Genomic DNA, 144,179 nt, shown 5'->3' with positions numbered 1-144,179 from the left:
TCATCCTATAGAATTGTAGCTTCTTAAACCCATCACACCTCTGCTCAAAACCTCCAAAGGCTCCCCATTTTCCATAGGATGAAGTCCAAATGCTCTGTCACTCGGAACCCTGAAAAACCTGCCCCACTTTCCCTTTTCAGTAGCATCTCTGTCCAGACAAACCATCCTCCCTTCCACTGCCTCAGCGTTCACTGCACCTTCCTGCCTCCTGCCTTTGCTGTCCTTCACTTGTATCCCTTTTCCTTTTCTCCATCTCGACCTAACTGGGGACCCTCTTTCTAGGCCCTACTTAAATACTCCTCTCTAGCAATCTGACCTGATTACCCCAACATGAAATAATTACATCTTCACTGCTATCCAAAGCTCTGATGTGCTTACCTTATGCAGCCCCGTGTTAGAGACGGCAGCTACCTCATGGCGGGCACCTGCCTCAGGCTCAGGGCTGCTGCAGACAACTCACACAAGTGATGTTCGCTCCTCAGCAATCCCATTTGACAGAAGAAGTAGCAGAGATCATGCCCAAGGTCACACAGCTGGGAATTGAAACCAGGTGTATTGGACTCCAGGTCTTTTTCTATTACATCAGGCTATCCCACAAGAGATAAAGCCTGAGCACTCTTATTCATGCTCATTCATTCAGAAGCATTTATGTGTGTAGATCAGGCCCAGGCATGATGCTGAGAGTCTACTGTGGGACCAAACAAGAGATCCAGGGCTTAGGTAAAAACCAAGGCAGCAGGTATGAATTACTGTTTTCAACACCTACATATCTCATCTGTGAGATTATAAACTTTTTGAATATATGTGTGTAACCCACAATTCATTTTTTACTATATGAGTCTTTCTGTTTAAAGAAATGGACTTAAGTTTATGTAGTTTATGTGCTTTCAGATGCTATGTTCTCTGAGACCATCTAATTCTTCTTAAAACTACAGAAGCCTAGTTCTGCAGAGGGTCAGCCATCTGCCTAGAGTTACATAACAAAATAGTGGCAGGGCCAGGATGAGAAGGCCGGTCTTGGGCGCCGGCTGGGCTATTTTCTCCTTGCCCACAGTGGAGGTAAAGACTGTAGTCCCTTTGCTACTGTTCAGGCAGTTTATATACTTTCTCTCCCTGAGTTAGTTGTCAGCATTTAATTCTGGGTTGTTTCCAGGCTGGAGCCTTCAAGTCCAGGTCAGCAGAGGCCTGTGAGTTGCAGTGAGAAATTTCAAATCTGACACTTGCCAGTTCCCATTGAGCTCCAGGTGAGAAATGTCCCAGGCCTCGTCCATATTTAATATCACAGTCAGCCAGTGGAAGATTTCACCTCCAGGTAAAGACATTCAAAACAAAGGTTTGTCATTTTAGTGCCATTCAACTGCGGCAGATCACAGGGCCACTCTGGCTCACCTCACTGAACTTCCCAGGGTGTGGGGCTTGGGACAAAGGCCAGTTTTCTCTGTACGTCTTCCCTTTCCACCCTGGGGTGGTCAGACAGATGCCCATGATGACACAGCCGTTGACAGAGTTTCTGGGAGCTCAACCTCTAAGCACTCTAGACTTGCAATTCTAGTCTAACTTTGAACCATTCAACCTCTTGTGTCCCCCCTTTCCTCATCTTTTTCTTTTTTTCTTTTTGCTTATAAGCTGGTCTTTTTATATCACATAAAATTTTTTTGACATCTTTATTGGAGTATAATTGCTTTACAATGGTGTGTTAGTTTCTGTTGTACAACAAAGTGAATCAGCTATACGTATACATATATCCCCATATCCCCTTCCTCTTGTGTCTCCCTCCCAACCTCACATAACTTTTTTATGTATTCTCTTTTGTTAATAAGGAAGGAGGGAGAAGAGAATCAATACATTCTTCAATTTACCATTATTCATATAAATAGTAAATTGCCAGTTTCCACTTTTTAAAATTATTTTGTTAAAAATTTTATTGGAGTATAGTTGATTTACAATGTTGTGTTAGTTTCAGGTGTACAGCAAAGTGATTCAGTTATACATATACATATATTCATCCTTTTTTAGATTCTTTACCTATATAGGTTATTACAGAGTGTTGAGTAGAGTTCCCTGTGCTCTACAGTGGGTCCTTGCTGGTTATCTGTTTTATATATAGTAGTGTGTGTATGTTAATCCCAAGTTCGTAATTTATCCCTTCCTTCCTCCCCGCCATGTTTCCCCTCTGGTAACCATAAGTTTGTTTTCAAAATCTGTGAGTCTCTTTCTATTCTGTAAATAAGTTCACTCGTATCTTTTTTTTTTTTGCGGTATGCGGGCCTCTCACTGTTGTGGCCTCTCCCATTGCGGAGCACAGGCTCCGGATGCGCAGGCTCAGCGGCCATGGCTCACGGGCCCAGCCGCTCCACGGCATGTGGGATCTTCCCGGACCGGGGCACGAACCTGTGTCCCCTGCATCAGCAGGCGGACTCTCAACCACTGCGCCACCAGGGAAGCCCACTTGTATCATTTTTTAAAAGAATTAGATTCTGCATATGAGTAATAACATGATTTTTGTCTTTTCTGATTTATTTCACTTAGTATGATGATCTCAAGGTTCATCCATGTTGCTGCAAATGACATTATTTCATTCCTTTTTTTTTTTTTTTTTTTTTCTTTTTGCGGTATGCGGGCCTCTCACTGCTGTGGCCTCTCCCGTTGCGGAGCACAGGCTCCGGATGCGCAGGCCCAGCGGCCATGGCCCACGGGCCCAGCCGCTCCGCGGCATATGGGATCCTCCCAGACCGGGGCACGAACCCGTATCCCCTGCATCGGCAGGCGGACTCTCAACCACTGCGCCACCAGGGAGGCCCTTCATTCCTTTTTATGGCTGAGTAATATTCCATTGTGTATATATACCACATCTTCTTTATCCACTCCTCTGTTGGTGGACACTTAGGTTGCTTCCATGTCTTGGCTATTGTAAATAGTGTTGCAGTGAACGTTGGGGTTCACATGTCTTTTTGAATTATGGTTTTCTCTAGATATGTGCCCAGGAGTGGGATTGCTGCATCATATGGTAATTCTATTTTTAGTTTTTTAAGGAACCTCCATACTGTTCTCCATAGTGATTGTACCAATTTACATTCCCACCAGCAGGGCAGGAGGGTTAATAGCACTCCATCATAACCTGACTTTTGAGGACTAACTGAAATAACCATGAAAGCACTTTGTAAACTATAAATCACTATATGAGCACAAAGTTCCAAATCTTCAGGTTGTGTTAGGCAAGTGCCTGAATTCCTTCAGGATACAAAATGCTGGGGAGGTGGGGTGTTTAGTATCCAGAAACGGAGAAAATAGCCTTCTTTGCAGATATCTGTTTAAATATGTCTCACTGCACCCAGGAAACATGTCATTCTTAGAGGGATCTGCTTTTCTTCATCCTCACAAAGAACGGAGTAATTGTCAGTCCATAAACACCACATGCTCATTTATTTATTCCTTAAAAGGACATTTACTAAGCACTGAGATGTAGCAGGCACTACACTGAGCTAAGTGCTAGGAATACAGAGATTAATATCAATGTATGTGTATAAACATTTAGAAAAAAGTCTGGAAGGATGTCCTCCAAAGGTTCCTTCCTGTTTTCCTTCCTTAAGTAAAATTAATTTCACAAAACTCTCAGACCTGAGTCAAAGTAAGTCAGGGCTAGTTCTGGCTGTGTGGTGTCTGTGCCACCGTCCTTAGGCACCTCCCCTTGCAAAGCCAAGACAAAACACAAAAACATGACATTGACCAACAGAAGCAGCATAGCTCTGTCTTCCTGTGGGACCGTTTTTATCTTTGAGGAAACTTTTCCAAAGTGATTGAAGAGTTCCCTTCATTTCTCGTTTGTCTGAATCAGGTCACATGTCCATCCTAAATCACTGGTAAAGGGAACAGTATTACTGGTTTAGACCAGTGATTCTCAAAGCGTGCTCCAGGGACCCTTGTGGGACCCTGATCCGTATCAGAGGCCTCTATAGGTCAAAACTATGTTCATTATAATACTAAGATTTTTTTTCCTTTTTCATTCTCATTCTCTCACAAGTGTACAGAAAATACAAAAGGTTTATATAGATTGAAACTACCACTTTTTGAGGGTATTTTTTCTATTCCTGTTTTTTTGTCTTTTTTAATTGCGGTATAGTTGATGTACAGTATAATATGTTTCAGGTGTACAACATAGTGATTCACAGTTCTGAAATGTTGTACTCCATTTATAGTCATTATAAAATGTTGGCTATATTCCCTCTGCTGTACAATATATCCTCGTAGCTTATTTTATACATAGTTTGTACCTCTTAATTCCCTACCCTTATCCTTCTCCTTCCTCCTTCCCCCTCACCATTGGCGACCACTATTTTGTTCTCTATATCCCACTTTTTGAGTTTTGATACAGTACCAAATCAGAATATCAACAATTACCTTTAAAAAGTATTAAAATACCCTTCCTTTTTCTAACCACCTATCTGTGAGACCACATTTTCTCATACATTTTTTAACCAAAACAACATATCACAACAGATTGAATGCAGAAGCAGATATGAAAGTTCAGGTGTCTATTAAACCAGACATTAAAAAGATTTGCAAAAATGTAAAATAATGCCACATTTCTCACCAAATATTTTTTTGTTTTGGAAAATGTATTACTTTTCATAAAAAATGTTATATGCAACAGATTTATTATTTTTAAGAGAATTAGTAAATATTTAAAAATTTGTTTTAACATCTAATACAGTAAAGTTAACAGACATAACCTACACAAACCAAAGCTTTTTGGGTTTTCAATAATCTTTGAGAGTGTAAAGGGGTCCTGAGACCAAAAAGTTTAAACAAGAGTAGATATGTCACTGGTCTGGTGTGGGGTGAAGTAGACACCAAACTTTGCCGGGAAGGAAGATGTAGGAAAACAGCTGTTGGTGAAGAACCCAGCAGTGCATACAGCCACTGTTTCTGAATTCTGGAGTTATTGGTTATTGATATTTTTGAGTTTCTTTATGTATTGTATGAACTTTTAAATGAAAATATACTGCTTTTATGAGCAAAGAAAAATCAGTAAGACAATTTTTACCTTGAAATAAATAAATGAAAACAAGGACAAATAAGATCCCTAGTTACAGAGGCAGAGAAGCAAACCACTGAGGATGGGCCAACTTCTTCCAAAACACTTGGATGTGAAGAGAAGGGGAGGAAGTGGTGAGCTTTCGGGGGAGGGAGGGAGGAATTCTTTTAAAAAAGAGAAGCAAAAGCAGCATAAACCTATGCTGAGGGAAGGATCCAGTGGAGGAGGGACTGTAGAAGGTAGAAGAGGCGGAGACAACACATAAAACAAGGTCCCCGAGGAAGGGGGTGCCCGGGAGTAGAGGTAGAGGCAGAGAAAAGGAGTCCTCCTCCCAGGATGGGGGAAAGAGAACTGGACACATGCAAGGTGAAGTGGAGGGAGTTCTGATCCTGTGTCTTTGTGACGATACCCATGCCAGAAACGGAGAGGTTAAGAAACACGGAAGATACAACCTGTAAGGGGAGCAAGCAGCCTGATGAGAGAGTGCCAACTCAAAATTGAATAGGCATCAGACACCACTTACTCTTCATCCTGCTGGTAATGCTTGACTGCTTGATGTAGACAGACTCATTTCAATATTTTACACCCTTGACTTTCAAGTTACATGGGATTTTGAGCTCTTTAAACAATATTAACTCAAAAAAGGAAAAATAGTAATAATCAATGCTGAGTTCTTCCAGTAGCTCTGAAGCAATATAAAATTTAATGCTTTTTTTGAAGGAAATGTAAATATGATTGATAATTTAATCCAGTGTTCAGCAAATTAAGGCTACAGGACAAATTCTGCTCATCACCTATTTTTGTTGAGCCTGAGGATTAAGAATGGTTTTTATATTTTTAAATAGTTGGGAAAAATCAAATGAATATTTTATGACATGTGAAAGTTATATGAGATTCAGATTTCAGTGTCCATAAATAAAATTTCATTGGAACACAGACAATTCAGTAAGAACATGCAGATATAATTAAAAATAAGCTAATTACAGTCTATAGAGTTTTTATTAATATATATCGATGTCTGAGAGGGTTTCCAAGAGAAAGTGCTTTACACATTTGGAAGAAGATAAGGGCCACAGCTTGGCAGGAAATGGGAAGGTGAAGCCAGGCAAAAGTGTTTGCTGAATATTCCCTCGGGATGCTGGGCATCATGGGCAGAGAGCTTCCCTGGGAGCGGTGTGGCTGGTGGGGTACAGAGGGCGGCGCCTTCAGCTGAGGTGGTGCCTCCTCTGTTTACCCCATTGTCTGAGCGCATGTGGACAGAGTTGTGAAGCACTGCAGAGGGAATACAAGCACAATGTAGGGTCCTGGACCTTGCCTGCAGGATACCGCAATCTACCTGAGAGCTGAGATTTACTCAATGCAAAAAGTTAGTGAAAACTCACAGACTACAGTGTCTGGTACTGATTGTATATGCAATGGGATAGACTGGGTTAAGTATAAAGAATGCCTGAACTAAATAAAGATCTCCCAAATGCTCTTCCAGAATGGTCTCCCAAAATGACTGAGGGAAACTTTTGAACGGACATCTTATTTTTCGGCCCTGCTTAACATTGTTCAGATATCATAGCTACTTGGAGGCCCAACCCCTCTTTCTGAATGTTTTTTTTTTCTCTCTCCACTCCTCCCTTCCAATCTACCCCTCCTGTCTTTTTCCCACTTCCTTCTTTTCTTGCTCTTTTCTCGTCATTTCTCTCTCCTCTTGTCTTGATGAAAGAAGAAAAACTTAGCAATGAAATACAGAATGTTCATTTGCGACAAGAGTTTATTACTAGACGAAAAGACAATTCTCACCCCTTTAAGAAACAACTTTAATAATCTCTAATCTCTAGCTGCTTTCAATCCTACTGTTTACACAGGCATAATTTTACATGATTGCTATCATAAGGTCTATATCAAAGAAATTTTTGCTGAAGGCAGAAATTAGAGACGTAACGTGCATTCTCCCTAGTTTTAATGGTCCACTGATCACTTAACCCAGAGTCAGGGCTGCAATAAACAGTCAGACACTTTCATTGCAGTAGGATGCCAGTGAGTTCTATGAAGAAAAAAATACAAGGAAAAAAGTCACCCAGTCTCCGATAAACAATGCCATAGGGTAGGAACGCTCTCAGGAGTCCCTTATCTTCCAAACACAGAACCAGCCTGCCACATTGACAGGGTCCCTATAGCTGGATAAAGGCCCTCACTCTCTCTTCTCCCTCATCCAATAGCATGCTAGAAAATAAGCCTGTTCATTTCAAGGCATGGGCTGCTTTACACATCTAAAGCTTTCATTTCATGTAAGTGCCAATTTGGGAATCTGTGATTAGCAGGCTGCAAAATCACTTAACCCAATTTTGATATTCTTTAGAGAAAAGCTATGTGCTTGGCCAGCCAGCCTTTCCATTGGATGCCGACTTCTGGGGCTACAAGTTTAAGAAACAACCAAGCAAAAATCAACTCCTTAGTGAACCAGCAGGCATTTTCACTTAAATCTTGAATAAAGAATCAGTCTGGGCCTGGGGATTTTTCTTATTTAATCTTCATCATAACTCTGGTGGTACAGGAAATTATCCCATTTTACAGATGGGGAAACTGAGGCTTGGTCACATATCAGAATTACACAAGTGGTTCATGGTGAGATCAGATTCCAGTTGAAGCAGTCTGATTCCTGCCTGGGCAGGCTAACTTGTGAGTTTGTATCCTGAACCCTCACATGCTGCTTCCTCAGACCTTGTTGGAGGGCTGTCTCCTCTGTGAAGCCCCCCTGCCCACCTGCCTCCCTGTCCTTCCTGTCTCCTCCCAGAGCATCTCCAAACTTTTGTAGAACGCTCATCACAGCTCTTATTTGTACTGTGGCTCCCCAAGGTCAGGAGAAATGCCATTTTGATCTTTGTAATCCCAACATGTAGCTCAAGGTATTTTCTCAGTAGATGTTTGTAGGCTGCAGTGGATGGTCTATGAAATGCATCCTGTTACCAGGAAGGGTCTTAGAGAGCATGTGTATGTTCTGTATGGTGCCAATTTGTATTCTCACAACTCACCTTTCTTTTAGTCATTCCTTTTTCCCTCCTTTTTGTTAGACCTTGGAACTTTCCCCCCTAACTGCAACTCAATCACAATTACCCTTTCCTCCATCCAACACATAACATGCATTTATTTTTGACTTTGGTTTAATATGTTTCTCTTGGGAGACTATGAGCTCTTTTCTTTGCTATTCATATTTGTTTGTTAGAGACTACAAATTCTAAGACAGAATAAATTTTGTAATAAATCTTGGAAGAGGACCTTAAATCTAGTAGGTGCTTAATAAATTAATGAATATAATTCTCCTGGCACATCTTTCAGTGTAGCACCACACACAATTCAACATTCTCTCAAGATTTGTTCATTCATTCATTCATTGAGTAAATGAATAAATGGCTATTACATACAAAGTCACATGTTATAGACTGAGAATACAAAGATGAGACTGATAGGAACTTAGCTTTCAGGAAGTATGTCTACAAAAAGAAAGAAGGAATGTTCCACCAAAAAGAAACAGAGAATGTGCTATGACCATTCCCAGCCAAACAGATTAGAGAAGACTTCATGGAGAAAAAGGACTTTGCACAAGGCCTTAAGGATCAGTAATATTTAGAAATTTGGCAAAGAAAGAGACAGATGGGCATTCCAGATGGAGCAAAGAATTTGAGCAAAAGTGAAAAAGTGGGAAAGCCTGGGGCATGTACTTGGAACAGAGTAAATTTCACTTACGGGTGCATGGAGTGGGGAGAAAGGAAGGGTAAGAAGTGGAGATGGAAATGTTTGTGAATGCCAGGTGATGAAGCAATCCAAAAGAGGCTCAAGACATCAAGCCACTGGAGGACTTCCCCTAATTGGCAAAGCTCATGGGTGCCATCTCTGTACCAACCAGTGAAGGCCTCACAGGACTCTTGGCAACAGAGGATTGGCTGGTGCGTATTTTCTAACATCAGTCACCTCCTAACAGATAGTTCTACCTTGTAGCAGATTTTCACTTCTGGAAATATAATCCACATCATAATTATAAGTGGCTTTTGCACTTATTTAGCCTGGTGCATGCAAGGATTCCATTAACACAATATTAGGAGCGTCCATAACACCTTGGGAGGAGACTGCCCCCTGATTCTCCTTCCCACCACCAATCCTTCCCATCACTCACCCCCATTACAAGATAAGAATGAAGCCCAAGGCAGTTTGAGCAGCACACAGTAGGTTCAAGATATCCAGGGACTTGACCCCCTGTGTTGCAATTGGAGACAATATTCCAGATATAGGAAGATGGTGCCATAGGAAGGACATACCCAGATAGGAAAGCATCATTATTGCTGTTGAAGTCATCATTAGAAGATCCAGAGCCTGTTGTACATGGCACAGAGCTGGCTGCTATACACAGGAAACATTCTCTGTGACCTTGAGTAAATTTCTTTGCCTTCCTAGGAGAGGTTGCCGCCTTGCAAGAATATTGTGAAGATCTGCAAGGTAATATATATAAAAGACTTAACAGTTGCTAATATATAAGGGGTGCTCAGTAAATAGTAACTAAGGATGTATTGCTTACAATTTTAAAGATGCTTATATTTTATTGTATGTGGTGTTTTCATATACATATATCTACACATATACAAATAGATGCACAGTGAGTTTTCACAGTATCCTGATGAGATAGGGAAATTTCCCAAAGAAATGAATCCCATAGGACAGGTGAGGCATTTGTATGAGGTCACACAGTGAGAGGATGGCTTGGGTCAGAACCCAAGGCTCCCTTTTCCTAGGACCAGGCTCTTTTCTGCACAGCATGGTGCCCAATTGCACTTCAAGACCACCTATGTATAATTGTAAATGAGAATCAGGAAGTGAGCTGGGAGGATTCTATAACCAGAGAAGTCAGGGGAAGGAAACTGTCAGTTCTCCTTCAGGTTGCTGTTTTTTTGACAAAGTATATCTAGTTTTTCTGCATCTTCTACATAGAGACCACTTTATAAGCTATCATCTTCCTCTCCTCTCTTCTGGGGTTTCTTTAAATTCTTGGTGAGGTTCCTTCAGAGACAGGAGCCCCAAATTGAGTTTACTCTTTTAATAAAGGCCAGACTGAGCTGAGGGCAGAGGCTCTCTGTGATTTTCATGGCCAGGGTGCACATTTCATCTTTGTCTCCCCAGCACCCTGCACCTCGTGGCTGTGTATTCTCAGGGCACCTTGAAGAGCTGTCGTGGGTCTAGTTTTAAGTATCAAGGTCCACAGGTCCGGTTATACCGATTGGCTGGAGGTCAAAGCCGGGCAACAAGGTCAGAGGATGGGGCATCAGGCAGGCAAGGAGGAAATGGATCAAACGAGGCTGATCCAGAGGAGTGGCCAGGAAAGCAAAGAGGCTCAGGCTGAGGCCATGTCTGAGAAGCAGTAAGAGCAGGGGTGCCCATGCTCCAGGCCAGAGACACTGCAGAGCTCTGGCTGCTCCAGCTGGCTTTCTTCCCTCTTACTTCATATTCTAATGTTTTGTTCCAGAAGAATATAAACGGAAAGGCGTGACTTGGATGTCTCAGAGCGCTGAGGCAAATAAACCCAGAAAATAAGAAAGGGCCAGAAATCTTTTGTTAGATAATTTGACCGGGGTTATTCTGTGACAATAAGTGGGAGGGTGCCAGGTGGACTAGTTGGCATGGGTTTTTTTTTTGCAGCAGTCAGTGGATACACACATGTTCCCACCTGGGTGTGACACAGCACCGTGGTTCAAGAAACCATAAAGAAGAACTAAAAACTCCATATCCAGGAGCTAACAAGATTCAAGCTGAAGAAAATCAGGTCACAGACTTAGGGAGTTTTACTTGAACTTTTAAACTTAGATTTTTTTTTTTTCTCTTAGACTTGTAACAAAGAGTAGGACATAAGAGAAAGTGATAGACAGAGGCCTTGAGACCTTGTATCTAACATTGCTCCCCGATGCTGCAGTGTGAACCCCAGATTCTAAAAGCATCATTGAGAAAAGAATAGGGACTTGCCTGGTGGTGCAGTGGTTAAGAATCCACCTGCCAATGCAGGGGACATGGGTTCAATCCCTGGTCCGGGAAGATCCCACATGCTGCGGAGCAACTAAGCCCACGCGCCACAACTGCTGAGCCTGAGCTCTAGAGCCCGTGAGCCACGACTACTGAGCCCGCGAGCCACAACTAGTGAAGCCCATGCACCTAGAGCCGGTGCTCCACAACAAGAGAAGCCACTGCAATGAGAAGCCCACGCACTGCAACAAAGAGCAGCCCCCGTTCACTGCAACTAGAGAAAGCCCGCGTGCAGCAACAAAGACACAACAGCAGCCAAAAATAAATAAATAAATTTAAAAAAAAAAGAAAAAAGAATAGGAAGTCAAAGCACTCCTGTGTTTTCTCATGCTAAAATCCACCAAAGAAGCAGGAAGAATGGAGGCCCTAGAGCCCCAACAAGTAACCCCACCTCTGCCTCTAGGGCAAGAAAAAGTCAGGGGCTCAAATTAAAGTGTTATCTTGCTGGCAAAGGAAGTGTGAAAAACTGCTGTGCCCTTTTCTAGCAACCCCAATAAGCTCGTGTATTTTCATTTTGAGGTGTTAAACAATGACAGAGAGAGGGGTTCCTATGGGTATTTAGGGCAAATGCTAGGATTTTTTTTTAACCCTTTAGAATTCCAGCCAAATTCCAGAGATTCTAAATTGAGATCCTAAAACGGGAACCTTAACAGAGTAATCACTAATATTGTGGGGTTTTTAAAAGCCACCTGATCTTAGAGCTGCAGTGTCTCTTTCTGCCCTCCTAAAATGATCCCTGTGGGAAACTTCTATCATGTTGTGCAGTGGCCCGTCCCTCCCCACTCCTTCCATTCCCATTTGTGGTTAAATCCAGGCTGGCTCCCTGATGGGGGAGGATTCCGTTCCTTGCTTGGTTACTCCCCAGAGAATTATTTCTGGTTTTACGACAAAGGAAAGGTCATCTTTTCCAAGCTTTTTTACCCAGGCAGGTCTCCGCAGGCCATTGGGAAGCCCTAAACCTGGCACTAAAAGACAACTTTCAAAGAAGCCAAACTCAGAAACAGAGTAGAATGGTGGTTGCCAGTAGCTGGAGGGTGGGGGAATTGGGGAGAAGTTGGTCAAGGATACAAATTCCCAGCTACAAGATAAGGTCTGGGGATCTAAAAGTTGTTAAAAGAGTAGATCTTAAATGTTATCCCCACACCTGCTCACTCAGATCGTAATTCCATGAGGGGATGGAGGTGTTAACTAACCTTATTGTGGTCATCCTTCTGCAATATATACATGTACCTAACATCACACTGTACGCCTTAAATGTGCATTGTTATATGTCAATAATGTCTCAGTAAAGCTGGAAACATACACAAACAAACAAAATGCAGACCAGAATTGAAACAAAGTTAAGTGGTTGGTGATAATTCCTGGGGTTTCTTCCTAAGGATGGTCAGTGTAGAGAAATCACTTAAATTGTAATTAAAATATACAAAGCAAGATGGTTCAAGGGGAACCCCTGGCTTCTAGGAAAATACATTATTAATCACAGGGGCATTTTACCTGGGAAGTGGCTGAGCCTGAAGCATGATAGAAGGTGTGCACTGTGTGTGATAGCAGCCTGGTGGTGGTGGCAGAGCACAGGCAGGACGTTCAACCTTTTAACCATCATTTTTTTTAAAAAAGTCCCTGAGAGTGAACCAGTCTGTCAAGAAATTACGGGGTTGGCCAAAAAGTTCATTCGGGTTTTTCCGTTAAGATCTTACGAAAAACCCGAACGCACTTTTTAGCCAACCCAATATTAACAATCCACTGTTCATCCTGGAAAGATAAATGAAATCAACTCTCTTTCTCCCCTAGTACCAACTGTCACTAAACCCTAAGAAGCCCCAACTTCCAAGAAGGCACAGGAAGGTTCACTCAGACACCAACTAGCTACCTTAGGAGCATGGTGTGAGGAGTTAGAGTTAAAGGAGTTCAGTAGGGAGGCTCATACACAATTATGCACAGAAATCAGTAACTTTCATCTATACAAATAACAAACATAAGATATGAAAGAAAAGACCTATTTTATAACAATTAAAAAAAATACCTGAGAATAAACTTAATATGCAAAATGAGTACAACATCAAAATTCTGAAACTAAACTGACTGGGAAACTTGTCTAAGTGAAAAGGCTTACTGTACTCTTTGGCAGTCAGACAGAGCATTATTAAGAAGTCAGTTCTCCCTTACGTATCTATAAATTTAATGTGCTTTCAAGAAATACCAAGTTTTTTTTCTAACCAGTCAAACTGAATCTAGACTTGATATGGAAAAATACAAGGATATCCGTAAAATGTTTTCAACGAAATATAATGGGAATGCAAGCTTTAACAGATACTAAATGTATTCTAAAGTTACATTAATATAAATTGTGCAATTTATATTAATGCACAATTAATATAAATCTGTCTACTCATTTATTGCACAATTAATCTGTCTACTCATGCAATGAATAGATCATGAAATAGAAATTTTTTTTAAAAACCACAAATACATATGGCAAATTGGTATATAATCAAGCTGGGATTCTAGTGCCCACTGATGTTTACGTAGAGAAAGAGATTATTGAATAGCTGACTTAGGGATGATATGACAACCATTTTGGGGAAAAGATTAAGCTGAAACCATACTTCATACCTAACACCAGAATAAACTTCAAATGAATCAGAGATTTATATGTGAAACGTGGGACTGTAAACTTACCAAAAGAAACGTGGGAGAGTTCTTTTATAATCCCAACTGGGGAAGACCTTTCTGACTATGATACAACACTAGAAGCTATAGAATAAAATATTGACAAATTCAATAAATAAATCAAATTAAAAGTCCATGTATGAAAAATCACCATAAACAAAGTTTAAAAAAAGATAACCTAGGGAAAATATTTATAACATATATTAAACTAACAAACCAATAAAAAAATTGACAGAGGGTCTGAATACACAGTTCCCCCAAAAGGTATATACATTATTGTCAAATATATGAAAAAAATGCTTCACCTCATTATTAATAAAAGAAATACAAGTAAAAACTACAATGAGATACTATCTCTCCTATCAAAGTTCAAAATTTTGACAACCTGCTTTCATGTCAGCAAGCACTCTCATATATCATTGGCAGGGGTGTAAATTGATACAACTCTCCGTAAGGAGAGTAGTTCCTCAAAAACTTCAAAAATTATAAATACATATGTCCTGTGACCAACCAATTTCACTTCTGGGAATTTATCCTTCATAGTCGTATGAAATTATATATGCACATAGTTATTCAATGCGTCATTGCCTGTTATAACAAATGATTGGAAACAATCTAAATATCTATTAATAAAAGAATGGTTAAATTATGGTAGATTTATCCAGTGGAATAGTATATAGCCATAAACAACAGTGGGGAGCCCTTAAAGCCAGTTGCAAGACAGTGTAGAATATTCTACCATTTATTGAAAAAAAAAGGATATGTAAACATACTTGATAGTATATGGAGAGAATAACACTGGAAGTTACACAAGTTGACTTTGGGGAGGAAAAGCTGGTGTCTGGGATAGTGGTGGGAGGTAAAATCTTCAGGGTATATATACACTTTTAACTTTTTGAATTTGAACCAAGTAGAAGTATTGTCTTTTTAAAAATCAGGAAATACAATTTTAAAAGAATTTACTGGATACAAAGAAAAACAAAACAAACAAAAACTAACAGATGTGCCTATAAGGCATAAATGTCAGTGCACAAGCAGACCTAGTGGGCGTTCTCAGCTGGCAGACTGGGGAGCAGGGCGACTTTGGTGGCATATGATGGAAAGAGCTTGGAATATGGAGCTGTCAAAGCAGAACTTCTAAAACACAGTTCTCCTACAAAATAGGGTTGTGATGATGACTAAGTAAGATGTGTGTGTGTCAGTTTTATACACTAAGTCCTATGCAAAACTATACAAATATTTAGTATCAGGATGGGGTTGTGGCATCCCAACCTTGTACTTCTTTCAGGTTCTGTTTTGGGAGTCAATTCTCTTAACTTCGTCAGGGAAAGCTTTCTGGAAAAAATGACCTTGAACAGCATTATAAGGAGAGGAAGAGATGTTATGTGGCTGTCAGGAGGTGGGAGGTTGTCCCAGACATAAGTGACAGTTTGGACAAAGACTTAGAGGAAGGAAAGGGTGAGCCTATCCCGAGAGACCACAAAACTGCCAGCCTCACAGGCTGATGGGAGATGCGAGCTGACGTGTCTGATGGGCAGACACCACAACATCATAATAACTCACCTATCCCAAGAAACATCAGGGTGGCACCTGTCAAAATTTCCCCTAAACACCTCTAAAAAGAGAAGAAAGAAAATAACTCTCCAAATAGGCCACTGCAGTTGGGACACTTCTTTAAAATTCCTGTGTTTTCTTCATAAATTCATGAAAATTTTACATTCTAGTCCATCACATTCCCAAGATTATTTTACTTTATTTTTTAAAATAAATAAATAAATAAATTTATTTATTTATTTTTGGCTGTGTTTGGTCTTCGTTGCTACTTGCAGGCTTTCTCTAGTTGCGGCGAGTGGGGGCTACTCTTCGTTGGGGTGTGTGGGCCTCTCACTGCAGTGGTTTCTCCTTGCAGAGCACGGGCCCTAGGCACGTGGGCTTCAGTAATTGTGACTTGCGGGCTCTAGAGCGCAGGGTCAGTAGTTGTGGCACACGGGCTTAGTTGCTCCGTGGCACGTGGGATCTTCCCGGAGCAGGGCTTGAACCTGTGTCCCCTGCATTGGCAGGTGGATTCTTAACCACTGTGCCACCAGGGAAGTCCCCCAAGATTATTTTAGTATTAAGAATAATAGTGCCCCCAACAAGAAAAAATATCTTTGGTAAAACCGAATTCCACCAAGATTTTCCATATTTATTCTGAGGTTCCCATAACCCAAGAGGCTTAAGTATCCTACTCTGAAAAGCACTGTACTGTTAGCACCTTACTATGATATTGTTCATGACATCTCAGTGATAAAGGCTACCACACAGAAGAGTCCACGCTTGACTGAGGACCTCTTAGCCCTCAAGGAGCCAGAACTTGGAAAGGGGCCAGAAAGAGGGCATGCCCTAGGCCATAATTCCACTCCACAGCCGTGCTTCCTTCCAGCCTTCTCTGTAGGCCCTCCTCTTTGCAAAGACTTGCACGACCCATGAGCCCCGCCTAAGCCCTTTTTGATTCTTGGAGGACTAACTCGTTTAGGGAGATTTATGACTACTTGAATTGGTTCAAATTCCTCATTCTTTTGCCTCCTTTCGTTTCTCTGCTCCATTATTGGGTGTGGAAGTGGAGCCCTAGAAGGGTGCAAGGCAGGGAAGGGCGGTACTGTAGACTCAGAACAGAGATTTATTTCCATGAGAGGGAAGAGCAGTCTGAAATCTGAGACTTGGAGACCACCCAGACTCAACAGCTCCTACCTACTGCATAGGGCCCCTTGAACCACACACACATTTCTACTCTCTGGAGCCTCACCCCCTGGGGCAGAATTATTATTTGTTGATGATTAGGACCAGACTGCTGAACACAGAAAGGACTCTAGTAAATTCAGACCACAGCCCTCCCTCCTTCTTCTTTTTTAATAAATTTATTTATTTATTTATTTAGGCTGCGTTGGGTCTTCGTTGCTGTGCACGGGCTTTCTCTAGTTGCGGCGAGCGGGGGCTACTCTTCCTTGCGGTGTGCGGGCTTCTCGTTGTGGTGGCTTCTCTTGTTTCAGAGTTCAGGCTCTAGGTGCGCGGGCTTCAGTAGTTGTGGCTCGCGGGTTCTGGAACGCAGGCCCGTGTGGCGCACGGGCTTAGTTGCCCCGCGGCATGTGGGATCTTCCCGGACCAGGGCTCGAACCCCTGTCCCCTACATTAGCAGGAGGATTCTTAAACACTGTGCCACCAGAGAAGTCTCCAGACTGTAGCTTTTCTAACTGGCTACTCTGTTGTGTGTTTCCCTTTGCTAGAGGCCGCATATTTTGTTCAGCGACTTGGTGACAAAATTAATGAGTGCCTCTTTGTGTCTCAAAGAGGAATTAGGGGTTAGCTGATGATTCTTCCTTGATCCCTTCTTCCCTCAGAGCTTGTTTTTATTACCAGCAAAGGGGCTGGTGGACTGCAAAATAGGAGATGAGAAGAGCACATAAAATATCTTTCCTCATTCGTTTCAAAATGGTGGAGGCTGGGGAGGGAATGCTGGGTGTAGACGAAACAGGTGAAACGGATTAGCTGCTGTGGCTAATTGTTGGAGTGGGGTGTCAGGAACATGGGGGTTCTTTACACTATCCTGTCTCCTTTTTTTTAGGTTGGAAATTTTCCATAAGAGATTTTAAAGAAATCCCTGACCTCATGGAGCTTATATTGTCTGTTTTACTCTCCGCTCCATCCTTTGGTGGCTGATCCCATTCTCTGCAGGGGCTCCCTGGCAGGGGTCTGCCTGCACCTCTCTGCAGAACTCTTGCCAATCTGAGGAGCAGCCTCTCCAAGTAGCTCTCTTCTCCCTGACATGGGGAGCGGAGGAGGAGGAGAGGGGCAGGGAAAAGGGAAGGGGAAAGGGGAAGGGGAGGGGGAGGGAAGACCAGAACCCCTAGGTTCTCACCTACAGGATCAGCCCTCCCCCACCCCCCGCCAGGGAGCAAATAAGACCAATTCTGGGATGAGAGCTACTACTCCTCACTAGACTAATGCCTGAGAACCAGAATCCAAAGTGAAACTTAAAAATACGGACTTCCAGGCACCACCTCCGGTCACCTTGGGGTTGGGGAGGCAGGAATATGTCATTTTAAAAGCTCCCCTGTGACTCTGCTGCATCGCCAGATGTAGGAACCCCTGCACCAGGCCAGCACTTAGCATCAGGTTGTGGGGCTGCCAGTGTGACCCAGAAGATGATAGCTCTGAAAGTTTTATTCAACCTGCTGTTCACTGTGGACCGCTCTGTTGCCCTACTATTTGCCCTGATGGCACCTGGAGATCTCAGTACCCCCTTAACCACCCTGTTTGCTCATTCGTTTTCACTGTCTTTTAGCAGTCTTGTCCCAGTGGGCAGCTCTGGTTCTGCCTGGTGGCCCTTTCCTGATGTAAATAACAATCTAAATTCAAGCTAGAGCACCAGTGACCATCTCACAAGGTGTCCTGTAGGTTCCTCAAACTCAACATAAATGGGGGCTTCCCTGGTGGCGCAGTGGTTAAGACTCTGCACTCCCAATGCAGGGGGCCCGTATTTGATCCCTAGTCAGGGAACTAGATCCCCCATGCATGCCACAACCAAGAGTTTGCATGCCACAACTAAGGAGCTGGCGAGCTGCAACTAAGGAGCCCACCTGCCACAACTGAGACCTGGTGCAACCAAATAAATAAATAAATATGTTTTTCAAAAACAACGTAAATGAATTCACTGGGTTCTCTTTTCTCAACCAGCTCCCTCTCCTGGCTTCTGTGTTTCTCTCTAGGCGTAGAACCATAATTCTTCTTGTCTCCCAGACTCAAAATCCACACTATGACTAACTTCTTTCCACCCCTCCCCATCCTCCATACTCTCTCTAATCAGTCACCAACTCTCATTACTCTATTCAAAAATTTACATTCATCATCTCTTCCTTGAAGGCACATGGCCTCTGTCCCAACTCAGCCCTCTTTACCTCTCACTTGGAACACTGAATGCCTTACAGGTTAACTTTCCATCTCTAGCTGGTCCCACTGCCCTCCCTCACCTCCACCACTTCCAGTCCCATGTCCTTCCTTTAAGGTGTTTGCAAGAAAATCCGACCACTCTTCATAAAGACTATGTTGCTCTCCAGATCAAAAACCTTCAACAGTTTCCTTTGCTTACTGAATAGCCTAGACATTTTTTCAGTGATTTGGCCCAACTCCACCCTTATCCACCCACATGTTTCTTATGCTCCCACAAAACGTTACCACTCATGGATCCTTCAAAATCACTCCCATTCCTAACCTCTGAGCCTCTGCCCTTGCCATTTCCTCCATCTGGACTTCCACCCACTTCTTACTCATGTATTGAAATGTTACCCATCCTTCAAGGCCTGAACTCAAAAGTCACCTTCTCCACGAAGACTTCCATGATCACCAGCCAGATGCGACATCATGCTCCTGACTCCCAAGACGAGTACACTTTCCTTAGGACAGTTTTCATGCACTGTTCTTACTGAGCTTATTTGATTATTGCCATAGCTTTCTTAGGAGACCATATGTTTCTTTGGGGTACATTTCTTCACTCTTTTTAATCTCCTCTGTGTCTAACCTAATACTTTGCACAAAGAAGCTGCTCAAAAACTCTAAGTATTGACAGACAATAAATGAAGAAATTAATAACAGATTACATTGGAGCAAAGAAGGCATATTCAGGTGGTACGCTCATTATTACACATGCAGTATTAAATGTTGGAATATTTCCATTCTGGCTGGTGAGTTTAAGTGAGTTAAGCTCTGGGCCCCTAGTTACCCCCCAACTGCCCTGAATCCTCCTCCAAGAGTCTCTAAACCCCCTGTATGACTCAGCAACTAAAGAAGGGACACGACACAGCAGAAGGTCTCCAGAGTTAGTTGATGCCTCCACAGTAATTTTGAATATCACCCAGGGAGGTGGAGCAACAGCGTAATCAAACAGGGTTAATGAAATTGACTTTCAGACAGGATACTGTTCTCATTTGGGCACAGAAAGAACTAGAAACATAGACACGGTTTCTGCACACCTTAGAATAGTAATGTTATATAGTGGATAGAGGGCATATTAATGTTTGTGTGATGACTAGTGAAGCGCAGGTGGGTATTACTATTAGTAATTACAACCACCAGATTTAACAAAACACTTTTACTAACCTAATTTAATTTTCACCAGAACTCCTGGAAGTAACTGGTATTACCTCGTTTTACAAGTGGACAGATAGTCCCAGAGGACCAGAGATAGCAGTGTGCCTACGTTCCTGTAGTGAGAATACATGCCGTCTGAGTGCATGGAGCTTCTGCACTGTTTTATGCTGCTTCAGCATCAGGCACCAGTGACCCTGCACCCTTGAGAGAGAGAAATAGAAAAAGAGAGGAAGGAAGGAAAGAAAGGAAAGGGAGAAAGAGGGAAGGAGAGCGGAGGGAAAAAAGGAAGGAAGACAGGAGGAAGGGGGGAGAAAGATGGAGAGAAGAAAGAAGGAAAGAAGAAAGAAAAAGAAACAAACTGAGAAGCAGAAACATTTGGGGGCCTTCCCAGGCCTTTTGGCCCCACACCGCACCATATTAAGCATATTAAAATATACTCTAACTTTTTAAACTATGAAAATATTGCAATGTTTTTTTATAATTTTACTTTTGAAATTTGGCCTAGCAATGATTTCTTGGCGATCACTGCACATAATCAGGAATTCTGCCAATGACGAAAAACTAGCCAGCAAGTTATTTTCAAATAGGTAAAAATGTTATGATAATAAATGTAACAAAGAAAATGGCATCATAGCATCTTTATAGATTTAGTGAGGTGCCTAATAATTTCATTTTCACAGTTTTCTTTTTGTGTTGTGAAGCCGACTACATTTGTTAGATCTTCAACATTTGTTAGATCTTCAACATTTGTTAGATCTTCAGCATTTTTAGGTCTCCAGCACTAGCATTGGGATAAACAGCCCTGACTGAAGGGGTCAGCAGAGGTCAACTGTGAACTTAACAGGGACACTTGAAGTACTACGGAAGTGCCAACAGTCGTCCTCTCCCCAAGGCATCTACATACATCTTCACAGGCTGCAGACTTTTGCTTCCATGGTGGAGTTCATTCCATCTCCCAGGGGCCTTCTCTCTTCTAGAAACTCCCTCCCCACTTTGGATCTGGCAACACCAATGGGACACCAGCAGGAAGCTCTGCAGCCAAAGGGCTTGAGGTTGGCGAGCTCCCTGCCTCGCCCATCCCTGGACCCAGAGAGAGAGGCACAGAGTGGTTAGCAGTGAACACTGTTTACTCGGGCCAACCTGAGTGCATTCCCAGCCCAGGCTGCAGTCAAAGATGACGCTAAACAGTCCTCCTTTACTTTGGGGGTTGCTATGACAGCCAGGAATTTGAAAACCAAACCAGACCTGAAGAAGAATTCTGTCCTTGGCCCAAAAAGCTAGTGGTTCCACGTGGTTCTACTTGTGGTTCCTGCTGTCCCCTTTGACACCTACCAGATGGAAGGATCTCTAAACGGGGGATTTGGAAATGTCCTAACGGAAAGGCTATTTCCAACCTGGCCGAAGCTGTGTTGGAAGGAATTTAGGTCTGATTGAAGAAACTTCTTGGCAGGAAAAGTTGGAAAATATTACAATAGGTCCCAGAGAAAACCTCATTACTCTCTCAAAAAATCTTTTGTTATTTGTTTAGTGTTCTGTGGTTTGCTGAGCACGTTCACATAAATTATCTCACTGGATCTTCACATCTACCCAGCGAAGGAGTCAAAGCTGATGTTACTATATTTGACCAAAGACAAGGAAATTGAGGCTCAGTAAGAATAAGGTCAAACAGCTAACAAGCAGCAGAATTGAGATTTGAATCTAAGTTTTCTGATTCGAGATTTAGCTCTTTGAATTAGACCACGATGATCTCCAAAAGATAAACTAGGTCACATTTGATCTGGACAGCTTAGGAGCAGATTTTTTTTTAAGTAAGTGATGTTGTAGATGAATGATTTTTTAATTGTGGTAAAATACACACAACGTGAAATTTATCAATTTAACCATTTTGAAGTGTACAGTTCAGTGGCATTAAGTACATTCACATTGTTGTACAATCATCACCACCATCCATCTCTAGAACTCTTTTCATCTCGCAAAACAAACTCTGTATCCATCAAACACCAACTCCTCATTCCCTCTTGCCCCCAGAAATCACCATTCTATTACTTTTAGTCTCTGTGACTTTGACGTCTATATATACTTCATGCAAGTGTAATCAAACAGTATTTATCCCTTTGTGATTGGTTTATGTCACTCAGCATAATGTCTTCAAGGTTTATCCATGTTGTAACGTGTCAGAATTTCCTTCCATTTTAAGGCCAAATAATATTCCATGTATGTATATGTCACATTTTGTTTATTTATTCATCTGTGTATGGACATTTGTGTTTCCACCTTTCGGCTATTGTAAATGATGGTGCTATAAATATGGGTGTACAGATAGCTCTTTGAGTCCCTGCCTTCAATTCCTTTGAGTATATACCTAGAACTGGAATTGCTGGGTCATATGGCAATTCTATGTTTAATTTTTTGAGGAGTCGTCATATTGTTTTCCATAGTAGCTGTACCATTTTACATTCTCACCAATAGTGCACCAGGGTTTTTATCTCTCCACATCTTTACCAACACTTGGTATTTTCTGGGTTTTTTGATATTAGTCATCTTAATGAGTGTGTAGATGGATAATTTTTAAACATGTGGCTGTCAGGGCAGTTCATTCAGAGGAGTTAAAGAATGGTCCTAGTGAAACCAGGCTAGCTTCCACTTGACATGCCAGCCCCAAGCCCAGCCAGGGACATTCACAGAAGCATTCATTCCACTGGACACTAGGGAAAGCACTTGAATAACGAGCAAATCCATGATATGCTCTTAAGGGTAATAAACTGAAATACTGATCCTCCTCATAGAGATTTCCTATATCTTCACTATGAGTGAGAATTTTTTATATGATGCACATTAGACAAAGGCACCTCCCTGCATAACTAGAGGATGTGTGTGTGCACACATAGGCAAGGGTGTGCATCTACATGGATGAAAGTGAAGGTTCAGAGTTCCAAGAAGGATTGGATGGCCAAAGGGATTGGCAGGCTCTCTTCCCAAACAACTCTAGAATCTTAGGACATCACTTCATGTCTGAGAGCTTCCTTCTTTATTCTTTTTTGTTTTTTTAAAGGTGTCACATTTTATTTATTTATTATCTTTGGCTGTGTTGGGTCTTCGTTTCTGTGCGAGGGCTTTCTCTAGTTGCGGCGAGTGGGGTCCACTCTTCATTGCAGTGTGCAGGCCTATCACTGTTGCGGCATCACTTGTTGCGGAGCACAGGCTCCAGACACGCAGGCTCAGTAGTTGTGGTTCACGGGTCCAGTTGCTCCGTGGCATGTGGGATCTTCCCACACCAGGGCTCGAACCCATGTCCCCTGCATTGGCAGGCAGATTCTCAACCACTGCACCACCAGGGAAGCCCCCTTCTTTATTCTTTAGCCACCCCTGCCCATGTCAGAGGGATGAGTTAGATTGTATCTTTAAAGGACTTTAGAGGAAATGCTCTGTGTGTACAAGATGCAATTATATCTGATCATGTCCAGAGTTATAATTACCTCACCTAGAAAGAACTGTTGGCTTCCTTATAACATGGCTCAGGATAGTGGGGAAGCTCAGGGCTGGTGAGGTTGGGACTGGGATCCATTTCTCAATATCCCATTCTCGTGTTGTTCGAGCCCTACCCACCTCAAATGCCACCTTCTCCACGAAGCAGTCCCTGATCACCGTATTAGGAAGGAATATTTTAAATTTAGTAGCACTTCACCTGTGCTTTTCTTAGGCCAATGGCTATACTTTATCTTAGGTTTATGGTTACTTACCATAAATGTAAGATATGTAAGAGCAAATTACATATCCCTCTTTAAACTAGATGCCCCTTAGGGGGAAAATTCAATTCTGGGTTGCACATCGTATAAAGCAAATGTTTACCAAAAGCCCCCCAGCAAACTTCTCTTATGCCTGACTCATTGGCTAGACCTGTGTCACCTAGCCTTCCCTGGGGCAAGGGAGGCTGGGCAGGTGCTTTAATTTTTCAGCCTCCGCGGTGGAGGTGTGTAGGGAATGGGCTGGGCAGCCAGTGAACGGGGGCTGCCAGCCCTGTCTTTGAGTTTAACACATCTTCGGGGAAGTCAGAGGGGAGGGCCCCACCATGAGTCCTGTGCCCGGTCTATTTCTTCTACATGCTGTGTCTACCGTGGGTACACACTAAGCACTCCTAGATTCATAGATTCTCTACTCCAACTGAGAAACAGGGGAACAGAGAAGAATAACCAGCTCTAATAAGGTTGTGTCAATTCCTGCAATTTATACTCCTAATAATACTTCCCTCACATTCATAAAGAGCTTAAAAATTTACAATGTTGTAGCATCCCTATTTTCTTCAGATGAAAAACTGAGACTCAGAGACATTAAATAATTTGTCAAGATAACTCAAGAAATGACAGTGCCAGGAAGTGCTCAGTCCTGGTCTCCTGATGTCACATTTCGTGCTCTGTCCACCACTCTCCACTGCCTCTCAGACAGTGGTTTCAGGCCATAGCGGTCTTGTACCTCACCCCACCTCCTGGGAACAGTGTAGTCAGGGGAGATGCAAGACAGCACAAGACAGTGGTCCAAGTTTGTGTCACGCAGTTGTGCGAGTCTTGTGGTTGGGAAGGTGGGGGATGGTTCTCGTCCCCTGCCAGCTCCTCAGCCTGCCCACTGCAGACACCAGTCTTGTCGCTGAGCAGCTGCAAACAGCTGTTGACAGCTCCCCGTATTTCAGCCTACAAAAATATGAGTTCCTCACAGGACACCAGTGGCATATTCAGGCTTTGGATATATTGTCCTCAGTTTTATTCAATGGCTTTGACGGCCTCAACCATGAGTAGGAAAAAAAAAAATCCCAGCTCTTCCTGGAGCCCTGTCACACCTGTTTCTGCCAGCAGACACCATGTAGTTTTCTGTTCTCATTCTTGACCTGTTAGGAAGAGGGAGAGCCACTCTCTGTGATAACCGTCCACCCTGCTGGGAAGAGAATGGGCTGGCCTCTAGGCAACTGGTCTCAAGCTTGTCTCTGCCTCTAACTTGAGCGTGACCCTGAGATAGCTCTTCCCTGGCTGGATCTCAGTCAACAAAGTGAGGAAGTTCGACCAAAAGGAACTCTTAAGACCCATCCAGCTTGATAGTGGAGACAACAGCTGCACAGAGGTGGAACTAATGCGGGGCTCACGGCTGGAACACTTCCGTTAAGGCTGAATGAATGGAAAGCACAGGAGAACTCCTGCAGCTGGAGACAGCAAGCGGCTGATCCCCAGCTGGGAAGATAGGAATGATTTCTGTCTCCTGGTTTGGCCGTTTGTGTTCTCTGCCACGTGCTTATGTGTTACAGAGGAAAACATGCTGCTGGATTCTCAGGAAAATCACTTAGGTCTGTCCGGCTGCAGAATGAAGCCAGGCATGGGTCTGCTCACCTGCCTAGCTGGTGATCAGAGCAGGCCCGTAGGAGATGGTAGCAAGAGCCCTGAACTAGGCATCAGACTAAGGCTCTGGTCAGTTCTGTGCCACCAGCTGGCTGTGTGGCTTTAGGCAAGTCGTTGCTGCTCTCTGAGCTTGAGTTCTTTTCAGTGAAATAAGGATGTTAGATCAGATGCCTCTGATAGTCTTTTCAATCAAATGATCTGAAATTTAGTGCTTCATCTTATTCCTCTCTCACAGGCTTCCTTAGGACAGCTTGTCTTGTGGGCATTCTGAGTATCATTAGCCAAGGAAAAACCTTCTGATTTTCATCTTAACTTAGAGATGGGGAATGAGAAAGGGAGATGGCACAGGGATACTTTCACTACTCGTTTTGCTGTGTGTTTCTAAGGAAGTCACCAGACTTCAATTCACCCTTAGAGGAAGGAGATGCTATCTCTCCCCTTCTCTGAGAGGTGAAAGCAGCCTCTGCAGACCTGGTTACAAGGTATCCTGGAGGCATGCACTGTTGCATTAGTTAAGGGGGAACAGGGGGAGCTGCTGTGTGCTGAGTAGCAGGGTGCCTGTGCTAAGTGCTTTCTCTATATAGTTTCAGGTAATCGTCTCAAAAACCCACGAGAACTCTTAGAGACGACCCGAAGTAATGGAGGCTGAGGGAGCCCAAGTTAGACACGGTAAGGAGAGCCACGCGAATTCAAAATCAGCCTGTCTTTCTCCAAAGCTTGAACTACGTCTCTGAGGGCATCACTTTAGCAGGAATTGAAAGGAGGATGTGGGGAGGAGCTGGGAAACCCCCGATCTAGCTGACCTCGGGGAAGAAGGTGGCGTGTGGAGCAAAAACTCAGCCTGTAACTTAGGCTCAGCAGCTACATAAACCTTCTCTGTTTTTCATCTTGCCTCTTGACTCTCCCACTGGCACCTGAAGACCAGCCTGGGGTCGAAGGACAGACCTATGCATCCTGCGTCCTGGCAGGCAGAGGGAAGCATAGGTCCCTTCTTCACTGACAAATGTCCTACAGGAAACCCGAGCCCCACCAAATCCCTCCCTCCTCAGCTGACCACACACATCAAAGCTGGGGACTGTCATCTCGCAGTTTGGGGTAGAGCAGGGCCAGCTGTTCTCACCTCTGCCCCACCCCCCCAGGCCGTCGGTGGGGAGAACAGCTGCTTCCTCTTCCTCCGTGAGAACCCCTCATTCCTTAGCCTCCATCAACACACAGGGCTCCTCAGACACAGCCTCAGTAAGGGTTGTCCAGTCAAGACCCTGACAGCCGGCTGGGGCCTCTTACTGTCCAGCCATACACAGAACCAGCGCACTGAACAGCCAAGGCAAGAAGTGATGTCCTTGTGGGACATGAAAGAATATGTAAAGATAACCTTGTTTTAATAGAAAAAGGAAATGAGACAGAAGTTGGCTCTTTTTTTTTACTGTGGGGAATTGTAGTCCTGTGGACTTAAGTTTCAGTTGGAACAAGTATTTACTGAGTCTCCTGTGTTACCCGCTGTGCTAGGCACCTTCACCAGAATCTCATTTCTGCCTCAAAACAGCATCAGGAAGAGAGGAAAAGGCCCCGTGATGTCAAGTGACCTATTCAAAGCCACTCAGAACCCAAACTGTCTGCCTCGCAGCCCACAGCTCCTTCCATTATCCCACAGCTTCTTGTCCTAAATGCCCTCAGGAATGTGTTTTCCTCTGAGAGAAGGGGCACAGGTGGATACCGGAATGCAAAGGGATGAAAAGACGTGGGCCATGGTTCCCAGGTGTCCTGAAAGATGAGACATCTCCTTCCCCTCCTGCTCAGGGCATCTTCCTTGACGTCTCCGGCGCTGAGTACAGGGTCCTGCCGTCAGCTCCATAGCACTCTGCACTTTCCCTTACGGAGTATTTCTCACTCTGCTTTATGATTGCTTCTTTGCTGTCCATCTTCCTTAACCCACCATACGCTTCTAGAGAGCAAGGACAACTTTTGCTTTGTTCATCATTGACTTCCAGTGCTTGGCACCTCATAGGTACTTAACCAAGATTTACTGAATTATTGATTCAAATTAAAAATAAAAAAGTGAGTGGATGGATGGATGGATGGAGAATGGATAGATGTGGTTTATCATCGTCTCCGAGTTACCATGTCTCAAATTAAATTGATCTTTCCCTTCCTGACAAGTTAACTTACTTGACTTCCTAGTAAGCATTACCATCAAAAGACAGTAAGGGCTTTCAATCTTCTAACTTTAAGTCGTGGCTCAATCACTTACTAACCATGGAATGATATGCAATTTATTTACTCTCTGAACCTTAGTGTCCTCATTGAAATGTCGTATAGTGAGGCTTATTGATGACACTTACAATCCCTAGAATATACTAGAAGGTCTATAAATTGTAGCTTTAATCTTAGCATATGTAACAGTAGATTAGATCACTTATCCTTATCTTCGGTGCCGCTTGTCTTCCACTCCCTCTCCCGCCCACAATGACCACTGGATGTTTAACCTGGCTTAACTTTCTCCCAAATATCTTCTATGTTTGATTTACCGCCCTCACCTCATCTCCCCGTTTAACACAGTAGGTTCTAACCAGTTTCTCTGCTTCAGGTTTTTCTTCCCATGCTTCACGCACACCCCGTGGTGGCTCCGGAATTCCTATAGAGAAGAGGTTTAGGGTGGCTTTCTGGCTCCGCACAGAGTGGGGAGGATCAGGGACTTGTCTCGAAGCTGCATATTCATATCACTTTACAAAATGTTGAGGAAATGTAATTGTTTCTATTAAAGCGTGGGGCCAGGGAGCTTGATGGATAAGAAAATGTACTAAAGCTCTCCACCCTTGGCCAGCCCTTGGAGTCACCTCTGGGCATTGCCAATTTATATCTCTTAACGTATGGTTCTCATCAAGGTCCATTTTGCTAACATTTTTTCAGTGAGTCTGGAGAAGGTGAAGAACAAGTTCCAGAATCCTTTGCCTCACATTCAGGACTCTTCACAATTTTGCTGCAGGCTAACTGTTCCAAGGCACTTTGCACCAACACCAATTTTTCATTTCATGGATTTCATTCCATTCAATACCCCCTGCATACACCACAGCTACTCCAAACTCCATGTCTTTGTCCAGGCGTGCCCCCACTCCAGTGGTCCTCCCCAGGTCCTCCCATCTAGTGAAATTCTCTCCATCCCCCAGAGCCTGGCTCAAGAAGTGTTCTCCCAAAGAACCTTCACAGCCACGCCAGCCTACAGTGCTCCCTCCCTGCCTGGAATTCTCAGTGTTTCTTATTGTCAGGATAATTTATTCTGGCACTTAATTACGTAACTTTCGTGTTTGTTGTGGAAAGATTTTGAATGTTGATGTTTTCTCTCTCACTGGACTGAGAGGTCCATTTAGGGTAAAGACTGTCGGTACCTCTTTGGATCCCAGCCCAATCAGTGTGGGACACAGCTTAGGTAGGCAATGTGTTTCTGAGTTGTGAGCCATCCCCAGGGGCTCTGGGGTACTCTTCTGGCTCACAGATGCCTGGTAACAGAAAGGGGGCTTCAGATTCAGGGACAGTCATCTCCAGAGACCCAAGGACTCTCCCCAAGGAGTCTGTGCCCAATATATACTGGCTATAAGACTTCAGACCTGGGGAAACTGAGTGTTTATGACCCAATCTCAACAAAAATCATATGAAATTGGCATTTCCTATGCTGGTGACTGACTAACAACTTGGAGCTGAAGGTGTCTTGTTATCTGCAGCCTGAGCAATGTGGGTTTAAACACGTCTGTTTACACCCGCATACATCTGTCTTCACATGCACACCAGCCCTCATGCAATACATGGTGTCACCAGGTTCATGAGAAAGGCCACCAGTGATGGAGGAGTAGAGATGGGGCTTTAAAACTTTTACAAAAATATCTCTTTTAGAAAGAAATAAAAAGTAGAAATCTGGGGAGAAGTGTATACAAGGATTTTTTGTACTATTTTTGCAACTTTTCTCTAAGTCTGAAAATATATCAAAATATTAAAAAAAAATTTAAGACAGAAATGACAAAAAGTCACCTTCTCTGTACAGTTTCCCTCCTACCTTCCTCAACCTTTAAGAGAATTAACATTTTTTCAACACATTCATATGTGAATTATAGTTATGAATATTTCTATTTCTCCTATTACACAAGAAGTATAAAATGGAAAAAAGTAGTCAGAGACTTAAAATATTTTATTTTCAATAATAATAATACATTAGGATATTAATATTGGAATACAAGAGTTTTAATATTTTGTGATCTGGAGCATGATATTTAACCTCTCTAGGTTATAGTTTCCTCATCTTTAAAATGGAATCAAAACTGCCTATCCCTTAGCATTATCATAAGAATTAATAAAACGATAAATATTAAATAATTAATATGCTTCCTGGTCCATAGGTGATGCCAAGATATACTAGTTCCAAATGTTTAAGAAATGTCAATAACCAAGTTCTACTCACTTTGTGTCCTCAACACCTAAGAAAGCATCTGGCACAGAGTAGATGCATAATAAACAGCTATTGAAAAAAGGGTGGGGGGCGAGGAGAGAGGGAAAAAATGCCAGAATTCTCAAGCGACTCTCACAGCTGATCCCAAAGCCCCAAGAGCAGCCCTTGCTTTTGTTACCCCTCTGAAGGACCTGGTGAGAGTGCCATCACCTCTCCAGGCCAGTGCTTTCCTCACTTATGAGATGGGGTCGGTTTCATTACACCGGAAAAGACTAGCTAATTAGAAAGGACCGTACAGCTCCGGCATCTAAGGCCCTTGGAGCGAGGACTGTGCAAACGGGCTTGAAAGTGTGATGGAGCAGCCTGCCTCGCCGCTGAAGGCTGGCCCCAGCTCCCCTCGCGGGCACGGGTCAGGTCGTGCCTCCGTCTGGCTGAAGCAGCAGCCCCTGCTCCAGGGACGTCCAGAGCCCGGGCACCAGAGAGTGCAGGTCCAGGCTTTCTCGGGGCCTCAGGACAGTTGAGACCTGAGCGTGGCCGTCGCTGCCCTTTCCTTCTCTAGTCCCCTCCCGCCACCGCCGAGCAGCAGGGTCCTGGTAGACACAACCCCAGGCGCCGACCCGGGAGCTCGCGGGCGGCCCTCCGCGGGCCTCATTGGCGGGGTCCCTCGCACGGAGGAGGGAATCCGTGCCCTCTGCCTTCTTTTCTGAAAGGAGGTGATGCCTGTTTTGTCCAGGGCCACGTGCAGGGAGGTCAGCTCCAGGGCTTCCTAACGGACTCCTTTCCACAGAGTTGTGAACCCCACTCCGCCGGGGGTGGGGGGATGGCTCGCTTAGCTCGGCCGGATCCGAGCGCGGGCTGCTGTGATTACCGCCGAGGGAGAAACAGCGAGGGCGAAAGGCCGACGGAAAGGCTGTGGAGCCCAAACAGGCCGTGAAGTCAGGAGCGCCCGACCAGACCCGTTGCTTGACAGTCCCGACTGTCACTTTCAGGCTGGGCTGTCTGCACGGTGGATCTGGAGTTTCACCCCGACTAAACGTGGCAGAGAGGGCGGAGGAGAGGAGAAAAGAGGAAGGAAAGGAGAGGAGGGAGGAGGTGAGAGAGGAGAGGCGAGGATAATGCAGACGCGAGAGAAATGGAGAGAGGAGATGGAAGAGGAGAAAGCGCAGATCTGGGCGGAAGCAGGGTGTGTGTGAGCGAGCAAAGGATGCGAGAGAGAAGTGGGGAGAAGATCAAGTGAGGACGGAGACCGAGGAGGCTGACAAGGCCTCATCCTCGCTCGTGGCCAAGTGTCCTCGGCTCTCTCCTACAGGGTCGACCCCACACCGAGCGCCGGGCGCGACCACCGGCCTCCGAGCGGCCGCATCCCCTCTCCTCCCTCCCGCCGGCGGCGGCGCCCCGCGGGCCCGATCCCCGCGGCTGCCCGGCCGGCGCTCCGCGCGCCCCAAGCGCTGGGAGGGAGGGAGCAGGGAGCGAGCGAGCGAGCGAGCGAGCGAGGGAGGGAGGGAGGGGCTGCCGGTGGGAGGCAACCATGTGGTTCCAGCTCACTCTATTCCCCCCCCCGCCGCTTTCTTCACTCCTTTTTCTTTCCAAACAGGGAAAAGTGTTCCACGAAGCGGTAGGGTCTTTCTGCCTCGCCTTTTCCTCGCTGACCCGGGTCCCCGCTCCCGTCCGAGTGCCAGCTGGCGGGACGAGCGCTGGAAGCCCTTCTGCGCCTGTTGCGGGGATCCCGGAGCTGGGCGCAGGGCGCGAGGCGTGGGGCCGCTCCCGCGCCGGCACATGGCTGCAGCCGCCCCGCGCGCACCCCGAGGCGCCGCGCCTAGCTCGCCCGAGGTCCGTCGGCTGAGCCCGCCCGCCCCGGAGCCAAGCAGCGGCTGAGCGGGGAGGAGCCCGCGCCCGGGGATCGGGATGATCCTCCTCGTCCTGCTCGGGCTAGGTGAGTGCCTGGGGAGGGCGGGTGGCCCCGAGCACACATTGTCCCGCACCCGGGCCGCGACACGGGCTCCGAACGGTTGTCCCCGCGGCCCCCGGAGTGAGCCGGACGCCTGTGTCCCTGCCTCCCGGCCAGGGAGGAACACATCTGGCAGCGGAGGGCCGCCCAGTCGGCCATCGAAAATGTCTCGCACATCTGGGCCCTGGAGCAGCCTTGGGCGTTGGGGTGTTTCCTGGTTGAGTTTCGCCGAGAACCGCTTGGTGTGGCTGGTGCTTTTGGGGGTGGTGTTTAGTTTCAGGAGTATCTGGGGAAACTGGAGAATTGGGGGAGGGAAGGTATTATTCAGGAATTTTTGTGCCAGGTTCCTGAGGGTGGGGGGAGCTTTTTCGTTTCAAACAGGCGCCTGGAGGGCGCAGATTAGAAACAGATGTGTTGGAGGGTAAGGGAAACGGAGTGGGAGAAGAGAGGGGGAGAGGAAAGCCGGAGAGGGGAAAGGGCAGAGCACCAGGAGGACCAGGAAGGTGTGGACAGACTGGGAGGGATGAAGAGGGGAAGGGAAAGGGCTGGGAGGGAGAGAGGAAAGAGGAGGAGGGATGTGAGGCAGAACAGCAAGACTGAGAGAGACTGATGAAGACAGAGAAAAACGGAGCGGAGGATGGCATAGAGGGAAACAGGTTCTGGGGCCAAGAGAAGTGCTGCCCTGCGTGTCCCTTCTGGGTGTCACCCAGGCAGGACTCCTGAGGCCTCAGAGGCCCTAAGGCATAGACTCACCCGGGCTGGAAGCAGGCAAGTTTACAGGGTAGCGCAGGACAGTGCCCATCAAGGATGTGTGGGCAAGAGCTGACAGGAAGGAGATGCACCAGGGCAGGGAAGCCCTACTGGGGAGCTGAAGAAAAGTCGTGATAGGCACCAGGGAAACGTGGGCTACACCTAGAGCCAGGACCAAATGTGAGCCTGAGTTCAGAAAACCAAAGAGCCAGCAGGTGTGGTAAAGTGAGCGCTGCCCTGGAGACCAGGCCAGGTGAGAACTGGTCCCGGTTTTGAACTGACTCGCTGGGTGATCTTGGACCACTTACCCACTACCAGGCCTTCAGTTCCCTTCACTCCAGAACAAGCAAATGAGATGGTTCCTAAGTCCCTTTTGGCTCTGACAGCCTTAAACACCAGGAGTTTGTCAGGGACCTAATGGATAGAAAAGCCCCCAAACAAAAGTGAAGAGGCACTAAAAACTCCCTCCGAATTAGATGTCTAGAGCTCTCTGTCTCTCTTTTTGAAACCTTACAAACCAACTAGGCCATATGCATGCCTGCCTAAGCCAGCCTCAGGCCAACAATAACTCTTCACCCAGATTAGAGGAATAAAAGAGGTGGATTAACCTAAACTATTGCTCAAGTAGGGCAGGTGAGGAGCCACGATTTTCTAAGCTCTTTTAAATACCAGCCAAGTATTGCAGTACTGCTCCTGAGCACAGCTGGCATATCTGGATGGCACCTTTACTGGCCTCTACCCCTAAGCTACCAACCACCCGATGTCAGTAGGCTCAAACGTCAGAGCAGCCTTATTAAAAGCAGCTGGAACTCATTGATTACTTATTATGCTGAGCATGTTATATGGGCTATCTTGTTAACTCATTTATTCTTCACGCCAACCCTACTGACCACCCACTATTACTACCCCGATTTTACAGGTGAAGAGAATAAGATGTAAAGAGGTCAGGTAACTTGCTCAAAGCTGTAAGCTCCTAGTTAGCAGAGATAAGATTTGAATGCAGGTTGTTTGCTTGCTAAACCGCCATGTATAGTCTTCCGGCACCACAGAAGGACTCTTAAAGATGTTCTCTGCATTGAGATCCAGTTCAGTCCTATTCATGGAGCAGGAGATGTCAGCGAGATCCTGCCCCGTGGGAGGAGTCTGGGAAAGGGAAACAAAACTAAGAGTGTTTGAGCATCTGCTCTACACCAGCCCCATTTGGGCACAGTTTCTGGTGGAAAGTGACTTTGGCCTGCATGGTCAGTTGAAATCAGCTGGCTTTGATGATGGTCAATGTCTTAGTTCATGAGAAAGAGGAACAGACCAAGACATGGATCAAAAGATGTCATTGGTTCCTTAGCCATTTTTTATTGAGTGCCTACTATGTGTATCATTCCTCTGGTGAGAATATCATCTGTTGGGTTGATGTCTTTCTCATACAAGTTGTCTCTCATGATATCTTTTTGGGGAGGGTTCTGTCTTTATAAAATTGTTACAAAACCAAATGCCATGTAGAAGAGAAAAAGTGGACCACTGACTTAGAAATTCTCCATAACTGGATGTTCATCTACTATTCACCTAATAATAGGATGTTCACCTACTATTAAGCTTTTGCCACATCAATGCCCTTGTCAGATGTACCCATACACATGACATCCCAGCTCTGAAATGAATAAACTGTTCAAGTGAGAAGTCACAGAGGAGATGAGTTGAAGAGTCAGGACAAGGGACAGGGCAGGAAACCTGAGATGAGGTTGGAGAGCCAGAGACCAGCATTTGAGGGGAGCAACACTGAAGGAACTGAAATCCCTGCATGGGTCAGCAGCCCCTGGGGAACCACTCCTGTGGGCTGGATTAGCCTTATTTGCAAAGTGGTTTTGAGCCCTGGGATGCCTGGGCGGGCACTCTTTAGGAAAGCCAGAAAGAAAGCCCTCAGCGTTGCCTGAATCCTAAAATCATCTCCTGCTCCATGAAAGGAACAGATCCCGGGTGGCTTCTGGCTACTGCTAGTGTGACTTCTGGCCTCTTTTTTCTAGAGAAAGCACAGATTGAAGGGGAGTCAGGAGGGCTAAGGGTTCATAGTCTGAACAAGGTTGGGCCAGTTGACTCCTTGCTTTCTGGACCTGCCAGTGAGTGAAATCAAATGTCCTGCCTTTCTGATGTGAATGAAAAGGAATGCTCTGAGCCCCACGGAGGAGAAATAAGGGGGACTTCATGGGTTCCCCCAGCCCCTCCTCTGACCACCACCTCTCCCCTTCCCCTGTTGCTCAGGTCTCATTATCCTACCTGAACTTCTTCCTAGACTTCTGTAATAGCTGCCACGTGGTCTCCTGCCCAAGCTGTCTTCCCTTCCTACATACTGCTACCCGAGTAACCTCGTGAAACAGCTGGTATAAGGCAAAGAATTTGGATTAGGAATCTGGCAAGCTCTCTGGGTTCCTTGACTGCAGAATGGGGGTGGAGGGATTTTGAATTCACGTTCTCTCTGATTCCGTGATGTTATTCTGCTCTTCCATAAACTTTTAGTAGTCTCCGTTGCCTATAATGTCAAGTATAAACACTTCATTCTCATATTAAAGATTTTACACAATATCATTCACAACTCACCCCCCAACAACTCTCCAAGAAACCTGGATTACTTCCCGTACTCAAACCACACCCCATGCTTCTTTCTGGCTCTATGCTTTTGTTTATGATAATCCCTCCACCAAAAATGCCCTCTTACTCTCCACCCTTACAGATTGTTGACTCTAGATCAAAATCATGTTCACTCTCCAAGTCTCACCTCAAATACCACTTCCTCCATACACCTGTCCATGGTTTCACCAACAGAATATACTCTTTTCCTTCCTTTGAATCCCAGTAGCCGTTCTATTATGCTACTTTGTATTACAGCGATCTGAATACTTACCTAACACTCCAGTTAGAGTGTAAGGCCCATGCCTCATTCATCTGGGTACCACTTTTAGTACCTAGCAGAAACTAAAAGCTTGCGAAGTATCTGTTAAAATAATTGGGTATTTGAAACATTTGGAACATTTAAGGTCAAGAGAGGTGAAAGATCTGGAGTATTATTACCCTTTGACTGTGGAACAACACAATTGCGAGGAACCCAGTTTTAACTGTTTGCTTTTGTGCTGCCTTGTCCATTAATGCAAACACAATGAGTACTGTTTTTAAAAAAGTTATACATAGAACATTACATGGACAAGGAGGACCAGATAATACATTTGTTATACGAACTTAATATATCAAGTACGTTAGTACCAGACATTAACTATAGAATTCATCGAAACTTTTGCCAGGATGGGGAAGTAGCCTTGTTTCCAAAAAAATGAGTTTGAGGAGTGCTTGAATGCTTGGTCCACTGGCCTGTGGTTTAATGACGGGTCTCAGTAGGATTCCATGTCCTTCCCTCGTCTTCCCATATTAATGGTGATGGTTATAATATAAATACATTCCAGATAGGCTCATATCTTGTCTCATTCAATTTTTATCTTTTGCTCAGCTGAGCAAAGTACACATGAGTATATTTCATAAATGTACCTAATGATGATGAACTAGACAGGCATTTTTAAAAGGTAGAATCAAAGATTAGCAGACATGGGAAAAAGCTAAGACACTATCTAAATCAGTGGTTCTTAAAATTTTGAATCCCAGACCCCTCTGAGAATCCAGTGAAAACCCTGAATCCACTTCTTAGAAAAAGACACATACACATCAAGTTTTCCTATAACTTCTAGGGGTTCATTGACCTCCTGATACCGTTCCTTGGAACCCAATTAAATCCTTGATCTAAACCTACCCCTTCTTTTATGATGAAGAAAGAACCAAAGTTCAGAGAGATTTGGCTAAAGTTAAACAGGTAGCTTAGTAGAAGGGCCAAGACAAGACCCCCTAACTCCATAATCTGTCCTATCACACATTCTTGAAGTGGAAAATCTCTCTTCCTCCTTTTCAGCTCATGTAGTTAAGCTCCAAGATCACAGTTGCTCTTCAGATGCTTCAGTTGAATGTAGTCGGTGCTGAATAATTGCCATTGGTTTTATGTTGAGAAATTGTCTGAAAAATAGGGCCGATGTCATAACATTTCAGTTTAGCCATCATAACTAGAAATCCTGGAAACTTCTGCAGTGCCTTGTATAATGTCTGGTATATTCGGGAAGAAGAGATTATACCCAAAGTCCTAAAGATGTAGATGTGCCTACAAGGAATAGAATGGGAAATCAATAGCTCTAGCTCCTTCATAATTTTGCTGGGTTATTCTGGGCAAGTCATTACTATTCTGAGCCTCAATTTCTTTCTCTGTGAAATGAGCTTACTAGACTCAGCTTATCTCTATGTTTCCTTATACCATTAACATTCTCTGTTTTTTTTAATAATTCTGAGAATTTTCCGGCTGGTCCAGATGTGGCTGTGATCAGAGCACATGGGTGTTACCATGCTTATCTGATTTTTTTCAGGCACTGAGCCCTCATGGCAATAGGTAGCATATGATTATGAATCTAGACCGGCTGGCTGCCTAATGTGAAGAGAGCAGTAGTGACTCCATCCTGGGTCTGCACTGGGGCACTGTTAGCCAGGCAGCATCATTCAGGGTCAGGGTAGATGGCCAGAGACCTCTGCCCTAGAAGTTTAGTACCTGAAATACTCACCAAAAGGATTTCATCCTGAGCAGAGTTACCTACAAAACAACCCCAAGCATGGACACCCAGGGTAGACTTCTGAGTAGAGGGTCTGTTGCATGAAACTGTTTGCAGGCATTAGCATTTCCTTCAGTTTTTAAAATTAAGGCATAATTTACATACAATAAAGTACACCCACTAAGTGTGTAGCTTAATGATTTCCCTGCATGGATTTGAACTTGTGGTTGGGTTTTGAAATATGAATTGTGTATTATTAGCTCACTCGTAGTACCTGAGAGAGAACTATGTGGGTAGGATTATTACGGCAGTAGAATTTATTGCTAACATTTGTACAAAGTTTCACAGTTTACAAAATATATTAACATACCTTATCTCATTCTCAAATCACTCTTTGAGAGTAAATGTCATTATTACACCACTTTACAGGTAAATAAACTGAGGCCTAGAGAAATAAAGTGAGTTTCTCGAGATTACCCTCTCAGTAAGTAGCTGAGCCAGGACACCGACCCAAGATTTTGGATTCCAAAAACTATTTGCTTTCCAATTATCAGGAGGCACATAGTTATTCTGAAATCAAGGCTTCTGTGTTATCAAGAAGAGAGGATCAGGCTGAAGTAAGGCTTCATTTACAGGATTCCAAACGATAAATCCCACAGTGGAAAATTCTGTTAGAACATTTATCACCCCCTCCCCCCCACTCCATTCAAATTGTTAAGAAATGGTTTGTTTGGGTTAATGTCTATCATTTACTATGATGCTTACTATGTATGTCGTACATGGGTTACTAGTTCCTTCTAACGAATCAGAAGACCTTCATAGTTGTGGAGACCTCGCCTTGCTTTGGGGTTGGTTGCGTGAACTCCTTATTAGCCCTGAGGCTATGGATGGTGAGTGTATTGGCTACAACTCACCCTATATGTTGCCTTTTGTAGTTAAATTCCTCTTTTCAGCAGTTTTGACTTCTTCCCAAAGAAGAATGCAGACGGTACCAAAAAACAAAAAAATCTGGTTATCTGAGCTTCCTAACTGTCTAGATTCTGGGAAAATAAGTTTATTTCTTTGGCACCACATAGACCAGAATGGAGAAGAATGCTGAAGTCAAACAACCTTTATTTTGTTAGTGACAGTGGTTGGATCACTGTGTGTGGAGCCTCGGCCAGAGTCTGCTGGTGATAAGACTGAAGGCTACTTTGTTTCCTCAGGATGCAGGGAGGAAGCCGCCGCCTTTGTGCCCACACTGAGAAGGGAACACGGGCAGCTGTCTTCCGAGGTCGGTGTGGAATATGGGAGGTTTTTCTGAAGCGAGGCAGCAAGCAGATCTGGAGAGTTCAGGTCACGAAAGGCGACAGGGGAGAAGAAAGAGGAGCGGGAGGAAGGGGAAGGCACAGAAATAGAGGGCAGAGGATGCACAAGCTAAAAGCTCGGGCCTCCTGGCATTTACAGGGCAGCTTCTCTGAGCTCTTTCTGTTTCACGGAGAGCGGCAGCAGCTTTCAGGAGCTTCCAAGGACTCTCATGTGTGTCCCCTCACATTTTCGACATGCTTCATGCACCCTCACTCACAGAACAATTAGAGGAGGGGGGCTCCTTCTGTAGTTCAGGCCCCGTGCTAGGCTCTCAGATGCCACTGATACGGAACACAGTTTCCACCGTCTAAGAACTCAGCCCAGTGGGGCGACATAGTCATAAACAAGGAATTGCAGATATATGGGAGCACTGTCATCAAGGAAAGTACCAGGGCTTTTAGGAGTCTTGGGGAGGTAGCAACTCAATCCTGTGCCGTCTTACGGAGGTGGGCTGTGTCTTCCCACATGCATCTTCAGGACGGTGGCTGATGTTCCCCTGTCATCCACAGCACTTGCACATTAGTGGGGCTGGTGCTAACTAAACAGCTGGTGGGTTGATGGATCACCCCCATCGTCATCTGAAGGGACGGATTCAGTGCTGTGTGTCCTTGGCATTCAGCCAGGTGCTTTCTGGAAGGATTGGACCTCCCGACATCCTTGCCTATTGAAAGTTATGGTTCGTTCTCCCTCACAACCTGCCAGTTACATAGCTGCCTCTGGTTCCTAGTCCCTCATGGGATGTTTAAAAAAAGAAAAGAAAAGAAAAAGAGGAAGAAATACATCAGTGAATTTGGATCTCTTAATTAAGAATGGTGGTCTGGTCACCTGAGGTTTTAGTAATATTTGTCCACGTGGAAAGTGAATAGGATTAAGCCGAAAAGGAATTTTTTGCTGCAGAAGAAATCTGTTGTATTGAACAGACTCAGCCCCTGACATAACCTTACATCTTTTCTTGTTGGGAGGGTTGGGGGTGAGGGGGTGTCAAATCCTGGAGAGGGAAAGTGCTTTGCGACTTCACTGTTTAAATTTAGGTTTGGGTTTGTGGGGATCGTTTTGACTTGGAGCAATAAGCCTTCCAACCCAGCCTCTGTCACTTCTCATTACTTCCAGTGACAGTTCCAATTATTTCCAATCACTCTTCAAGGGAAGAGTGGGGAAGGCACATAGGCGGCCATGTGGATGTGCCAGGTAGCCACTTCTGTAAGAGCTCAGCCCCGGGGTCCTGGCTGGGCCACTTTATAACCGTGTGACCTTGGGCACTTCACCTTCCTGACCTTAGTTTTCTCACCAGTAATCACATCTATTAACAATTCATAGGTTTGTTGTGAGAATTAAATGAGGCAATGCATACAAAGAATTTTAGCATCCTGCTTGGTACATAATAAGCTGATAAATGGCTGTCCTGATTCCCATGACTGTCCTTGCTGGGAGAGGCTCAGCCCAGAGGTATTTGGAGGGTCTGCTTGAAGCCAGCAGACACCAGGCCAGCAGGGCCAGCCTTCAGGGCTCCGGCCACCACTGCCCCTCCATCCTGCAGATGAGTTCCCAGATGTCCTTCAGGGAATGTCGCCCTGCTCCAGGATCCCAAGAGGTGCATAAACCCCGTCTGTGCCCCAGTTGTCTGTAACTGCTCTAGGAGACTAACTTTTTGTGTTATTCAGCTCCGGGCAAGAGGCGCCCTTCCTTATGCTGCCCTGCATACTGTCTGCAGGTTGCTGAAGCTGAATCACGGGGGCCGGACTTCTGTTCCCTACTCTGCCCTCTCCATCACACGCTCCCCAAGGCCTGTGCCCGCTTGGGCTGTTCAGCCTGGGCAAACATGGGCTGGTTAATTTTTGCTTTCGCTGTCAGGTATTGTTTTATTGAGCACCTACTATGTAGCAAGCATCATGCTAGGGACTTTCATACCAGAAATTTCTGGTATCCTCACAACAATCTGTGAGGCCAGTATTATTTTTTTTAATATTTATTTTATTTTATTTATTTATTTGGTTGCACTGGGTCTTAGTTGCGGCTCATGGGCTCTTTAGTTGCGGCTCGCCGGCTCCCCAGTTGTGGCATGCAAATTCTTAGTTGCGGCATGCATATGGGATCTAGTTACCTGACCAGGAATCGAAACCGGGCCCCCTGCATTGGGAATGCAGAGTCTTAACCACTGCGCCACCAGGGAAGTCCACTGTGAGGCCGGTATTATTGTCATCCCTATTTTGGGTCAGAAAAGTTAGACTGAAGAGGTCAGGTGTTCTGTCGTAGGCTGTACAGCTGTACAGACTGGAGCTGAGTTTGCCTTCTGCTTCAGTAATGATCTGGGGAAGACAGGAGTGGAGAGACAGATGGATGACATACCTATGGGGACACATGGATGGGAGGCCACCATGTGGTCTTTGAGGATTTGGCCTAAGATGGAGCTGCAAGGCCCTGCATCCTCTACTTTTGTCCTGACCAAAATTAGATCCAGTGAGCCCAATACCCACATTCAAGACATGTTGAATTGTATTTCCTGTTTAAATTTGGGAGGAAAGGCAAACCTCAAGGTGGGAAGAAAAATGTCTGTTTTTTTCCACTGACCTGAACTACAAAGAGTGTGGGCTAAACTGGGTGTCCCAGATTTCTGCAGACCTAGAATTCCCACTTAGAGTGGATTCCTGGCCCAGGTGGGTAGAGTCTGGGTTTCTAGCCGAGGCCTGGTCTCCATCTGCTTTCCTTGGCTGGAGGTCCATCCCCCATCCCTCCAGCCAATAGCAAAGTTCAGGCTCCCGCCTTGCGGCCTCTCCATCCTCAAAGAGCCGGAAATGGGGCCACGTCTCCGTAGCCACCGTCTCTGCTCCACTGCCTCTCCCTCCCTGTTCCCAGAGTCCTGCAGCTTCCCAAGCCCTGAGGAATCCAGGTGACCGTCCTCATATGCCTGCCACCTGAGCCTGACCTTCCCCTTGCTCTTCCCCTCTCTCTCTGGACCCAGTGTGGCTGCTCTCGGATCTGGTACGTAATGAGAGAGAGAGAGAGAAGCAGAGAGAGAGAGATAAGAGAGCAAGACAGAGAGAGACAGAAAAAACAGAGAAAGACACAGAAAGAAACAGAGAAAGACAGAGAAACAGACATGCACACACAGAGACAAAGACACACAAAGATAGAGACAGAAACAGGGACAGAGTGAGACACACACACACACACACACACATACATGCAGAGCAGGCAAGCGTGAACTCTGTACATCTCGCCTTTCCTGTGTTGCCTGGCACGTGGAGTCAGAGGTCTTCTTCCTCCCTCTTTCTCCTTTGTCTTAGTGGATTCACCCTGCACATCACTAACTCCACTAGGGTATCCGAGGTAGGGCAAGCAGAGGAAACACAAGTCAATGATTACAGAAAGTGTTGGTGGGATTCAAAAAATATTATTTCCAAGCTCAGTGCTTACGTGTATGTTAGCGCATTTAATCTTCACTACAGCTTTGTGAGACAGGTATTGTCAGCCTCCATTTTATCGAAAAGGATCAGAGAGGTTAAGACATTTTCCTGGTGTTATACAGCTAATTAGTAGCAGAATCAAAAGGAGAAGCCAGGTCTTCTGGCTCCCAAACCATTGCTCATCCCCTTCCTCCACTGGACCGTGAGCCTCCCTATGCATGGCAGCAACACCCCACAGCAGGACTCCTCACTGGCTCTCATCCTCCAGTGTCTCATTACCAGCTCATGGAGGGGGCAGTGCATAAGCTTTGTCGCCAGGTATGGCTGCCTTCAACTCTGGGAAGGCTTGAGATTTGTCTCGAGTGATCAACCGTTCTGATTTGCCCAGGACTGGGAGGTTTCTCAGGACGTGGAACACAGGATTTTCAATGATAAAACAAGGACAGTCCTGAGAAAACCATCTGGTTGGTCACCCAAGTAGTAGACCACTCAAAGTGTGATCCTCAGATGAGCAGCAGGGGTAGCACAGGGAGCTTGCTAGAAATGTAGCATCTCAGGTCCCACCCAGCCCCACTGATCCAGGATCTGCAAGCTCCCTGCAGAACATAAGAAACATCTGAGAAGCTCCAGAGCAGGACCTCGGGCACCTTTGGCAGGAGTTGGGGAAATGGAAGACGTGCACCTGAGTTCCCTGACCTGGGACCGTCACCTACTGTAACCTCAGGTGATGTCCATTGACACTCCAGACTTAGGCTTATAGGCTGAGAGGAAAGGAGTTAAAGGTCCCAGAGTTGAGCACATGGGAGTGAGAAGGCTGGAGGGTGTCTTGGTGCTGTGTGGGCGTGAGTGATTCGTGGTTAAGCTTTTCTGTCTGTCCTTGGAATGATGTTATAAAGGTTCTGAAGTTTCCTGGATTCTCCTTTCCTTTTCCTGGGGCGAGACTGGAGCGGGCAGTGGCCGACAGCAGATTACCCAGGGTCTACCTGGGGCCAGCAGCAGCCTATGCCCCTGGGGCCTGGAGACTCGGGAAATGAGAGCACAGAGGGCAAAGCATCTAACTGAGCCATGCTTGCCGAAGAGCAGACTCTCCAAGTTAGTTATTGAAGGAATAGTAGGCTATTCGAGCAGTGCTGCACACCTACAGGATTTCCTGTGTGATGCCTGGCTCCTCGTCACAGGATCCTAACCCAGCTTTGTGAGCAAGCTGGCAGCGGTTACCTGGCCCTCCCTTCCCCATGGCAGGCACTTCACTGGGACATAAACAGAAGTTATTGAACCTGTGCTCCAGTGAGGAGGTGGTTGGCCAACTCCTCACACGCTTCACGGGCTCCTCTAGGCCTTGGCTTATCTCAGAGTAAACGTGGGTCAAAGCAGGTGTTCCGTCCTTTGATGGTGGTGGTGTGTCATCTTCTGTTAGTTTCTTTGCTCTCAAACCTAACTGTCACATGTGAAAACCACAGGTACCAGGCAAGGTAGGAAAAGACGTTTGTAAGACTGGGGTGGCGGAGCAGCCTCAAACTAAAAGAAGCATAACTCACATTTGTCCACTTTCTCTCTGTTCCAAGTCACACGCTCAGTAGGGGCTCTGAAATAAAGGCAGCTCAAGGGAGGGGATGACAGGCAGGCCTGGAGATGGACTTGTTCATCTGCTCAGTTAGAGCTGTTTCAGACAAAGCTGATTTCTACTGTGATTTTAATCCCACCCTGACACCGAGAAATCAAACCATCACTTTTCTCATAATAGGGAGAGATGCCTCTGACCTAGGTTGGTTTTGTAACAGTCTCATCTGTGCATGTTGTTTTCCCTGGGATCTCCAAGGGCTTGGTTGTGGGTGGATTTTATCAGAAGATACAGATTTCCATTATGAAGCAACTCCTGTGTGCTGGATACTTGCTCATCCAAGTCCTATCGGAGGACCAGACTGACAGAGGAAAAAGGAAATGGTGAACGATGTCAGACGGAATGTAGTTAAAGTCCAGAATGTTTGGTACAGACAGGAAGTGAAATGCGGGATTTGGAAAAGGAGAGTCATTAAGGTGTAAGATCTTCAGCAAACAGTGGAGCAAGAGTACGTGTCATGTGAGATGAAGATATTGCGTCAGGGGGTGGGTGAGGGGTCAGGAGCCTGGAGACGCGCAGCTGGGGGCATAGAGGGGGCAGGGAGGACACGGGGGGATAGTTGTGAAACAGTTATTCAGCCTCACTCTGGAAATAACACACAGTCATAGTTTACAGGCCAGTTTGGGGACCTACCTCAGGCAGTGTGGAGAAGGACCTTGGGCAACTCCCTCTCTGGGTCTCAGTTGTCACTGTGCACCAGGAGAGATCGGAGAGGAGAAGTTCTAGGTCCTTCCCACTCTGCAGCAGGAGGACTCTGCTGTACTCCTTAGCGGGAGGCTTCAGACCCCAACGATCCCTCGCCATCCTCCCCGTGCAGGCATTGTGAGCTGATGCTTCACCTGTGCCCCCCCCAGGTCTCCCTGCTCCCCCAGCTCCCTGGCTCTGCCCCCAGTGCTTTCCCTGGCACTAGAATAGACCCACATACAGTCTAACCTGCCCAGGCCTCTGCCTCTGTAAATGCCGAAGTCGCACGCATCCCAGGGCTTTTGCACGTCTGTCCCTCACCTGGAGCGCTCTCTCCCTGGTCTTTGCAAGGCTGGCTTTTACCTTACAGGTTTCAGTGCAAATATTGCCTCCATGAGACCCTCCCTGAGCTCCACTCAGCCTCCCCTCTAACCAGAGCCTTGGCCTGATCACCTCACATTACCCTGCTATATTTTCCCCCTAACATTTATCACAGTCTGAAGTCTTCTTTTTACCTCTGCTCATGCACTTGTCTCTTGTCTGTTTCTACAAGAGTCTGGACTTTATATCACTGACTTCTGTATCCCCACAGTGCTTGACACAGAGATAGGTACTCAGGAAAGAGACGATAAAGAAACATCTGCTTTTTTCTCTATGGTGTGCATAGCAACCGAGACATTTTATAAATGAAAAAAGTTATTTAATGAACCCTTCTTTGTGCAGAGCTCTTTGTATATGTTATTTCATTTAATCCTCATAACAACTCTACCATGTAGATACTATTAGGATCCCCTTTTACAGAGGAGGGCATGGATCATTACAGGTGAAGTCCTTGCCAAAGTTACATACCTAGTGAGCTGTGAGATCTGGGTTTGAACCCAGGCAGTCTGACTGCAGAGCTGGTGCCAAAAGTTCATGTGCTATTCAGGTCACCTAAGCTAGCGCTTCTCAGACTTTAAGGTGCTTATGAATCAGCTGGGGACCTTCTTAAAATGCAAGGTCTGATTTAGTAGGTCTGGGGTGGAGCCTGACATTCCATGTTTCCAACAAGTTTCCAGCAGTGCTGCTGGTCCATGGAAAATACCTCTCAGGAGGGAAGGGAGAGACAGAGGGAGAGAAACTGGTCTCAGAGAGGCCAGGTGGCTTTCCTTAGATCATGTAGCTAGTTCATGGCCAGCCTGGTGTCCTGGCTCCTAGCCTAAAGCTCTTTCAATGGCTCAGCAACCCCAAGGATTTTAAAGCATGTACACATCTTCAAAGACCGTTTGCAGGAATATAGCCACCTGAATTAGAGATTGCAAAGGGGCCCACGATGCTGGCCCGTGCCCCCTGCTGATCATGACCAGGACACCTGGTTGCTGCTGGGCTTCTTTCCGTCCCTGAGGCAGAGGGCATGGGAGGGGGTACGTGGAGAACACACACCTTGGCGGCTGAGTTTGTGTGCTTGGAGGAGGTCTGGAAATTCTGGGGAACCATGCATGTCTCTCAAAACAAGAACTGTCATGCCCAGGACAGAAACTGCCATTATCTGCAGTTTACCAAGCTCCCACTGGCTGCTCTAAGGTTTGCGGATATATCAGTAGGATTTATTACAGGAGCATCAGCTCATTTGAGCCGCCTCCACCCTTCCCCAGCCTTCCCTGTTCCTGCCTTCCTGACACAGAAAATTCAATTTCTGAACACCTTGACACATCGGTCTGTTCCCCCTCCCACCCAGCAGAAGTCCCTCTGGAAGATGACCTCCATCCTCCAGTGGAACACACCACAGGGTTCTCAGAAACTGCAGAGCCCCATCCACTCCAGGACAGCTCTTACCCTGGGAGGGACTTTCCGCTCTGAGCTGGAGCCGCTTGAAACTGCCACCTCCCAAGGCTACACAGATTAGGAGTGCCATAATCTTACAAGTAAAGGGCCCTCCAATTTGTAAAGTGATGTTTTAAGAACATTTGTCTGTGATGGGTACTGTGCTAGACATTTTCATATACACGTCACCTCATGTAATACTACAAGCACACCCTGAAGTATGTGGTGATCAATCCCCCTTTGACATATGGACACTGAGGGAGGGATTAAGTGGCTCGCCTCAAGACACACGGCCGATGTCATTTCTACTACATCATAGCTGCCCAATCTCCTTATAAATAGTTGAAGAACGTTCGTTCACGTTTGTCTCCTATCCTGCTCTCTCCTTTTACCAACTAAACACTCCTGTTTCCTCTAACCTTTCTCCCCAGTTATTACAACCACCATTAACTGAAGCCATGCTATGAGCCAGGGACCCAGTATGTAGACTGAACCCATCTCCATAAGAACCTTAAGACATCTCCATTTTGTAGATGAGCAAAGTGCTGAAACTCAGAAAAGTAATTTGTCCAATGTCACTTAATAAGTGACAGAAAGTGAGGATTTGAGCCTGGGCCTTGTAGACTGTGAAAATGAGAAGAATGCTGGGTGAAGGGATGGAATGAGGACAGTGGGATTTGGGTGAGAAATGATGCAAACTTGGACATTCTCCCATCATAACTATCTTTATTGTGTTGGCAGGCATGGCCTCCCTTACAGAATAACCACGTACTAAACTGGGCCTTCAGGGGAGCCGAATCTGTGCAGGGTGAGAGTTACTGAGGGCTTTGTTATTGAGAAGGTTATTTCACACCAATTCTGAGTACTTCAAAAAAAAAAAAAAACCCAACAGCTTTATTGAGATGTACAATAAACTGCATATATTTAAGGTATATAATCTGTTAGGTTTTGGCATATATATATATACACCCATGAAACCATCCCCACCATCAAGATATTTTAAATATATGTCATAAATCCAAAAGGATGGCATGCCTACTTATGAATTTTGGGGGTTCTGATCTTCATGGACGGTCTAGTATAAGGACCCAGGAAGGACACAAACCATCTCCAATCCCTGGAAAGCCTTGTGGAAGGTTTAGACCTGAGGTCAGCGGTAGTCCAGATCTGCAGGACCCTCCAGCTCCCTTTGCTTCTAGATGTTCATACTACTTTGCAGTTTTCCGACTTATTTTGACCTTGAGGCCAGAACCCACATCTCCAGCCCTGTTTGGCTTCTCTGGATTCCTGTGAACCTTTCAGGAATAAGTTAACTATCAAGTTCTTGGGGTTGAAAAATTAAGTAAAATGGAACCCAATGGGGCTGGTCCTCCAGTTCAGGGGCCCGTCTTTTCAGGGTTCTGGATTCAGTAAGGATGAGATGGCCCATCTGAGTCTCCAGGAGATAGGAGGCACCGGGTCAATGTCCAATTCCTATCTCCCCACTGCCCCTCTTACCTCACCCTTGCCTCCTGAAACCCCGTCCCCAAATACACACTGCATTAAAGGGAGCAAAGACACCCTAAGTCCTTCCAGGGAAGGACTCTGAATGCAAAGACAGAGGCTTGCTCTGGGATAGCTCAATGGCCTAAATACCCTCTTCACTCTAAGACCTTCCTTATTTCCCTCAGTTGAAGTAATCTTTGTCTGCTCTAAACTCCTAAAACTATCATTATGTCACCAATCACCTTCTACCCTTAGAAATATAATTATTCACTTTCTGGACTGTACGCTTTCTCAGGCGTGATCCTGGTTTGATCCATCTTTGCATCCCCTGCAGTGTCTAACACGTAGTACACATGGTACTCGTTGAACAAATGAATGAATGACCCACCTTGTCCTAAACCTCAGGGAAGAGCTGTGTCACTTTGCTTAGGCAGGACTCAGAACTGAGCCTAGCATTATCCCGGTGTCTCGCACATCAGATGTCACACATGGAGTAGCGGTACCTTACATCCAAAATGTGATTCTCACTCGGGTGATATAAATAGAGCCAGAAAAATGCATACACCATCTTTGCACACACTGTTAATTCTCAGCAAAGGTGAGGCTTAGCTTGACAGGCTTGGCTCACAGAAGGAAATGGGCTGCTGATACTGGTGAGCCTGCCGTCACTGGTGAGGCTGTCTCCGAGGGACACGTGGCTCCCGCCTCCAGTGCCTCCAGTGCCTCCAGCTGGTACTGATGAGCCAGGGGAAGGCAGGTAGTTGAAGTGGAAGAGAGTAGTTCTGAGCAAGGCCGGGTGGGGGGCTCAGCAACTAGGGTCCCACTTGAAAAGAAGTCTACAGCGTCCTGGTACCTGTGGGCTTCCAGTCCAATTCCCCGTCCAGAGACAGCCATTCCTTGTGGACAGATGGGGCAAGGCCCAAGTGATTAGATGCCTTAGGTCACTGGGAAAGGAATCCATTCATGTTTTAGACAAAATTTGATTCGAAGTATAGGTGCGCCTAGATTACCGTTTCTCAGACTTTTAGATTTCAGGGACCAGTGAAAGTTCAAAAATTAATTTGGATACGAAATCAGGTGCCCACTTTTTAAATATTGCTGACTATTGACGTTAAACAAAAATGTAAACTACCATCCTGTTACAATTATTCCTAAAAAGAAATGGCATTTCAACAGCAAAAACAATAATAGAAACAAAAAGACAGTTGACAACCATACACAGACAGCTGTCTATCTCAGCTAACATTTACCGAGTGCTAACAGTATGCGAGGCGCCATTCTAAATATTTTACTTTTATCTCATCTTACTCCATACATATTATATCATCTACATTTTTCCTTCCCTGTGAAACCATGAAAATTTCATCATGGACCAATGGTACCAGTTTATACCCAAGAGTTAGGGAATCACTAGCTGAGAGAATTTTTAGAGGTAACTCACAGCCCTAGGAATCAAACTCCCATGAACCTTAAAGTTTCTGCCTGATGCAGAGGCCAGGACGTGATCCTTCAGAGTGAGTGCTCGATGCAGGATCCAATGACAAAGATCTTCCTCTGAAGTTTTCTTTGAGATGTGGGACCCGGCGAGTTCTGTTCCCCGGTTGCAACGGAGACTCTCAAGCTTGCAGCTTTTATCTACAAATGCAATGACCCAAGTAAATCACAATCCAGCCAAAGATAAAATGCTTCCAACTACATTTTTGGGTCATGAGAGATGAAGGAAAAGTTACCACTTTTGCAAGACAGAGCCTTTTTCCCCTTTCCTTGCCTGTACTTTGAAAAACTTAATATCCTGCTATCATGTTTCACAATGAGTACAAACCAGATGGCTTAAGCCAAGGGAAAAAATGCTAGGTTGAGTAACAGGGTATGAATTAAATAACCCTTAAACAACCGTGTAAAAAAAAATTCCTAAGTGTTTTCTAATTTCTGGATTAAGGAAATTCATGGAGGCCTGAAATAGAGAATACAAAGGACCTTAAGATGCTGCCTCTAGACTTAAGGGCCTTCTTCAGAAGATGGGCAGGCCAGCAAGGTCATTCCATTGCTAAGTCTCCCTGGAGACCAGACACATCTTCAAAAGGAGGAAGAAAGTGAGAGGCACTGTTATTTATTTTTCCAGTGCTTAACAAATCAGCTCAAGGAGACCCAGTGTCAGACCTAGATGTGAAATATTACATTTCTGGAGATAGTGCTTTAATATCCAGATGGAAAAAGAGCCAGATTCAGGATAGAATGTGGTTTAAGTCCAGACGATCTTTGCTTGTTTCATCCCTTCCCCTTAACCATCTTGCTTCCCAATAGGAAAGAAAGACACAGCTGGAACTTCCTATTATAGATAGAGTGCAACAGAAAATTTTCAAACTACTTCTTCTTACCAAAGAACTAGATTTGGAGGGAAATATGAGGAAGCATAATGTAGTAGAAAGGACATTTAAGTAAGTGTAAGAAGAACTTAATTTGAAGGGGGAGTCCTAGACTCCATGTCATGGAAGTTTAGACTCATAGGGCTGGAATTTTTAAAATCTAGTGGGAGCTGGGGATAGCCCTGGATAGTCATAGCTCCATTTTCTATCAGCTCTATGACCTTAGGTAAGTCACTTACCCCTGAGCCTCAGTTTCCTTATCTGCAGAATGAGGATATGCATTCCCATTTTACAAAGGAGGAAGGTAAGGATCTTAGAGATTCATAAACTTGGCCAAAGTCACAGCCCAGTAGGTATCTTATTGCAAAGCCTGTGCTCTTTTCCCTAACCACACCAAGATGAGATCATAGGCACTGAAATGTTTGCAATGAGCCAGGTACTGTGCAATCACCCCTGGTGGCTATTAGGCACAGACTTCCACCTGGCATGTGCAAACAGACATGTCAGCCCACTTCTACATGTGTCCATGAAGACATTCGTGTCAGACTGTGCTTTACAAATAGAAGCAATTTTGTGCTCTGACCAGCATGAGTATACTTTAAGAAAAAATGGACAAACCCAGGGACTGTCCCAGAAATCCAGGCTTGGTGGTGGCTCCAGCCACAGGAGAAGCAATCCTGGGTCACAGACAATTGCTCGTGCTCTAATGCCAGTTCTGATCTTCCCAGCATGAGTGACAGTTCCCTCGCTCTGGGATGAGCCTAGTCCAACCTCAGAAATGAGCTCTTTCTAAGAGGTTAAAGCAAACACCATATCTGCTCTGACTGATCACTCTTCTGGGAAAGTCTGGGAAAAAGAGTGTGGACTTTGAGGAAATGATAAAGAGGGAGTGAACTCCTCCTGGTCTGCACCCAAGGGTGCAGTGCTCATGCATAATTAGTGGGGTGCTAATAACACAAACCATTTTAAAGAGCAGTTTAAAAGTCTGCTTCAGGAATTTTAAAGCCATTCATAGCCTTGGACCAATACTTCCATTGTTAGGAACCTATGCTAAAGAGATAATTGAATAGAATGTACAAAAATTTATGTATTAAAATGTTTACTGCAGTAAAAACACTGGCACAAACTAAATGTCCCAGAATAGGAAAGTGACTAAGTAAATTACAATTCATGAATCCATACAATTGAATATAATGCTGTTAGTGAAACAGGTAACAAAGAACTTTCATGACTTGTATGAATGTTCATGATATGAAAAGCAATAAAAAGACCTCAGAATTATGTATATAGTAAAATCTGTACTCTGTGTGTGTGTGTGTGTGTGTGTGTATGTATATATGCATAGAAAAAAGACTGGAAGGAAATTTTACAGGTGTTTGTTATTTTCTGTGTTATTTTTGTCCCTGTTTTCCAATTTTTGTATAATAAGTACACATAACTTCTACTTTTTTAAATGTTATTTTTAGAATTGCTGAAATCTCTGAGTGCCGTCCTTAAGTGGCTTTCTCTTTTGCTTGAATAAGTATGGTAGCCTCCCAACCGCCACCCCTTCCTCCCATCCCGCTTCCCAGCCCAGCCTGTACTGTCTCCAGGGTCGTCTTCTCTGACTCCAAGCTGATCAGGTTGAATACCATTGGTCTAATACAGACTCTGACTACCTGTTGCCTTTAGACTAGAAGGTAGGGTTCAAACTCCTTTGTATGATTTGCTGTTCAGCCACACAGACCAGACTCTCAGATCTTCTGGCCTCATGCATGGTCTTCCCTCTGCTTAGAACACCCTTTTCCTTCCTTCTCCACCTGGGAAAGTTACTTGCCACGAAGGCCAAGCTCAGAGGTGAGCCCCTCTGTGAAATCTTACCCATCAGTCCCAAGCAGAGCTGGTTGCTATTGGCTCTGTCCCCAAAGACTTTGCCTATAGCTCTGTGTTAGCAAATATAATTTATCATAATAAATGTATTTTAATATATCCTGCTCCCCCTCAACTTCCTCCCTGTGTAAGACCATATGATTGTGAGGGTCAAGTTTGAGACTCATTCATCTTGGTGTGCCGGTGACTGGCACAGAGCCCAGGGATGGATAGGTAAGAAAACCGGTGACTGAGCTGGACCAGAGGAGGCAGCAGGGGGTTCTAAAGCCGAGGAGGTCGTCTGTGTAATATGGCGGCGAACTGACCTTCATTCCACTGCAGCCAAACAGGTTTAAGTTAGCCAGAAAAGTTGCACAGTTTGCCGTCACTGGAACAGATGAGTTTGGGGTAAGGAGATGCCTTCAGAAGAGGGTAGAAACCTCCCTGTGTAAGAGGAGTTGTGATTGCAAGGTGGACAAGGGGACTTCAGCCAGACCCAGGCTTCAGCGAATTGTCCGAAGAAGCTGGGTGGGAGGCTCCCCGCTTCTCCCCAGCCCGCTGTGATTCTGCTCTGAGCCCCGGGCAGGTTTCCATGTCAGCTGTACTTCCAAACCCAGATCTGCAATTTGAACCTAAAGGCCTGCAGACAAAGAAGACTGCTAAGAGTGAAGCCAGTTGCTCACAGAGCCCAGCAGGGCCCTTGGCTCCACACCACTCAATAGCATCTTAAGTTCACATATGTGAGGCCTGTGGATTCACCCGGGGGTCCCAGAGGCCCTCACAGCCAAAGTAACATCTCTCCCCCTTTGCACCTCCTCCTGGGCTTTCTGAGCCCAGTTGCCTCCGGGGAGCCCAGTGTTGTGCGGCTATTCCTGGCAGGGGCCCAACAGCTCATTTTCGGGGTGCAAAAATAGACACTTGGCCCTTTGGGAGACCAGCTCTGTTCTGCCCCTCCCCCTTTGTGGTGGTCCAAGGTCTCTGAAGACCAGGGGTTTCCCTGCTGTCCCTATCACAGCCCGGATCCTGGACACTAGAAGGCAAAGTGAACCCACAGCATGGATGCAGCACAGCCCCGGGCAGAGCCCTGACTGGATGCTGTAAAATGCAGAGCTGAGGGAGTAAGGACACTCTGGGCTTTTTGTGCTTAAACAGCCCCCCCAGTCTAGTGGCATATCCAAAACAGAGAAGGAAAATCAAAAAGTAGAAACCTGAGACATAGTACCAGCCGCAGGGAGATGTAAATGAGAAGATAATCAGCAGTGTGTGAAGCCTGTAAATTCCCAGGAGGGGGCAGGGCAGGAAGGAAGTCTGGCTCCATCCAACCTCAGAGCTTCTTGGAGGAGGTGAGTTTTGAAAGGAAAAGGATGGAGTTGGGAAGGGTACTGACTGCTGGGCAGGGACAGCTGATCGGCTGCCCTTTCCCCACCCAGGGGTGCTGAAGGGCAATGGGAAAGGCAGGGAGACAGCAGGTCCGGAGGTGCGCAGACTCCCAAGAACAGCCCCGTCTCATTCCAGAGCAACCGGCCCAACCACCTCGACTGTTTCCAGGTCTGGAAGGAGAGAAGGGCTTGCAGAGAGAAGCCATGAAATGAAGCCGGTGGACTCCCGATACGGATGGGGGAGCCCGGTGTGGGTGGCTGTGCCTCGGTGTTTTCTGGCCGCAGCTGCGGGATGTGGTGTCATGGCTCTGCCCTGGCCAGATACGTGACTCTCCCTCTACAGCTTGCTCTGCAAAGAAAGCACGTGGATCCCTTAGAGGACTAGAAGAGGGCAGTGGATGGAGTGGAAGGAGGAAATTATGGTGGCAGATTTCCAACCTCTGACAGCATTTTTAGCTCAGATTCTTTGGACAAGGTTTCTCCAGTCCCACTTCCTTTGCTGACCTGGTGTCCCTCAGGGAGGCTAAGAACAAGCATCCTGCTTTCTGAAGCATCCTTCACCCTAGTTTTCTGTCCATCTTTCTTCCTTGGGCCTAAAAGAGCCCAGGCTCTGCGTCTGCTTCTCATGGACCGCAGTCACCCTCCCCATCACAGCAGCCTCTCTTGGACGGGGAAGGAGACAGACTTCTCAGCTAGGGAGGAGCTCCCCTGCCCCTGAGATCTTCAACTTGAAGTCACAGCAGGTAACACTGGAAGGATCCTTAGGGGTCATTAATTTCAACTCCTACCTCAAGCCCAGAGTGCGGAGGCGACTTCTTCAGAGCTGGAGTATAATCCGTGGTCGTCTTGTCCCCACGGTGAGAAGTGGCACAGAACAGAGGCTACAGCACCATGTCTGGCTTTACACCCTGACTCGAATGCGATGAAACCAGGAATAAGTTATTGAACGTCTCCGAGGGTCTGCTTCCTCAGCTGCCAAAAAACAAAAGAGAAAAAAAAGAAAAAAGGGTAATAATGAAGAACAATACGTCTTTGTAGGATGATCTATAAGATTATTGATTATTGATAGTAAGAGCTCTCGCTTACCGAGTACTTACTGTATACCATGTGCTGTGCTGAGCACTGGACGGGCATCACCACAGCCCCGCCCCGCCCCGAGCCCGGCGCCGTAATTGTTACCACACGCAGACCCCAGCCATCGGCACTGGTCATGGACATGCCTCACCTTTGATTCTGAGATGATGGAATTCCTATGGTCTCCAGTTTATACAAGTCAGAGGACCTAAAGGCAGGAGAGCAGTTCACCTTAAGTCTGAGCCCTGACTTGCTGACCTGCCCTCTGGTGCTGGGGGAAGGTCCCTGGTCTTCTGGTCCAGACACAGCCTGCTCTCATCTCGTTTAAATAAGGCCAGGGAGGCAGGCAGGAGGCCTGTGGCTGGGGAGGAAGAAACAAGGGCTGTTTGGGATTCCATGTAGACTCTGGGCTATTGAAGCTGTCAGGCTGATACACAAGTTCTGTCAGGCTTGTAGCTCTTGGCATTCTGGCTGCTTCCCCCTGATGACCATTTATAGTCAATCCCTCTGAAGCGAACGTAGCCCTGGGCTTGGGCGAAAATGATGAAGCTGGAGGAGAGGCACCTGGCCGTGGGGAGGCTGGGGGTCACTGCAGACACCTCCCTACCTCCACACGCTACACGTTCCCCAGAACCCGTGCTCTGCTGTTCCTTCTTCAGGCCTAAGACGTAAGAGCAGGCCAGTGGCGAAGGGAGGTCGGACGGTGGAGGGGACCGAAGGCTCGAAGGAGCGTGGCCACACGAGTTTTAATGCAGGACAAGCGCATATGGTTTTGTGGCAGGGAATCCAGTCCCTATGCCCCTTGAAGTTTTCTTTGATTTTTCCCTTAAATGTAATTCAAGACCCTTTTACTGGAAGTAGCACGCCTTTAACGAAGCTTGGGGAAGGGAAAGATGGCTTGACAGCATCCACAGTTCAGTCTGGACAGTGAGCTGTGGTTGCTATTACTGTGAATTCCGTGGCATCAGCTTCGGGAGAGGACACTAGATTACGTGGGTCCTAGGTAGGCCCTGTGCTCTCTTGGTGCCTATGATGATGAAAGAGTAAGAGGTGCGTTTAGAAACAGTCCTGTGGAGTCAGGGTTGGGTAAAAAGGACACTGTCCTCAAAGCCAGCTGGGTGAATTGCTAGCAAGATGGGAAACTCCAAGTAACGGTGATAAAAGGAGAAGGCTTACTGGGGGCTGAGGCCACAGGAAAACAGTACTCTGAGGTGGTCACCATGGGTCTGCGTGCATGTGTAGGAATGCAAACTAGTAATAATGTCCTTGTTCACCATGATAGGATATGGGGGGAGCGGGGGTGAGGGATGGATAGAGGCAGGGGATGGACAGGAGCAATGATATTATCATCCTAGGCACCAGATACTGGGTTGGGCACTTTACATACACTAATTTATTTTTTAATGTTCATTATCTTGAGAGGTCAGTTTCAATCTACTTTACAGATGAAGAAACTAAGTCTCATAGAGGCCAAGTAAATTGCTCAAGGTTTCAGACTTAGCCTGTGATGGAGCTGGGATTCCAACTTCTTTCTACTCTGTCAGGCCTTTTCAGCAGCTGAAGGTTAGTTACTTGTTCAGGACACTGCCATAGGGGGAGTGGGAGTTACACGTGCTCAGGAGGCCAGAGGACAGACCAGCAGTTGCTGTAGTGGATACGAGGATCCTTCCCTCAGGCTGAAGGAGCTGAGACACTGTCTCCAGTCTGAAGAGGTGTCTGTTTTTATCAGAACAGTCTGTCCCCTGCACAGTGTGGAATGACACTGTCACAGTCTCATTTTTCTGGTTCATTTTTCTAGAACTTTGTAAAGATCATGACCTTTCTCTGATGACATCCTTTCTTCCTTGGCTGAATGAAAACATACTTGGTTATGTTACAACATTCTTTGGTTAGTTTCAAATCCGAGGATTCTGAGGTCCTGTTTTTATTAACTTTAGGGGTTTGTTGTCACATGTTAAAAACCTTTCAGTGCAAACTACAAATTCATTCATTCATCCAAATTTATTGAGTACTTGCTATGTGCCTGACAGTGGTTCAATACTGGGAACAGGAGAATGACTAGGTTTGTCTCTTCCTATACGAGGCAGATGCATTATCAAGTGCAATGTAGTGTGTGACTAAACGTCAAGATGTTTAAAGCATCGTACACATAGCTAGCCTCGCTCGATTGGGGTTTTTTGGTTTTGTTTTTTAATGAAGGAAAAACCAGCGAGTTCACTGTAAGGCGCTATGTTAAGTACTAGAAAAACTAAGAAGAGTTGAATGGGGGAGACAGATGAATAAATAGATAAATAGATAAATTATGTGGTGCAAAGGCGGTAAACATCTATAACACTCAAGGGCAACGTTTGGCAGGCCTATTACTGTTGATGTGCATGGTGGTCAGTGATGTGGTGTTTCCCTGGAACAGAGCAAAGCACTTAATAAATGGTGGTGTATGTTGCTGTCATTACCGTCACGATTATTGTTATTGTCAGCAGACACTTGGTGAATTAACGTGGATCTTTTCCTATGTAATTGATAGAAGCTGGGCGATATTGTTATGTCTCCATTTTACAGAGAAAATGTTACAAAATATGATTCAAGTGGCTCCACCGTACAATGATTTGGAGTAAACGAATTAAGCAAATACTCTGGCTCCCGACATACGCCTCCAGCTACGGGCCCTTGAACCCACAAGCCGGTCAGTAGTCTGCTCCTCTCAGCCTCAAGTCAAACGTATTCTGACTCCGCCCCCAACCCCTTATGGTCCAGTCCTCAAAACATCTGACGGTATCTTCGAACCTTCTCCTTCCCCTACGCCCTGCATTAAGGAACTTGCCTGGTCCTGGTAACCCTTGCTTCTCTAATAGTGCTGTGCATACAGATCACCTGGGGCTCTTGTGAAAATGCAGATTCTGACTCAGTAGAGGTTGGGCGAGGGGCCTAAGGTCACATTTCTAACAAGCTCCCGGGTGACGCTGGTACTGCAGGGCCCGGGAGTAGCGAGCTGTCCATTATAACTCCAAAGCCTCTCTTTCAGCGACCTGCCTTTCTCTTGCTGCTCAGGCCGTCCTCCCTCCTCTAGGTTAGACCCAGCCTCCTCAGTGGTCTCCCCACCTCTACATTCTACTTCCACTCCATCCTACGTTAGTGCCCCCAGGTTGCTCCCCTCTAAAACGTCTTCCGCGACTCCCCACTAACTAGGAAACGGGCCACAGATTTCTCCAGCTGCAGTTAAGACCTTCTCGAATTTAGCCTCAGCCTCTTTAGTGTGAGAAATCTCATGATTCCCATTGATTTACCCTATTCTTTCTCTCCATCACTTCTTTGCCTCAGGGACTTTGTGGATTCTCTTCCTCCCACTGATGCCCCTTCCCGCTTCCAACTGTGGCCCTAATCTCAGCACCCAAATCCTCTCCCTCCTTCAAGGCACGGACACCCACTTCCCCAGCTCAAAATGATCTCGAAAGTGCCTGCCACAGCTCTTGGCTAAAATATGGTCATTTATGTGCACTTTCATCTTCCCTGGTGGGGTCCTTCATCTCTCAGCAAACCCCATAGCACCTCTCACAGGGCCTTGCTCCCAGCCAGCTCTCAGTTAATACATCCCAGTGCCTGAAATATGTTTCCCAGTTTATTTATTTATTTATTTATTTTTAAATTAATTGTACTATTTTTTTTATTTTATTTTTTTTATTAGTTTCTGCTTTATAACAAAGTGAATCAGTCATACATATACATCTGTTCCCACATCCCTTCCCTCATGCATCTCCCTCCCTCCCACCCTCCCCATCCCACCCCTCCAGGCGGTCACAAAGCACCGAGCTGATCTCCCTGTGCTCTGCGGCTGCTTCCCACTATCTATCTACCTTACGTTTGGTAGTGTATATATGTCCATGCCTCTCTTTCGCTTTGTCACAGCTTACCCTTCCCCCTCCCCATATCCTCAAGTCCATTCTCAAGTAGGTCTGTGTCTTTATTCCCGTTTTGCCCCTAGGTTCTTCATGACATTTTTTTTTTTAAATTCCGTATATATGTGTTAGCATACGGTATTTGTCTTTCTCTTTCTGACTAACTTCACTGTGTATGACAGACTCTAGGTCTATCCACCTCATTACAAATAGCTCAATTTCATTTCTTTTTATGGCTGAGTAATATTCCATTGTATATATGTGCCACATCTTCTTTATCCATTCATCCGATGATGGACACTTAGGTTGTTTCCAGCTCCGGGCTATTGTGAATAGAGCTGCAATGAACATTTTGGTACATGTCTCTTTTTGAATTATGGTTTTCTTAGGGTATATGCCTAGTAGTGGGATTGCTGGGTCATATGGTAGTTCTATTTTTAGTTTTTTAAGGAACCTCCATACTGTTCTCCATAGTGGCTGTACCAATTCACATTCCCACCAGCAGTGCAAGAGTGTTCCCTTTTCTCCACACCCTCTCCAGCATTTATTGTTTCTAGATTTCTTCATGATGGCCATTCTGACTGGTGTGAGATGATATCTCATTGTAGTTTTGATTTGCATTTCTCTAATGATTAATGATGTTGAGCATTCTTTCATGTGTTTGTTGGCAGTCTGTATATCTTCTTTGGAGAAATGCCTATTTAAGTCTTCTGCCCATTTTTGGATTGGGTTGTTTGTTTTTTTGCTATTGAGCTGCATGAGCTGTTTATAAATTTTGGAGATTAATCCTTTGTCAGTTGCTTCATTTGCAAATATTTTCTCCCATTCTGAGGGTTGTCTTTTGGTCTTGTTTATGGTTTCCTTTGCTGTGCAAAAGCTTTGAAGTTTCATTAGGTCCCATTTGTTTATCTTTGTTTTTATTTCCATTTCTCTAGGAGGTGGGTCCAAAAGGATCTTGCTGTGATTTATGTCATAGAGTGTTCTACCTATGTTTTCCTCTAAGAGTTTGATAGTTTCTGGCCTTACATTTAGGTCTTTAATCCATTTTGAGCTTATTTTTGTGTATGGTGTTAGGGAATGATCTAATCTCAAACTTTTACATGTCCCTGTCCAGTTTTCCCAGCACCACTTATTGAAGAGGCTGTCCTTTCTCCACTGTACATTCCTGCCTCCTTTATCAAAGATAAGTTGGCCATATGTGCGTGGGTTTATCTCTGGGCTTTCTCTCCTGATCCACTGATCTATCTTTCTGTTTTTATGCCAGTACCAGACTGTCTTAATTACTGTAGCTTTGTAGTATAGTCTGAAGTCAGGGAGCCTGATTCCTCCAGCTCCGTTTTTCGTTCTCAAGATTGCTTTGGCTATTCGGGGCCTTTTGTTTTTCCAAACAAATTTTGAAATTTTTTGTTCTAGTTCTGTGAAAAATGCCAGTGGTAGTTTGATAGGGATTGCATTGAATCTGTAGATTGCTTTGGGTAGTAGAGTCATTTTCACAATATTGATTCTTCCAATCCAGGAGCATGGTATATCTCTCCATCTATTTGTATCATCTTTAATTTCTTTCATCAGTGTCTTATAATTTTCTGCATACAGGTCTTTTGTCTCCTTAGGTAGGTTTATTCCTAGATATTTTATTCTTTTTGTTGCAATGGTAAATGGGAGTGTTTTCTTGATTTCATTTTCAGATTTTTCATCATTAGTGTACAGGAATGCCAGAGATTTCTGTACATTAATTTTGTATCCTGCTACTTTACCAAATTCATTGATTAGCTCTAGTAGTTTTTCGGTAGCATCTTCAGGATTCTCTATGTATAGTATCATGTCATCTGCAAACAGTGACAGCTTTACTTCTTCTTTTCCAATTTGGATTCCTTTTATTTCCTTTTCTTCTCTGATTGCTGTGGCTAAAACTTCCAAAACTAGGTTGAATAAGAGTGGTGAGAGTGGGCAGCCTTGTCTTGTTCCTGATCTTAGTGGAAATGGTTTCAGTTTTTCACCATTGAGGACGATGTTGGCTGTGGGTTTGTCATATATGGCCTTTATTATGTTGAGGAAAGATCCCTCTCTGCCTACTTTCTGCAGGGTTTTTATCATAAATGGGTGTTGAATTTTGTCGAAAGCTTTTTCTGCATCTATTGAGATGATCATATGGTTTTTCTCCTTCAACTTGTTAATATGGTGTATCACATTGATTGATTTGCGTATATTGAAGAATCCTTGCATTCCTGGAATAAACCCCACTTGATCATGGTGTATGATCCTTTTAATGTGCTGTTGGATTCTGTTTGCTAGTATTTTGTTGAGGAATTTTGCATCTATGTTCATCAGTGATATTGGCCTGTAGTTTTCTTTCTTTGTGACATCCTTGCCTGGTTTTGGTATCAAGGTGATGGTGGCCTCGTAGAATGAGTTTGGGAGTGTTCCTCCCTCTGCTATATTTTGGAAGAGTTTGAGAAGGATAGGTGTTAGTTCTTCTCTAAATGTTTGATAGAATTCACCTGTGAAGCCATCTGGTCCTGGGCTTTTGTTTGATGGAAATTTTTAATCACAGTTTCAATTTCAGTGCTTGTGATTGGTCTATTCATATTTTCTATTTCTTCCTGAGTCAGTCTTGGCAGGTTGTGCATTTCTAAGAATTTGTCCATTTCTTCCAGATTGTCCATTTTATTGGCACAGAGTTGCTTATAGTAATCTCTCATGATCTTTTGTATTTCTGCAGTGTCAGTTGTTACTTCTCCTTTTTCATTTCTAATTCTATTGATTTGAGTCTTCTCCCTTCTTGATGAGTCTGGCTAATGGTTTGTCAATTTTGTTTATCTTCTCAAAGAACCAGCTTTTAGTTTGGTTGATCTTTGCTATCGTTTCCTTCATTTCTTTTTCATTTATTTCTGATCTGATCTTTATGATTTCTTTCCTTCTGCTAACTTTGGGGGTTTTTTGTTCTTCTTTCTCTAATTGCTTTAGGTGCAGGGTCAGTTGTTTACTCGAAATGTTTCCTGTTTCTTAAGGTGGGGTTGTATTGCTATAAACTTCCCCCTTAGAACTGCTTTTGCTGCGTCCCATAGGTTTTGGGTCGTCGTGTCTCCATTGTCATTTGTTTCTAGGTATTTCTTAATTTCCTCTTTGATTTCTTCAGTGATCACTTCGTTATTGAGTAGTGTATTGTTTAGCCTCCATGTGTTTGTATTTTTTACAGATCTTTTCCTGTAATTGATGTCTAGTCTCATAGCATTGTGGTCGGAAAAGATACTTGATACAATTTCAATTTTCTTAAATTTACCAAGGCTTGATTTGTGACCCAAGATATGATCTATCCTGGAGAATGTTCCATGAGCACTTGAGAAAAATGTGTATTCTGTTGTTTTTGGATGGAATGTCCTATAAATATCAACTAAGTCCATCTCGTTTAATGTATCATTTAAAGCTTGTGTTTCCTTATTTATTTTCATTTTGGATGATCTGTCCATTGGTGAAAGTGGGGTGTTAAAGTCCCCTACTATGATTGTGTTACTGTCGATTTCCCCTTTTATGGCTGTTAGTATTTGCCTTATGTATTGAGGTGCTCCTATGTTGGGTGCATAAATATTTACAATTGTTATATCTTCTTCTTGGATTGATCCCTTTATCGTTATGTAGTGTCCTTCTTTGTCTCTTCTAATAGTCTTTATTTTAAAGTCTATTTTGTCTGATATAAGAATTGCTACTCCAGCTTTCTTTTGATTTCCATTTGCATGGAATATCTTTTTCCATCCCCTTACTTTCAATCTGTATGTGTCTCTAGGTCTGAAGTGGGTCTCTTGTAGACAGCATATATATGGGTCTTGTTTTTGTATCCATTCAGCCACTCTGTGTCTTTTGGTGGGAGCATTTAGTCCATTTACATTTAAGGTAATTATTGATATGTATGTTCCTATTCCCATTTCCTTAATTGCTTTGGGTTCGTTATTGTAGGTATATTCCTTCTGTTGTGTTTCTTGCCTAGAGAAGTTCCTTTAGCATTTGTTGTAAAGCTGGTTTGGTGGTGCTGAAGTCTCTCAGCTTTTGCTTGTCTGTAAAGGTTTTAATTTCTCCATCAAATCTGAATGAGATCCTTGCTGGGTAGAGTAATCTTGGTTGCAGGTTTCTCTCCTTCATCACTTTAATTATGTCCTGCCACTCCCTTCTGGCTTGTAGAGTTTCTGCTGAGAGATCAGCTGTTAACCTGATGGGGATTCCCTTGTGTGTTATTTGTTGTTCTTCCCTTGCTGCTTTTAATATGATTTCTTTGTGTTTAATTTTTGACAGTTTGATTAATATGTGTCTTGGTGTATTCCTCCTTGGATTTATTCTGTATGGGACTCTCTGTGCCTCTTGGACTTGATTAACTATTTCCTTTCCCATATTGGGGAAGTTTTCAACTATAATCTCTTCAAATATTTTCTCAGTCCCTTTCTTTTTCTCTTCTTCTTCTGGAACCCCTATAATTCGAATGTTGGTGCGTTTAATGTTGTCCCAGAGGTCTCTGAGACTGTTCTCTGTTCTTTTCATTCTTTTTTCTTTATTTTGCTCTGCATCAGTTATTTCCACTATTTTATCTTCCACCTCACTTATCCGTTCTTCTGCCTCAGTTATTCTGCTATTGATCCCATCTAGAGTATTTTTCATTTCATTTATTGTGTTTTTAATCGATGCTTGATTCATCTTTAGTTCTTCTAGGTCCTTGTTAACTGTTTCTTGCATTTTGTCTATTCTATTTCCAAGATTATGGATCTTGGAAATAGAATCTTGGATCAGCTTTACTATCATTATTCTGAATTCTTTTTCAGGTAGACTGCCTATTACCTCTTCATTTGTTAGGTCTGGTAGGTGTTTATCTTGCTCCTTCACCTGCTGTGTGTTTTTCTGTCTTCTCATTTTGCTTATGTTACTGTGTTTGGGGTCTCCTTTTTGCAGGCTGCAGATTCGTAGTTCCCGTTGTTTTTGGTGTCTGACCCCAGTGGCTAAGGTTGTTTCAGTAGGTTGTGTAGGCTTCCTGGTGGGGGGGACTAATGCCTGTGTTCTGGTGGTTGAGGCTCGATCTTGTCTTTCTGGTGGACAGGTCCACGTCTGGTGGTGTGTTTTGGGGTGCCTGTGGCCTTATTATGTTTTTAGGTAGCCTCTCTGCTAATGGGTGGGGTTGTGTTCCTGCCTTGCTAGTTGCTTGGCATAGGATGACCCGCACTGTAGCTTGCTGGTCGTTGACTGAAGCTGGGTGCTGGTGTTGGGATGGAGATCTCTGGGAGATTTTCGCTGCTTGATATTATGTGGAGCTGGGAGGTCTCTTGTGGACCCGTGTCCTGAAGTTGGCTCTCCCACTTCAGAGGCACAGCACTGGCTCCTGGCTGTAGCACCAAGAGCCTTTCATCCACCCGGCTCAGAATAACAGCGAGAAAAAGTAGAAAGAAAGAATTAGTAGAAGAAAGAAAGAGAGAGGGAAAGAAAGGAAGAAGGGAAGAAAGGAAGGAAGGAAGAAAGAAAAAGGAGGGAGGGAGGGAGGAAGGATGGAAAGAAAGAAGGAAAGAAAGGAGGGAGGGAGGGAGGAAGGAAAGAAAAAGAAAGTGGAAAGAAAAAGGGTGGGAGGAAGGAAAGAAAAAGAAAGAAGGAAAGGAGGAGCGGAGGGAGGGAGGGAGGAAGGGAAGGTAGGAAAAAAAGAAAGAGCAGGTAAAGTAAAATAGAATAAAGTATGAAATATAGTAGCGTTATTAAAATTAGAAAGTAATTATTGAAAAAAAAAAACGGACCGATAGAACCCTGGGACATATGGTGGAAGCAAAGCTATACAGAGAGAATCTTACACAGAAGATTACACATACACATTCACAAAAAGAGAGCAGGGGGAAAAATCAAAAATCTTGCTCTCCAAGTCCACCTCCTCAATTTGGGATAATTCGTTGTAAAAAGAGGAAAAGGGCGAGAAGTCTGAAATCTTGCTCTCTAAGTCCACCTCCTTAATTTGGAATAATTCGTTGTACAAAGAGGAAAAGGGGGGAAAGTCTTAAATCTTGTCCTCAAAGTCCACTTCCTCAATTTGGGATGATTCGCTGTCCATTCATGCACTCCACGGACGCAGGGCACATCAAATGGACCTTGGAGCTTTAATCCGCTGCCTCCGAGGCTGCACAGAGAGATTTCCCTGTCTCTGCTCTCACAGCTCCCGGGTCTCAGCCTTGGACCGGGCCCCGCCTCTGCGCGTAGGTCGCCGGAGGGCGTCCGTTCTTCGCTCAGACAGGACGGGTTTAAAGGAGCCGCTGATTCGGGGGCTCTGGCTCACTCAGGCAGAGGGGAGGGAGGGGCGCGCAGTGTGGGGCGGGCCTGCGGCGGCAGAGGCCGGCATGACGTTGCAGCAGCCCGTGGCGCTCCGTGCGCTTTCCCGGGAAAGCCGTCCCCGGGTCTCGGGACCCCGGCAGTGGCGGGGTGCACAGGCCCCCCGGAAGGCGGGGCGGACAGTGACCCGCGCTCGCACACAGGCCCCGCGGCGTCGGCGTCGGCGTCGGCGGCCCACGCCCGTCTCCAAGGTCCGCGCCTTACCCGCGGCTCGCGCCTGTCTCCGGCGCTTCCCCAAGCAGCCCTCTTAATGCCCTCTCCTCGCGCACCAGGAAACAAAAGGGAAAAAAGTCTCTTCCCTCTTCAGCAGCTCCAGACCCTTTCCCCGGACTCCCTCCGGGCTAGCCATGGTGCACTAACCCCTTCAGGCTCTCTTCCTGCCGCCAGCCCCAGTCCTCTCCCTGCGCTCCGACTGAAAGCCGATACCAGAGCCTCAGCTCCCAGCCCCGCCCGCCCTGGCGGCCAAGCAGACAAGCCTCTCGGGCTGGTGTGTGCCTGAGGGCACCGGTCCTCTGTGCCAGAATCTCTCCGCTTTGCCCTCCACACCCCTGTTGCTGTGCTCTCCTCCGCTACTTCGAAGCTTTCCCCCTCCGCCACCTGCAGTCTCCGCCCGCGAAGGGGCTTGTAGTGTGTAGAAACCTTCCCTCCTTCACGGCTCCCTCCCACTGGTGCAGGTCCCGTCCCTATCCTATTGTCTCTGTTTATTCTTTTTTTCTTTTGCCCTACCCAGGTATGTGGGGAGTTTCTTGCCTTTTGGGGGGTCTGAGGTCTTCTGTCAGCGTTCAGTAGGTGTTCTGTAGGAGTTGTTCCACGTGTAGATGAATTTCTGATGTATCTGTGGGTAGGAAGGTGATCTCCGCGTCTTACTCTTCCGCCATCTTCCTCCAGGCCTCCCAGTTGCTTTTAATGGGACTCTGTTCCATTTGCATTATTTATGCTCCTGTGTTAGATGTGTTTTAACATTGTAAACCACCTCAAATCCTGTTTGGAAATTGGCGAGCTAGAGATCATAAATAATCAGCCGTAAGAGTAGACATTCAGGAAATGTTTGTAAAATGAATAAATGGATGCTTGCTTCAGGGCCGAGTAAAGAGCAGGTTGCTGTCCACCCTTCCCACTCCTTCCTGCCTCTGGACCTTTTGCTCATCTGTCCCTCTGAAAGGTCCCCCTGCAGCTCTTTGGACCCCTGTTCAACTTTAAGGTGCAGGGTGAGCTCCAGCTCCTCCAGGAATTCCCCCCCACCCAAGGTGGAGCTGTTCCGTGGCCTCCAGTAGCATCTAGTTTAATACCGTCCACTGAACCGTGAGCTCCTTCACGTCAGGGGCCGTGCTCTCAGCATCCCTGTGTCTCTCATATCACCAGCCCAGTGGTTCCCAATCCTGGCCTCACGTCAGTATCTCTGTGCAGCTTTGGAAATATTCAGGAGCCCAGACACCCCATCCCACACCAAGCCTATTGAATCAGATGGTTCTCAGATGTGTGTGTGTATGTGTGTGTGTCATAAGCACCTGGAAGGCTTGTTAAAACGTCGATGGCTGGCCCCTACCCTGGAGACTGTGGGATGGGACCAAGAATTTGCATTTGTAACAAGTCCCCAGATGACTGATGCTGCTCTGAAAATGACTCTTGGACCACTGCTCTGGGGGTGAGGCCCAGCCATTCGGTATCTAAAGAAAAGAAACCACAGGGACTTCCCTGGCGGTCCAGAGGTTAAGATGCGCTTCCACTGCAGGGGGTGCAGGTTCGATCCCCGGTCGGGGAGCTAAGATCCTGCAAAAGAAAAAGAAAAAAAGAAAGAAAAGAAACCACAGAGCTTTTCATGGGCTGACTGTGACTGGCTTACCACATGGTAGGGACTTCATAAATATTTCACGGGTCAAATTCTTTGCTCCATCTACCTTAGTCCTACCTCCCCAAATAGATTATATAAGTAACTTGCCGTTAGAGATCAAGTCTTCAACTACTTCTCTTGCAAATTCCGTCTGGCAGAGCCCAGGGCTAGGCCTCAAGTTTGCACTTAATACATACCTTTGAATGAATAGCAGCCTTTCCTGGTCCTTTTCAGTATTGCTGTCACAGGAAAGCCAAGGAAACCTCAAGTTCCCCATTTCAATCAATGAATAGGAGGAGGGCAAGTTCCTTGTCAACTTCTTTGAAGTGCTCATGCCTAAGACGTTTACAGGGGAGGCGGTTTCTAAACAAGAGAACTATAGCAGGCCCACGCATTCTATGCATCTGAGGAAATCAGCACAGCAGAGACATGTCTCTAACCCAAACCATCCCAACTAATTCAGCATGATTCAGCCCCTCTTCCAATGGTTCTGGTGCTGCATATCTGCTTTCTGGTTTTCCCTTAAAATAAACAGTCTGTATTCATGTGAGCCAGCATTTAGGAAATCATTAAAACACGTAGAGGGGCTTCCCTGGTGGCGCAGTGGTTGGGAGTCCACCTGCCGATGCAGGGGACATGGGTTCGTGCCCCGGCCCGGGAGGATCGCACATGCCGCGGAGTGGCTGGGCCTGTGAGCCATGGCCACTAAGCCTGCGTGTCCAGAGCCTGTGCTCTGCAACAGGAGAGGCCACAGCAGTGAGAGGCCTGCGTACCAGAAAAAAAAAAAAAAAAAAAAAAACCACGTAGAGAAGCCACTCAGGAAAACATGCTTCTAAGGACTGCCCTTCCCAAAATGTCAGTATTTATTTACCTCCTCGGGAAAAAAATTAAGTTCATGAGGGTATACCTGGACTGTTGAGATAAATTCTTATCACCAGGGTCTGTTTTGTGGTTCTCAGAACATTTAATAACTTGTTATAAAATCACCATCATCACCATTAGGCAGGAGGTCTTAATAACAAACAAACGTGGCAAATTTAAGCAAAAAATGGATGAATTCCTCATTTTTTCCCTTTTGGGCTAGAAATTTAAAATAATTTTTTAGAACAACAATTCTTAATCCAGAGGATTTGCGGAGAATTATGGATACACCTCCTTGCAGACTCAGGGCAGTCATCCCAACCCTCCTGTGGGGTCCCCATGCTGTGCCCCCCTACCTTGTGCCCCCAGCACAGCCCAGCCTCTTGCCACCATGATAGCACTTACCTCACTGCCTCGTCATGTCAGCTGACCAGCCCCTATTCTGTTATGCTTGAGACAGTTATCTCAAGATTGAAGCAGTAGAGAAGCTAATGTAAATTAAAATCGACGCAGCCCACAAATTTTCAGCATCCAGCATGCTCCACTTTCTCATGTTCTCATCCAGATGCAACACACACTCAGGTGATCCCCATATCATCTGTTGCCTGTGGAGTGGGGACCCAAAGGAGACACCAGGGACACCATTTACTCATCTCACCACTGGGTCTTGGTGTCTCCCTGCTCCTCCCTCTCCTGCCCAGGCTCACCCCATGGGGGGCCATGCAGCTCTGTTTGCACAGTGGCCCATGGGGAATCTGATAGGAGCACTTTCTGGAAGGTTCATAGCCTGATATTTATCTGCTCATTCAAAATAGAGGTTAAATGGTTCCCTGGAGAGACTGGGATTTTGCTGGGCTTTCCAGACACTGTTGTAATCTTTTTTTTTTTTTTTTTTTTTTCCGGTACGCGGGCCTCTCACTGTTGTGGCCTCTCCCGTTGCGGAGCACAGGCTCTGGACACGCAGGCTCAGCGGCCATGGCTCACGGGCCCAGCTGTTCCGCGGCATGTGGGATCTTCCCGGACCGGGGCACGAACCCACGTCCCCTGCATCGGCAGGCGGACTCTCAACCACTGCGCCACCAGGGAAGCCCTGTAATCATTTTTTTAAATAACACACACCCATCCATATTTAAGCACATTCTTTTTTTTTTATGCTTTGACAGTTCTTTGGGCTTTCCACATTTTCCAAATGTCTTAGAACCAGGCATGCAAGGCAACTACTTCATGAACTTCTTGAGGGAATGACTATCTTTTTTATTTGAATCCCCAGTGATTAGTGTAATTCCTGGCACATAAAGGAGCTCAGAGAATTAGACACAGAATAGCAAGAGTCACAGCTAATACTCACTGAGCATTTTCTTGGTGCCACACTGTGAAGACCTTTATGTGATGATCTTAGTGTGATCCTCACAACCACCTGGTGGGCTGTGGATTACTAGCCCCACACATGGTAGAAGGAAACAGCATGGGGCTCAGAGAGGGGAAGTAACTTGCCCAAATCCAACAGCCAGAAAGTGGTAAAGCCAATTTTGAATCCATGTCTGTCTATTTCCAAAGCCCCTGTGTTTGATACCGCACAACGTGAGGACTAGAGTTGAACTAACTCTGATTTTAGGGACTGAAATATTCAAGTACGCTACTGATTTTGTGATTTATTGCAAAACTAAAATCATATATGCAACAGCATAACATGTATGAGAAAATAATGAGCAGTGCCTTTTCAAGGGGGAGACGATGAGGCCCAGCTAGGTGCCCGGGTCCATCCAAAGCAGGCAGGCTGAGGCAGCACTGTCCCTGGGTTCCCCGAGGATGATTTCTAGCAGAGGAGACTGGCACTTCCAGCTTCCACAGTGTCTGAATTCTCCACCATTGTTCTCTCTCTTAGTCTTCTCCAGGAGAGAGGCATTTCATCAAGACTGCAGCATTCCATTATGTAGGCACGCTGAGAGCTGGCTAGCTCATTAAACAGGATGGCTCTCTGATTGATGGGGCGGCGAGCTATAATTGGAAGGGCGCTTCAAGGCTGAGAAGCAGTACGTGACTTGCCTAAGATTCCAGGGCCGATCTTTGGTGGCCGATCGATATTGGAGCCCCAATCCCTCACCCTGCCGTCCGTCCGGGGCACGTTCCCTTCCCCCTACCTTCCTACCTGACAAAGGCTTGCTGGCTATCAGAGTTCTAGCAAAGCAGCAGAGGGTGCTTTCAGGTAGGCTGAGTGATCTATGTGCGGAAGCCTGCTAGAGCAGACCTGGGGGGGTTGTGTAGAAGGGATCCCGTAGGAAGGAGCAGGAAAAAATCATCTGATGAGGACGTGGCTGCAGGGAGGGCAGTGGTGCAGAGCTGCGTCGGGTCAAGATCCCCCTTCGAAGAAGCAGCGGTCTAGCGCTCTCCTCCCAACCCTGGGACAGAACAGCACGAAAATCCAAAGGCCAGAGCTCCAGGCTCTGCTCCGTCATGTACACGCACATCACGTGCGCTTGGGCAAGTGACTCAGCTGCTGGGCCTTCATGTCTCCTTTACTGTGAAGTAGAGAGCTTCTCTTGGGTGATTTTTAAGATAGTTTAACTCTGAAATTCTCAGATTCTCCTGAACTGGGATGATTTAAGGTTAGGCCTGATGTCCTAAACCTTCTCAGAATATTCCACCGCTGTGACCTCCTCTCCCAGTTCCTCTGAATTTTATCTTGGAATACAGTGCCAGCTGATAATTTGTTCCCAGATATTTACCCTCCATGATTCCAACGTTGTCCTGGAAGTACTGTAACTGTATCCCTCAGTGTTTCTGCTCCTAAAACTCTTAAACATTAATTTGGTCATAAACTTCAGCATTCAATAGAAATATTCACCAAAATAATTTATGAGCAAAATAAAAGACAGTGTCCAGGAAAGAAAGTGTCCAAGTAGTGACATTTGGGGAGATTTTCCCTGGAGCTGTATGCACTGCTCCTGGGGATGCTTAGCAAGTATTTCTGAGAGGAAGGAAGCATCATTTGGGAGATGTTATTTGTGGGGCGGTGCATAGCTGGCCATCTCTCTCCCACATCTCTCCACCGCTTTGCATAGCTACAGGAGGAAGCATCGTCTGAGACTTTGCCTGTGGGACAAAGCATAGCTGGGCTCTGTCCCACAGGTAAAGTCTCACAAATGATGCTTCCTTCCTTTGGCTATGCAGAATGCCCTGCGGGTACTGCCTTGCCATCAAGAGCCCTCTCCCTCACTTTTGCATCAGTTGTCTATTGCTGCATACAAAATTATCCCGCCCTCCAGTTAAGTGGCTTAAGACAAGAAACATTTATTATTTCACAGTTTCTGTGGGTTAGGAATTCAGAAGAGGCTTGGCCAGGTGGTTCTGGCTTGGGATCCTGAGTTTGCAGTCACGTTGGGGCTACAGTCATCTGAAGGCTTGGCTGAGACCGAAGGATCTGTTTCTTTGGTATTAGTGTACTCAGGCTAATGTGATAACAAAATGTCACAGACTGGGTGGCTTAAGAAGCAGACATATATTTTTTTGCAGTTCTGGAGGCTGGAAATTCATGATCAAGGCGCCAGCAAATTGGTTGCTTCTGAGGGCTCTCTTCCTGGCTTGCAGATGGCACCTCCTTACTATGACCTCATGACCTTTCTTTGGTACATGGGTACAGGGAGAGGGAGGGAGGGAGAGGGATAGAGAGAGAGAGAGAGAGAGGTATGGTGTGAGTGCTCTGGTGCCTTTTCTTATAAGGACACTAGTTGTGTCAGATCAGGGCCCTACCTGTATGACTTCACTTAACCTTAATTACTTCCTGAGAGGTTTCATCTCCAAATACAGCCAGCAGACTTGGAGCCGAAGTCAAATCCCAGCTCCACCACTTGAGGGCTATGCTAACACTAAACCTCTCTGAGCCTGTTTCTCCATCATAGGCTAATAATACCTTTCCTCATAGGATGGTTGTCTTAAAGGAGAGAATAGATTTGCTGAATCACAAACTGTGGTTATCAAGTAAATATTCTTTCCCTCCCCAACCTTCTCTTGTCTCTCACCACCTTGCTATTCCCACTTCCAGCGCTTGCCCAGGCTTCACATACTTTTCTTGTACAATGGCAATACAGACAAGAATTCTAGATTGTCAGAGTTAGAAGGACTTCTGTATAATCTAGTCTAATAATCCCAACTTTTTTAACTGCCAAGGTTGTATTTTTTTTCTCCCGGTGAGACCCATAGTTTGAAATACTTTTGATCCCCAAACAAATTACATTAACTACACATTTCATTTCCCATTAAATTCATCAAAGGCATATATAACTGCCCATCAGAACTTCTGATCAGTGAGAGACCATCAGTGTTTCCACACTGAGTTGTGATAATTTCAGTGAAAAACAAAGCAATTATCATCTTAGAGGCCCAGAGAGATGAAAGGTCATTTGTATTAGTTAATGATATAACTAGGGCTCAAACCTGGACCTCCTAATTCCAAACCAATGATCGTCCCCTAATTCTAAATTGTCACCTTATTTATTTGATGTACTGTTCTATAGTTCATGATATCTGACATGATAAGAGATCTATGGTGTCTTTCAGTCTAACATAAAAATCCAGGATAAAAAAACCTTCTCAGGGCTCAGGTTAAATGAATAGCACAAATGAGCAAGACCTCCAAACCTACCATTGTGGGCCTGTAAATACCCCAGAACAGGCTATTATTGCCAGTGTGGCCTCCATGGAAGGCTGCCTCACTAGCCAATATGCCTGTAAGTTCTCAGGCTATTTAATCAGAGCTTTTGGATAGGGAGCTAGTTTTGTGTCTTCAAGTTTTCTGATACGCTCCAATCACAAAGAGAAACTAGCTTCTCACTGACAAATAGAAGTCAAGCCAGGGGGACTTTCCTGGTGGTCCAATGGTAAAGAATCCTCCTTCCAGTGCAGGGGACGCAGGTTCAATTCCCTGGTCAAGGAACTAAGATCCCACATGCTGCGGGGAAACTAAGCCTGTGCGCCTCAACTAGAAAGCCTGAGTGCTGCAAGCTATAGAGCCCACGTGCTCTGGAGCCCACGCACCACAACTAGAGAGAGAAAACCTGCACAACTAGAGAGAAGCCCACGCGCCGCAGCGAAGAACCCTCGCACCGCAACTAAGACCCCGTGCAGCCAAATATAAATAAGTAAAAAATAAATAAAATATTTTAAAAAAAGAAGTCAAGTCAGGATGGGGCAATGACATCATCCCTGACAATACCTGCATGGAGGAGGTGGTGGGAGGGCATGGTTCTGCCTGCCCCCGTCTTGCTGCGGAGAATGAGAGCTGAGAAGTGGAGAGTTCCACTTTCATCTGGGGTGTGCCTGCGACCCACTACAACCCCACGCAGCTTTCAGGATCTTAATTCCCCGACCAGGGATGGAACCCGGACCCTCGGCAGTGAAAGCGTGGAGTTCTAACCACTGGACCGCCAGGGAATTCCTGCGACCCACTTTTTGACCAGCAGGTCAGTATATGACAACTGTTTAATTCCAGTACCTTCTCTGAAAGGGAAAAGAAAAGAACCAAAGGAAGAAAAGCCAAAGAATTACAGAGGAATTTCCTCAGCCTAGAGGGGGAAAGAATAATGCCTATGAGCATGTTAAGTGGGCCAATTGTTTAAAAACAAATACTTCATAAATGTTGTTACGCCCATATGCACATGTATGTTATTGCATATATGTATTACATATAAACACATATGTTCACTCCCCTGTTAGTTCACAGTAAAGTTCCTTTTGAATGTTCCTGCCTGCCTCCGCTTTATTAGTGGACATGAAGAGAGAAGATGTTCTATTTTCCATACTTGGGCCAAAATTCTAAGTGGAAGAGGAAAATCTCTGGGGACAGATGTGGTCATGGCAATAGGACTCAAAGGAGAAAAGCTGGCAGGAGAAAAAAGGAACTTCAGAGAAAAAGATCAGATAAAAGTTTTCAGTTGTGCCTTCCTCCATAAAGAGAAAATAGCTGAAGCTCTTATTTGCTCAAGCCCTGGAGGCTGCTCTATGCCTGGGGAGAGGAGAGGAGTTCAGTGTTCCAGATGATGGGCAAGCTTGAATGTCAGTGCTTCCTGCAACACGAGCCCTGAAACCTTGGGAGCCCCATCGACAGCGGTCCAGGGAGATGCTTTAATGTCAATTACAGTTAATGTCATTGCTCTGTACTCTCTCAGCCAGATGCGTTTCAAGGCAAGAGATTTCGTTTCCTAGAGAAAACCTTTAGAAAAAAGAACAAATGTCCTCAATCAACTTCCTTCGAGGGCAGTCTGTATCAGCCCAGTGGTGAAATACTTTTAACACGCTTCCCCTTCAGGCATTTCTTACAAAACCTCTGTGCTCCAAGTCCCTTATTGTACTGAGTATGTACAATAAAAGACGTGGCCCTGAGCTTTCGGAATGTACAGTCTGGTTGGGACGTACATGATATACAACATGCAAGGATACAGAGGGAAAGATGGAGTCAAAGGAAAAATGACAAGGTACTTGGCAGATATTTCCCTAATTTGAGCTTTGGGAGAAACTCAAAAGTGGCTGCCCTTCAGGGGCTCCTTCACGGGAGTACTCGTGTGCTAGGGCTGTCCTAACAAAGTACCACGGACTGGGTGATGGAAACAACAGGAATTGATTTTCTCACAGTTCTGGAAAACTAGAAGCCCAGGATCCAGGTGTCAGCACGGTTGGTTTCTTCTGAAGCATCTCTCCTTAACTCATAGATGGCTGTCTTCTCCCTGTGTCCTCACATGGTCCTCCCTCTGAGCCTGTCTAGGTCCTAACCTCCTCTTCTTGTAAAGGCATCAGTCATATTGGATTAAGGCCCATCCTAATGACCTCATTTTAACTCAGTTACCTCTGTAAAGACCCTCTCTCCAAAGACCTTCACATTCTGAGGTACTGAGGGTTAGGGCCTCAACATATGAATTGAGTGGGACAGAATTCAGTCCATTACAAGGGATGTTTAGGTTAGAGGAGGAAACAACTCATAACCATGTGAAAAGTTATGTTAATCTATCCATTAGGCGGCTGTGCTACCTGCCAGGTGTGTGCTACTACGAAGGAGCTCAGGAGATGGAGGAATTGCCATGAGCCTGAGTGGTTTGAGGAGGCCTTTATTTTTATTTTCTTAAACTTTTTATTTTACATTGGAGCATAGGTGATTAACAATGTTGCATTAGTTTCAGGTGTACAGTAAAGTGATTCAGTTATACATATACATGTAGGTATTCTTTTTCAAATTCTTTTCCCATTTAGGTTGTTACATAACATTGAGCAGAGTTCCCTGTGCTATACAGTAGGTCCTTGTTGGTTATCCGTTTTAAACATTTAAGCATAGCAGTGTGTACATGTCAATCCCAACCTCCCTAACTATCCCTCCCCCCAACCCGTCCCCCACACCTGCCCCGGTAACCATAAGTTTGTTCTCTATGTGAGTCTGCTTCTGTTTTGTGAATAAGTTCATTTGTATCCTTTTTTTTAGATTCCTCATATAAGCAATATCATATGGTATTTAACTTCACTCAGTATGGCAATCTCTAGGCCCATCCATGTTGCTGCAAATGACATTATTTCATTCTTTTTAATGGCTGAGTAATATTCCATTGTGTGTGTGTGTGTGTGTGTGTGTGTGTGTGTATGCCACATCTTTTTTATCCATCCATGTGTCGATGGGACTGAACTAGCTAGAGAGGAAAGTAAGGCTTGGATGAGAGTAGAGGAAGGGAGTTGGGTGGAGGAGCGCGCATTCCAGGTGGAATAGCATGGGAAATGGTCCAGGTGGGGCTCTAAGAAGACGTGCTCAGAGGATATTGACTACATTGGTCCTGTAAGATTGGAGCATCCATTTTATAGGAGAGGAGAGGAGAGGAGAGGAGCTTGAGGACATAAGCTGAAACTCAAACGTGGAGGGCTAGGCTGCAGAGAGACTGTTTCCCACTGAGGGCTTTTAAACTGGTAGTGAAATGAGAACAATAATAACACATGTGAACAGCCTCTAACAATTATTAAGATTTTTCATATACATTATCTCATTTCCTCACCACAGATATTTAACGAAATCAGCAGGGCATCATTATAACCATCCTGTAAATGAGGAGATTGAGGTGGCGAGAGTTTAAATTGCTTGACCAGCAGATGTAAGTGCTACGATCAGAACTGTGCTGTCAGCAAATTAATCTGACAGGCTGTGAAGAAGGCTTTGTGGTACAAAGAGGCAGGGGCAGGGAGCTGTTAGAAATCAGAACAGGAGTGAAGTGATGAAAGCCTGAATTAGGGGAGTGGTACCAGAAGTGGGATAATTTAAACAGACATACTATGTTGGTTCTGATTAATAAACATGCTAAGAACGAAGATGCTACGAGATTAGCAAAAATGCCCCTGGGAAGGGTAACGCATTTGGTTTTCATCAGGCTTCTGATTCTCAGCATGAATTCGTTGATCAGATTCCTCCCGGACTTTGGTGAGCAGGAGCAGGGAGGACGTAAGTGCAGCTGTGCTCCTGTGTGTCTTTTACAGGCACTTAGTATATTGCACTGTAATGATATTCATATGTCTGCTCCCTCACCGGCCCATGAGTTCCTCTAGGAAAGTGACAGTATTTTATTCATCTTTGCATACCCAGTACCTAGTAAAACATTTCTGTAGTTAGAAGCTCAATAAACACTTTTTGAATGAATGAATGAGAGTGAGCAGGTGGACACCGACACAGAGGAGGGAAAGAGCATAAAAAGCAGAGGCAGAGGACCTTGAGGACAAGTGTCAGTAACTTCACAGGGGTCCCCAGGACAGCCTCCTCTGCAGTCAGGTAATGGACCTAACAGACATCTCTGTTAAGACAGAGAAACTTCAAGGAAGTGGTTTTGCCCACCAGCTCACTGCAGGCAGCAGACTTTTTCACATATGGACTTCATTTTACAGAATCGCGAGGGAGATGGCACCAATGATGTGAAGTAACTTATTTCAAAGAACAGATTTATGGGCAGAAGCCGGTGGTTTCCTCTCCATGGCCTCAGCCCGTCAGTGCTCCAGGGTCCTTCCCCGCAAGCTCCTGGCTGACCTCCTGTCCTCCCTGCTGCGTATCAGCGGGGCCCCCAAAACACCTGCTGAATGAACAAGTCCACCTGTGAAAGAAAGGTGGTGAGAGGTACAAACCTGCAGTTACATAATAAATAAGCCACAGGGATGTAATATGCAGTGTAAGGAATAGGGTCAATAATATTGTAATAACTTTGTGTGGGGACAGATGGTTACTAGACTTGTGATCATTTCATAAGGTATGCAAATGTCAAATCACTGTGTAGCAACCTGACACTAATAATATTGTATGTCAACTACATTTCAGTAAAAAAAAAAAAAAGAAGGATGAAAAAAAAAAAAGGTGGGGCGATAAGAGGGAAGGAACCAAATACATCAGCGTGACTTTTTCTCCTTTCAGCGTCTATCGAGAGGTCCCAGGTGGGTTGGAATCACATGACCTTCCTTCTTATATTCCCCTGGGGTATAACTGTAATCTAAGTCAGGAGTGGAATTGCTAGATCATGTGGTAGTTCTATTTTTAGTTTTCTGAGGAGCCTCCATACTGTTTTCCACAGTGGCTGCACCGGTTTACATTCCTACCAGGTACATTGTCTTCATTTATTTCTTCAGCACCCATTTCCTGAGCACCGTCTCTGTCCAGCTCTGCACAAGGTGTTGAAGATGCAGTGAGGAAGGATACAGCCCTGACCCTCCAGGCACTGACCGTCTAGAGGGGGAGATGTCATAACTCAGAGGGCTGGGTCAGAGGTGTGCAGACAGCGCTAGGGGAACACAGAGGAGGAGCAATCAAGAGAGGAAGATGTGACCCCTAAGTCTCAAGGGACCAGTGGAAGGTAGACCACGAGGCCACAGGCAGGATAGAAGGGCAGGGAAGGCCCTCTAGATGGAGGAAGCAGTGACAAAGGTGTAACAAAGACCAAGGTGTAACAGTTCACGTGCAGAATAGGAAGCAGTTCGGTGTGGCTGGAACGTCGCATGGGGGTGGACCGGTTACAAGGGAGGATGTTGGAGAGCCAAGTCAGATCTCCAAGGGTCTGTTACCATATACTGAACTTGAGGCTGAACCTGAGAGGAAAAGTAGCATTTCAGAAAACGATAATGAGTGAATTGGAAAGTATAAAACTGCAAGCAAGGGGTTCCTATTGAGGTAACTCAGTGAAGATCCTGGGCAGCTGCACTACAGCAGGGCAGCGAGGATGGGGCGGGGCCAGAGTCAGAGGCGTCGGGAGGCAGAATCCACGGGACGGGCGTGGGGTGGACGTCAAGCAAAGGAGGATCTAGGGGTCGGCGTGACTCCCGGTTCTGGCTCTGGAAGTAAGGGGCCATTCAATCAAATAAGGAAAATGGGAGGCACAGTGCTGAGTTTGGGACCCTCCCTCTGAGTTCAAGGAGCCTGTGAGACATGCAAGGAGACCGCTTTTCGCTGCATCTGCAGGCCCTGGGGAAGAGGTCTGGGTGGTAGGGCTGGATAGGAAGCTCCATTAGCGGAGCTGAACCCGCTCCCGGAGCAGCGCGAGGTGCACAAGGGAAAGGGTGTCCTCTAACTTGGGTTTCCCTGGCCCAGACCTAAGACAGCCCTTACCTTGGGCAGCAGCTCTCCACCAACCAGTCTAGATCAGAGCACAAAGTTAACCTTTAATGTTACCCTAGAGTAGTGGTGCCCAACCTTTTTGGCACCAGGGACCGGTTTCGCAGAAGACAATTTTTCCACGGATGGGGCGGCAGTGGGGGGGGATGGTTTCGGGATGATTCAAGCGCATTACATTTATTGTGCACTTTATTTCTATTATTATTACAGCGTAATATATAATGAAATAATTGTACAACTCACCGTAATACTGACAGGAGGTGGAGCTCAGGCGGTAACGTGAGGCTGTAAATACAGATGAAGCTTCCCACGCTGGCCCGCCTCTCACCTCCCGCTGGGCAGCCCAGTTCCTAACAGGCCAGGGACCGCTTCTGGGCCGTGGCCCTGGGGTGGGGGACCCCGGCTCTAGAGCAACGCTGCCCAATAAAAAAATTCAGAAATAAAATGCAAACTCACTTGTAATTTAACATTTTCTAGTAGTCACATCAAAAAGAAGCAATGAGAAATAGGTGAAATTAATTTTAATAATATATTCTATTTAGCCCTAAATATATAGAATATGATTATTTCAGCTTGTAATCAATATAAAAAATTACTAGCAAGATATTTTACACTCTTTTTATTTGCACTAAGTTTTCAAAATCTGTGTGTATTTTATACAAAGGTGCCTCTCAATTCCAATTAGCCACATTTCAAGTGCCCAGTGTGGTTGGGAGGCTGGCACAGCTCTAAAGCCTTGTAAGTGTGAGGGGCTGGGACAGCAGAGACGGTCAGGGTCCCTCCAGGCTCCAGTCAGGCAGTGGAATGGGGACAGACCCCACACAGCCAGAGATATGGGGTAGAGGGGGACCCACCAGCTGGTAACCTGAGGGCCACATGCAATCAGCCCATAAATCTGCAAGGTGGAGGACTCCCTGCACTGAAAAAAACTCAGTCTGTTGCTCTGTACGACGTCTCTTCTGTCATGATGCTCACCTTGGTTTCCATTTTAATGTCATCATGCACAAATTGTTACTGCAAGTACAGTGTGCCTGAAACTGTGCTAGATATTGGATCCAGTAAAGCCTTACACACATACAGTGCCCAGCAGATTATAAAGCTCTTCACACACAAGCCAAAGGGAGAGGCATATTTATTACCTACTGCTGTGTAACAAATTAGCATAAACTTAGCTGCTTACAGGAACACACATTTATTATCACATAATTTCTGCAGGTCAGGAGGCCAGACACAGCTTAGCTGGGCCCTCTGCTTAGTCTCTCAAGGCTGCAGTCAAGGTGTCAACCAGGGCTCGGTTTTCATCTGAAGGCTCACCTGGGGAAGGATGTATGTACCTGTTCACATGGTTGTTGGCAGCATTCAGTTTATTGGTGGTTGGAAGACTGAGAATTTCCATTCTTTACTGGCTATGGGTCAGAGACCACCCCCAGGTCCCTATCACGGGCCATTCTCCATAGGCAGCTTACGACATGGCAGCTTGTTCTTCAAGGCCAGCAGGAGTGCTTCTAACTCCAGTCCACTAGGAGGGAGTTCTTTGTAATTTAACATAATCATGAGTGACAGCCCATCTTCATCTTGGCCATGTTTATTGGTTAGAAGCAAGTCACAGGTCTCTCTTACACTCAAGGGCTGGTGATTACACAAAAACATGAACACCAGGAGGTGGGGGCATGCGGGCCACCTTCAGATCTGTCACTACAGTGGTATTATCCCCATTTCACAGAGGTGGGCAGTGAGGGTTGGGGAGAATGACTAGGTTGTAGGGAACTAAGTTCCATGTGTTCTGATTCCATGGCCAGTATCCCTTCTACCACATAGGGACAGTGAGACATGGGTCCTGCCCTTAATGTTACTTACTGGAAGGGGGATCCCTTCCAGGACCCAAGAGTGGGCTGTTGTCTGACACTCAGAAATGAATTGTCCGAGGAGACACACATACTGACAAAGCAAAAGACTTTATTGGGAGGGGGTGCCCGGGTGGAGAACAACAGGGTAAGGGAACCCAGGAGAGCTACTCTGCCATGTGGCTCTCAGTCTCAGGTTTTATGGTAATGGGGTTAGCTTTCTGGGTTGTCTCTGGACCGTCGTCTTGCCTGTGCCCATATTTGGTCCGATTCCTGGTGGCATGCGCATCTCTCAGTCAAGATGGTTTCCACCGTAAGGGTTTCTGGGAGGTTGGCAGGGCATATTATTGGCTGGCATCTCCTCCCTCCTTTTAGCCCCTCCCGAATTCTTCCGGCTTGTCAGGGACCTCCTGTTGTGAGATAACTCATGCAAGTGGTTACTATATTATCCTGCCTGGCCATGGCAGGCAGTTTCAGTCAATGGTTCCCTAACATTTAGGCAGCTTGCAAAAAAACTGGGGAGTAGGAGCTAGGAATAAGACCACCTAGAGCTCAGCTGTGCTCCCACACAGGGAATAGGTTGCCAGGAGCCTCTACTGGCTTCTTGACATGCTCCTTCCTGGATCTACGGAGACCCCCAAAGGTGAAATGTGGGACTTCAACCTGGAAAGAAGAAATCTAGACTATTCATAAAATTAGGAATATTTTTTTTTTCTTGCCCGCGCCGCATGGCATGCAGGATCTTAGTTCCCCAACCAGGCCTCGAACCTGCTGTGACCCCTGCAGTGGAAGCATGGAGCCTTAACCACTGGACTGCCAGGGAATTCCCAAAGTAATAGTTTTTATGAATTACCTGGGGGAGAGGAGGAGGATTAAAAAGAATGGGTCGAGGGAAGCCTTGAAGTGTTTCCTTTTTTTTTTTTTATAGTGAGACTACAGTTATGTATTAGTCTTAGAACTTCATAAAGTTTTAAACTTTAAAAAGGTTATTGTGTATCTTATGCTATTTTGATAAATATGCCTCACCACCCCCTCCCACACCATCAACAACAACAGAAACAAAAATCCACCCCTCCTTGCTGGTTTATGCGAGGGAATTGAGGTCTCCTGTAGGTAGAGAAATCTAGGAGAGTGCTTCGAGGCAGAGGCCTGTGGGTCCCTGGGGGTTTCTAGTCATTTGGGGGTGGGGAAGGGGGTGGAAATACATTACGTTCATTACATTTAAAAAAAAAAGAAAAAGAGGAAGCAACTTACTGCTCTTTCTGCTGGGATACTGGGGGGTCTAGAGCCCTTAGAGCATCTGACTGTGGAAACAGAGAGAAGGAGGCCACATGCTCCCCGGCATCTGGGCTGGGGCGCGAAAACCTGCAGCCCATGTGGCTTCAATCACTGAGCAGAAGCCCGGCAGCTCCAGCTCCAGGCGCCCATCTGACTTCTTTGTTTGCTAGGAGCTGGACCCCGTGAGGGTGGCTGCCCTCAGAGCCGTCTTGGGGCTCAGCCTTCCCCCTTCTGTGAAATTCCGGAAATCGCAGGGCAGCCCCAGGCGACAGGCTGCAGGCTCCGGCGGCTGCTCAGGGAGCTGGGCTGCTAGGTTGGGGCCACTCGGGATCTCTGGGGACCACTAACCCTGAGACCTCTTGGCCGGCTCTGTCCAAAGCAAACAGCCAGCAGATGTCCCCAGCGCAGCCTCTGGTGAAACAGTTTATTCTTAGGAGATGGCCATCTCCCCTCTGGGACCCTGAAGGCTCAGCCAGCCTTCCTCCTCTCTCACTTCCTCCCCCTCCCTCCCTCTGAGATGCTTTCCTCTGAATTTGATACCACTTGGTGAACTTTAAAACAGAGGACTGCAAGGAAAATTCAACATTCCAACATGGGAAGTTAATTTGGTTCTCTAGTAAAGAAGAGTTGGTGGAAACTTCTCTGGGGCTCAGACAACTGAGCACCGGAGGTCTACTTACCCAATTTGGAATGAGGATAAACCCTGTCAGTCTATGTTGGCAGCCTGTAACACCGAAAACCAGAGGGTGTTAGCCAGCCTGTAAGTAAGATTCCACTTATGGCAAGTTATTAAAGTTACATTTCGGGTCTGCATTTCAGATGTATTGTTTAAAAGTAATAAGCTAGGTTCCAGCCGTGAACTGTTACACTGGAAATGAAAACCTATGCGTCATGATCTTGCTTCAAACAATTCAATACCCATCCCACATTCCTGAAAAATATCTATGACAGACACCTCATTCAGGTTTTTTGGTTTTTTTTCCACTGTTCTTCCCTCTTGGGACATTAACTTTCAGTCCTTAGCCTTGACCTTACATGCATGTAGTTTACAGATATTATAAGTCAGGATTTCCATTTTCATAGAAATACTTTATTTTGGAGAATGTCAGTACAAACATTACAAGGATGTTTGACAAGTTTCTCAGGTATTCTGTTGTCCTCAAGGTGAATAAGGAGAAAGGAAAATTTTCACAAGGTCAAAAGCTGTTAATTTATTTATTGCTGCTCATGGATTTATTGCACCCAGCCTCCATGAACCAAGCCCTCCCCTTGCAGGATCCATTTGTCACACAGGTAAACAGAGTTCTCATGCTAGAGTATAAATTTAGCATGAAACACTCCTGCTTAAAAACTCTTATGGCTTCCCATTACCTGAGCATCAAGGATAGACTCCAATCTTCTTAGTATGTCAGGCAAAGTTTTCCTGGCCTGGCCCTATCCTGCTTTTCCAGCTCATTTCCAGTCATTAGGTCCTGTCAACTCTATGCTGAAGTTCCTGGAAATTTCTCATCTTACCCTGAACATATTTCCAGGTCATCCCAACAACTCTGGAATTCCTTAGTCTGCAGTTATAACCTGAGAGCCCACAGAGAAATAGGAAATATTGGAGAAGCTGTTATTTAGGAAATAGCCTTCTCCACAGCGACGCTCCAAAAAGCTTTCCCTATTCCACAAATAAGTGGGATCGTGATATATTTGTCTTTGACAATTCTCCAGAGTAATCATTCCTTTGCTGAGTCCCTTAATAAGAGCTGCTGCCCACTCACCAGCCATGTGCCCTGGCATCAGAACAAATCAGCCCGCAGAAAGATATAAATCGTCTTTCTGCCATTTGCTCAAAAAAGGTGCTGTTTACCTAAGTGTCCATCATCGGATGAATGGATAAAGAAGATGTGGCACATATATACAATGGAATATTACTCAGCCATAAAAAGAAATGAAATTGAGCTATTTGTAATGAGGTGGATAGACCTAGAGTCTGTCATACAGAGTGAAGTAAGTCAGAAAGAGAAAGACAAATACTGTATGCTAACACATATATATGGAATTTAAGAAAAAAAAATGTCATGAAGAACATAGGGGTAAGACAGGAATAAAGACACAGACCTACTAGAGAATGGACTTGAGGATATGGGGAGGGGGAAGGGTAAGCTGTGACAAAGTGAAAGAGCGGCATGGACATATATACACTACCAAACGTTAGATAGCTAGTGGGAAGCAGCCGCAGAGCACAGGGAGATCAGCTCGGTGCTTTGTGACCGCCTGGAGGGGTGGGATAGGGAGGGTGGGAGGGAGACGCAAAAGGGAGGGGATATGGAAACATATGTATATGTATAACTGATTAAATTTGTTATAAGGCAAAAAATTTAAAAAAAAAAATAGAAATCATATCCTTTAACAAAAAAAAAAAAAAAAAAAAAAGGTGCTGTTTGTCCTAGCAGAGGCCCTGCCTCAGTACCTGGGGTCAATTTTGCTCCTTCCTCAGAAGTTTCTTACACATATGTCCTCCCTCTCCCTAGAAGGACTACTTTCTTTCCACTTTTGTACTACTTAAAATAGCAGCTAAGACGTATTTCATATTTCATACTTTAAAGCATTCATGTGCTTTAAAACAAGCGTTCCTTTGTTTAATCCTTACAAAAGCCCTGGGGAAAAGGGACTACTACTATGTAATTTACAGATAATAAAATCAGGTCTAGACAAGTTTAAGGATCTGAAGGCCACATAGTATTGGCCAGTGAAAGGCAGGATCAGGGCTGAGTCTGACCCAAGCCCGCTTGGGTGACCACTCTCCACGCTGTTTTTAAAATGACTATTTTAAGACTTTGGAGGAAGTAAGTGGGGGCTTGTTTTATTGTTACTGTCCTTTGTTTGTTTTGTTTTGCTTCTAATCTTAAATACATAAAATTAAACTAAGAGGAGTTAAGAATTCCCTCCAAGACTCAAAATATTCTTTTCCATATTTATTTTCTAACCTCTGTGGCTACCAGGAAATATTACTTAATGCAATGATGGGGCAAGTGAAATTTCTATCCCTTTATGTTTTTTTTAAATGATATTTTATTTATCTATTTTTGGCTGTGTTGGGTCTTCATTTCTTTGTGCAGGCTTTCTCTAGTTGCGGCGAGTGGGGGCTTCTCTTGTTGCGGAGCATGGGGCTCTAGGCACATGGGCTCAGTAGTTGTGGCTCGTGGGCTCTAGAGCGCAGGCTCAGTAGTTGTGGTGCATGGACTCAGTTGCTCCAAAGCATGTGGGATCTTCCCACACCAGGGCTCGAACCCGTGTCCCCTGCATTGGCAGATGGATTCTTAACCACTGTGCCATCAGGGAAGCCCCTATTCCTTTGTGTTTGAGGGAGGAGAACAAGGAACAAAAACTAAATGGTCAAACTATTTTGGGGGAAGGAAAAACAATCTCGTACATCCATCCTACTTTGGAATGATGTACATTAGTTTTGAAATCCACCTGGGGAAGAATAACAAAGATTTTGCTGATCTTAGGCACACTTTTTCTGCTCTGTGTGAAGATCATATGCACATGTGTACCATGATGTGTTTAGAAACAACTTTCAACCAAGTTCTGGATTTGTGAATATTTTCTGACTCCTGAACTACTTTTTTTTTTTCTGCAACCATTTTCTTTTCTTTCTTTTTTTCAGTATTAACAGCATTTAATACTAAAAAATCATACAATAAAGAAAATGTAATCAGAATTAATTGCATGGCTCAGTTGTGAGTATTATTTGCACAGTCACAATAATATATATGCTGAATACACATATTGAAATGTGATATAACTCCATTGTGATCATTGCTGGAGGGGAAGTGTGTATTTGAGAGGCAAGGAGTGGGAAGGAAACAAGAGTATAAACTTTCATCTTCTGTAGGAGAAAGTCAGCAGATAATATCTAACTTTTTTTTTTTAATAAAGGGATATGACAGAGAGATAGCTAGAATAATTCAGAGTGATTGCCCCTGGGGAACAGAAATTGGGAAGTAAAGTGTGGAGGGGGAGATTACTGTTTTTATGAGCATTATAGATGCACTATTATTTTGTTAAAAAATAAAAAGTATTTTAACAAAAGTAAAAATAAAATTCTGGACAAATTCGGTGGTTGTCTCTGGATGATATAAGAAATGGGTGGTTTTTATTTCCTTCATTCTAATTTGCTCTATTTTGAAAATATGCTATAATTTGGAACCAAATCTGTAACCATTTTCAACAGCTCAGTGCTCATCATTCAAAATGCTTGCTCCACATTCCTCTCTGTAGTGCAGGACACAGGAATGATGCCGGTCACGATGGGTGGTGCCAGACAGGGAAGGTGGGCTCCTTTCTGTCCGGATGAGAGCATCATTTAGGGAACTTCAGCCCGTCTAAAAGGAAGGGTGCTGACATTGTTCTTCTCCCTCCTGACCTGCTTCAACACCATCCAGCCCATACCATTTCTCTTCTTAATTCACATTGCTTGAATTGCACAGAATTTTTTCTTTCTTTTTATCTTTGCCAAACCTTTCCTTGATGCCCTTGGGACCACTTCCCAGCACCTCTCAGGTGGTTCTAAGAAGTCCTGGGGGCTGTGAGTAGGAAGATGGGAACTGATCTTTGTCACAGAAGGGCCAGTTTGAGGTCTCCTGGGGCACTTACACCGTCTGCATTCCTCTGTTGGGGGTGGGGGGCGGCCAGAGTTTCAAATCACTGAGAGATGAAAACCATGAGCATTCTCTACCCTCAGCCCTAACTTTCTTTACCTCCTTTTCCCTTTAATACATTTCCTTTCTCACCATCTGCATTCCTATGAAGGGAGGATTCCACTCGATCCTGCTTTAAGTTGCTCTTTTCTGACCGTGGGCAGAGTCTTCTATGTGGCTTAGTGGTTTTGAATGCTAAACAAAGCAGGAGATGAAATGCAATTCTTGGCTCTCTAAATTATATTTATTTCTCTAGTATTTTGGGCCTGGAGCTTCCAAGGAGGAATAACGTGTGTTTTGTTGAAAAGGAAGGGGTGGGAGGATTAGATGTGAAAGTAACACATAGTGCCCCAGGAGTCAGAAGGCCTGGGTTCTAGTCCTAAATTTGCCAGTAACCTGCATCAGTGTGACCCGACACTCAGTTGCTTAGTTTATAAGGTAAAGTGGCTAAATGAGTACTGACCACGAATGCCAAATGACAGACCTATTATGGTTCAAATACTGGCTGTGCCATTTACTAGTTGCATTTCCTTAGGCACTTTACGTGATTTCTCCAAGCCTCAGTTTCATCATCTGTAAAATGGGAATAAAAATTGAAACTATTTTATAGAGTGGTTTTAAGGATTAAATAAGATAATATTCGTAGGGTTCTTAGCAAGTGATCAATAAAATGAGTTATTAGTGGGAACTCCCTGGGGGTCCAGTGGCTAGAACTCTGCACTTTCACTCCTGAGGGTTCAATCCCTGGTCGGGGCAACTAAGATCCCACTTGGCATGGTGCCATAAAAAAAAAAAACGATTAGCATAGAAGTTCCACAAGGTTCCTCTCACCTCTATATTTGATGACTCAATTTGCAAAAAAGGTCATTGATGATTAAATTTTTAAGTAATGTTCACTTTTTTACTTGTAGTTCTATTTTTTAAAAAAACAACCAAAATTTATTTCTAACAATTCTGAAGGCTGGAAGTCTGACATCAGGGTGCCAGCATGGTCAGGTGAGGACCCTCTTTCGGGCTGCAGACTTCCCACTGTAGTTCTATTTTGTTTTTGTTTTTTTGTTTTTTAAGAAGTTCTTTTTTTCCTGGTTTGCCAATAATTTTTTTTTCTTTTATCATAAGTGGGTGTTGAACTTGTTAAATTCTTTTTCCTCATCTACTGAAATGACATTTCTTTTCTCCTTTTCTATAAATATGGGCGATTACTATGATTGATTTTTTAATGTTAAATCAATCTTACATTATGAGGATAAAACCCACTTGATCTGATGCATTATTCTTTGTATATATTGCATGATCTGATTTTGTTAAGAGCTGACTACATCTGTGTTCATGAGGGATATTGGTCTGATTTTCTTTTGTGTATGTATCTGGTTTTCTGGACCAGAGTAATGCTGATAACATGTTTTGGGAAGTGTTCCCTCCTTCTCTGTTTTCTAAAAGAATTTGTGTAGAATTACTATCACTCCTCCTCTCCAGGAAGGTTTAGCTCTGGTTTTTAAATGTTCCTCTCAACCCTCCCCTTCCCTACACAAGAGTCTTATTTACCAAAATGGAAGAGAAGTCATTATCTCAAGGGGTAGAACAGTCTATAAATACAGTTCAAAAAGTGCTTGAACAAATTAAGGAAAGGTTTTAAAAGGAAGAATTCCACTATAATCCAAACAATATAATTGTGTGGAATATTAAGAACTCAAAGTATATTTCAAAATGGAATTATATGTTCATAGCTTCCTGTACTTTTCCTTTAAAACATTTTTTACTTTTACAGATTTTATCTAATTATATTTAATTGATCACATTTAATATAACTTAATACTTATGATTAAGTATTTTTCTTTTATTCCTGTGAGTCTTTATCACACAAATATAAGCTTCATGAGGGAAGAGACTAATTCTGTTTTCCCTACTATTATCTTCATAAACCTGGCTCAATTGTAGAAAGCTGGCAAGTATTTAATTAATGAGTGGATAGGTGATGAATAAATTAATGCTTTCAGATGAGCTTCCCAGAGAATTTGCATGTCCCTCTGAAAAATTAGCTCCCTTTCACTGAAGGCCTATTTTGTGACAAGCATTGTATAACTACAAAGATGGGTACAAAACTGTCCCTGCCTGGGAAGCTTCATGTCTAGTGGGAGAAAAGACGAACAAATATTCAGGCACAACAAAATATAAAGACTCTAATAGGTGTCTGTTGAGTACTATGGGAAAGGGGATAAGAGAAAGCCATGCTGTTCAGGCAAAGCCACCTACCTACCTGGGCTGTATCCATGAAAGAGGTTGAGAGATTTCCCAGGCAGGGAAGGTGAGGCAATAGAGAGTGAGCATCTTCTTGTGGGTCATGGAAAGGGTGTGTTTTGTCACGTTCAGACCCCCAGATATCCTAAAAGCGATATGGGCAGATGCCTGCTAGATTATTTCAGAGGCACGATCCAGAAAAGTGGGGATTGGACACTTCAGGCCTCTGCTGCCAGATAGGCCTATGGTGCTGAATGAAATATATCTAAATTCCTTTTTATCTCGATTTACTCACCTGTGACACTATAGCCCAGCAAAAGCCTGGAGACTTAAGAGGGGTTTGTGGGGTGGAGAGCGGGCAAAATTAAGTCTCCATCTGCTTCTGGATTAATCTCAAAGAACAGTAAACCAGGCCAGGTGGGAAAACTGTTGATAAAACCTGAGACTACTGTTAAACTAAAAACAACCAAAAGAAAAATTAGAGCTGTTCTCTGAGGGCCAGTTTAAGTAGTATTTCTCTGGAAGCTTCCATATCCTGAATCTCGCCGCAAGTGACTTGCGCCCTCCTCTCTGCTCCTCTTGTCTTTCCCTTGCCACCCAACCTGGAGTGATCACGTCACTCCCACCCAAACATCCAGCACTACTCTACTCCCAACTGTCTACCTGGCCAAGTTCCCCTCTACCTGTCACCCATCCTGCCTACTGAAATGCCGCGATCCTTCAGACCACAGGGGTTACTTCCTCTACTGATTGTCATCATCCCTGGGTTACTATTTCCTCTGAGCTCCTGAGACTTTACAGGATTTGCCATTTGGGGGTTTTTATTTGTTTGTTCATTCTGATTTTTGGTTTTTCTTTTTGGCCTCGCCGCACGGCTTGTGGGATCCTAGTTCCCCAACCAGGAATTGAACCTGGGCCCTCAGCAGTGAGAATGCAGAGTCCTAACCACTGGACTGCCAGGGAATTCCCAGGATTTGCCCATTTTGTACTGTCTCATGGTATTCTGATTCTTTCACACCACTTACAACTACATTGGATGCTCCTTGAGGGCAGGAATCAGGAATCCTGTGTTAATCCTACTCTCGTGTCTCTCACAGAATCCCTGTGCACAGTGGGGACATAATACATGCTCACGCTGTTGGTTCCCTGGTTGACACAGGAGCTAGCGGTCAAGGAAATCTGCTTGCATGTCCCAAGCAGCTCCTCGCAGGGCTCGCCACCAATTTCTCCTGAACAAAAATCTTCAGATCTCTGCTAGAGTTCTGTAGAGTTCATGCCCCTAGAAAGGTCACAGATGGAGACCAGTGTGATATGCCCAGAAAAGCTGATTCCGGGACTAAGAACCACAGTGGCTTTTAAAGACCACAGAGAAAATGAAAACTTTAAACAAATATTTTTCTAGGAAGGCCTCGGCCTCTCATAGGGTTTCTAAGCTGCAAACGCAGCAAAAGAGGTGAGGGCGGAGGAAGGCGGGTGCTGGGCAGAACAGGGCTTCATTTATGTTGGGCAGGATGGCTTTATTCCCAGGGTTTCTGAACTGCTTCAAAGCTTGATTTTTTCCCCAATCTGAACCAAAATAGTTGAAATACAACATGCCTGGTGAACAGGAAGGAGGGAAGGAAGGGAGGAAGAGAGGGAGGGAGGAAGGAAAGAAAAAACAAGATAAGACTTGCTTTCACATTGTTCTGGTGCCCTGCTCTTCAGGCAGGGTCCAGTGGAGAAGACAGAAACGTCCTTTCTCCTTTTCTATCAGGCTGAACAAAGGAGGTTGCAGCAGAAATACTTTCCAGCAGGGGTGTGACCATCCTGTCGGACAAGGACACGCAGCTCTGTTCCCAAAGGACTGTCCCATCGGGCACAGGGTTTGATATCAGTGTCACAGTCGAGGGACACACCCTGCAAAGATGACTATCTGTTGAACAGGAGAAGTGGGAGGATAAAAAGCCACAGGTGTTATCAGGTTGTTAGTTGGTCTCAAACATGGAGCAGAGAAAATGTCTAGGGCATGGAAGACAATGCTTGCTCCCTGCCCCCAATCACCTATTGGGTTAAACACAGGTGTTTTTCTCTGTTTCCTCCCCAAATCCCATTAAGATGAAAGTAAAGGAATAAAACGGCTGTAAATCCACCAAGGTCAAGAGAATAGGGGAGGAAATTGAGGGGAAAGAGAAATGTCGACAAACATTTGGGTGAAGGGAAGCAGATGAGGGGAGAACTGACTCACCAGGTCCCCGTGGCTGAAACCTGCTGCTTGTGGAGGGCAGCCGGCTCGTGGAGCAAAAAGATGAGCTGAGGCATGTTCTTAACGCTGGGAGATCAGGTGACAGTCTGTTTAAAAAGATGTAAGTTTCTCCTTCGGCACACTCCACAGAGAAGCCCCAACTCCTCCCCCACCCTACAGGAGAAGGGAGTTTGGAGAAACAGAGACATCAGACACAGCAAAGAGCAAAGGGCCAAACTGTAAACGTGGGGCTTCCCAAAGTCAAGGTCTGGAGGCCTTTTCTCTGAGGCTGTTGGATTTGCATTCTGAACAGGACTCTCTGACCCCCTGGCCACCCAGCTCAGAGATCACTGGCAGCCATTACTCACCTCCCACTGACAGATGGGTGACTTGAGAATTCTTCTCTGGAGAAAGAGAACAGCTTCAAAGAAAAAGCCTCCGGATGCTGACATTTAGGAATCCCGCAGTGAAAAAGCCTACAGAGAAATCCGTGGCACAAAAAGCCCTGTTGGCTCACAGCACTTCCAAAGATCTTTTTGGTATCTCTCTCCCTCACATGAGACATTTGAGAAAAGTAAGAGGAAAACAAATAGAAACAGACTGTACAAGGAACCCTATGATCAATAAATATCCTAAGGGACATAAGGGAAGAAATTGTAGAATGTTATGCAAAAGGAACAGATTAATAATAATAATAACAACATTTATTGAACATTTGCTATGTACCAGGTATGTATTTAAACGAACTTAATCCTCATTACATTCTTTAATCCTCATTTTTTAAATTTAAAACTTAAAAAAATTTTTATACAATTTTAAAGGTTACTTTCCATTTATAGTTATTACAAAATAATGGCTATATTCCCCATATTCCCCATGTAGCACAGTACATCCTTGAGCCTGTCTTCTACCCAACGGTTTGTACCTCCCACTCCCCCACCTCTATAATGCCCTTCCCCCACCACTGGTGACCACTAGTTTGTTCTCTATATCTGTCAGTCTGCTTCTTTTATGCTATATTCACTAGTTTGTTGTATTTTTTAGATTCCATATATGAGCGGTATCATATAGTGTTTATCTTTCTCTGTCTGATTTATTTCACATAGCATAATGCTCTCCAAGTCCATCCATGTTGCTGCAAATGGCAAAATTTCATTCTTTTTTATGGTTTTTTTTTTATAGTTAGGGAGTAGTATTCCACTGTGTATATATATATATATACCACATCTTTTAAAAAAATTTTTATTGGAGTATAGTTGATTTACAATGTTGTGTTACTTTCAGATGTACAGCAAAGTGAATCAGGTATACATATACATATATCTATTCTTCTTAGATTCTTTTCCCATATAGGCCATTACAGAGTATTGAGTGGAGTTCCCTGTGCTATACAGTAGGTTCTTATTAGTTATCTATCTTATATATAGTAGTGTGTATAAATCAACAATCCTCATTAAATGCCCATGGTTGGGTACAATTGTTTCCCCCATTTTATAGATGAGAAAACTGAGGCACAGAAAAGGTAAGGAACTTGTCAAAGGTTATATAACCAGAAAGGAGTGTGTACTAAATGTATTTGAATTGCTGATTTTAATGACCTCTAAGAGATCCTTTGAAAAAAACTCTCAGAACAACTCAAACAACATGAGAAAAAGGTAAGAGAATGAGAGGATCAACCCAGGAGGTCCAACATCTAACACATATGTATACAAAGAGGAAGAAGTGAAAATGGAAGGAATTATTTTTAAATAGTATAATAACATTGCCTTACATTTAAATGAGCTTTCAGATTACTAACAATAAATGAATGGGGGAAAAAAAAAGACGTACAATCCAAAACCCATCTTAGCAAAATTTGACAACTCCAAGGATGAAGATAAAACCCTAAAAACTTTCAGAGAGAAAAAAAGAGGTCACTTATGAAAGATTGGAATTAAAACTGGCATCAGACTTCTTAACAGTAACTCTGGAAGCCAGAAGTCAATGGAGCAATGCCTTCCAGAATTGAGAAAACTGTATCCAACCTAATATTCCATAGCACCCAAGCCAGGAGTCAAGTGTGAGACACTGAATGCACAGGAACTGGTAACAACTGTTACCTGTAGGAGGGAAACTGAGGGCTAGGTGTGGGCAACCGACTTACCTTTCACTGTGGACCATTTTGTTCTGTTTGAATGTTTACCATATGCTTATCACATTATTCCAAAAAGTTTAGAATCAAAAAATCACTTTTAAGTGATGCCAATAGTTAATTAAATTTGGAAACCACCAAAAGCCCTTGGATGATTACTGGTTCTCCACTCCTCTCTTGTAAGCATGAAGTAGGCAGGGAGAAAGGGAGGTCAGCCAGAACCTGTTTGCTGCACTGGTGAAAATGCAAAGATCTTCTGGAAGTCCTCTGGCGAGCCAAAACCAAGACTCATCATTAGGTCATTTGAATAAATACATGAGTGAATGAAAGGATAAATGAGCATGAAGCAGCCATTTGAGTCATTTGGGTGTGGGTGAGTGAGAGGAAGGAAGTAAAGCTAGGGGAAATTGGCATTGTAAATCCTCCCTTGCTGAGACCTGACATTTTCTGCAGGGATGTATATTGGGTGTAGGGAACCAAAGTGCAACGCTAGGTCTCTTCTTACCACCTCAACATGAGAAGTTGAAGTCTGGTTTAGCCGATTTAGCTGTATACCATTATTAAGTAGTATACAGATCAAGGTCCAGATTTTTAATTGCCATTCTCTGTCTCTGGGAGAATAGAAGCTCTGAGATGTTTCTTGTGAAGCATGAGCTAAGCCTGATTATAGTCCTGCTCACATACTTGATATAGGAAGCGTATTAAAGCTTATTGCAGTCCTTAAGAACCTATCTAATTCAGTTGTTATTTATAAGCCCTTTTAAAAGAGTCTGTGTTACATACGTAGAGAACGGACTTGAGGACACGGGGAGGGGGAAGGGTAAGCTGGGACGAAGTGAGAGAGCGGCCTGGACTTATATACACTACCAAGTGTAAAATGATAGCTAGTGGGAAGCAGCCGCATAGCACAGGGAGATCAGCTCCGGGCTTTGTGACACCTAGAGGGGTGGGATAGGGAGGGTGGGAGGCAAACACAAGAGGGAGGAGATATGGGGATATATATATATGTATAGCTGATTCACTTTGTTATAAAGCAGAAACTAACACACCATTGTAAAGCAATTATACGCCAGTAAAGATGTTAAAAAAAAATAAAAACACTAAGCCACCTAAGAAAAAAAATAAATAAGAGTCTGTGTTAAATAGTAATGAATGGTCACCTTTTCATGAACATATTAGTAAGAATATATTCCAGCACTTTAGCCAAATGATAATAGGTCAGTAGCATCAGCCTCTTGGAGAAAGACTGTATTCTTTTTTTTTAAATTAATTAATTAATTTTATTTTTGGCTGCGTTGGGTCTTTGTTGCTGCGCTCAGGTTTTTCTCTAGTTGCGGTGAGCAGAGGCTACTCTTCGTTGCGGTGCATGGGCTTCTCATTGTGGTGGCTTCTCTTGTTGCAGAGCACGGGCCCTAGGCACGTGGGCTCAGTAGTTGTGGTGCACAGGCTCAGTAGATGTGACGCACAGGTTTAGTTGCTCCACAGCATGCAGGCTCTTACCGGATCAGGGGTCAAGCCCATGTCTCCTGCATTGGCAGGAGGATTATATTCTTGAATCTTGGATACAAATGCCATTTGGGGGAATTACTGTCTTCCACATTCTACCTGCCATAATCTTTGAAGATGATTTCTTTTTGCCCCCATGATATTAGGATGGCACAGCTTCTGTAAACATTTCCCCATGACATATTCCAGGAAAATGTGTTACCGGAATGATGTGAAGAGTATAGTTTATATCATTTGTAGAGCATGGGAAGTCTGAAGTCAGACTGAGTTGAAATTATTAACTTTGAGATCTTAGCAAATTACTTAACTTCTCTGAGTCTTAGGTTTTGCTCTGTAAGATGAGGTAAACCCTGCTTCATAGGGTTAAGTGATTAAATGAATTTATATATATAAAATGTCTATATATGTATGTATTCCTCAGCATACGGTAACTGGCATATAGTAAGCACTCAGTGAATGTTAGATATTGTTAATATTATAAAGCATTTTTATGATTGCAGAGTACTTTCAGATAAACTAACACTAAACTACAATTCCCACTTACTCTGCATAACAAAACTCAAAATATATATGGGAAAGAATTGTGAAATCTAAAAAGTGCTATGCAGACATAAAAGTGGTAATATCAAGCTTATCATTACATTTTTATAAAACAGAATGAAGAATTCATGTCATAACCTACTCCTAGGGCTGTTGTGGTTACCAAAAAACTTGTGAATAGTTAAAGCATTTTTAATTCTATGAGACAGTGAATATCATTGTGAGTGGGGAAGTAGAGGAAGCTAATGCATAATTTTTTAAACATTTATTAAAGGATGTGGTAGGCAGCCTCTAAGATTGTCTCCAGAATTCCTCCCTCCTAGTATTCCTTCTGTTTGATTGTGGGCAGGAATAATGTAATCACTTATAACAAATATCAATAGAATATGGCAACAGGTGTCTCCTCTTGAGTTTCCATCTTCAACACTTTCTTGTGCTTTCTTTTGGGTCACTTACCCTGGGGGAAGCCAGCTGCCATGGGGTGAGGCAACCCTTTGGAGAGGCCCATGTAGTGAGGGATTGAGACCTTCCAACAGCCACATGTGTAAGCTTAGAAATGGAGTCTCCCTACCTCAGTCAAACCTTCAGATGAGACCACAGCCCCAGCCAACAGTTTTACTGCACCTCATGGGAGACCCTAAGCCAAAGCTACCCAGCTGAGCTGTGCCCAGATTCCTGACCCACAGAAACTATGAAATATGTTTGTTGTTTTAAGCTGCTAAGTTTTGGAATGAGTTTGAAACTCTAACTGCTAAGTTTTGGAATAAGTTCGATTTGTTACGCAGAAAGAGGTAATTAGTAAAGAAGTATGAGATACACACCTAAAATGCACAATCATAAGTGTACAGTTTGATGAATTTCACAAATGAACACTCCCAAGTAACAAGCATCCAAATCTAGAAATAGAACTTAGTCAGCCCCTTGGATGCCTCCCCATGTTCCCATCAACCCATTCCTCCTTCTTCGAAGGGTAACCACCATTTGGACTTCTAACAGAATAGATGAATTTTCTGTTCCTGTACCTTGTATAAACAGAAGCACGTAGCATGTACTCTTTTGTGTCTACCTTCTTTGGGTCAGCAGTACATTCCTCTTGTCTAGTTTTTAAAGGCCTGCTCTAAAATGCCATTGTTTAATTACAGTATTTAATCTATTCCAAATAGTAGTAAAGAAGAGTATGAGTTGATATATATGTAAAAATGGGAGCATAATAGAGAAAGACTGAGAAGCATCTCTGTATATGACCAAGGGTAGAAAAGAAGATGATGAGAAGGTCTGCAGGAATTCACAAGAATCCCAGCAGAACTCTAGAGCAATAAAATGTTTGTTAAATATATATATACTGACAGGCAATATAATACACTGTTAAAGAGTATGGGTGTTACAGAAAAAATGCCTGGATTAGAATCACGGCTCTACTCTTTACTAACTGTGTGATCTGGGCAAATTAATCTCTCTGTGCCTCAGCATCTTTGTCTATAGAATGAGAATAATACTAGTGCTTACCTCACAGGATTGTTGAGAAGATTAAAACTGGAAATAAATATAAATTGAGGGCTTCCCTGGTGGTGCAGTGGTTAAGAATCCGCCTGCCAATGCAAGGAACACAGGTTCAAGCCCTGGTCCAGGAAGATCCCACATGCCGCAGAGCAGCTAAGCCCGTGCACCACAGCTACTGAGCCTGCACTGTAGAGCCCGCGAGCCACAACTGCTGAGCCCACGTGCCACATCGACTGAAGCCCGCGCACCTAGAGCCTGTGCTCCACAACAAGGGAAGCCACCGCAATGAGAAGCCCGTGCACTGCACCGAAGAGAAGCCCCCACTCGCTGCAACTAGAGAAAGCCCACGTGCAGCAACGAAGACTCAACGGAGCCAAAATTTTTTTTTAATTAAAAAAAAAGCAAAATAAATATAAATAGAATAGTGCAATGCTTTGCACAAAATGAGCATTCAAAAATTGTTAGCTATTATTGATAAATGTTTCCATAGGGAGTTTTTAAAAAATATATTGGGTGACCAATTTGTACTATCATTTTGTTTCCTGGCTCTTCTGTCTGTCCCAAGAGTGGGTGATGGAGAGGGAAACAGATGAAGTTCAGACCGGGCATCTTCTCTTTGTAATTAGCTTTGATGGGAAGGCGGAGGAGGAAGGATAAAGTTAAAGGCTGAAATGAGGCTTTAACTTATCAATAGATTTTAATTATAAGCATAATCTCAAGTCTCCATTGCTATGAATCCCTAAAAATTGACTACTCTCTCAGTAGCCAGTCTGTGTCTATTTTTAATTTCCTCCCTCTGGTCAAATCTCTGCTGAAGGTAATAAAAGATTTAGATTTAGAAAGCGACTTAGCATTTGGAATGAGATAGAGGTTATAAATAGGCATGTCAATGAAACAGGTTAGCTCTTGGAATCTCAGCATCAAAGGCATACATTCTTGTCTGATCTGCACACTGACACGGGCATGCTTGTAGGGGTCTCTAGACAGGTGTGTGTGTGTGTGTGTGTGTGTGTGTGTGTGTGTATGTGTGTGGTGCTGCATATGTGGACATGAATACATGCACGGAACATATACAATCATACTACTGAGAACAGAATTCTGAGGGATAACTGGTGTATTTTTTAGTAGCAGAGTGATCCCTGTAGACTAGATTGGTAGCCTTACCCTGACAATTAGTACTGGAGAAATCAAGGTAAACCATTACTCCCAGATGGCCAACCCCCAGGTGTAGGACAGTGGTAGGTAGAGCTTACATGCTGATTTTGTGATACTACAGACCAGTCTGTGAGACCTGACCAGGATCGAGGGTCCACAGTGATGTTCTAATCTGCCAAACACTTGAGGTCAGCTTGACAACTCATTTCCTAAGCAGTCAGGCCGCCATTCCCAGTCTTTGGAATGTCATCACCTATGAATTAGAGCTGCTAAAAGTCCAACCGATTCTTCAGGCCCAGGTTAAATACTTCCTTTTGTATGAAGCCATCCCTGATCGCCTTGGTGATCTTCCTCTTCTAAATCCTAGAGCATGTTCTGACCCTCACATTCATATTTATCACACACACTGCTTTGAACTGGATTTGTTGGGTGCCTCTTTTGTTTCTCTATTATTGGGACGTCTTCATAGACAAAAGACAATGTCATTCATCCCTGTAGCCCGGCACGATCTAGGGTGGTAACAGGAGTGCTACTCATATTCCTTGAACAACTGCACTCCTGGTTACCCAGCTCTGGCTGCCAACTATTTTGTCAATGTTCCCGTTAGTTTGTGGCACCCAGAATCTGAAGCATGGCGGATAAGATGTTTAAGGAAATGCTATAGAAATCAGTATTCCTGAATATCTTATGATATACAATAATAAACAATTTGATACTAACAGACCTGTCAAGAACTTAATAAAAGTTTTCCTGTGATTTCAGATTCTCCGTGATAATGAGAGACTATGAACAATTTCATATGTTTTAGCAGATTAGTTTTAAACGTGAAATTGACCTGAAGGCAGGATAATGACCAAGATGACCTTCTGGGCCTTCCCAAGCTTGAGATTCTAGATTACAGGGAACCAGAGCATTCTAGGGTTTTGTAATTCAGTAAATTACCAACCTAAAACAAAGGCTAAACATCAAGATTTAAAGGACCCTGAGGGTTCTTCTGCTGATTTCTCCCCTCTAAGCCACCTGGGATGGATTTTTGTTCCTTCCCTCTTGCCTTTCCTTATTGACTCTCTGAAGATGATACTTCACAATACCTGAGTAATTGATTTGTTTCATAAGAAGTTCTGCAATGAAAATAAGTTTTTTTGGTCTTAGACAAAGTAAACACCTCTTTCAGTTAGAAAAAGTTAAACCAGTGACCTTAAGTTATTTTTTTAAAGTGTGTGTTTCTATTTCTTTAATGACGTTTTTCTCAAATGCCTGATCATATTTTCTAAGATTTCCATTTTTTCCATTGTCCTTGGAAACTAAACGCATACAGTTTGAAATTTAGCATATAACCACAAATGGCAGCAAAGTGCTTTTCAAGCTTAAATCCAAGGTCGTCTATAATTCTTTGTCAATTTTAATCCTTCTATTATAAAAATATAAGGTGAGGCTCGGCTAATCTCGCTAAGCAAATTCTGCCCCCTTGTGGATTAAAATATCCACATATAGGAAAGAAATGCTACAGTTGCATGGGGCCAGTTCCTTTTAGTTCTATCAAAGAGCCCGTCAGTGATCTTGGAAAGTAATGTTACAATGGAACAAAACTAGACTATTTGTATAAATTGTGTAAGAGGTGATAGATGATGACAAAATACACTGACAGCTAATAGTATACATCTGTATCTTACACTTTGTATACGAGGACCGTGCCTTGACTATATCAAGCATTGGAAAAATATTTCATAGAATGTTAGGAAGGACATGAAATATTGAGTTTAACATCCACACATAAGGATCCCTTTCACAGCCCCTGACATACCCACACTTGAGTGACTCCAGGAATGGAAAATTCACTAAATGATTCAGTGCATTCTCCGATCAGGCAGGGACTAACTGTTAGAAAGTCTATCAACATATTAAACCCAAATGTGGATAAACAACAAGGTCCTACTGTATAGCACAGGGCACTATATTCAATATCCTGTGATAAACCATAATGGAAAAGAATTTGAAAAAGAATATATATATGTATAACTGAGTCGCTTTGCTGTACAGCAATAGTTAACACAACATTGTAATTCAACTATAATTCAATTAAAAATATTAAGCCCAAATGGAATAGATCCTTTGTAAGAGAATCATATCATTTCAGAATTGGAAAGAGGTGTTGGAGATCTCCCAGTTTATCCTTTTATGATTGAATCTATTACACCATCTGGACCTAATTCTCCTCTCTGGAACAACACTCAATAAGCCTATTACTTGTTTTGTAGGCTTTTAAATGTTGGAAAGGAACTACCACGTTGCCCCTTAGTCTTCCATCTTGCTACCTTTTCACCAATAATTGTGTCAACTATTCCTCATATGACATGTTTTTAGATTCCATCATCTCCCAGTTACAACCCTGGATGCCAACTTTTTTGTCAATGTCCCTCTCATGTGCAGCTTCTAGAACTGAACACAGATGTTCTGGATGTGCTCATGTGTCTAGGATAGAGGACAATGAAGGGGTTATTCCTCAAAGTGGTTTTGCAACCCAAACTCCATGGGCTTTTTCAGCAGTTATATCATACTACTGGTCAGCGTAAATCTGGTAGCCCCCCAGGTCCTCCAGGTCTTTCCCACCCTACACTGTACTTGTGCCTAGCTATAACTTCTAACAATTGTCTCTATTAAATTTCATCAAGCCTTTGGCTCAGAATCCCAGCTAGCAAGATAATTATATATCTTAAATGTGTTCACTCAGATTAGCTCAGCTACCTAGCTCTGTGCCACCCATATTTAATAAACATGACCTCTGTGTTTCCAGCCAATTTCAAGGCAAAGGCAATGACCTCTGGTGTGGGAAAGAGATTAGAATAAACACTGGAGGTGGGCCCATGTCCCCACAGTCCCACCCATCAGCCGTGTGGCCTCAGCTATGTGGTCCTCTGTTTTCTCTTCTCTGAAACAGAGGTGATAACATGAGCTCATCGTGTGCTCATAGGGCCACGTGAGATAATGTATTTGAATAGGCTGAGTTAATTGTTAATTGCTAAATAAATGTAAAGTATTATTAATCATTAGCTTTCAAATGGTTTGAGGAGGGAGGAGTAAGTGTTATCATCTTATGTGTTCCCTTTATGCCTGATAGGTGAAGAGCTCCATACAATTTTTTAATGTGGATAAATACACACAAAGTATATATTGAGACAGTTTTTCACAGAGGGGACGGAAGGTGAGTTGATAATTTTTAAAAATTTATTTATTTATTTTTGGCTGCATTAGATCTTCGTTGCTGTGTGTGGGCTTTCTCTAGTTGCGGTGAGCGGAGGCTACTCTTTGTTGCAGTGCGCCAGCTTCTCATTGCGGTGGCTTCTCTTGTTGCAGAGCACGGGCTCTAGGCACACGGGCTTCAATAGTTGTGGCACACGGGCTCAGTAGTTGTGGTTCGCGGGCTCTAGAGCGCAGGCTGAGTAGCTGTGGCGCACGGGCTTAGTTGCTCCGCGGCATGTGGGATCTTCCCGGACCAGGGCTTGAACCCGTGTCCCCTGCATTGACAGGCAGATTCTTAACCACTGTGCCACCAGGGAAGCCCATGAGTTGATAATTTTTAATCAGCCTGTGTTTAGTCTGGAAACTTCTTCACCTATCTTCTATCAGCATAAGGCTCTCCCTTTTCCCCTCTCCTCTCCCCACTACATCCAGCCCTGCTCCTTCCCTCCCGCCCGCCTCCTTTACTCCATCTTCCTCCCCACTTCCTTCTGCCTTCCTTCTCCTCCTCTGAAACCAACCCCCAGGCTGGGAAGCCAGAGGAAGCTCTATACACTCCCACCTGAAGCCCAAGGCTGCCATCTTGGTCCTTGCACCCACATTAATTTTAGGATTACAGGAACAAATGCTCACCTCCTGGGGGAAAAAGATAACAAGGCACCACACTGATTCCCAGATGCCTGAAATTCCACTGATAACCACAGCTGCGTTCCTTCAGCTCCAGGCTTTCTCTAAATATCAATTATACGTTTGTCTCTGAGAAGACATTGAGATGAATCTAGCAGCTCAGAGTGAATTGGTTTTCCTTTTCCGAACACCTCATAAAGGCAGCTGGCTGGAGAGATGCTGGGTTTGGCCTGTGAAAGCAAAATAGAGAGAAGAGAAACTTGCCTGGTTCACAGCAAGGGCGCCTGAGAGGCTGACGAGAGGAGAGAGGCTGCCTCTGCTCAAGCTGCTCCTCCACCAGGAATGTTCTCTGCCTTCCTTGGGGTCTGTGCAGGAAAAGCCTGTTGTCTTCAGAACCAGCTTAATCCCACTTACTCTTTGGCGTCTTCCTTAACCACTCTTGTCGGAAATGATTGATCTTCCATACAATATGATTACTTTTCCTAGGTGTGATCAAGATGTTGAAACATAGCAGCAAAAATAAGCAGCAAAATATGCATGTATACATACATATATGTATGTATATATACGTATACATATGCATACATATATATACAGATACATATATATATGGAGAGAGAGAGCAAATGTGGCCAAATATTAAGAGTTACCTAGCAAAATGACTTTCAGCCTCACAATTCTTCTTCACTTCCTCAGCATGTTTTTCTGGTTTTCCTTGTCTTTCAAAGCATGGCGTGTACAACTATTAATAATAATAATGAACATTTGTTGAGTATGTACTGTATACCATGTGCCAGTGCCAGACACTTTACATACATCAAATGTAACCCTTAAAATCACCTTTCATGGCTGATGTTCTTATGCTCATTTTACAGAGAAGGAAAAAGACTCAAGAGTGGTCAGGGAATTAATTGGTCTTAGGGCCAATTAAGTCCACATCTGTCTGACTCCAAACTCATGCTCTTTCTATTGCATCCTGCTGTACCTTGAATTGCATACAGTGTTCCAGAAACAGTCTGGAAGGTACACGCCTTCACACACACACACACACACACACACCCCTACAGAATTTATATATATATATATATATATATATATATATATATATAATATATATATAAATATATATATATTAGTCTTAGAAATCAGGAGGCATTTGGGTGAGTCACTTCTCTCTAAGCCTCGATTTCTTGATCTATAAATTAAGAGAAGTCTATTTTTAAATTTCCAAAATCCTTTTAATTTTTCTAAATGACGTTCGATGATTTTGATTTTCTTGAGGCTTTCTCAAATGTTCCATGTAAAGCAAAATACAAGAAAATTCTCCTCCCCTTCAGTTAAGAGAACAGGTCCATTGAAAAGAGTGTAATCACCGAGTGGAAGGGGGTGCTTGCACCCCTCCATTGCCTGTTAGCAGGTGCCCTGCTGTACACTAAATAGCGTGCATGACCTGTGTTGATGAGGGCAGCATAGAGGATCCATTCTTTGGAGAGAGTAGCAAGCAGACCCTGGGCAACTTGTACCCTGTAGGCATTCAGTAAGTATTTGAGAAGTAGAAAATTTCTCTCTTAGGGAAAGAAAAGAGAAATAGATATTTTATATGCAGCATACTGGTTTCTATTAAAACTTACCCCTGGCCATTTGTCTCTTTGCATCCGTGAAAGCACGATGGGTCACCGGCAGCCCTAGGGGAGCCATCTGAGAAAATTCAGCCAGGGTTCTCACTCCTGCCACGTCTCTCGAACCCTACAGTCTGATCCAGAAATAGGGCCTCAGTATGTGAGGGAAACAGTGTTTTTGTCAGGGCTTGAAGACTATAGGCTTCACTTACTTGGCCTAAGTGAGCTTCCTTGAAAGGGTCGTCCAAGGCGTCTACCTGACCACTGAAACAATGCCAGCTCTTCATACATCACATTTACAGAAAGGCGATTTGAGAGTGACTGTTTTATGCGAGTAGCATAGTCAACTATGAGTGGGTTTTTTTTTGTTTTTTTTGTTTTTTGCCGTGCGCGGGCCTCTCACTGTTGTGGCCTCTCCCGTTGTGGAGCACAGGCTCCGGACGTGCAGGCTCAGCGGCCATGGCTCACGAGCCCAGCCGCTCCACGGCATGTAGGATCTTCCCAGACCAGGGAACGAACCCATGTCCCCTGCATCGGCAGTCGGACTCTCAACCACTGCGCCACCAGGGAAGCCCTATGAGTGTTTTAATGTGAATAGTCAATTGGTTATAGAAATCGCCTTTTAAAAACTGACTCATCTCCTCAGTGGATTCATCTTCAAAATATGTGGCTTATTTTCCCTCGGTTATATACAAGTATTCATGTTGAAAAAAAAAGTTAGCCCCGCCCCTTCTCTTTGAAGGAGGTCTTGAAGGTTCAAGAGAACCTTTAATAAATGTAAATGCCCTTTAGAGAATAAACCCTTAAACTAATCTTAGCGAAGGTAGGCAGCGGTCATCTGAGGAAAAGCTCCTTTCTGTACTAGAGAAGAACATTTTAGGGGGAGACCCCTATGTGCCATCACCAGGTGCTTTACCTCAGCGTCTAGTTTAATTCCCATTTTGCAGATGAGAACACTAAGGCTCAGAGAGGGTAATTCTCCCAAGCTCACAGGGGTCCTTTTGTTAAGTGCTGGAGCTGTAGGCAAAGGCTTCAGCTTAGGGAGCAGCTGCAGCGTCCATGACTGCATTTGCACATGGCGGGGGTCCTTACCACTGCCGCCTTCCAGCCCCTGTCTCCACCGTCACAAGTCCCAGTCACACAATAGAGGTAATTCCCTTACTTGCAGTTCTGCCATCAACCAGCTTTGTGACTTGACGCTTCAATTCTCCAAGCTGCAGTTAAATTTTGATGATCCCCAAGGTCTTCCTCAATGAAGACAAACCGTTCAGTGTCCAGGGAACCCAAGGCTGGCCCCGGGGTGTTGGGATTGCTCCTTCCTGCTCACCAGCCAGGCGGCAGACGTGCTCGGCATCCCCCATGAGCATTGCTGAGCCTGGGGGTGGTAATCAGAGCCCAGGCCCCTGTCCGTGTAGACTGTAGAACACGTAGACTGTGGGTTAAAAAGCACAGAAGGACCTGAGAAATCTGCAGGGGTCCTGGGGAACTGAGGTTCAGGGAAGACTAAAGGTGCATGCACACTGATCTTGAGGCTCCCTGCCTTGGTAAAGGCGTTTGTATTCACTGGGTAGCCAGTCCCTGCACTGCTGTGTTTAATTCTGGGTGTGGTCTAGATAGAACTTGGTGCTCTGGCAAAGCACAGGGCCCACCACTATGTTCCTTTCCTTGTGGGGCAGCAACCAAATCCGAGCCTTTGATTCCCTCTAGTGGCTAAAATCAGCAACTTACATAGCTGATTCTGTGCAATTTATTCAATGTATAGAGTGCCTACTGTATGCACCAAATTGGTACTGGGTTCTCTAGCTTTGCCAGGAGTGCTTCATTTGAACATTGTCGTGTCCAGTGGAATGATCGGGGATGGAAGCCAGAGCTCCTTCTTACAAGCTTAGCTTAGTACCGTGCAAACCGCCTCTGCTTTGTGGGGACTGAGGGGGGCTGGGTTTTCTATGGGTTATTTCTGCACTAAATGAGTTGTAGTGTTGTAGGAAGGGGGACCCCTTCCACGGCCGGAGAGTGGGCTGTTGTCCAACACTAGGAGATGAATTGTCTGAGGAGACACACGTGCTGACAAAGCAAGAGACTTTATGGGCAAGGGGCCCTGGGGGGAAAGCAGCAGGGTAAGGGAACCCAGGAGAACTGCTCTGCCATGTGGCTCACCGTCTCAGGTTTTAGTTTCCAGGTTGTCTCTGGCCAATCATTCTGACTCAGGGTCCTTCCTTGTGACATGTGCATTGCTCAGCCAAGATGGATTCCAGCGAGAAGGATTCTGGGAGGTTGGTAGGACACACGGACTGGCACCTCCTCTCTCCTTTTTTTTTTTTGCGGTACGCGGGCCTCTCACTGTCGTGGCCTCTCCCATTGCGGAGCACAGGCACCGGACGCGCAGGCCCAGCGGCCATGGCTCACGGGCCCAGCCGCTCCGCAACACGTGGGATCCTCCCGGACCGGGACACAAACCCGTGTCCCCTGCATCAGCAGGCGGACACTCAACCACTGCGCCACCAGGGAAGCCCATTTTTTTTTTTTATTTTTTGTGGTACGTGGGCCTCTCACTGTCGTGGCCTCTCCCGTTGCGGAGCACAGGCTCCGGACGCGCAGGCCCAGCGGTCATGGCTCACGGGCCCAGCCGCTCCGTGACACGTGGGATCCTCACGGACCGGGACACAAACCCGTGTCCCCTGCATCGGCAGGTGGACTCTCAACGGTTGCGCCACCAGGGAAGCCCTCCTCTCTCATTTTGACCTTTCCTGAATTCTTCCGACTGGTGGTAGCTTGTCAGTTCCGAGTTCCTTACGAGGACCTCCTGTTGTACGATAACTCACACCAGTGGTTACTGTCGTGCCTGGCCAGGAAGGGCACTTTTGGTCAGTGGTTCCCCTAACAGTAGGACCTTGGGCCGACTCCTTTATTCCCAGACCTCAGGTTGCTCATTGGTAAAATCATGGTGTGGGTTAGATTCAAATCCATCCAACACAAATTTATTGAGCACCTGCAGTGTGTGAGACCCAGGCTGAATGCTCTGGGCATGCAGTGGTGAACAGAACTTGATCTCAAGGAGCTTAGAGGCTAACGGGAGAACCAGACGTCCAGGAAGCCTCATAAAACAAAGGGCACGAGATCACACCTTTGCTACAACATGGCAGAGGTAACTGAGAAACCACAGGAGCCTAACTCGGATTCAGAGATACACACCAGAAGTTCCCAGCAACAAACACCAAGCGTCAAAGGCAAGAGGAAGAGGAAGGCCCCTTTTCAACTCCAGGACTAGGAAAGCGAGAAGATACGGAAGATAGTCATGAAGGTAAACTCAACTCTTTGGCAGAGTGTGGGAAAATGTAAGAAAGGGAAGAAGTCAATGATACTAGCATTCTACCACCAGCAGAATAAAAGAAAGAATGAAAATCAGCCAGAGGAGGATGAAGAGGTCCTGGAAAGTTCTTCTAGCAGTTCATCAAGTACTGCCTTGTGTCTACCAGGTAACTGAGACCTTACTGTCTCTGTTGTCTCTCCAGAAAAAGCACTGGAGAAATGGTCATTTGTGTAGAGATCAAACACAAATGGTCACCTGTGTAGAGACCAAATAAAGCACTCAGGGGTTGATGATTAAAATACCAACAAGCTGTAAAAATGAAAAACAAAAAACAAAGGGCACGTGCAGCACAGCACGGTTGTCAGTGTGAGCTCCGCAGTGAGAGAGATCTGGGTGGAGCCCAGCACTGCCGCATTGCACTAGCTGAATGATATCGGGCAAGTTGCTAACCCCCTCTTTACATTTCCTCAGTAATTTTGGATAATAACCCTTTCTTTATAGAGGGGCTGCTCAGTGCAGAGCCACACCATTGGAAGTGCTCCCTACATGGCGGCCAAGCCCACTGCAGTGTCAAGTTCTAGACAGAAATAACGGAAACCTTCTTGAGAATGTCAGTTAGACCCCACGAGGGGCTTGTCTTTTGGTGCTGAGGCCCCTTCTTATGCTCAGCAGATTTCTCTAGTCTCCTGTCTTGGCCATGGAGCTTGGGAATCCAGTGGTTACTGTCGTGCCTGGCCAGGAAGGGCACTTTTGGTCAGTGGTTCCCCTAACAGTAGGACCTTGGGCCGACTCCTTTATTCCCAGACCTCAGGTTGCTCATTGGTAAAGTCATGGTGTGGGTTAGATTCAAATCCATCCAACACATATTTATTGAGCACCTGCAGTGTGTGAGACCCAGGCTGAGTGCTCTGGGCATGCAGTGGTGAACAGAACTTGATCTCAAGGAGCTTAGAGGCTAACGGGAGAACCAGACATCCAGGAAGCCACATAAAACAAAGGGCACGAGATCACACCTTTGCTACAACATGGCAGAGGTAACTGAGAAACCACAGGAGCCTAAGTCGGATTCAGAGATACACACCAGAAGTTCCCAGCACCAAACACCAAGCGTCAAAGGCAAGAGGAAGAGGAAGGCCCCTTTTCAACTCCAGGACTAGGAAAGCGAGAAGATACGGAAGATAGTCATGAAGGTAAACTCAACTCTTTGGCAGAGTGTGGGAAAATGTAAGAAAGGGAAGAAGTCAATGATACTAGCGTTCTACCACCAGCAGAATAAAAGAAAGAATGAAAATCAGCCAGAGGAGGATGAAGAGGTCCTGGAAAGTTCTTCTAGCAGTTCATCAAGTACTGCCTTGTGTCTACCAGGTAACTGAGACCTTGCTGTCTCTGTTGTCTCTCCAGAAAAAGCACTGGAGAAATGGTCATTTGTGTAGAGATCAAACACAAATGGTCACCTGTGTAGAGACCAAATAAAGCACTCAGGGGTTGATGATGAAAATACCAACAAGCTGTAAAAATGAAAAACAAAAAACAAAGGGCACGTGCAGCACAGCACGGTTGTCAGTGTGAGCTTCGCAGTGAGAGAGATCTGGGTGGAGCCCAGCACTGCCGCATTGCACTAGCTGAATGATATCGGGCAAGTTGCTAACCCCCTCGTTACATTTCCTCAGTAATGTTGGATAATAACCCTTTCTTTATAGAGTGGCTGCTCAGTGCAGAGCCACACCATTGGAAGTGCTCCCTACATGGCGGCCAAGCCCACTGCAGTGTCAAGTTCTAGACAGAAATAACGGAAACCTTCCTGAGAATGTCAGTTAGACCCCACGAGGGGCTTGTCTTGTGGTGCTGAGACCCCTTCTTATGCTCAGCAGATTTCTCTAGTCTCCTGTCTTGGCCATGGAGCTTGGGAATCCAGTGGTTACTGTCGTGCCTGGCCAGGAAGGGCACTTTTGGTCAGTGGTTCCCCTAACAGTAGGACCTTGGGCCGACTCCATATTCCCAGACCTCAGGTTGCTCATTGGTAAAATCATGGTGTGGGTTAGATTCAAATCCATCCAACACATATTTATTGAGCACCTGCAGTGTGTGAGACCCAGGCTGAGTGCTCTGGGCATGCAGTGGTGAACAGAACTTGATCTCAAGGAGCTTAGAGGCTAACGGGAGAACCAGACATCCAGGAAGCCACATAAAACAAAGGGCACGAGATCACACCTTTGCTACAACATGGCAGAGGTAACTGAGAAACCACAGGAGCCTAACTCGGATTCAGAGATACACACCAGAAGTTCCCAGCACCAAACACCAAGCGTCAAAGGCAAGAGGAAGAGGAAGGCCCCTTTTCAACTCCAGCACTAGGAAAGCGAGAAGATACGGAAGATAGTCATGAAGGTAAACTCAACTCTTTGGCAGAGTGTGGGAAAATGTAAGAAAGGGAAGAAGTCAATGATACTAGCATTCTACCACCAGCAGAATAAAAGAAAGAATGAAAATCAGCCAGAGGAGGATGAAGAGGTCCTGGAAAGTTCTTCTAGCAGTTCATCAAGTACTGCCTTGTGTCTACCAGGTAACTGAGACCTTGCTGTCTCTGTTGTCTCTCCAGAAAAAGCACTGGAGAAATGGTCATTTGTGTAGAGATCAAACACAAACGGTCACCTGTGTAGAGACCAAATAAAGCACTCAGGGGTTGATGATGAAAATACCAACAAGCTGTAAAAATGAAAAACAAAAAGGGCACGTGCAGCACAGCACGGTTGTCAGTGTGAGCTTCGCAGTGAGAGAGATCTGGGTGGAGCCCAGCACTGCCACATTGCACTATCTGTATGATATCGGGCAAGTTGCTAACCCCCTCTTTACATTTCCTCAGTAATTTTGGATAATAACCCTTTCTTTATAGAGTGGCTGCTCAGTGCAGAGCCACACCATTGGAAGTGCTCCCTACATGGCGGCCAAGCCCACTGCAGTGTCAAGTTCTAGACAGAAATAACGGAAACCTTCCTGAGAATGTCAGTTAGACCCCACGAGGGGCTTGTCTTTTGGTGCTGAGGCCCCTTCTTATGCTCAGCAGATTTCTCTAGTCTCCTGTCTTGGCCATGGAGCTTGGGAATCCCGTGGTTACTGTCGTGCCTGGCCAGGAAGGGCACTTTTGGTCAGTGGTTCCCCTAACAGTAGGACCTTGGGCCGACTCCTTTATTCCCAGACCTCAGGTTGCTCATTGGTAAAATCATGGTGTGGGTTAGATTCAAATCCATCCAACACATATTTATTGAGCACCTGCAGTGTGTGAGACCCAGGCTGAGTGCTCTGGGCATGCAGTGGTGAACAGAACTTGATCTCAAGGAGCTTAGAGGCTAACGGGAGAACCAGACATCCAGGAAGCCACATAAAACAAAGGGCACGAGATCACACCTTTGCTACAACATGGCAGAGGTAACTGAGAAACCACAGGAGCCTAACTCGGATTCAGAGATACACACCAGAAGTTCCCAGCACCAAACACCAAGCGTCAAAGGCAAGAGGAAGAGGAAGGCCCCTTTTCAACTCCAGCACTAGGAAAGCGAGAAGATACGGAAGATAGTCATGAAGGTAAACTCAACTCTTTGGCAGAGTGTGGGAAAATGTAAGAAAGGGAAGAAGTCAATGATACTAGCGTTCTACCACCAGCAGAATAAAAGAAAGAATGAAAATCAGCCAGAGGAGGATGAAGAGGTCCTGGAAAGTTCTTCTAGCAGTTCATCAAGTACTGCCTTGTGTCTACCAGGTAACTGAGACCTTGCTGTCTCTGTTGTCTCTCCAGAAAAAGCACTGGAGAAATGGTCATTTGTGTAGAGATCAAACACAAATGGTCACCTGTGTAGAGACCAAATAAAGCACTCAGGGGTTGATGATTAAAATACCAACAAGCTTTAAAAATGAAAAACAAAGGGCACGTGCAGCACAGCACGGTTGTCAGTGTGAGCTTCGCAGTGAGAGAGATCTGGGTGGAGCCCAGCACTGCCACATTGCACTAGCTGTATGATATCGGGCAAGTTGCTAACCCCCTCGTTACATTTCCTCAGTAATTTTGGATAATAACCCTTTCTATATAGAGTGGCTGCTCAGTGCAGAGCCACACCATTGGAAGTGCTCCCTACATGGCGGCCAAGCCCACTGCAGTGTCAAGTTCTAGACAGAAATAACGGAAACCTTCTTGAGAATGTCAGTTAGACCCCACGAGGGGCTTGTCTTTTGGTGCTGAGGCCCCTTCTTATGCTCAGCAGATTTCTCTAGTCTCCTGTCTTGGCCATGGAGCTTGGGAATCCAGTGGTTACTGTCGTGCCTGGCCAGGAAGGGCACTTTTGGTCAGTGGTTCCCCTAACAGTAGGACCTTGGGCCGACTCGTTTATTCCCAGACTTCAGGTTGCTCATTGGTAAAGTCATGGTGTGGGTTAGATTCAAATCCATCCAACACATATTTATTGAGCACCTGCAGTGTGTGAGACCCAGGCTGAGTGCTCTGGGCATGCAGTGGTGAACAGAACTTGATCTCAAGGAGCTTAGAGGCTAACGGGAGAACCAGACATCCAGGAAGCCACATAAAACAAAGGGCACGAGATCACACCTTTGCTACAACATGGCAGAGGTAACTGAGAAACCACAGGAGCCTAACTCGGATTCAGAGATACACACCAGAAGTTCCCAGCAACAAACACCAAGCGTCAAAGGCAAGAGGAAGAGGAAGGCCCCTTTTCAACTCCAGGACTAGGAAAGCGAGAAGATACGGAAGATAGTCATGAAGGTAAACTCAACTCTTTGGCAGAGTGTGGGAAAATGTAAGAAAGGGAAGAAGTCAATGATACTAGCGTTCTACCACCAGCAGAATAAAAGAAAGAATGAAAATCAGCCAGAGGAGGATGAAGAGATCCTGGAAAGTTCTTCTAGCAGTTCATCAAGTACTGCCTTGTGTCTACCAGGTAACTGAGACCTTGCTGTCTCTGTTGTCTCTCCAGAAAAAGCACTGGAGAAATGGTCATTTGTGTAGAGATCAAACACAAACGGTCACCTGTGTAGAGACCAAATAAAGCACTCAGGGGTTGATGATGAAAATACCAACAAGCTGTAAAAATGAAAAACAAAAAACAAAGGGCACGTGCAGCACAGCACGGTTGTCAGTGTGAGCTCCGCAGTGAGAGAGATCTGGGTGGAGCCCAGCACTGCCGCATTGCACTAGCTGAATGATATCGGGCAAGTTGCTAACCCCCTCTTTACATTTCCTCAGTAATTTTGGATAATAACCCTTTCTTTATAGAGTGGCTGCTCAGTGCAGAGCCACACCATTGGAAGTGCTCCCTACATGGCGGCCAAGCCCACTGCAGTGTCAAGTTCTAGACAGAAATAACGGAAACCTTCTTGAGAATGTCAGTTAGACCCCACGAGGGGCTTGTCTTTTGGTGCTGAGGCCCCTTCTTATGCTCAGCAGATTTCTCTAGTCTCCTGTCTTGGCCATGGTGCTTGGGAATCCCGTGGTTACTGTCGTGCCTGGCCAGGAAGGGCACTTTTGGTCAGTGGTTCCCCTAACAGTAGGACCTTGGGCCGACTCCTTTATTCCCAGACCTCAGGTTGCTCATTGGTAAAATCATGGTGTGGGTTAGATTCAAATCCATCCAACACATATTTATTGAGCACCTGCAGTGTGTGAGACCCAGGCTGAGTGCTCTGGGCATGCAGTGGTGAACAGAACTTGATCTCAAGGAGCTTAGAGGCTAACGGGAGAACCAGACATCCAGGAAGCCACATAAAACAAAGGGCACGAGATCACACCTTTGCTACAACATGGCAGAGGTAACTGAGAAACCACAGGAGCCTAACTCGGATTCAGAGATACACACCAGAAGTTCCCAGCAACAAACACCAAGCGTCAAAGGCAAGAGGAAGAGGAAGGCCCCTTTTCAACTCCAGGACTAGGAAAGCGAGAAGATACGGAAGATAGTCATGAAGGTAAACTCAACTCTTTGGCAGAGTGTGGGAAAATGTAAGAAAGGGAAGAAGTCAATGATACTAGTCTTCTAGCACCAGCAGAATAAAAGAAAGAATGAAAATCAGCCAGAGGAGGATGAAGAGGTCCTGGAAAGTTCTTCTAGCAGTTCATCAAGTACTGCCTTGTGTCTACCAGGTAACTGAGACCTTGCTGTCTCTGTTGTCTCTCCAGAAAAAGCACTGGAGAAATGGTCATTTGTGTAGAGATCAAACACAAACGGTCACCTGTGTAGAGACCAAATAAAGCACTCAGGTGTTGATGATGAAAATACCAACAAGCTGTAAAAATGAAAAACAAAAAACAAAGGGCACGTGCAGCACAGCACGGTTGTCAGTGTGAGCTTCGCAGTGAGAGAGATCTGGGTGGAGCCCAGCACTGCCACATTGCACTATCTGTATGATATCGGGCAAGTTGCTAACCCCCTCTTTACATTTCCTCAGTAATTTTGGATAATAACCCTTTCTTTATAGAGTGGCTGCTCAGTGCAGAGCCACACCATTGGAAGTGCTCCCTACATGGCGGCCAAGCCCACTGCAGTGTCAAGTTCTAAACAGAAATAACGGAAACCTTCTTGAGAATGTCAGTTAGACCCCACGAGGGGCTTGTCTTTTGGTGCTGAGGCCCCTTCTTATGCTCAGCAGATTTCTCTAGTCTCCTTTCTTGGCCATGGAGCTTGGGAGTCCACCCGCTGCTTCTCTTGCCGTCTACCTCCGAGGGCCCCTGCATTTCAGCCCATCACCCCCGCCCCTCCCGAGCGAGAACCACAGTGCCCTCTTCTCCCTTCTTCCTTGTTTCACTTCCCTGCAGGCAAGAAGACAGGCCCTTCTCCTTCCTACAGGTTTGCTGCTAATCAATTTGGGGAAATGAACAGGGAATAATAGAGGTGGGGGGCCCCCGGGACAGGCTCAGGCTGCGTTTTGCCGAGCCCCAGAGCCCTCGCCGCAGCCGCCCACTGGCAGTTCCCGAGCCTGGAAGCAGCAACGTACTGCTCCCCCACCCCACCTCCGCGACCTAATGGAGGCGGCCCCTCGGAGCCCAGATGCCGCCCACCGCCGGGTCTCTTGACCGCACGCTGCAGGGGTTAGGCGAAGCCTCTGGCAGGCCACCGAGGACGTGGCGCCGTTGGGCGTCGGGCGTGGCAGGGCGAGAAGAATGTTGGCCACTGGAACGCCGCAGAGGGCCGTTAGAGCCTCGAGGGCCCGGGAAGGCGTGTCTACGTGGACGCCAGCTCAGCCACCCTTAGGCCTTGGAGCCCGCGCGGATCCGGACCCTGAGGTGACCTCTCTGCCCCAGTTGGACGAGACCTCACCTCGTCCGGACAACAACGGACAAAGGCCTTAATGGGCCCAGAAGGTGAGCGGAGCCCCGGTCGACGACGGGTGGAACGTTCGCGTGTCATCGGGCGGTTGGTCTTCGTTCTACCAAGACCTCGATGTCGGAAGATAGAAATGGTAGAATCACGTACCACATGCGGCCAATAGGAAGTGCCCGCCACCTTTTGGGAAGATTTACTGGCCGTTTATAGAAGGCCTGTGTATATAATATGAAAAGGCTGCTCTCAACTTTCCCCCCAACCTTTCGAAAGAAAACTTTTCGCTGCATATAGGCCTTCTGGATGTGAAGAGGTTGCCGACGTATGACAGAGTTAAAGTCCCATGTCTTGTAAATGCCCATTTGTTTCTTTAAAAAAACCGTAGAAAAGAAATGTCTTCTGGAAATGACTTTCTGAAATGCAGTTGTTTGACCACCACTAGAGGCGACATCAGGAGCCACAGAGGTCCACGTTTGTTCAGTGGGTTACAGGACATGCAATGGAAGACGTTGAGGAGGAAGAAAAGAAGGTTCTGTGCCAGACTGGTCACAGAAGACATTTGCATATTAGAATCATTGTTTTGTGTGTGCATTTGACTCCTTACTACTGTATATGTAGTTGACAATAAGTACTTTTTTGAAATATCTAGTCTTTCTAGATGTTCTAAAGTGCCTGATATATGTTCAAAGTAAAGGTAGTAAAAAGACATTTTGTAAATATCTTTTTGTTAAAATTCGTATGAAATGTTGGTTTTTTTGGGGGGGAGGGGTGGCCAAACCACCTTTTTGAACAGTATGCAGTATGCACTGTGTTTGTTTGTGCACTGGTTCGAGGTCGGGGGGAGGAGAAGGAAGTGCAAAGAGCTCTGTGCCAGTGTGTTGATAGTGAGGCAAGATTAACCATTGTCTTTTTTGTGTTCCTGCATTTTGTTTCACTTTGCTGTGTATATAGTGTATATAATGGACAAATGAGTCCTAATTTACAACACCTAGTCTTTGCAGATGTTAAAGAGGTTGCCAGTGTATGACAAAAATAGAGTTAGTAAATAATACATTTTGTACATTTTGTGTTAAAATTTCTAGGAAAGATTGTCTTCTGAAAATTTGAGCATGATAGCCCTCTGGGTTGGTGGAGCGGGGCGAGAGAGAACGGGGTTGGTCTTAGAATGGCTAGAATGCTGGTATTTTGAAGACACTTTCAGATTATAACTGTTACATGTGTGCAGTTCATTCAGTACTGCTCTGTATATAGTGGACAAATTAAGTCCTTATTTGAAACAGCTAGTCCATCTAGATGTTTAGAAGTGCCCAACGTATGTTAAATGTAGAGGTAGTAAAATATCACTTTGTAAATATCTTTTTGCTAAAATTCACAGGAAGTACTGTCTTTGGGAATGTTCAATGTTAAACCACCTCTCTGAGCAGTATGCTATTGTCTATACTTGTTCAGTGGTTTGGAGGAGGGAGGGAAAGAATTGCAAAAGGTCATACGCTAGTGTGTTCATACCGGGACATTTTCAGACAAAACCATTAAATGTATGTTCATTTTGTTTTGCTGTGTATATAGTGTATATAATGGACAAATTGAGTCCTAGTTTTGCAGCATCTAGTCTGTAGATGTTAAAGGGGGTTGCCAGTGTATGACAAAGTAGTAAAATGAGCACATTTTGTATACTTTATTGAAATTCATAAGAATGCTTGTCTTCTGTAAATGACTCTTGGATATGAATTTGTTCAGCCACCTCTAAGCATTACACATGCATGTACTTGTCCACTGGATTGGCGGTGGAGAGAAGGAAGTGAGGGAGGAAAATGGTTCAGGCCAAAATGGTCATATTTAGAAGATACCTCAGATTATAACCATTGTTACATGTGTGCAATTTTATTTAACAGTGCTGTGTACATAGCGGACAAGTAAGTTCTTAAATGAAATATCTATTCTTTCTAGATGTTTAGAAGTGCTTGATGTATTTAAAAGTAGTTTTAGTAGAATAATGCTTCTTGTAAATAGCTTTTAAAAACTGATGGGAAATAGTTTTGGAAATGGAATTGTTAAACCTCCTCTCTGAACAGTATACTCTGTGCTTGTTCATTGGGTTTAGGGAGGTGGGAGGGAAGATTGCAGAAGGTGTTTTGCTAGCAGGAACTGGAGCATTTCAGCTTATCCATTGCTCTATATGTTACATGCATTTTGTTTCACTTTACTGTATATATTTTGTATATACTGGCCCAAAGGGTCCCAATTTTATAATATCTAGTCTCTAGATATTAAAGAGGCTGCCAATGTATGACAAAAGTAGAGTTAGTAAACTAACACATTTTGTACACTTTGTGTTAAAATTCATTGAAAGGCCGTCTTCTGAAAAGGGCCTTTGGAAGTGAAATTGTAAATCACATCTAAGTGACACCTGTGCCTGTCCTTGCCCAATGTTGGATGGATGGCAGAAAAGGAGGTACTAGGAGAAATGAAGTGTTCTAGATTAGAATGTTCCTATTTAGAAGACACTTTCAGATCTAACCGTTGTTACATGTGTGTAGTTTATTCAACACTACTGTGTATATAGTGGACAAACTTAAGTCCTTATTTGAAACATCTAGTCTTTCTAGATGTTTAGAAGTGCACAAAGTATGTTAAAAGTAGAGGTAGTGAAGTAACATATTTTGTAGATATACCCTTTTGTTAAAATTCATATGAAATACTGTCTTTTAGAAATGGAGTGATCAAAATGATCAAACCACCTCTCTGAGCAGCACACATTATTTTATTTGTGCTGGTTCAGGGAGAAAGAAGAAAGTGTAAAGGGCTTTATACCAAGACTAACCATTGTCTGGTGTGTCTCTGCGTTTTGTTTTACTTGGCTATGTACACAGTGTACATAAAAGACAGAGGGTCCAAATTTACAACATCTAGTCTTCCTGGATGTTAAAGAGGTTGCCAGTGTATGACAAAAATAGCTGACAAATACATTGTGTACACTTTGTGTTAAAATTCATAGGAAAGACTTCTGAAAACAACTGGAGGAAGTGAATTTGTTACAATCCCCGCTAAGCATTACAGATGCTTATTATTCTTGTCCACTGGGTTGATAGAGATGAGAAGGGGAAGCTTCTAGGCCAGAGTGTTCCTGTTTAGGAGACACGTTGTGACTATAGCCTTTGTGTGCAGTTTCTTCAGTGCTACTATGTGTATACATAGTGGACAAACTTAAATCTGTATTTGAAACATCTAATCTTTCTACATGTGTAAAAGTGCACAACACATGTTGAAAATAGAGAGTTAAAAGTAAGACCTTTTAAGTATTTTTTTTTCTGTTGGGGGAGTGGAAATTGTTAAACTTGAGTCTTGGAGAGTAAGCTGACTATTCACGGGGTGGTGGGGAGGCGTGGAGCGGACAGGGAAGGAAGCACAGAGAAGGGATCTGTGCCCATGAGTCTTTAGACAAGTTCAGATTGTCTAACCATTGTTCTATTTGTGTGTTTTAGTTAAGAGTGCTGTGTATTAAAGAATAAGCAGGTCCTAATGCCCAAAGTATATTAAAAGTAGAGGTAGTAAAATAACCCCTTAATAAATGCCCTTTTGTTGGTTTTTAGGAAGGCCTGTGTCTTCTGGGAGCGTCTATGTTAATCCACCTCTTGGAGCTAGATATAGTCCTGTACTTAGTCGCTGATATGCTGGAGGAGGGGTAAGAGGAAGGGTGAAGGGAAGGGCTCTTAGCTAATATCTCCATATCTAGAAGACAGTTTTAGGTTATAACCATAGGTCTAAATGTGCATTTTTGTAAAGTACCAATGCTTATAATGGACAAGGTTCATTCATTATTTTGCAACATCTAGGCTTTTTAGGAGTCCTGAGGTGACAATGTATAATAAAAAGTAGAGCTAGTGAATTAACCAATTTGTAAATATCTTTGTTATAATTGGTAAAAAAGTAGCATCTTGGACATGGAATCGTTAAACCATCTGAGAAATGTACACCAGGACTTGTTCATTAGGTTGGCAGCAGAGAGGCAGAAGGAAGTATAAAGGGGAGGGAAGTATGTGGATGTGTTCCTTTTTATATTTGGATGATAACCGTTGATGTGTGTGCATCTCTTAGCTGTACTATAGGAATACATTGTTAAGTAATTCAGTGGAAACATACCTCCTTGCTAATACTTTAATAGTTTAGATCAGATAATGAATCCTCTTAAAAGCATTATACTTTGGGTACTGTGTTGCTTTATGTCTCATTTTTAATTGAACGGTAAGGGAATGTAGTATTTTAATCATAACTCTGCCAATATCTTTATCTAGAGGCCTGTTGCCATTTTTGTCTTTTCTGAAGCTTTTGTCGCCAAGAAAGGATTACATTTTTTTTCCTTCCAGATTGAGTTGGTGTAATGTATTTTTGGTTATCAAAATACTCATAGCTTTGGGACTTTGAAATGGTAAATATTCATGATGTGTGAAAAAGCATGATACATAACTGTATGATCTTAATTACATAAAAATGGATGCTTAGTTTTGTTTAAGTACACAAACGAGACCTAGAAGGACACATCAAATGGTAAATGCTGTGATGATGGATGACTTTGTTTTTTGCTTCTTGTGTTCTTTGGTTTCCTATTATGCACATTTTAACTTTCAAGAAATAAATGTTTTGAAAACCTTAATAAAAAATAAATAAATAAAGTGACAGAGTGAGTTCTCTGCCAGAGAGAGGGCTTCACACAAGCCCTGGCACTTGGGGCTGTTCCATCTTAGAGGTTGTGTTCCATTGTGAATGGCTTGAAAGAGATCATTTTTGATGCTGAGCTTCTCTATCACTGTGTAAGGAGGTAAAGAAGGATCAGAGCTAAAGCACACCTTAAATGCCAGACACATTATACCTAGAATCAGGTGAGGTTTCATTATATCAATCGGTCATCAGTTCCATAGATTTAATAGTCATATACTAAGAGAGACTTCCCTGGAGGTCAAGACTCCGAGTGGTTAAGACTCCAAGCTTCCACTGCAGGGGGGCATGTGTTCGATCTCTGGTTGGGGAACTAAGATCCCACATGCCATGCGGTGCAGCCAAAAAGTAAAAAAAAAAAAAAAAAGAAAAAAGAAAAAGTCAGGTACTAAGAGATGAATAGGAAGGAGAGAAGGTGAACTTGGGATGTAAAGTTGCTGACACCATACCATTCCTGGAAAAAGATGACAGTTAAAGAAAGCAAAGGTGGAACTGAATTCCTGTTGGCCAAAGGAATATTGGATGGATGAAGGGCCAGGATCCAAATGTGGTAACTTGGGATTCTACTTTGGACAGAAAGTGCTGCTGGATATTGTGAAGCCATAGGTTACGAAACTACAGAGAAAATAAAAGGGTAGGGGACTAAGAGGTATAAACCATTATGTATAAAATAAACTACAAGGATATACTGTACAACATGGGGCATATAGCCAATATTTTATAATAAATATAAATGAAGCATAACATTTAAAAATTGTGAATCACTATATTGAACACCTGTAACTTATATAGAATATTATATCAATTATAACTCAATTTTTAAAAAAAAAACTACAGAGAATGAAAGAAGTTGGTGGGGGTGGCAAGGTAGAAGAATGTGTGTCCATAAAGGAAGCAGGGACTGCCTGTAAGAGCCCACTTGTTCCCAGAGGCAATGCTGCACTTACTCAGAGTTCTGTGAGGGCAGCCTGACTTTAAGAAGATTCTCAGGAGTGAACCAGTATCTGGAGCCTGTTCTGGGAGGAGGCCAACCCTGCCTTCCCTTTTAAGTTCCGTCCTTTTGGAAGCCTTTGCTAGTAGAGGAGAGAAAGGTCAAAAGACAAAGCTGTTGTTGACCTGAGTTATTTCATTGTTCCTGAAAACCCAGTAAGGTAGGAAAGGTGGGCATTAGTTGGACTGTAATTTGGGGGGTTAAGGAAGATATGATGAATTCAATTAATATGGAGGAGCCAGTGTGAGACCCGGGACTTCTATTACTTCTGGTCCAGGATTCTTCCAACACTTTGACTCGCCCCTTGCCCACAGAAACATCCAATAACTATTGGTTGTAATATTTGCTTCCTGCACGTTGCCATCCAGTTTCTGCGTGATTCATCAGAGGTTTTCCTCTTCCAGTTTCCTACTGTGTTGGAACCTTGGGGACTCACACTGAGATCAAGAGAGTGGCAGAGGAAAAGGTCACTTTGCCCTGTCACCATCAACTGGGGCTCCCAGAAAAAGACACGCTGGATATCGAATGGCTGCTCACCGATCATGAAGGGAACCAAAAAGTGGTGAGTGTGCGCCGGCTAGAGCCCCGCCTCCTCTCCTCCCATCCTCCCTCGCCTTTCTCCTTGTGTCAGAATGGGCTGGAACTGCTTTTCTAGCTAGAAAAAGGCTAGAGTCTTCCAGATGCAAAACTATAAACAAGAAAGGGTACTGGGTTGTGAGGATAGGAGATTCTATGTTTCCTGGGCAAGCAAGAACTACGAGAAAGCTGTCTATCATTTGCCTAAGGAGGGAATCTGCACTAGTAGGGTCTTTCCTATGAAGGGGACTAGGATGAAGTAGCTTGATTGCCTGGTCTGTGGGCCAGAGCCACACCTGTGCTGGGAATCTTGCTCCTCTTCCTCCTCTGAAACCATCCCCACCTGCCGATGCTTAAGCTTTGCACACTCATGCCTTCTGAACTCTAAGATTGTGTAATATGATGAACAATATAGGATACAGAGGAACAAGTACGGGACATAAATGGAAATGTTTAACACATGTATAACTGGTTAGCAAAAGAACTGATACTGGTTCTAGAGTTGGAAAACAAAGGAGCTGGCCCTAGGTCTACAGTGCTCAGGTTCTGTAGGACCACCAGAGTGGTCCATTGGTTTCTATAAGCTTCTGGCGGTGTGAGCAGAACTTGTCACAGTCTGCTCCTGGTGACCCCCTGGTCTGGTCTTCATTAGAGAATGAGAAGTAGGTAACCTATTGTTACCATCCATTCTGCCTTGGCTGCACTCAGCCACCATACCTTGCCTCAACCTAGGTTTCCTAGCATAACTATTCTTACTCCCTTTACCCACTGACTTATTTTTAAAAATCTTTGTGTTGAAAGTCTTGTGATTTAAAAAAAAAAAACCAAAAAACTATAACCCAGGGAAGCTGACTTTAGACTTTCCTTCATTTTCAGAACTTTACTTCTTTCCCTACAAGAAGTGCAAAGCTGTCCTTTCCTCTCCTCTGTCTGTACTACTAATTTCATAAGGTGGTTTATGCAGGGAGAAGCAAAGGTTTCCGCTGAAAATAAAATTCAGGATCCCGGTTGGAGTTTAACTTGCTTACAGAGCTGCCTACATCACCTTGTTATTTTGATACTGCTTGTCATTTTGTTCTCACAGTACATCATCCCAAGACTCACTCTGTTCTCTCGAGAGCAAGGTCACCTTAACCTGTGCATGTTTATTCCAACAATTTCATAATCAATCCTAGACATGATACTCTCAGTTCTGAAGGAAGTAAATAAGAGGCCATGTTCCTCTCATAAAAATCCAAGAATGATGCCACTCATCTAACTTTCACCCAAGCGGTTTCATTTAAACTAAAGAAAAAAAGAGTTGCTTGGTTATGTAGCCAAGTGAACATAAGGGTTGATTAAAGAAGGCGCCACTGATATGGCTTCTGTTATCACTCTGCTAAGCAGGCCCAGTTCCCTACTTATCTTCAGTGAATGCTCTGAAGTAAGGATTGCCATTTATTCAGTCATTCACATGGCATGAATTTATTTTGCACTTACTGTATGCTACGGTAGGCACTGGGGTACAATAGTGAAGAAGATATCAGCATCCCTGCCTTCTTGGAGCTTAAAGCGAAATGTCATTCAATAATTAAAAAAAAATTTTTTTTGAATTTTATTTTATTTTTTTATACAGCAGGTTCTTATTAGTTTATATTTTATACATATTAGTGTATATATGTCAATCCCAATCTCCCCCAAGAAATTTTTTTTAAGGACAGAGCAATAAATATTAGCTACATGCCAGGCACAAATCTGTTTAGCACATACTATCTCACTTAACTTAATCCTCATAACCAGGATTATTGGTGCCATTTCACAAATAAGGAACTAAGGCACGTGCGTATACACATACAAAGTGAGAAAATTGCTTAAAGTCACCCATTTTTGAAATTGGGCACGCTGATATCGGTACCTGGGCTATTAACCGCTAGCTATGTCACCTTCATAAATAATTTGAAATGAGAAAATGTGCTGCTATATAAGGAGAAATAAGGAGAATATGGGGAGAAAATTATTCCAGACAGAATTAATTATGCAGAGACTCTGTTGCTGGAAAAAGCTGAGCACTGTTGGAAGTTCTGAAATACCAAAAATCAGTTTAGTTAAATATAATAAATATTGGATTCCCACTAAACACACATACTCTCTCTCATAAAGGAGCTACTTGAAGAGATACATATCATGACAGAGATAAGCAGAGTGCTCTAGAGGAAGACAAAGGAGGAGCCACTGGCTGAGAGCCTTTGGAGGAGGGGAGAGGTCAAGGTGTGCTTCTCAAGGAGTGCAAGTGTGAGCCTGTAGGGTTGCAGGACCAGGAACTGAAAGGTCTCGCCTCTCATACCAGGGAGCTGAGAATGTTTCCTACGACGTCATGGCGTTCTTGAAGGCTTTTAAGAGTGAAAAGGGCATCTTTGCACTTTAGAGCATGCACTCTGGCTCTGTGAGGCTGATCTAAGCGGGACTCCAGCAGAAACAAGGTCAGTTGAACAGTTTCCAGCTATACGATAAGGGCTTAAACTACAGTCGTGGGGAGTTGGGATACCAAGCAGTGGGTGAAGTTGCCAGAGCTGGTTAATTGCCAGGGGGTTGGGAGTGAGAGTAAGGGGGACTGAGGAAGAAACTACAGGAAGGGTTGCAACAGACGCGGTGCTTGTTTTTCTTTTTTCTTTCTTTTTTTTTTTTTTGGCCGCGCTGCACGGCTTGCAGGGTCTTAGTTCCCCAACCAGGGATTGAACCGGTGCCCCCTGCAGTGGAAGTTCAGAGACCTAACCACTGGACCACCAGGGAATTCCCGGATGTGAGGCTAACCAATGACCTATATCCCAAGGTTAGCTTTGCGTTTCAATCTGAGCAGAAACACTTTGATCCCTCTTGTCTAGGATGCTCAGATATGCAGGGAACATTTAGGGGTGGGTAGCCAACCTCAGGAATATCTGAATTTCAACCTAGAGAGCATGGCCACTAGAAATCTGGAGCTTTCCTCCTGGTTCCAGGATGGAAACATGGTAGAATTTCCAAAGTAAGAGTGCTCACCTCCCCCAAGGTCAGTCAGAAACTCACAACATGTCCCCTCTGTTATTCAGTTGGAGAAATCAGGACAGAAATGTTCCAATTCCCATGCCAACCCTCTTGGCCACTCTTTAACCCTTTCCCCTTTCTCTTTGGCTTTAAGCAAGAAAAATCCTGATCTAAAACATAGAGAGAGGGGCCTACGTCCATCTCCTTCAAGGCAGTTTCACAACTGCTACGTAGGGCCTGGCACAGCAGAGCAACTGCCAGAAAGTTGTGCTGTTCCACTGGAGTCCTAGCAAATTGTCCTGCCTTCTTTCCCTAAAAATGCATCCAGAGCAGGTCCACCAGGAATGTCATAAGACAAGCAGCCCTACAACAGCTGCGATTCATATATTTAATTTGTTTGTTTGCAGAAGGATTAAATTTATTCACTGTTCCCCCATCACACCCCTATTGATCCATGGCTTAGTCTCATCACTACATCCCCTAGAATTAAAAAACAAAATAAAACAGAAAGGCACACAAGCATCTGAGATTCAATGTGTGTCTGAACAACAAAAAAAAGTCAAATTGCAAGGCTGTAACTGAGCCCCAACCCATGTCAGAAGTGTTGTGAAATTCTCATATTAAATACGGGTTATTTAATTATATTAAGATTTTTTTTAAATAAATTTATTTATTTTTGGCTGTGTTGGGTCTTCCTTGCTGCACGTGGGCTTTCTCTGGCTGTGCGAGTGGGCGCTACGCTTCATTGCGGTGCGCGGGCTTCTCATTGCTGTGTCTTCTCTTGTTGCGGAGCACAGGCTCTAGGCACGTGGGCTTCTGTAGTTGTGGCACACGGGCTTGGCACACGGGCTCAGTAGTTGTGACTCGCGGGCTCTAGAGCGCAGGCTCAGTAGTTGTGACTCATGGGTTTAGTTGCTCTGCGGCATGTGGGATCTTCCCGGAACAGGCAGGCATTGGCAGGCAGATTCTTAACCACTGAGCCACCAGGGAAGTCCCTATTAATATTATTTTGGGGGAATTCCCTGGCGGTCCAGTGGTTAGGACTCCGTGCTTTCGCTGCTGAGGAAACGGTTCGATCCCTGATCTGGGAACTAAGAATCTGCAAGCCGGGTGGCGTGGCCAAAAAAAAAAAAAATTATTTTGAAGTTGTATAATCTCTGCTTCCCAAAGATGTTAAATACTTACCTGTAGTTATCTCTTTTTTCTTCATTTAATATTAAGACAGGATTTGGGGGAAAGGGAGGGAAAAGCAATACACCAGGAAAGCCTGTATACACAGAAGGTGACCCTCAAGCTTGATCTTGAGACCTGTGTAGGTGTTGTTTAGGTAAAAATAAAAGGAGAGGCATTTCAGAAGGAGAAGACTGTATGATTCAAGACAAAGACACATCAGAGGACGTTGTTTGGAATCAAGTTTGGGGACTAGGCTATTCAGAGATGTGAGGGCAGGGGTCAAAGCTGAGGTGTGGTCCAGAGTGCACTGGCCACATTCAGAGGGTCAAACTGTAGACCACAGCGTGCACAGGTGATGGGAAACAATGGAGGCTTTTAGCCAGGAGAGCTTCACTATAGAAATGAATGGAATGAATGGGCTGAACAGTTTGGAAACCTTAGGGGCTTCCTTGAACCCAGAATCTGCCTAATAAAAGTGATCATGAACGCTTACTATCTCATCCCACAAAAGTCTTATGAAGTAGCTTGTCCCTGTGTGACAGTTGAGGACCTTAAGGTTTAGAAAATTTCATTAGTTGAGCCCAGGCACACAGCTGTAGGTGGAGGAGCTCTCATTTGAATACAGAGGACTACCGACTTCCCAGCCAGTAGCGTTTCTCAAAATTAGGACTCAGTAGTGGATCCTAAGCAACCAGACATTTTGTTTTAATATAGACTAGAAAGTATCAGGGCATATGGCACATACGCTGTTTCATGAAACTTATGTTTCAGTTGTATATGTGTACGCTCTGTGTGTGCTGGGTCAGGAAGAAAAATGTATTTCTTAGTGTGTGCCTGTTCAAAACGTTAGAAAGCTCCTACGGTAGTGAACTTCTAACAGTCCAAAGCAGTCAGGTTCAACTCTGGACCACACCTCCTAAGGCTCTCCGAAGTCAAAAGTACCTTTTGAGACAAAGGTATCTCCTGATATTAGTCCAGATACTAAAATGAACAAGGAAGAAATCCCCTAGACCACAAAGGGTCACCAACCTCCCACAGCCCACAAAACCCAAAAGTCCCTAAAAATCACCCAGCTCTGTACTGATTTCTAGGTTTAGAGTCTCTGTTCTTCTTAGGAAGCACATAGGTGATGTGTACCTACATAAATGTACACAAATATGAAAAAAGAAAGAGAGAAAATAACACTAATTGAGTGCCTATTAAGTGTTCCACGCTTACTTGTCCTATCTCCAAACATCAGGCCCCCCTACTCCCTCTTAGAGAGGAGGTGAGCTCTAAAGCTTCCAGTTTTTTCCTGTTGCTAATGTGTTTCATCCTCTCCCCATTGTCCCACTGGTTTGGCATTTCTATGGCAGCTCCTTTACCCTGTAAGAAACCTCTTCTTCCCATGGAGTGCAGCAGGAGGTGGGGCAAGAACGCCCTGCAAACGTTTAAAACCAACAAGTACCATATCGGGAGGATGTGGTCCTAGCTCCTCCTGGTTTGAGTCTAAAGCACAGGGCTTTAAGTTGAACACCAGGAACCCTAAGGAATTGTCTGCAAAATAAGATGTCATGTACATTTTTCTGGGTCAGAGTTCCTAGGTTTTATCTGATTGGGAGAAAAACAAAAAGCAGTGAGGTGGGATGAAGAAATTATTCAGAAATGTTGCTGGCCACCTCCTGGCACATGAGGCTGGTTGCCTTTTAAGGGATAAGAATAGGATAGAAACCTCTCTCTGGCCCTGAGAACTCCTCCCTGGGATGCCCAGCCTCAGTGGGAAATGCAGTTATTAATTAGCAACTACAGGAGGATCCCAAAGAACTACCCCATTCTAGCAGGATTCAACTGCAGGGCCCCAGTTTCAGGTTAAAGGTATATGTACCCACCCCATGGAAGGCACTCTACAAATATTTATTAAACAAAAGAAAGGCCTTAAATCTAAGCACTGTACTGGAGAGCCTACTTCCTTAATCTCCTTCATCTTGTCTTAAACTTTTCACTGTATGATGCTGCCTTTTTTTTTTTCTTGAATGCAAGGAGTTAATATTTGTTAAGTGTTTAGAACAGTGCCCAGCACAAAATAAATACCACATACGTGTTTGTTAAATAAAAACAAAAAACCCTGAGTGGGTGTATTGTATTGTGTTGGTGGATTTTCATGTCTACATCTAATTCACATGCTTGATCCCAGAGCCAAGCGCTGTGCTGAGGAGTTGCTAAATGGTCATCGAGGGAAGGAATTGTGCCCATTCTCAAATGTTGTCTCTTAAAATTTTTTTTTCTTTTTTTTTGTCCACACCGTATGGCTTGCGGGGTCTCAGTTCCCTGACTAGGGATTGAACCTGGGCCACAGCAGTGAAAGCCCAGAATCCTAACCACTCGGCCACCAGGGAACTCCCATCTTAAATTTAATTCTTCCTATAACCCTGTGAAGTCGGTAGGGTAAGGATTGTTACAGTAGTTTTCTTTTAATATGTGAGGAACACGAGACCTTACTTCATCTCCAGAAAACTTGGACTCTAAACCTTTCGGACTTGCAAACATGCAGGACTTGCCCGATAGATTTCAGGGCTCGGATCTGAACCCAAGATTCCTAGAGTTAAAGCCCTCTGCCCCTCCCCATTAATTTCCTGTACTTTCCGGAATATTCCTCAGCTTGAAGACGGTGTTCAGGAGGCACCTCCCTAGAGGGTAAGTTGTGCAGGTGGCAGTTTTCCGGCTGGAGTAGGGAGAGAGCCTCTACTGGAATGATAACGAGGAGAATTAGCCCTCCAGTTGGCTGTTTCCCCTCCCCCATGCCTCCAAGGCCTCCTCCTGGTCTGTGGTCTCCCTGAGACTTCACCAGTGACTCAGAGAGCCTCTAGGAAGAGAGGGTGGGAAGAAGACGAGCTGTCATCCAGAGGTGAGGTGGGACTTGTATATTAAGCAATCCAAGATGACGTCATTCGTTTTACTCTGAGGTTGTTGGTATTTTACTGGAGTTCTCGATCTTGTGTTTCCATATCCACTATATGAATAGCCTCATTCTCCCTTCTGTGTTCCTGGCCTCTTATTCATGCTTTCAGCGATCCTACCCAGTCTCCTGGCTTTAAACACCAACCACATGCTTATAATTCCTAAATGCCTATTTCCAGTCCAGGCCTCACCCTGGCACAGAAGACTCACAAGTATGCAGCTGCTTACTCCACACCTCCTTTGGGTGTCCAGCAGGTACCTCAAATGGAGTAAGTCCAAAACTAAACTCCTGACCCCTCCCCACTCCCCACGCTCTGACCCCAAACCTGCTCTGTGCAGTCTTCTCCCTCTTGGTCGAGGGCAGTTCTCTCCCTGTGTGGACTCTTGCCAAAAACCTGGGAGTAGTCCTGGACTCCTCTTTCTCTTGTCGACGAAAAATGAATCAGTCAATCTAAGAAAGAATTGGAAATTTTTATTTGAGCCCAGTTTGAGGATTGTAACCCGGGAAGAGCATCTCAGAAAGCTCTGAGAACTGTTCTGCCCCTTAGAAGTCAAGACACACTTTATATACGTTTTTTATGTATTTATTTTATTTTTATTTATTTTTTGTCTGCGTTGGGTCTTCGTTGCTGCACACGGGCTTCCTCTAGTCACGGCGAGCAGAGGCTACTCTTCCTTGCAGTGCACGGGATTCTCATTGCGGTAGCTTCTCGTTGTGGAGCACGGGCTCTAGGTGCACGGGCTTCAGTAGTTGTGGCACACGGGCTCAGTAGTTGTGGCCCGCGGGCTCTAGAGCACAGGCTCAGTAGTTGTGGCACACGGGCTTAGTTGCTCCATGGCATGTGGGATCCTCCTGGACCAGGGCTCGAACCCGTGTCCCCTGCATTGGCAGGTGGATTCTTAACCACTGTGCCACCAGGGAAGCCCTATATACGTTTTTTGAGCCAGAGGGCTGTACATTAAATGACATATGATCGACAGGTTACATAATTCAGATTTAAGCACCATCGTGGTGGGTCATGTGACCCTTTACAAGATCAAGAAGGAATATTATCTCTAAGGAGCTGTCTTGCTGAGGCTAGGAGAATGTTGCTCTTTACAGCTGAGCAGGCATTCCTGCTGATGGGAGGTGTGGTCAATGCAAAATGCAGACACACGATGCAGAGCGGGGTGGGGGGGTGGGGGCAAAGGGCAAAGAAGAATCTTTATGTTTAAATCGTTCTTGTTTTGCCATAAATACGAATTTTAGTTCACACTCTCATGCCACAAACATTTCAATAAGTTGCTCAGTCAGTCTATTGGGAAATCTAGTAGGTTCTATCTCAAAATCCATTCAGAATCTGATGACTTCTTATCACTTCCATTGCTTCCCTTCCAGGCAGCGTATCTCTTGCCTGGATCTTCACTACAATAGCCTCCTGACTGGTTTTCCTGTATTCACCTTTGGCCTCCTACAGCCTATTCTCAAAACGTTAATCGGTCTTGATACTCCTCTGCTCAGAGCCCTCTAGTGGCCCCCCATTTCCCTCAGAGTAAAAGCCATCTTTACAGCGGCCCACGAGGCCCTACATGATGAGGCCCCAGCGCCTGACTTCATCTACTGTCCTCCAGCTACCTGGCCTCCCTGCTGTTCCTCAAACATACCAGGCGCCCTCCCACCTGAGGGCCTTTGCACTGGCTCTTTCCTCTGCCTAGACCTCTCTGCCCTGAGATAACTCCAAGGCTAGGTCTGTGTCTCCTTCGAGTGTGTGCTCTAATTTCACCTTCCAGTGAGGTCTACTTTGATGACCTTATTTAAATTGCAGTCTGTCTCCCTGGCCCAGAAACCCCCTCCCCTGCTCTGTATTTTCATAGTATTTCACGCTGTCAGGTCTCCCATATAATGTTCTTCTATGTCTGTTTTCCATCACTAGAATATATGCTTCTCAAGGGCTGGATATGTACATGTTGTGTTCCCTGAAATTTCCCCAGTGCCTAAAACAGGTGCTGGCACATAGTGGAGGCTCAAAATGTGTTGAATGAATGACTGTCATCTTGGATCTCTTCAGCTTAAGATTCAAGTCCAGCCTTTGGTCACATGTCCAGCCTTACCTATGGATGACTCTCCCTCCTACCCTCTCTTCCCTCTCCTAAATATTCTCTAACGGGCCATGCTTGCCAATTTGTTTTATTTTTTTGGCCGTGCCACGTGGCATGTGGGATCTTAGTTCCCTGTCCAGGGATCAAACCCGTGCCCCCTGCCGTGAAGCACGGAGTCCTGACCACTGGACCACGTGGTTAGGGGACTCCCGTAATTTGCTTTAAGACGTCTTTGAAGAGTTCGCCTCAGCCTTAGGGAGCAGCCTGATGGTGCTGTCCTAGCAAAGCTGCCCCAGTTCCCTCTCCACCCTCATCCCAGTAAGAAGCAGACACCCCCATAGTGCTGTTCCCAGTAACCTTTCAGGTTCTCTAATGTAAAGACTCAGCGAGTTGAACCTGGAGACCACACCCTAAGGAACGCAGCTGTAGGGGAGCGGGAACGCAAGGGAAACAGCCTTCAAGGGATCTAATTCCCCACATTGTCATACCAAAGTGGCTTTCTCTGTACCTGAGCCTGAAGACTTGGCCCTTCCCTGCAATACACCGTAGGGAGGTGCCTCCTGAACATCAGCTTTATGCTTAGAGTCCAAGTTTTCTGGAGATGAATTAGGGTCTGATTTTCCTCATGTATTAACCTCTGCAGAAATGGAAGTTAACTTGTGGAATGCTGATGGTGATGCCAAGCTTCCTATCCATAGGATGGAAATGGTTCCTGTTCATAGGGATGCAAATGGATTTTTGTCCAAAGGAGAATATAAACTCTTTAGTCCAGTTCTCCTGTGAACCTGTTGTAACAGCTTTCCGGTTCCATCATTAATTAACGAGTTAAGTAAAATCTTTGATACGTGTTTATTTTCTACGTATATGGGAGTCGCGATTTCACCTTTTTAAAAAAAAGTTGTTCTTTAAAACTGTAAGGGAGGAAAAAAATATCTTTTTCCCTCTACCCTCCTAGGTGTTCAGGCTGGGGCACTGTCAGTTAGATTGACAAAAGACAGGTTAATAAGAAAAAAAGCAAACATTTTATTAACCCATGCATTGTGTAAGTAACACCTGGGAGTACCCAGCAATGAGTAACTCAAAGAGGCGGTTAGAGTACACCTAATTTAGTGTGGGACGGGAGGGGTAGAAAGGGCACTTATGGAAAAGCAAATGACCTTTTGGAAAGATAAATGGACCCTTAGAAGAATAGATGGGAGATGTGGTAGTTTGTGACAATGTCTGGGTGTGATGCCCACCTCTGATCTCCCAGAAGGGGAGGTTAGAGTTGCCCTGGGAAAGGGGATTCATGGACACAAATTCTTTGGGGAGGCTCTGCTTTTGGGCAGAGAAGGGATTTCAGGGGCTCAAGTGACTTCCGCTGAAATTTATCCTTATGCATGTGCAAAGTGGCATGTTTGGGGGTGGCATGTCCTGGTCCCTGACAACACTTATAAAATTCATTTCCCTGTATTGTTATCATCTCTAGAACAGTGCCAAGTGTAGAGTATGTTTTCAATTAGTGTTTATTAAATAAATGATTGCCGGGTTGCAAAATTGCCTAGCCAAAGACAGTCGATGGCAACAGACATACATAAAATCAGAGCGGCCTGAAGGATCTCCCAGACAATGCCCAGAATTATAGAAAGCGGATCCAGCAACCTGTTTGCCCAATGTCTTGTCTTTCACACTTTCTCCTCACATAAAAATGGTGCCAAGGGGGCTTCCCTGGTGGCGCAGTGGTTGAGAGTCCGCCTGCCGATGCAGGGGACGCGGGTTCGTGCCCCGGTCCGGGAGGATCCCACATGCCGTGGAGTGGCTGGGCCCATGAGCCATGGCCGCTGAGCCTGCGCGTCCGGAGCCTGTGCTCCACAACGGGAGAGGCCACAACAGTGAGAGGCCCGCGTACTGCGGAAAAAAAAAAAAAAGGTGCCAAGACATGCTATGGATGACAGCATTCTTAGTCTGAGTGTCCTATCAGGGAAGGTTTCATAAGGAATTAACATTGATTTGGGGTTTAAAAGAATGAATAGGGATTCTTTATGTGGAGAGATGGAGAAAGGGGTTTCTAAGTGGAAAAATGCAGTGGGCAAAGGCATGTGAGCACAAAGAAAGCGCACCTCATATGAAAGCAAGGGAAATGTACCCTGACTACACCCAGGAATGTGAGGGGGAATAAATAGGAAACGAGGTTGGGAAGGTAATGCAGAGATCATTTTGATGTCCCTGGTCTGAATCTGGTCATCATTCAGAGGCGGCGCAGAGCCATGAAAGGTTTTTGATCTGGGAAAGAGCTAGCGTGAGTTTTACATTAATATTAACTTGGCATTAATTTACATTATTATGTAAAGTAGACTGGAGAAGACAGACATCTATAGGGGCCAGGTAGCTGGAAATATAAAACTGGAGCTCAAAAATATGTTGGCGATAGTGACAAAGATGTCAGAATTATCACAACTGTGGTGTTGGTTGAAGTGAGGGGACAAAATCGAATACTGAAAACGTTTTAAGTGTATTATCGATTACAGTGTTTACCTTAATTTTACTTGCTGCTCCCCCATTTTCCCCTCCCCCACAAAACTATGAGGCCCCATGGTAGGAACTGTGTCTTATTCCTGCTTGTTTTCCAGTGCCCAGCAAAGCACCCAGCAGATGCGTTCAATAAATATTTGCTGAAGAAAAACAACATGCAGAAAAAGGAGAAAACACTTTTTTTCAGAGAGGTGGTAAGGGCAAAATGGGTGATACTGAAAAGTTTTGATATAATGGTGAGAGCATTTATGGCCATTTTATTGGATGGCTTCATATCTTTTCAGGAAAGCATTTCCCATGCTGCAGAGCATCACGTGATTGACAATAGGGTTAAGGGCTTAAAGTAGAGTGAAACAATTTGGAACAGCTGCAGCCAGAAATGTGCCTGGGGGACTCCCATATGCTTGCTGCCTTTTTTTAGTGCTGTTCTTTGTATCTGGCACGCTCCCTCCAGCAAGCTTCTCCCTGCCTCTCTAATCTCTTATTTAGTCTACTCATCTTTCAAAGCCTAACTCAAATGCCACCAACGCTTCTGGGACATTGTCTCTTGATACTCTTTCAAGTTAATCATTCCTTTTTCTATGTTTACACTTCTCTCCTTGTTAATCCTGCTAGATTATAAATTACTTGATGATAAGAAGAGGGTTTTACTTCATCTGCATAGCCTCCTCCTGACCTGATGGGGAGCAGTCATTCCATAAATGTTTGCTGATGTTTAAATCAAGTAATTTTAGGAAGATGATTGCTAAGTGGCGGGGAGGACAAAACTGAAGTTACATGGCTTGAGGTCTTGGTAGACGGGATCAGCATGGTTTTTGTGATTACCAGGAGGTGATGGGCTAAGAGAACCAGGAAAAGGCTCAAAAACTAGAGGTAGTGTTGCAGGCAGATGAAAATCCAGGAAAAATCAGGATTGCTTTTTTCCTGTTGGGGAAATCTAAAGTTTCGTCTCCCTACCAGGGAAAACAAAGACATGAAGCTCACGTGTATTTTATGGAAGGAAAGGACACAATGTTTTCCCACCTAACTTACTACTTCACAGTGAAGCCAGACAAAGAAGGAAAGCCAACAATGAATCCCTCAGTATCAAACCTAGATTTTAACCATAAACTTCTACTCCTTAACTTCAGCTGGACTCGAAACTTTTGTAAAAACAAAACACATTTTTTCATTTCACATTTTTCTCCTTCATTTCCAAACTTTCTGGAACAGCAGTTTCTGAGCAGCGAAATGAGTGCAGGTGGGACAAGGAGAGGTAATCGTGGTAACCAAAACAATGAACTGGATGGCTTTAGACTGCCGTGTTCAAATCCTGGTTCTGCTATGTGCCTGTGAAATGGGGATAGATACTGCCCACGTGGAGAACCGTGAGAAATAAACTAGGTGTAAAAGCACTCAGCGCAAGGAGTGTATGTACTCTGACCAGATCATGTGCAAGTGGCAGGAAATGCAAAAGTGAGGGAGGTGTGCAGGGGAAGGTAAGGCTCCTCCCCTCCTTAGCCTCCATTCTCTCAGTTCCCCTCAGAGTCAACTCTGGGGACCGTTCTGTGCATTTACTTCTTTCCTGGACTCAGCTGTGAGAACTTGAGTCTGTAACTCAAATTTAAAATTCCTTATAACACAGGGAACTATACTCAATAGTTTGTAATAACCTATAGGGGAAGAGAATCTGAGAAAGACTGTATATATATGTATGTATATATGTGTATATATGAATGTATGTGTATATGTATGTTTATATATGCATATGTTTATATATGTATATGTGTATATATATGAATATGGGTATATGTGTACATATGTATATATGTGTGTATGTATGTATGTATGTATTATATGTGTATATATCTATATGTGTATATATGTGTATATGTGTATATATGTGTATATAAGTATATATGTGTATATATGTGTATGTGTATATGTGTATGTGTAGATGTGTGTATGTGGGTATATATGTGTATATGTATATATATGTGTATATATGTGTATATATATACACACATACACACATATATATACATATATATATATATATATATCACTGAATTGCTGTGCTGTGCACCTGAAACTAACATGATATTCTAAATCAACTATACTTCAATGAAAAAATACACGTATAAAAATTTAAAAAAAATAAAATTCCTTACCTGTAAAATGGAAAAGTTCTGAGCATTTAATGCAACAATTACTACTTTATAGTTAAAATGCTACACAAATATGAGGTGTTCGTATTCTTAGAAAAAGGAAGGCCTAGACAAACATAGTGTATTTAAGTTTGTTTAGAACATGGATCTCTTCGACTCTTAAAATCACCCCCAGGCTTGACTGCTTTGTTCCATTTCCTTTCCTTTCCTCGTCTTTTTTTTTTTTGGCCACACCACGTGGCTGCATGAAGGCTCTGAGTTCCCCAGTGAACCCGTGCCCCCTGCAGTGGAAGCACAGAGCCCCAACCACTGGACCACCAGGAATTCCCATCTTTTCTTCATCTTGACCTCAGTTAGAGGGCAAGGCTGAGAGCCACACAACTTGACTCTGCCTCCGTCTGTCCCACAGGTGATCACTTACTCCAGTCGTCATGTTTACAATAACTTGACTGAGGAACAGAAGGGCCGAGTGGCCTTTGCTTCCAATTTCCTGGCAGGAGATGCTTCCCTGCAGATTGAGCCTCTGAAGCCCAGCGATGAGGGCCGGTACACCTGCAAGGTGAAGAATTCAGGGCGCTATGTGTGGAGCCACGTCATCTTGAAAGTCTTAGGTAAGACAGAGTGCCCTCGTAAATGCCTACATCTTATTAATAAGGTCTCGGTGAGGGATAGGCAAATGTGTCACACTGGTACAAAACTTCTTGTTCAATCCTTCGTATTATACGGATGTCACCTAGTCCAGTTCCCTGGGAAGAAGTGTATACGTTTTATATTTTAGCCATAATGAAAGAAGAAAAAATAATCACACTTTTCCACACTAGCCCATTACAAAATTTAAATATCCTCCTATGTTTAAAAGTATCCTCATACTTAACAAATCTCTCAGATCTGTTTCAAGTCCATTTCTCTGTTTTGTGATAGCAAGAACTACTAAGTTCTTAATTGCTTACAAGTTAATGAACTTCTGTCCCTGTTTCAGTATTAGTAAAATCACACTCGACTTTCCTAAAATTTCCAATTATAAAAGTTTCTCTTCTTTGAGAAGTGATGAGTTTCTGAGGCAGCCTCGAAAAATTACAACAGTACCACTGGAAACAACTGGAATTGGGTGTATATGTGTGCAGGGGATGTAAGTGGGTATATTTTGGAGGGTGATGTAAAGCATGGCGAGGTAACAAAGTGCTACTGAACCCACACTCAAAAGTTGACCATATGGGTGGAAAAACAAGTCAACAGGATGTAGTTCTTCCACTGAATCGGGTGTTTGGGGATCTTTTTTTTTTTTTGCCAGTGAGACCATCAAAGCCCAAGTGTGAATTGGAAGGAGAGCTGACAGAAGGAAGTGACCTGACTTTACAGTGTGAGTCATCCTCTGGCACACAGCCCATTGTGTATTACTGGCAGCGAATCCGGGAGAAGGAAGGAGAGGATGAACGTTTGCCTCCCAAATCTAGGATTGGTAAGTCATCTTTCTACCGGTCTACCGAGATAGCAGGACAGTACTCTCTCCATGAATTCTAAATGTGCTTTTGTCAGCAACTCACAAGGTGACTTTGAACACACTGCTGGACCTCTTTGAACTTCCATTTTTCATCCCTAAACGGGGACAGAAAAATCTGTCTTTTCTTTCCTCAAATGGCAAAAATAAAAGTGCTAAGATTAGGAATAAATGTACTCTATAAATCCATTATATCTAATTATTGTGTTCAGTACCCCTTAAATGTTCAGAATCTTTTGTAACTGTTGAGGATGCACTGCAGTTTAAAGGAGTGTTCACCTTTCTTCCCACATTCCAAAAAGGGATCGATTCTCTCACCTCATCCTTACCAAACCGTATTATATTGATAGAATCTTAGGTCAGTGACACCATAAACGATAAATATAGACCCTGTCACTAGGGGATTACAGCCATCTTTCTGCTTGTGTAGACTACAGCCACCCTGGGCGCGTCCTGCTGCAGAACCTCACCATGTCCTCCTCTGGGCTCTACCAGTGCACAGCGGGCAATGAGGCCGGGAAGGAGAGCTGTGTGGTGCGAGTGACTGTTCAGTGTAAGCGCCCAAAGGGTTTGCTTTTGGTTTTGTCTCTGCACTGTGGTTCAGTGTAAAATGTTTTTAATCACAAGTAAGAGTAAGGTCAACATCTTTATCTACAGAAGAACATGGCTATCACTGAAATAAATCCAGTAGTTACCAAGGACTGTTCCACAGTTGTAGCTAACTCTGTATTTATAGTATGTGTGAATTTTCCAGCCCCCTAAAGAAATTTATTACATCCAGGAGGGGACCAAAACCAAATGGAGGTTTCCTTTATAGATATAAATTTCCCTTACAAAGGGTAACTTCCGCTCTGTTTCCAGAGCTTCTCTTGTGTCTGTTGTTTCTCAAAAATAATCAGCTAAAAATAATCCTAATGTCAACGAGGCATATTTTGGGGTGTCGTATTCTGCTCCCCTTCAATATCAAGGGGGACAGTCATACACCAAGAAAGGGTATATGGGGAACTCAGGAAGACAGATACAAAGATCTGGAAATACTCATCTTGTCCAGAGCTTATGTTTTTTAAGTCTATGTGTTGCTTAGCTTATGTTTGGTTTTACTTTTGCTTTTGTTTCTGAGAAAACAGATGTACAAAGCATCGGCATGATTGCAGGAGCGGTGACAGGTATGGTGGCTGGAGCCCTGCTGATTTTCCTCTTGGTGTGGCTGTTAATCCGACGGAAAGACAAAGAGAGATATGAGGAGGAAGAGAGACCGAATGAAATCCGGTAAACCTCCCGCAAAATCCCCTTCCTCACCTAGGCTGCCTTTCTACCGCCAGCTCCCTAGTGACCAGCCAACAAAAATGTCCCATTTCCTCTTAACCTTAAATCTGTTAAAAGGATTATTCTGGTGGGTAAGGAGTTCCAGCCTAGGGGCAGGAGGACTGGTTTACCTTGACTTTCTTGTGAAACTATCCGCAACAGGGACTTAATAGCTAAACTCTGCAGTTCCTTCTCATTGCCTTCCACTTATAAAGGGCATGCAATAGAGAATGGGCCTAGCCTACGGGCCATGAAAGGGCTTCTGCAAACTCCCAGTCAAGGCGATTGCTGTCTAGACATCCAGTAGGGAGTGCCCATTCCCCCAGAGTAACAGGGTGGACCTCCCGGCCAAGGGGCCGCACACCCGCCCAAGCCTGCCAGAAGGGCTCAGGACACAGGGGGAGTCCCTGTTTCCCTACGTGGTAGCTCGAGGTTTCCACCTTGAGGAGTTGATCGGGCAACCTCAGAAAGCAGCAGCCGCAGCGGAAGCTTTCACAGTCCTGTGGCCGTAAAATCTATCTTTGCTGTTTTTCCTCTTCAGAGAAGATGCCGAAGCCCCGAAAGCCCGCCTTGTGAAACCCAGCTCCTCCTCCTCGGGCTCTCGGAGCTCACGCTCGGGTTCCTCCTCCACGCGCTCCACGGCAAACAGCGGCTCCCGCAGCCAGCGGACACCGTCCACGGAAGCGGCGCCCCGGCCAGGGCTGGCTACCCACACCTACGGTCCCGTGGGGCCGGAGGCAAGAGGGTCTGAACCAAAGAAAGTCCACCACGCTACCCTGACCAAAGCAGAGAGCACTCCTGGCACGATCCCCAGCCAGAGCAGAGCCTTCCAAACTGTCTGAGTTCGAGCGGACTTGACTCCCATCCTTTCCCAGGAGTCAGGACTCTTTCTCGTCATTGACGCCCAGTCACCAGCCACACAACCGCCTCGGACCAAATGAGAGGTCATTTAAGTAGCAGTGACCATTGCATGGGAGAGATTCAAATGAACACTTTCCTCATATGACACCAAACAGGAAAAGGATGTAAGCTGATGGTCTCCAAAAAGGCATCTCACTGTGCTTTTAGACCAGAGCGGGGGCCAAATCTGTGCATTTGGGGACCAGGACCTGTGGTGAGAAAGGCTGGGGAGAGGGGAAGTGAACACACTTAGAATTCCTCACTTGGGCTGTTTTGTGTCAACACTTTGACTCACCACTGTTAAGAAATGAGGTGTTGTCCATACATTTTCTATGCATTTCTGCAAACCTACTGGATTGCTATGATTATTCAGAGTCAAGCAGAACCCACAGCCTTATATCACACCCATCTGCACCATGAAAAACTCCAAAAAAGGAAACATGTCTCTTCCACCCTGACCTGACTTCATTTACCAGAAAGTTTGGATATTAATTTCAAGAGCAGTTGAGAAATAGTGGGAGATGGAGAATGAGATTTTCCCACTCTGATCTTGATGTTCAGATGGCCACTGACAAATATCAGAAATATAATGCTGGAATAATTGTGGATTTTCCCTCAAATTGGATGTCTCTAAGGACTTCCCTGCTGGGTATCTCTGGAGCAAGAAAACAATCATTAGGTGTCATTTAACAATCTCCTTAGAAGTCTTCTAGAGAAAAAGATATTTTCAGAATGCTGGAAGATCATCCAATAACAGTCTCTTCTTTCAGTGAACATATGAAATCAGGATTTCAAGACTGACTAGACTGAAAAGTGAGATTAGATCAGCTTTCTCTGAATATGTCAAGGAGTGGCATCAGAAGTTCAGCATTGCACCAAACTTGAAGCTTCCTCCATTTCTTTCATTTTCGGAGAAAGATGTGAACCTGGGACTTTTGTTGATTCTAGGCCTTAAATTATCAAAAAGTTCAGGGATTGACAACCTTTCCTGATGGCAGTGCATGGACATCATACCATTCCCTCCTGAGAGGTTGAGGTTGAGACAGAGAGAAGCTCAGTATTTTCCCAGTTTAGCCTCTCAGGAAGCCTAGCTCTGGGCTGGAAGGATAGGAAATTAACATTTAGGGAAGAGATGGTGAGGATAACTAGTGGGTGGCAGGAGGGATCTAGGTTAGTGCCTGTTAAATACTGTTGGCATCTTGGAAAGAATTAGCAGAAATGATTTACCAGGATAGCTCTCAGAAGAGAGGACTCATGGGAGAAGAAAGGTGTCTGAGAAATAAAAAGAAAGCAGCCTCCAATACAACAACTTGCCTTTTAAATAGTTTTGACGACTCTGTTAGTCAAATTCATCCTATGGCAAGAATGCTAAACCTGAAATAGCCCTTCAAAGACTCTAAAGCAAGTGTCAACAGATCACCAGTGGTAGGGCAAAATATTTCTTATCATTAAAAGGACACGGAACTCCCTGGCAGGCCAGTGGTTAGGACTCTGCACTTTCACTGCCGAGGGCGAGGGTTCAAGCCCTGGTCAGGGAACTAAGGCCCTGCAAAAGTAAAAATAAACAAATAAATAGATAAATAAAAATAAAATAAAGTCTTTTAAAAAAAGGCAGCAGGCTGTAGGAAAGAAAAAGTAGTGCTGAACGTGGTGATGAAAGCCCTGTTCCTAAAATGGGAATCAGGTGCTTAAAGGGAGAAAGTTGATCTGGGATTTTGTCCTATTTCTGATTTTCATTTTTACATCTAATTCTCACATAGTACAAATGCATTTCCTTCCAAAGTCCTTTAAGAGATAGGGTTTTATCCTTGAGTGAAAGTTTCATCTTGAGTTTTGTCTTCCTCTAAAAAAAAATTGGGGGTAATTCCCTGGCAGTCCAGTGGTTAGGGCGTCACGCTTTCACTGCTGAGGGCATGCGTTCAACCTCTGGTCAAGAAACTAAGATCCCGCAAGCCACGAGGCATGGCCCTGGGCGCCCCCCACAAAAAAAAAAAAAGCTGGGACATAAGAGACATTGAGGAAGTAATGTAAAGAATGCCTGCCACTAGTTTAAGAGGGCTAGCACATTTGGAATGCTTCTTATACTAACACTGCCTCATTGTAAGACATAAACTCCTTGCTCCACTTCCTTATTCTTCTGGTAGCGTGGTGTCCAGGCAACAAAACACATCTGCTCTGTAATTCTGAGAACTCTCACTCCTAAAGTACCTGAGCCAAATGAGTACGCTATGGCAGCTGCAGCTCTACCATCACTAGAAATTTGCTCTTATCATTATTTATGACCTTTGAACCTAAGGTTTCCTGCCTCTGCCTCTGCAAGCAGGAATCAGTCCCCTTTGCGTGAAAAGGTTTAGATTATTTAAACAGGTTGGTTATTAGAAGACTAAAATACCAGTTGAATATCCATATTATTTTGGAAATCCATTCATACTGGATATCTACAAAAAATGTCACAAAACAAATTATTACCTGAAATCTGAGAAATTCTAGGAATGGAAGATTCTGAGAGATAAGGTGCTGAAGTCTTAGTAGTGATAGTGTGCTTCTCTTTCAGTCAGGCTTTTGGGTTCAGATACGACAGGCTCTGGGTTTAAGATAAAAGTTTGAGCCACTACTGGTTTCAAACCATATTCCATTAATCTTGCAAGTCAAACAAATTTGATTCTTTAATATAAAACAAAAAAGGATAAAACAGACGGTAGAAGAAAAAGTGTTTGTAGGAAGAAGATACAGATGGAATGCTGTGGATGTTTAGAAAATGACCATTTCAATAAAACGCATACACTAAACTTAGAACTGTAAAATAATGAAGTGATGCCTTTGTTGTTACCCTGTATAAGAACAATTTCAAAACTGCCGTTGCGAAAAAGACATATATAATTCTGCTTCATTTCTGGTGTTAAGCTGTTTATATTTCAATTTTAACTTCTAAGTTGCCGTGTAAATGGGACTGTGTTTGATCACAAAAACCAAGTATTTATTACAGGTGCATCTGTGTCGACAATTTAAAAATAAATAAGTAAAGGTGATACTGTAGGAGAGGCTGAAGCTCATATAACCTGCATTGGAAATTTATTTATTAGCTTGCAGCCAACTGAAGAACAGAAGAACTCAGACTGAATATGATCTATTATTTATTGATTCCAGTCACAAATATACCAAGCACTTTTTTCTCACAAGGCGAGATACTAAGTAGTCCTGGACAAACCAAGTGACAACAAAGTTCATGACAGAGTTTCTGACCTTAAGGACTTTATCCAAATAACAAATAATATTTACTAAGCAAGTATTTTATATCAAGGTGAAGTGCCAGTAAAAAAGTACACACTAAGGGGTTCAAAGAAATCTGAAAAGTAAACACTATGAGATTTAAATAAATCTGAAAAAAATTTCACAGAATTAAATGAGATAATATACGCAAAGCACTTAGAACAGTGCTTGGCGTGTGACAAGCACTCAAAAAATGTTAATCATGACCCTCTTCCCTAGTCAGAAACCCTAGGCCTCAGACTGGAGCCCCAGGCACCCAAACTTTAACTTTAGATCCTGAGCGGGTTTGAAACCCTGTGCATTTAAAGAGGTGGAGGCAGGACATTTATCATAATCTGAACTTTATACATAATACATAAACTCTCACTCTAGTCGATAAGAAGATAGTTCAAATCCTAGAACGCGTTTTGGAAGTGACCAGAAGGGAAGATTATCTGTTCAGCTTTCTGTAATCACTGGTACTACGTGGGATACCCCAAACCCGTGGATTTGGGCACCCGTTCTATTTTCCACCGGTTCAAATCTTGTAGGTAGGTCAGAGGTTAGTTTAAAAAGCTGCAAAATATAGGGTGTGGTTCAGAGATTGTACTCGATAAATTGGGTGGGGAGAGGAAGTCTGCAGATGCTAAAGAAAATTGCAAGAAGTATACATCTTTCTCTGCAGTTCGAGTTACACGTGTTTTCAGGAAGGAAATTACTAATAAAAAAAGACCAAAGATTCCGGAATCAAGAGCTAGGTTCTACTGTAGCTCAGCCAGATGTTTAACTTCCCACAAATAACATCTCTGAACCTCATTTCTCTCCTAACACAGGAATGAATGATCTCTCTCTGAGAATCGTTTTGATGATTAAATGAAATAGCAAATGAAAGCACTTTGTACCCTGTGAAAGCATCATATAAAACTCCTTGGGAAGTGGGGAGAAGTTAGGTACATACCTCCAAGGACTCAAGATCACATTTTCCCCCAGAAGGCAAATACAGAAAGGACATCCTTTGATCCAATATTCGAATCTGTCTCTAGGCTTTACTGGCTTTGCCAAGGACAAGGTATCTCTCGTCTGACAGCCCTTCTCGAAGTCTGGAGGCCTTTCTAATTCCAGCCACGCCACTAAAAGTTCTGCTAGGTAGTCTTAAAAAAAAATCTTTTCACCTATTTGTGCCCACTCATCTACTAAATAGGAATACTACCTGCCCAGCCTGTTTGAAAGCGCTCACTAGAAAGCATTCAACGTGCTGAGAAAAGCTTAGAATGACAAGGCCCCAAACACCGCATCATGCGCCGCAATGTGAAATTCTAGGTACACTGTTTTGTGCACTCCACTCGTTCAGTAATATTCTCAAGGCGTTTGTGCCTGGTTTCTCGCTTAGTTTTTGCCTAAAGTCTGGGCAGGAAAGATACTACCTCGAATTACTGAAAGTAAGAGGCTCAGGAAGTCTCAATCAAGGACACAGGGCTACCGGAACCCAGGTTCCTTACGCCTGGTTCACTTACAAGGAAAGAGCTCCCTAGCTTTTCTTTTTTTTTTAAACAAATAACTGAGAAGTGAGGGGGCCCGGGCGGGTGGCGAAGGGGCCGAGCCAAGAAGCCGAGTCTATTCTCGGTGGGCGCTGGGGGGTGACGGAGGCATCCGGGCTCCAAGAAGCGACTTTAGCCATCTATTTCGCTAAGGATCCAGACACAGCATCGGACCCTGGAGGTTGAGAAGTCGGGCCCCTCCGCACTCTGCGTCGGGGTCAGCCGGCCTCCAGCTACCACAATGAACAGAGGGTCCCGGGGGCCTGCCCGGCTAACCTGTCGCATCCCGCGCAGAGGCGAGACACCGCGGCGGCCGGCCGGCTCCTTCCATCCCCAGATCTGGGTGCCACTGGGCAAGTTACCCTCGCAGCGCCCTGGGGTCGGAAACTTCGGCCCCGTCGCTCGGGGTCAGTCCTAGGACAGAGCCACGCTGGCTATGTGGGTGTGTGGAATGCCGGAGGGCCGAGAAGACCACCTACAAGGCCGGGGTGGGAGTAGGGGAAAGAGAATGGTGGGGGAGGGGCGCAACCACCTTCGCGGCCATCTTGTCCTCGCTCCACTTCCGCCTTCTCTCCAGGGCTGCCGGCGCCGGACCCCTCCCTGCAGGCCCTGCGCTCTCGCTCCGGGGGTTCCGCAGGAGCCAGATAGCAGATCGCGCTGCTGTCATTGGTTGGTTCCAAGTTGGCCCGCCCCTCTTCCTCCCCCTCCTTCGTCCCTCCCGCCTGCGCTTTCTGGAGCGCATGCGCAGAGGCAGACGAGCCCTTCCCCCGCGCCCGGGGTGACTGAGGACTCCCGCGCGCGGGCTCCGTCGGCCCCACCCTCCCTTTCCCCGGGGCCTTTCAGACAGCGGGGGCGAGAATGAAAGTTCCAGAACGCTGCGGTGAGTGCGTCATCGCTAGGCGGGGCGGGCTGGGGAGGGAGAGGGGAGGCCCGAAAGGTAGAGCCGGGTTCGTCATTGGGGCTTGCGGAGGTGGCCGCGCGCCCATTGGTCGAGAGAGCCGTGATGGGCACTGGCAGGGGCGGGCCCCTTCTGGAAGGTTCTGAGGCGGGGTATAAGAGACTGGGCGGAGGACGGAAACCGGTCTCGTTGAATGCGGCGGCGGCTCGTTAGGTTCCTGTTTTCTCTTCCAGTGGAACCGGCACTGCGCTCCAGGTAAGTTAAGGTCTCTGTCTTCTAAGGCTTTTGCGGCCATTCGGGAGCCTGCCGCCCGGCTCAGGCTGCGTGGGTTTGCAGCGGCCCGGGGCCTTTTGAGCGTGTCAGGCAGGGTACGTGCGGCGATTCTTCTGCCCGGCTGGGGAGCTTTGTTTCCGAGGGGAGGCAGCCTCCTTGGGGTGCAGTCGGGACGGAGGAGCGGGCTGCGGAGGGCGGGTCGCCCGGAGGGAGAAGAGGCCGCGTCCGTTTGCGGGGCGTGGAACCGGCGCCTTAGAGCTTGCCGTTCCCTGTTTCCTTGTTTCAGGAGCCATTCTTCTTAAAGGAGGAAGTCGTTATTGGCACGCGCCCAAAGTGGGGGAGGGAGCTTCGGACCCTTGCGGGCCTTGCGGTGTTGAGCACGGCGGGGAGGGGAGGACTAAGGTTCAGCCCGGGACGTGGGACCACGTGCTCAGGTGTGGCGCAGACCCTCCTGGCAGGTGCGTGCTTCCGTCTGCGGCGGGCTCTGCGGTTCGGACGGCAACCTTACTGCAGCACGCCGTGCCTGCTCTGACCCTTCCGCATGGTTATTTCCGACGAGAGAAGTTTATGGGGCGAGGTTCTAAGCATCATTTTCGGAGTGGTCGTATCTGGTAGCGTTGACTTGGTAAACGTTTTCTAAGTGCTTGAATCGCCTTTTTAAACCATGGGCTTTTTTTTTAATCTCCTCCCAGCAACCATGTCTAAGGGACCTGCAGTTGGCATTGATCTTGGCACCACCTATTCTTGTGTGGGTGTCTTCCAGCACGGAAAGGTGGAAATAATTGCCAATGATCAGGGGAACCGAACTACCCCAAGCTATGTCGCCTTTACTGATACCGAACGATTGATCGGTGATGCTGCAAAGAACCAAGTTGCAATGAATCCCACCAACACGGTTTTTGGTAAGCCAGTAAATCTTCATGGTATGAATTAAAGTGATTTCGGCAGTATGTAATCTGAGAAGCTGTCAAATGTGAGGCGGCCACGAAAGCCCTGAGAATAGGAAAAGTTATCCGTAGGGAACTTCAGTGATTATCCTTTTAAGGCTTAAGGTTTGCGGCATCTTGGTTATTCAGAATTTGAATCCATAGGCATCTGGTCTTGGAACGGATGTAGTGTAATGAAATTCAAGGTAACGTTTTTATTGATACCTTTTGCAGATGCCAAACGCCTCATTGGACGAAGATTTGATGATGCTGTTGTCCAGTCTGATATGAAGCATTGGCCCTTCATGGTGGTGAATGATGCAGGCAGGCCTAAGGTTCAAGTGGAATACAAGGGAGAGACAAAAAGTTTTTATCCTGAGGAGGTGTCATCCATGGTTTTGACAAAGATGAAGGAAATAGCAGAAGCCTACCTTGGGAAGGTGAGTAGTGCACAGAACTGCAGGGGAGGATGTAGATGGGGATTACCAGGTTTCCTGATGATGCTGCGTAAGAGTGAGCAGTAGATAAAGCTATCAAAATGGGTGGTAAAACCAGAACGTTACTTGAGGATGTATCTTTGCCTGTCCCAGTAGATGGTACAGTGGTTAAGTTTTAATCTGTTTTTTTCCTAGACTGTTACCAATGCTGTCGTCACGGTACCCGCTTACTTTAATG

The 144,179-nt window shown here is 44.8% G+C and overlaps 2 protein-coding genes across 3 annotated transcripts in view; both read left to right on the top strand.

The window, feature by feature from the left end:
• Positions 1-30,589: 30,589 nt before the first annotated feature.
• On the top strand, positions 30,590-139,678 carry CLMP (CXADR like cell adhesion molecule). Of its 2 annotated transcripts, none has more exons than XM_082627733.1 (8): positions 30,590-30,704; positions 31,293-31,631; positions 118,899-119,056; positions 133,327-133,528; positions 134,209-134,376; positions 134,846-134,968; positions 135,543-135,684; positions 136,262-139,678. In XM_082627733.1, the coding sequence occupies exons 2-8, from the start codon at positions 31,604-31,606 to the stop codon at positions 136,560-136,562; spliced, it is 1,122 nt and encodes a 373-aa protein (XP_082483859.1). In that variant the 5' UTR covers positions 30,590-30,704; positions 31,293-31,603; the 3' UTR covers positions 136,563-139,678. The 2 variants fall into 2 exon arrangements, with proteins under 2 accessions (XP_082483859.1, XP_082483858.1); XM_082627732.1 differs by lacking the exon at positions 30,590-30,704 and adding an exon at positions 30,819-30,881.
• Positions 139,679-142,454: 2,776 nt separating this feature from the next.
• Positions 142,455-144,179, top strand: part of HSPA8 (heat shock protein family A (Hsp70) member 8) — a 4,899-nt gene continuing 3,174 nt past the window's right edge. Inside the window, exons 1-4 of the mRNA XM_082627731.1 lie at positions 142,455-142,560; positions 143,271-143,480; positions 143,739-143,944; positions 144,137-144,179. The exon at positions 144,137-144,179 is cut by the window's right edge and continues 110 nt beyond it. Coding sequence (XP_082483857.1) covers positions 143,276-143,480; positions 143,739-143,944; positions 144,137-144,179 — 454 coding nt within the window. The 5' untranslated portion in view covers positions 142,455-142,560; positions 143,271-143,275. The remainder of the gene's footprint in view (positions 142,561-143,270; positions 143,481-143,738; positions 143,945-144,136) is intronic.

The sequence above is a fragment of the Mesoplodon mirus genome, assembly GCF_964341445.2.
Source record: "Mesoplodon mirus genome assembly, chromosome: 7".
Taxonomy (NCBI): domain Eukaryota; kingdom Metazoa; phylum Chordata; class Mammalia; order Artiodactyla; family Ziphiidae; genus Mesoplodon; species Mesoplodon mirus.
Note: the sequence above shows the minus strand (reverse complement) of the source record. Positions and strands in the feature narration are given on the sequence as shown.

Excerpts from the sequence above, each read along its gene's own strand:
- CLMP (XM_082627733.1), top strand. The coding sequence starts at position 31,604 with ATGATCCTCCTCGTCCTGCTCGGGCTAG. Across the intron at positions 31,632-118,898 it reads CCTCGTCCTGCTCGGGCTAG|TTTCCTACTGTGTTGGAACC; the intron begins GTGAGTGCCTGG and ends TTCCTCTTCCAG. Across the intron at positions 133,529-134,208 it reads CGTCATCTTGAAAGTCTTAG|TGAGACCATCAAAGCCCAAG; the intron begins GTAAGACAGAGT and ends TTTTTTTGCCAG.